The 144179-nt window shown below is 39.2% G+C and overlaps 2 protein-coding genes across 8 annotated transcripts in view; one reads left to right on the forward strand and one right to left on the reverse strand.

Moving 5' to 3' along the window:
- The window catches only part of CEP128 (centrosomal protein 128), a 345597-nt gene extending 338737 nt beyond the window's left edge, over positions 1 to 6860 (reverse strand). For 2 of the 7 annotated variants that reach the window (XM_088797438.1, XM_019731122.3), the window contains exons 1-3: positions 6657 to 6858; positions 6044 to 6153; positions 4638 to 4793 (exon numbers count right to left, since the gene is read on the reverse strand). The gene's annotated coding sequence lies outside the window, so the exon portion shown is untranslated. Of the gene's footprint in view, positions 1 to 4637; positions 4794 to 6043; positions 6154 to 6656 lie in introns of all 7 variants that reach the window. The other 5 variants (XM_074327098.2, XM_074327095.2, XM_074327091.2 and 2 more) reach the window with 5 other exon arrangements.
- A 9717-nt stretch (positions 6861 to 16577) lies between these two features.
- Positions 16578 to 119543, forward strand: TSHR (thyroid stimulating hormone receptor). Its single transcript, XM_019731093.3, has 10 exons — positions 16578 to 17411; positions 66249 to 66320; positions 71242 to 71316; positions 77182 to 77256; positions 79931 to 80005; positions 81440 to 81517; positions 84672 to 84740; positions 94654 to 94731; positions 113788 to 113976; positions 116008 to 119543. Exons 1-10 carry the CDS (start codon positions 17242 to 17244, stop codon positions 117419 to 117421), a joined length of 2295 nt encoding a protein of 764 aa, XP_019586652.2. The 5' UTR covers positions 16578 to 17241; the 3' UTR covers positions 117422 to 119543.
- The last annotated feature ends 24636 nt before the right edge of the window (positions 119544 to 144179 follow it).

The following is a 144179-nucleotide window of genomic DNA, read 5'->3' on the forward strand; positions in this document are numbered from 1 at the left end:
ACACGTCACAATGGTTTTATTTCACAGAAATTGCTGTACCAGAAGTGATGTGTGACACGGAGCCTTTCCATTGTGATCACAAAATATGGTGACTGCTGCTGCCGAGTGCCATCCAAGGGAAAGGCAGGAATTTTCAATACAGGAAGTGGCACGTCAAACCGTAGTAACAGTGTGTAACAAGTTTCAACTTGTTCGATACAGTCAGTCGGGTGTGAGCTACGGTTGAGAGAAGGTGTGTTTTAAAGTGTGCTGTAAATCATCCTCCATCATGACAACTCTCCGTGTCAGACATCATTTCTGGTATATGGCAATTTCTATCAAATGAAAACATTACAGTGTGTCCTCATCCACCTTATTCACCGGATCTGGTACCGTGAGCCTCTGGCTTTTCCCCAAAGTCAAAATGATTCAGGACATCGAGGCAGCTATGACAGCACAACTAAAGATACTCACGAAAGACGACTTCCAGAACTGCTTCAGAAAGTGGCAAGAACAATGGAGTAAGTGTGTTTGAAGCGAGGGGGAGTATTTTGAGGGGAATTAATGGCAATGTGTCTTTTACTGTAATACACTTTTTTTTATTTAAACATTCACAGTATTGTTTGATCACACCTCCTATATATTTTCTATTTCTCTTTTTCCTCCACTGTTTCCCTAATTCCCATATTTCTTTCTTCTCCTACTCTTCTTTTACTTTATATCTTCAGATCTTTCCTTTAACTCTCCTTTAATAAACAACTGGAATACATTTTCATTGTACTTATTGATACGCTTATTCAAGAGTTTTGCGTTTCTTATTCTTAATTTTAAAAGTAAACAAATAGAATAACTGACATAGTCTTTCTAAAATATAATAAACACTTCTAACTTTTTTTTTAAAGGCAATTGGAGTTCTTAACTTTGCGCCAAAAACTGTTTCCTGGAATGTTTCTAAATGTTTACATAAATGTTTTAAAAGATATAGAATTCGAAAGGCATCCAATTATAAGGTTATACAATTAAATATCATTTAAAACTAATCATATTTTAAAAACTAAATTATTAGGAATACATGGATGTGGATTCCAGTCAAGAACCTCAATTTCAAAAACCTTCCAAAAACAAAAGTTGAAATAATAAAGCTTTAACAACACAGACTGTTGTATAACAATAACCCTACAAGGTAAGTACTACTACCATCATGATTTATACCTCAGAGGCTTAAAGAAGCTAAGAAAGGTAACCAAGGTTACAAAGCTACCAAGTGGCAGAGCTGAGTCTTGAACGTTCCTCCAACGTCCAGGTTTCTAACCATTTAACCCTTCTCCTCGCCACTGGCACCATTCATGAGTCAGGACTTTCCACAACATATTCCAACCAAAATGGTTTCTCTAACTCTGAGTCTCTGCCTATCCATTCCAACATTCATTGACACCCCACTGCCCACATCACTGAGCAAGGTGCTTGAATCAGGAATTCAAGACCCTCAGCCAGCCACCTCTCTCTTAGCAGAAGAACCATAGAAAACATAAGGCCTGCATTCCGCTGTTACACCAGCTATTCTTCTACCACTTCCATTCCCCATTAATGTCATTTGTCCTTGCTAAAATGCCTTGTGCTGTCTAATATTGCCACCTGTTTAAATTCCACTCATCTTGTCTGACATAGCTCCAATAATACAATCTCAGTGAAGACTTCCATCTCCAGCCAGAAGCGGTCTTTCCTCCCTCTGCATTCCTATCACTCTATTATTATAGCAAGACGTTTATTAAACATGCCCACAAAATATCATTTGTACCACAGAATTTTTTTTCTATTCCTTGTGCTCATCTCACCACCAAACCTATGCTGGATTCACCACCTAGAACATTCTTTTCACTTATTTTCCCTTGGCTAACTCCTACTTTTCTTGCAAGACTCAGTTCAGAGCAAACGTCCCCTAGAAAGCCTTCCTTCACTGCCCCCCGCCTCCCCTGCCCTGGACCAAGGGTCTACAGTGGATGCTACCTCATCACAGCCCAGAGATCACTTGTTTCCAAACTGGATTCTCATCTCACCAGAGACTCTATTTATTTTATTCCTGGTTGCATTTCCACACCTAGCATAGTGCCTGGCATGTAGTTGGAACGTTTTTAAATGAATTTACAATGAAATTTTCCTTATTATCCTGTCTGATTAATCCTGAGACAAGTTTCAAAGTACAGAACTTTGCATTTAGTTAAGTACTAATTAAATAACTGTTGGATGAAATGATTCTTGTGGGAAATGGCCTAGATTAATTATCTTACATTTTCAAATAATATGGATTGAAGTGTAAAGTAGAATATGAATACTTGATAATGTGCATATTATAGAGTAAACAAGGATAAACACTTTAAATCCATTTGAATGTGTTAAAACTTACAACTGAATCAAATGATTTGTATTGCAAATCATTTTAATTTATCATTGTCATTTACAGCTACCTGCATTCCTCAATTATTATTTATCTATACTAGAAAGCTCTAAACTCCAAATTACCTAGGCTCTTTATCATCTAGGTCCATTCTTAGCACTGTTTCAATGTACCAATTGCTGCTCATGAGCAAAATCATTTTTGCCATTTGAAAGGCTTCACTCTCCCACCATCAAGCTTTTTCCTTCTTTCTACAATCTATAAAATTGCCTAACTCGTCTTCCTTTAAAATAATCACTATAGTGCATTTCTTCCTTGATGTCTTTCTTCATTCAGTAAAGCCTAGTTCAGGCTTAGCTTCAATTCACGTATCCATTCATCCATGAGCTCATTCATTCCTGAGCACCTCTTTCATGGCAAATTTTGTGCATAGATGAGATTCTAAATGTTCATCAGCTAAATAGATTCATGTAACCACAAATACGCCCATCTCCCAAACACACCAGCACCAGCACTGTGCAGATCTATGTTAAGGGTTATATAAGTTTCAGGGAGTGTATCTGATAAGGACCTGAAAAGCCTCTAAGGATCATTCACAACTATTGATAAGAAGACACTAGAAATGAGGTTAGGGAAAAAAAAAGGAAAAACTCAGAAAAATATTTGCATTATATCAAAGGATTCATCACCTCTCTAAAAAAAAAATTATTTAAAAAAAAAACAGTCCAGTAATAAAAGGTGCAAAGGATATACAAACAGGCAATCCACGGAATACAAATGGCCCTAACAAACATATAACGTACTTTATTTCACTAGTTAAAGAATTACAAATTAAAATAATAAAACTATATTCTTGTTTATGTTTTATACAAATGAAAAATAAGAGCTCTCACAACCAAAGTTGACGAGGGCACATCTTGCTGTAAGAATATTAATTAGAATAGCTTTTCTGGAAAATAATCTGGCAAGACAAGTAAAGATAAGTAATATGTATATGTTTTGACCCAGATATTCTACTTCTATAAATATTATCCTAGGAAAACAAAAGGAGATGTATGTATAAGATGTATGTATACATCTTATATGTAGATGTATAGAGTTTCATTGCAGAATTATCTTAGTAAAAACAATAAGAAAAACCTACAAATCTGCCGATAAGAGATACATTAAATGTATCTAGTCATGTGGCATACTGTGTAGCAGTTAAAAGAGACATGGTAGAGTTTTATGTGCTGATATTTAATAATACATTATTATAACAAACAAAAATATACTACGGAATAACATGAATATATTGAAACATTTCATGTGAGAATCAGTCCAGTGACATTATTACATGGATAACAGTGAATCTACTCTAGATTATTTTTATATTATTCCCAAATGTGTCAAAACTGCAGTTGAGAATTTGTGCATTAAATAATCCTATCAAGCTACTTCAGCAGTAAAATTGTTTCATTCTCAGAACTTCATACACAGTGTTATTACAAGGCTATATGTTTAAGCGCCCTTTATCAAAATGCAACATGAAAATGTTTAAAAGTGTCCAGAATTTTAAATCTACATTGCAAAATTAAAGCTTTTAACAGTATACCCTTGATTATCAATGACAATTCACATTGAATATGTTCATTTTACAGAAATCACAAATTATAACTATCTCTTACCTCAGTAATAATGTAAGGACCATTATATCTTGAAAATACTAAGAAAGATAATAAATCCTTTGAACATTTAAAGAGATAAATAACAGGAAACTTCGCTTATTTGGTACTGTTAATCTAAAAAATGCTGTCAATCAAATCCCATTAGAGGGCCATCACAGACAGCAACGGGGCCTCTTTTAGTGGGCAGGACTGACATGTGTGGTCAGAACACCTGGGGATGAACACCTGCTCTTTGGGCTCCAGAATCACAAGCAAATCAAATGACTTATCTGAGCCTCAACTGCCTCATTTGTAAAATGAAGATAACAAAACTAATATATATATATATATTACATAAAAGGTGCCTATTACAGTGCCTGGAACAAAATTCGTTCTCAATTACTTGTCTAATAGAGTTACATCACTATTACTTCTGTTAAGTATCTTGTTTGTTCCCCTTAATTTTTGTAACACTGCATGCATAACCATTTAATTTTTATGCTACATGTTAGATTGGGGTTTCTTGCCCCTCAAAGGCTATTGGTTGACACATTCTTTTCCACTATAAATATGCAAAAATTTGCTATCTCAGAAACTCAGGCAGAAAGCATACTTACAAAGCACACCCCCAAAACTCCGTGTTGCGCTCCACTGAGCTCAGTGCTCTTCTTAGGCACATATGTCTGCCTCCTATCATTTCTTCATGAGGTTCAGGGCAAAAGGCCTAGGCAAGGAGATGATCTTTGGTTGCCCCTACACTTTCCCCAAACCACCTACAGATAAATGAAACAAGGAGTAAAACACACCTACAACCTTAATCTTTTTAAAATAATAAAAGGTGAAAATAAACTCCCCCTCACTATGTACAGTTTACGGCATATCAGAGAACAGAGAAAATGCTCCTTGGGTCATGCAAAAGCCCCACTGAACTCAAAGGAATTCACCTCCCAGTGCCCAGCCAGCATATCCCTCAATGATGACTATGGCCCACACCTGGTCATCCCTTGGGCTGTCTAGACCACACAGTGTGAATTGTAGCCCAAGTCTAGCCAAAAGTACTCTCCCTCCACATGTCTATCAGTGGATAAAGTAACTAAAGTAGGTAATGAAATTAACATGTTACTTCTGAATTTAATGACCCAATCGAATTTTTAAGGCAGTTAATTAACTATATGCTAGCACTCCTAAAGGAAATAGTTTATAAGCTGCCCAGTTCTTCCTACATTCAATACTGCAATTAAATGAATAAATGTAAAATGCCTTTGCTTGTAATAAAGAGCTGTGGACAGAAATATTTTCAATTCTTTGTGACTGTTTTCAAAGCAGTCTGTAAGAATCCACAGAAAGTTATCCAGAGAAGTGACAGTTGTCCACATACAAAGTAGAGCTGGGAATACATCTAGAAACCACTCCAAGAAAAAAAAGTATTCTGGAAAAGTTCATCAAAATAAACTGTGGAGAGAGAGTTCAAAGTGACACAGGTCATGCAATGGCAGAGAAGACATGCTGAGAAGACACAGGTATGATGCATCCTTGACGTATGAACAAAGCAGCAAACTTTACCCCCACCCGATGAGTCCCAGACAAACCAGTCTGTACCTATGTGAAACTGCCAGTTTTAATCTTCTGTCTATGCTGTTCAATACAATAATCAGTAGCCATATATGGCTATTGAGCTCTCAAAATCTGCCCAGTTCAAATTCACTTGTGCTGTAACTGTGAAACACACAAGATTTTGAAGAACTCGTACCACTAAAAAAATATTTTTTTTAAGGATGTGAACTATCTCAGTAAGTTTCATATTGACTACATGTTGAAATGGAAACATTTGGGATATATTGTGCTAAATAAATTATTAACATTACTTTCACCAGTTTCTTCTTACTGGTCTGTGGGTACTGGAAAATTTAAACTTGTGTGACTGGCTCACATTATATTTCTACTAGCACAGTTCCGCATAATTAATAAAAATAAATAACAGATACTGAGCACTTCCGATGTGCCAGGCCCTGTGCTACTTTACCTAATAAAGTTGGAACGACTCTATAAAGCAGTTCTCCAAGACGTCTGAGAAAGTGACTGAGCTACATCAAACAAATAAAGGATACAGCTGGAATTCAATGTCAGGTATTCCTGCAAAATAAATAAGGGACTGTTAAAAACTAACGTTGGGACTATTCCCATGTTGGCATATGTTAGGCTTGATACAAGGTTCCCAAAGGTAGCAAACTTTTGTGACTACAGAACGGATACAAAACGGCAAGTTATAGTTCAAGCTAGGCAAGCAACCTCCCAAATGAGGCCACTCTTCTTGACAGCTCAAGTTTCATGTGTAGCAGCTAGCGGCAAGACAAACTGCAGGCAAAGGAAGGGCAACGAACTTCAAATTCCCTGGATAACTTGGCCAAGGACCTGACTGTGGAAATCCACGCTGAGGGAGGGGGCGTCTGGATGCCAGACATGCTGTCCTCCCCCCAGGCTGGCACACAGTCCCCCCATCCACGGGCCCACCCCAGATCGGACACAGAGGCGCAGCCTTGGTGTCCCCACCCCTGGGACAAGAGGAAGTGGGACTTAAAACGCCTATAAGATAGGGAAGTTGTAAAGAAAGGGTCAAGGAGGTTGGAGGCAGATACCTGAGACAGAAAATGACCCCAGGTCCTTAATGCCGGATCATCGCCGAGGCCCCACCCGGCTCCCGCGGCCACCGATGACCCAGAAGGTGCAACTGACCCGACGCTGCGGCGCAACCGACTCTGCTCTCCCCAGACTCGCAGCTATGGCAACTTAAACTAGCCGCCCAGCCGCAACGAGTGAACAAGACCCCGCTTCTGTCGCTTGGCCCTCTGGGAGTTGTAGTCCACTTCATCCTCAAAAGTAAGGAGTTACTAAGGGAGAGCGGCCCTCTGGAAAACTGCAAGTTCCAGCATGTCATACGACTAGTCTTCGGGTGACTTTCCCGGAAGAAGCCTGATCAGCTAGCACCTGAGTCCCTAGGCCGCGCCCTCTTACCCTGTTTTTTTTGTTGGTTTTTTTTTTTGGTTTTTTTTTTAAAGAACCAATGGCTTATATAGGAGGCAAACACTAGATACTGAATTAGCGAGCTGCCTTGGCCCAGACTGTACTTTAATCAGAAAAATCTAAAATATTTATTTTACTTAAAAAAAAAAATCAAAGTAGTTGCAGTGATAAAATAGACTACGTGTCTGTTACACCTTGGGAAACAGGCAGGCGTAATTTCCAGCAGTGAAATGTTAAAAAAATCTCCTTCATACCAGAGCCCAATGTCTTGTTCTAAAGACACAAACTCTCAGAGCTAGAAGGGAACAGAGAGGATTCTTTAGTCCAATTCTCTAGGCCTGGAATAAGTAAGTGACTCCCCCAAGATCACATAGCTCATTAATGATAAACCAAAAGTAGAATATGAGGATGTCACTTCATGATTGCTGCTACTCTCAGTCTACGGTCATCTCCTCACTCATTCTGGAATATGAAAGAGACATACTCAAATCAGAGAAGTATGTTTCAGTCACAAAAAGACCATTTAAAAACCTCAACAAAGAACTGAACTTTGGAAAAATAACAAATTAAAGTCCAAATTACTCACGTAGATGGTCATTTCCTTCTGCGCTGCCAAAACAGCCATCGATGCTTTCCTCCTCAAGGCTAAAATCAAATTTTACTTTATCTATGATGCTTTCCTGGCTTCCTCAAGAAGAGCTAGATCACATTAAACAACACTGGGTTCTCTATTCTAATAGTTCTGTATTGTCATTATCCATTTCCTAGATGGCACATTAAATTAGGTGCTAAGCCTTTTAAATGCAGGGACCTAACCTTTTAAAATCTTTATCTAATTTCTTAGGCTTTCTTCACTTCCCACCCTCCTTTCATCTCTCTCTCTCTCTCTCTCTCTCTCTCTCTCTCTCTCTCTGTCTCTCTGTCTCTCTCTCTCTCTCTCTGTCTCTCTCTGACACACACACACAGACACACACGTGCGCGTGTGCACATACATACACACACACAATCATAATTAGCATACAAATTTGACATATTAGAATCATTCAAATATTTTCACTAGCCAACACAAAATAGATATTATTTAATATCCAGTTTGAACATAAAATAATTATTCTAAGGACCTACCTATGTATTTGCATCTATCTTCAAGCTGTTTGCTCACAGATGTATTCAAGAATATACTCCACCTGACACAGATATTAAGATAATTAAGAACAGCCATTAAATTACACCATATGCATGCAAAAGCATAATAGTAACTTCATATATTTGTTAACATTTTAATTTTTCAAAACTATTGTATATTCATTCATTTAATTCAGTAAATGTATGCTGAATCTTTCTAGGATCCAGACATTATATTAGACACTGAGATGCAGTGAAAATGAGGAGATAACATAGTTTCTGCCCTCATGTTGCTCAGAGTCAAGAAAATATGAAGAAGAGCAGTCCCCAAAAGAAAAGGGATTCATGGCTGGGAATGTGATAAGAAACACAGAAGAGGGGAGTTGAGGAGTTGGTAGGGGAGATGGGGCCAGACCTGAAGATATTGGAAGAAAGCCCATGTCCATAGAGTGCCCAGCCTCTACTCAAGTAAGTACAATTCATAGCCTGAACCTAGGTGTCCTCTCATTGGCATTAAGGAAGGATGTCCCTTCAAAAGCAGTCTGCGTTGTAACCAGTGATTGTCTAGCATAAGTAATGACCATCTGTACCATTAGACATTGCTTGGTTCCACCACAGATGGCCAACCTCCCTTATAGTATCACAGGGCAATGATTAATATAATTGATAAGAAGGAAGATAAAGTGCCAAAATGGATGCTATGGGTAAGGTTAAAGAGAAATCTCCAACATCCTAATTTGTTAGGACTGAATGGAACTATTCAAAATACTCACTGAACCAAGACAATGGTGAAAGTTACTCTCTTTATACCAACACAAAACTATCATAAATGGTTGTTGACAATTCCTGCATCAAGTTTTCAAGCTAACTGCAAATCTAAGAAGATTCAAAATAAAAGACAAGATGTTGCAAAAATGGTATTGCCCGCTACTCAAAGAATCATTTTCAGCCATTCATTGTGTAGAAGCACTGTTGGTCCCATAATAGTCTTTTCAGCCACATGTCAAGAGCATCACAAATATAAAACACAGCAATTTATATGCATTTAGGTCAAAATGCACAACTATTAATGTAGAAATCCAAAATTATAAAACATTTTTTATTGTAGCTAAGTAATATACCCTATGTTCCAATTTAATAGGTACCTTTTGAAAAAAAAAAAGATGAAACACAGAGGAATTCATTGCTAAACACCGCTTTCTGATAGTTGGACCGCACTGATGGATCTTCTACAAGAAGGAAAATGCAATGCTCTGTAGTCATTCTCATTCATCTGATATATTTTAAAGGCTTTGTGTGTATGTGTTTAATGGATCCGAGTGAAAACACTTTTCTCTTTACTTAAACTGATTCATCTTCTCATCTCACGTATTTATTTTCCCCAGTTTAAAATTATGCTAAGGAAAGAAAATTGCCTTATTGATTATCACAGCAATTTGTTGAGCAGGCTCTTAGAACATGATTATCCTGAAGGCTTGTACCACTTTTCTGAATTGAAACTGGTAGGCATAGATTTTTACCTACATTATGGTCACCACTAAGCCAATTTCATGCTGCCTAAATCTTGATTAAAATGCTGCACATTTTAGCATACCACTTATATTCCCAGTAAAGATGGAGAAGCAGAGACCATATTTACCATCTACCAGAGTAAAAAAAAAAATTAAAGAAAGAAAGAAAGAGAGAGAGAGAGAGAGAGAGAGAGAGAGAGAGAGAGAAAGAAAGAAAGAAAGAAAGAAAGAAAGAAAGAAAGAAAGAAAGAAAGAAAGAAAGAAAGACCGACCCACAGGCAAAATACATGAAACAGTACTTTTCAAGATAGTAAACATGAGAAGAAAAAAAAGGATAGTGATCCCTGAAAAACAGTAAACAAATAAGGTAAGCCCTATGATCGCCACAACTTCCTGCCTTGAGAGAATTTGCAGGCCATAGTTCAAGTAGAAGGAACCCAGGCAGAGCTCAGTGGATGCTTTGAATTGAGGAGAGACAGATACGGGAGTCAAGGGAGCTCAATGTAGCTAGAGTTTGCAGGACAAACTATGGAGAGGAGAGAGCTACAAAGTAAGAAAACTCCAGAGAACTCTAAAGGGTCTCTTTGGAGTATTCAGCAGCATACAAATCATCACATGCATGTAAAGAAACTGAGGCTGGAGAAAGGAGCATTGAACAAGATTGGAGGGAAAAGTACCTGTCAGTCACAGAGGAACAGGAACAGTGATTATTCCCACCAGTCAGAATGAAACACCTCATAATTCGTGGAATATTATGTAGAGTACTCAGAAGAGTCTTACCTCAGGAATGGGAAATAATTAGTGCAAGATTAAATGCCACTCTGGTCCCACCTCACAAGCCTTGAAAGCAAGATCCAAAAATATCAAACTGTTTCCGAGTGATTTAACCACACCTCATAACAAATCTCAAGAATATTTATATAAAAACAAATAATCCAGCACCAAAAGAGATAAAATTTACAGTGTCTGACATCCAAATGAAGATGATCAGGCATGCAAAAAACAAGGAAAATACAATTCATTTTAAAGAGAAAAATCAACCATTCTAAATTTACCCAGAACTGACAAAGATGTTACAATTATCAAACAAGGACATTGTTGTGGGTTGAACTGTGCCCCTCAAGAAAAATATATTGGAGTTCTAATACCTGGTACGTGTGAATGTGACCTTGTTGGGAAACAAGGTCTTTGCAGATGAATTCAAGTTAAATTGAAGTCATATTGGATTAGGGTGGGCCCTAATCCAATGACTGATATTTTTATAGGAAGAGGGAATTTAGGACAGAGAGACACGCAGAGAGAATATCTTGTGATACAGGAGAGAGATTGGAGTGATGCTAGCCAAGGGACATCAAGGACTGCTGGTAACCATCAGAAACTAGGAAGAGGCAAAGAAGGATCTCCCCTAGAGTCTTCAGAGAGAGCATACTCCTGCCAAGACCTTGATTTTTGACTTCTAGTCTCCAGAGTTGTGAGTGAATTAATTTCTGTTGTTTCAAGCCATCAAATATGTGGTAGTTTGTTACAGCAGATCTAAGAAACTAATGTAGACATCAAAACAGTTATTGTGTTTTAGATGTTCAAAAAGTTGCATACAGACAGTGAAAATATGAAAAAGGCCCAAATTGAACTTGTGGATATCAAAATTTCACCTGACCTGAAAAACATACAGATGGGATTAGTGGCAAATTAACTATTTCAAAAAAAACAGTAACAGAATACTGAATTTGAAGATACAGGGGAAAAAAAGAAAAGAAACTATCCAAAATGAAAAACAGAGAGAAAAAGAAATTTTCTAATGAAAAAAAGCTTCAATGAGCTCTTTGTGGGACACTTTTAATCAGCCTAATATAAGTGCAATAATTGGAATCCCCAAAACAATAGAAAGCAATAAGAGAGAGGACAGAAAAAAATATATGGATAGGGCCGACCCAGTGGCTCAGGTGGTTGGAGCTCTGTGCTCCTAATGCCAAAAGCCATCGGTTCAATTCCCATATGGGCCAATGCCAGATGGCTCAGTTAATTGGAGCTTGGGCTGTCGACCACAATGTTGCCGGTTTGACTCTGCTGAGTTCCCGGATGGCTCAGTTGGTTGGAATGTGTCCTCTCAATCACAAGGTTGCCAGTTCGACTCCCACAAGGGATGGTGGGCTATGCCCCCTGCAACTAACAATGGCAACTGGACCTGGAGCTGAGCTGCGTCCTCCACAACTAATATTGAAAGGACAACAACTTGACTTGGAAAAGTCCTGGAAATACACACTGTTCCCCAATAAAGTCCTGTTCACCTTCCCCAATAAAATCTTAAAAAAAAAAAAAAAAAAAAGACTAAAAAGGGAACCAAGGAATCCCGGGGAGGAAGGGGGGGAATACATATATATGGATTAAATAATGGCTGAAAATTTTCCAAATTTGATGAAAACCATAAACGCACAAATCCAGAACCTCAAAATTCTACACAAGAAATATGAAGAAAAAGAACATCAAAGCACATAATAATCAAATTACTCTCAACCAGTAATAATGAAAGCCTTAAAAACAGCCTGAGGGATAAAAAAAAAAGCATGTTTTAAAAGAAAATTATAACAGAAGACTTTTGTCCTTGGAAACAATGCAAGTAATAAGACAATAGAGCAATATTTCTTTAGTACTGAAAGGAAAAAAAATATTTTCAATCTATAATTCTGTATTTAGTAGTGGTATTCTTTAAAAATGAAAGTAAAATTAATACTTTTTCAAAAAAAGATGTAATAATTCATAACTAGCGGGTCTGTACTACAAGAAATGTTAATGAAAGTCTTTCAAGCAAAACTAAAGTGACATCAATGGAAAATATGAATCTACACTAAGGCACGAAGAAAGCCAGAAAGGATAACTAAATGAAAAAAATATATATGACTGTTTTCTTCTGACTTAAATTTCTTTAAAAGACAATTGGCCATTTTAACAAAGATAATAACAATGTATTGTAGAGTTTATAAATTATGTTTAGGTAAAATGTGTGGCAACAGAAGCATGAAAGCTAGGGAAGAAGAAATGGAAGTAATACTGCTGTAGGATTGTTAAACTATACGTAAAGTAGTGTAATATCAACTGAAGGTAGACTCTGATAACTTAAAGATGTACACTATAAACCCTGAAGCAACCACTATAATAACCAAAGAGTTAATAAATAACCTGAGTCAATAAAGAAGATAAAATGGAATCATAAAAATTTCTGAATTAACCCAAGGAAGCTTTAAAAAAGGAAAAAGGGATATCAAAAAACAGGTGGGACAAGTGGAAAACTTGTAGCAAGATTATAAACTTAAACTAACATCAATAATGATATCAAATGTACATGACTTATACAATCCAAATAAAAGGCAAAGATTGTCAGATTGAAAGTAGAACTTTCAGCTAGAGCTGCCGTCTTCCAGTAATTCGCCAAAATGACCAATACAAAGCAAGGGGGACAGGCACCAGCTATATCCAGGCCTTTTAAAAAACATGGAGTTGTTTCTTTAGGCACATTCATGCGAATCTACAAAGTAATATTGTAGACATCAAGGGAACGGGCACTGTTCAAAAAGAAATGCCCCACAAATGTTCCCCGTGGCAAAACTGGAAGAGCCTACAGTGTTACCCAGCATGTGGATGGCATTGTTGTAAACAAACAAGTTAAAGGCAAGATTCTTGCCAAGAGAATGAATGTACGTATTGAGCATATTAAGCACACTGAGAGCCATAATAGCTTCCTGAAACGTAGGAAGGAAAATGATCAAAAAAAGAAGGAAACCAAAGAGAAAGTTAGCTGTGTTCAACTGAAGTGCCCACCAGCTCCACTCAGAGAAGCGCACTCTGTGAGAACCAATGGCAAGGAGCCTGAGCTGCCGGAACCCATTCCCTGTGAAGTCATGGCATGGGTGTGAAAAAATAAAAGACTTCTGTGCTGTTAAAAGTAGTTCTATTAATTGAAAAGCAGTCTGGTGTCCCCTCCCCCAAAGAAATATTTAAAGAAAACTTTGTGTCCTAAAACAAGAAAGAAAGAAAGAAAGAAAGAAAGAAAGAAAGAAAGAAAGAAAGAAAGAAAGAATAACCCAACATTATGTTATGTGTAAGAAATGTACTTTAAATATAAAGACACAAAGAGGTTACAATAAACACCCCTGCATCTATTTTTGGAAATTGCATTTGTAATTAAAATCCTTCAACAAATAAACCTCAAGGTCAACATAGATTCACTGGTGAATTGTACCAAATAAGAAAGAAATAATATTGATTCTTACATAAATTCCTATAGAAATTTACAGAGGAGGGAATATTTCCTAACTCATTCTATGGTGGAAGAATTATCCTGATACAAAAACTAAACAAAAACATTACAGAAAACAACAGACCATCATCCCTTATGGACACCTATGTAAAATTTCTAAACAACATTTTAGCAAATCTAATTCAAGAATGCACAAAAAACTTAATATATCATCAAGATCAAGTGGAGTTTATCTCTGGAATGCAAAATGGGTTTAACATTCAAAAATCAATCACTGTAATTAACCACATTAACAAAGTAAAAAGAAAAATTCTGACTCATTTCAGTAGAGGTAGAAACATCATGTACAAAACCTAACACCCAATCCTGATTAAAATCTCTAAGCAAATGAGAAATAGACAGAAACCTCCTCAACCTGATAAAAAAGCATCTGTGGCAACTGTATAGGTAACATCATATTTAATAATAAAAAACAATTTCCCCTTTTGAGTAGGAGCAACATGAAGATGTCTGCCTTTACTCTTTCTACTCAAAATTGTCTGAAGGTTATAACCTGTGCAATAAGATAAGAAAAAGAAGTGAAAAGCTATCCGATAACTGCAGCTCTAGCTGTCATTTTGTTTACAACCTCACAATAAACTTTGAGCCAAAAGCATCCAGTTAAGCCACTCCCAAATTGCCCCACAGAAACTCCAAGATAATAAATGTTGTTTAAAGCCTCTAAATTTAGGGGTAATTGATTATGCTGCAACAAATAATTAATATTAGGCATTGCAAACTTGTTCTGTTGTAACCATAGAACCAGCTCAGACTAATCGTATCCTGTTTGATGAGTACTGAGTTGTTTTTCAGAGACAACAGACCAAAACCACAAGTCTTGCAGCCAAACCATGCACAGAGGAGAGAATTTTAGCCCCCAGCTGCACCCAGAACCAAAGTCTCAACCTCCACTCCCAACCCCCACCACACATGCATGGAACCAAAGGACCAGGACATAACCAGAACTTAAACACTGGAATCCTTTTAGAAGCCAAGAGTCCATTATCCCGTAAGAAACCTTGTTGATGCCCCTTTACCGTGAATGGCCAAGTTCCAACGTCCTCCAATTAAAACTTGCCCCACCAGCAGTTCTGCATACTTGTCCAACCCCCGCTCCCATGCTCCTTAAAAACTCTTGGCCTGGTTCAGAGTGCAAGATAGATTCGAGGTACCAAGGTCTCCCATCTTTTCCATTGGTGCCTTCTCGATCGTTAAACCTTTCCTTACCCCAAACACTGACATTTTGAATTCTGACCTTTCAAAGAGTCGAGCACACAGACTTTGGTTTGGTAACACATTCATTTAACATTTATGCTTTACTAACTCTGAGCTAGGCATTGTTCTTGGTGTTAGGGATACAATGGCAAAAAAAAAAAAAAAAAAAAAAAAAAATCAGTAGGGTTCTTTCTTTCATGGGACTTATGTCTTAAAAGGGATTGGGAGAGCACCAAGAGACAGGCAATAAAGGAGTAAACTAATCAATAATAATAACTAATGATAAGTGCTTTGGAGACAGTGAAACAAGGTAGTATGATGGGGGATCATTACTTTACACGGAATTTTCAGGAAAAATCTTTCTGAGGAAGTGATATTTAAACTAAGACTTGAATGATGTGAAGATCTAGGGACAGATTGTTCTGGGCATAGAGTTCAGCAACAGCGAGTAGCCCAGAGGTGGTAATAAACTTGGCTTGTTCTGGGTCCAGCAGAGTGGCTGAATGTAGAGAACAGGGAAGCATATTGTGAAATGAGATTGCATAGATGAGTAATGGTGGGATCTCGATGGACAGGGATTAGCAAACTTTGCCTTTCAGAATTTATATGTGTTTTTTAATGTTTTTATTTTTTATTGGGTAATAGTATTCCACTGTGTATAGATGTATCATTGTGTATCCATTGCCTAGCAGAGGGACATTTGGATTGTTTCTGGTTTTTGGTGATTATGAATAAAGTCACTATGAACATTAAAATATACATATTTTAAGTGTAGAGTTCAATGAATTTTGACAAAAGTGTGCATTCACTTGTCTCCAGTCTAATTAAGACATAGAACATTTCCATAACCCCTGTGAGCTCTCTCCTGTCTTTTTCTAGTCAATTCTCACTAAACATTATTCTGATTTCCATCACCGTAGCTTTCCCCTCCTGTCCCAGAAATTCATATAAATGGAATCATACAGTATGAGAAGAGTTAATATTTCTTTTATCCCAGGACGAATTAGTAAGCATTTGAAGGTTTTTAAGAGGGAAATTGGCATAACCTGATTTATATTTAAAATTTTTGTTTTGGCTACTGTGTGAAGAATGATGAATAGAGGAGAGTGTGCCACTTAAATATTCTTTTTCTCTACATCTTCTGCGGGGAAAGGGAAGTATATGGCTCAATAGAACTCCTGGGCAGACGAGAATTTACCTGCTGGCTTCAAACGCTGATAGCAAAGCTGCATTCGGAGTTGCCTCAAAGGCGCCAGAACTGTTTCTGCCGTTCTCTGTCCTCCCCAGCAGATGGCCGCAGAGCCAAGTTCCCGACCCGCCTCTCCGAGTCAACCTGCTGTAATGTGAGCCGGCCGCCGCCAGGCGACCCCTCGCGGCTATTTCTGCGTGAGTGTGGGGCCGCTCGCTCGCGCAGAGTGGACCAGGTTTGTGCTGAAGTTGGGGAGCAGCGAGGATCCCGCAGAGTGTCGCGCCCCGGCTTCGGCCACACGTCGGAGTGGCGTCAGCAGAGGCGTCTTAGGCCAGGAGGAGCTGAAGTTCTGCAGGACCCGCGTCCGCCCTGAACAGTTCGTTCTGCAGGGACTTTCTCTGGATAAGAGTGCGTGCGGCGGGATCCCGGCAGGAAGCGTTTGTAGGAGGCTAACCACGGGACAAGGTGGCCCATTGGGTTTAGAGACAAGGGAAGGACAGAGCGTCTGTATTAGGCTTGGAGAGAACTAATGGGAAGAACGCGTGGGGCTGGTTGGAAAGCAGAGGAGACAACCCGGACCGGTGTTAAGTATCAGGGAACAGAAGGAGCAATCTGCGGGACTCTCGGCAAGGAAAGTAAAGCCAATAGGCTTGTTTGGGTGGAGAGTTGCCTAGGGAAACGGAACACTTAAGAGTCTCTTCTTTACCCTCTCCAGCCTCTTTTTGGTGCTGGAGTCACAACCCCAACGAGTCCTCTCTTCTTCCACGCCTCCCGCTCTCCTTCACCCTGGAGAAGCCGAGGGGCAGAGGGCTTGAGAATTACACGATAGTGGAGATTGAAGAAATAGCCTTGGGGACCCGTGGAAAATGACACCGATGCTCCTGCTGCAGCTGGCGCTGCTTCTTGCCTTGCCCTGGAGCCTGGGGGGTAAAGGGTGCCCCTCTCCACCCTGCGAGTGCCACCAGGAGGACAACTTCAGAGTCACCTGCAAGGATATCCACAGCATCCCCAGCCTACCGCCCAGTACGCAGACTCTGTAAGTACCTCGGAAAGGAGAGGGTAGGGCCCAGAGGCCAAGTGCAGCTGGAAAGGTGGACGGAAGTGTGCAAAAAGAGCTTGAGGGTAGGCCAGAAGGTGTGGGTGTGTGTGTGTGTGTGTGTGTGTGTGTGTGTACACGCGCGCCTGCAATGAAGAAAAAGTCAGTCGCCCAAACTTGGGATTGCTGACACCATAGTAATTATTAATAACACAGGAAAAGGTAACAAAACTTTGGTGCAAGATGAAAGTGAGAGTTGTTCTTTCTAGAGAGCTGCTATTCTGCACTTTGTCTTCCCCTCACCCTGCCTGAACCTTAGCTTCATCTCAGCAACTCAAGAACTGAATTGTGTATCTTATTTTATTTTGGGTAATAAATAATTGAAGAAAAAAAACTGAACTTCTTCTAGTTTTTCTAGATGGGAAATTATCTTAGCTGGTCTGCTAATTCATCAAGTAGTTGACAAAAATTTAATCAGGGGCTCTTTTTTAAATATACCCTTCATACTTTCTATGAAGGTAACTTTGTATGAAATAACTGAATTACTTTCTCAACTATGAACTGCCCACTTACATAGGACATCCAGAAACCTGCTTTGGGACAGGCATGGTAGAAATATAAAGAGATGAAATTTTATAAAATACATTTTTATCTGCATGTTAACTACTACCAAATTCAGAACTTGACATTAAATAAGCTTTATGTATGTACAATAACCTAGGTTGATTCAACCCAGTTAAGGTAGGAAAGTACAGGTTACTATAGAGAATGTGGATAGATGAAAAGCAATGGTGAAGTTGTACTTGGAGATTTTTCTCAAGAATTTAGCTCATAGGGACATTCAACAGTAGGTGATGAATGTTTCAGCACAGGTATGAGTATATATTTCTGTGCTCTGAGATACCTCGGCTTCTTATCTCACCTGGATTAATTTGTGCAATAACCTCCAAATACTGCTTTATTCTCCATGCTGCGACTACAGAATAAAATATGTTCTTTACTCTTAATTAAACCCCTACATTGACTCCTCGTGGCCTCCAGGATAAAAATGTTTTCTACAACCTACAAGATCCTCTCAGACCAAGCCTAGTATTTCTCTCAAACCTCATGCCTCCTAATCTGTCTGACTTTCCATTCCTACTGAACAGAACTTCTGGCATTTTCCCCAAAGTTCTTTCCTCTCACAAACTGCCTTTGCCTTCCCTCCCATATGTCACCCCCTCGGCCTAAAGCAACTTTTCCCCTTTCTTCACCTGGCTCATGCCTTTTTCAAGATCCAGACTAGGAGTCAAATCCTTCAGGAAGGCTCTCCTGATTCACAACCCCTAAGCTGGATAAGCTACCTCTTCTCCCCTCCTCCTCCCAACATTCTGTGCATGAACCCTACTCTAGCCCTTACACACAGCGTGCTTTTCTGTAACATTTCTTTGTGTGCCTATCCAAATAAGCCACGACCTCTCCTAACACAGACACGCTGGAACCACTTTGGTGTCAAAAAAAAAAGCTTAAGTGAATGAATGAACAAGTGAATCTGCTAGTCTCAGATTGTCAGTTGTGTGGCAGGGAGAGAGAAGGCCAAAGGCATCACTTCTACAGAGACTTCTTTAAAGGTGGCAGAATTTTAAGTTATTAAAGAGAAATGGCTCTGACAGTGGAAGGGAACTTGGAGTCATCCTGTTAATAATTCCACCAAATGATGAGGAGAAAGGGTAAACATGTCGGAGAAAGAGCAATGGAGTAGGAGTCAGGAAACCTGCATTGTCTTCATCCCCCTCGCACTAACTGTGAAAATGGGTGAGATAATCTATTCAGAAGGACCTAAGTTCCCTTCTGGGTAAAACAGGGGATTCAGTTAGGTGCTTTCTGATGTCTGTGATGCTAATAAGAATAGTCTGACAGAATCCACTGAGTCACAAAGACTAAGAACTGGATAAATATAACAGCAAGAAGACTCTGACCTTGAAAACAATTGGGGGGGGGTGCTATTCTGAAGAACGAAGTTATTCTGAGATAGGGAAGAGGCTATTGAAAAGTGTGGGTAGAATGCTATGCTAATCTAAACAATGACCACACCATCTACAATGGTAGCGAAGTGATTTTCAAAACTTTGGGGGGCAGTAGAACTCTTTAGTTAAAGGGAACTTTATAAGAAGTCAAAATGTTAAGCTGACGATTATGTTGTGCTGCTCTCAGCACTTTATATGAACTCAACCCATTGAATCTTCACAAAATCCAATTGAGTAGATGGTTTTGTTATTTTCATTTTATTAATGAGGAAACTGAGGCACTACAAAAATGAGCAATTTGCCTAATGTCACATAGCTTGTAAGTGGTGGTGTCAGGATTTGAAATACCACAGAGCTGCCCCCTCAAACCGTTGCTCTCAGATGAAAGTGGGTCTCACCTGTCAGCTTTTCCCCAGTCTTGTCATGAGGCTCTGGAGAAAGAAGTTTGAAAATGAATGATGTTCAATAAGCCACAGATAACCTTGGGAGCTGTTGGCCTGAGAAACTTGCAAGAACTCAGGAAACAGGAGGTTAGGGGGAAGGGAAAGAACAAAAAGAAGGAGGAAGACAGAGGATGGGAGGGAAGGAGGAAAAGAAAGCCTACATCAAAGTTATAGATGACATTCCCTAAACAAACCAGATCTTTCTCATTAAAAACTTGGTCTGGGTGGTAACTGCTTTTCTTAATCTAGATGCTGTGTAACCACTGCCTAGCTGTTTCATAAATTATTATGGTTCTGAGAGCAGTTTTCCTAAGCCGTATCTTCTATCCATATATTACGGTGCTGAAAGGTAAGCAGATGGCCTCTTTGTGCACTACCTATACTCCTGCCATGTGGTCCGGTGGATGGGTGGGACAGAGTACACTGTTGTGGCTCTTACTGAAACAGTGGTTCTGAATCTTTTTCTCCACATCCCCCTTCAGAGAGCGATGATACACTCTCATTAAAACTAGGTTCTAACTAGGTGGTAGGTGAAGGAGAGCTGGTATCTGTAACCCCCATCCCCCTGCCGCCCCATGGAACATTCTACAATCTTTGATATGCAGGTAGTTTGAAAAAAAAATGCTCTTCTCAATTGAGATTTACTGATTTAAGGAAACTTAAATGAAGCAAGCAGAATAAAATTAAAAATTTAAATTTTGGTATGTAATTATAGATCGTATCACCTCAAAACCAAGAATAACAAGATTGACCCATCACTCTGATTCAGAGCATTGCCATTTGCTACCTCTGTGCACGATTGGACTATCCCTTCTCTGAATGGGGAGGTGAATAGGGTTTGACGACCATTCTAGATGTGTGTGGATTCTTCCTCAAGAAAGTGCTGCCTTACCTCACCTGGTCCTTTCGACCTCCTAGCTTTTAGTTTTATGATGGCAACAATCTATAATCACCACCTCCACCCCTTCTACCCCCTCCCCCACCATCTGGGGTCTAGAGCTTCAGTGGAGTAATGTTTTGTCCATCACACACTTGTGTGCCTTCAGAAATGTTTCCGAAGGAGTTGTTGTGACTATTGTTTGTGGTTCTGATTTTTGCTTCAGTGTTTAGTCTTTTGCATTCTGCATCTGTGGCTCTAAGTGATGGACTATTCCAGCATTTTCTAAGATGAAGACAATCATTCAGTATTTTTGCCCTACCTGTGTTCCACCTGTGCTATTATTTGCTCAGTATCTTTAAGTTCTCTCATGTCTTTAACTGAAAGAAATTTATTTAGAAAGTGGTATCACAACTATAGCTGGAAAATTAGCACGACTTGCTATAAATAGGAGGTTACCAGAAAACTAAATACAGTGAAAACAGGAATGTGGCTATATTCTAGCTCAAGACTATGGTCTGTGAATGCTCTGTGCCTGTGGCTGTCTTCTCTTTAGAAGAAAGGAAGAGTAATAAGTGTTCAAGAAATAGTAAAGAGATACCAACCCAACATGGTGTCCTTGGTGGTATCGGAAGGATTGGAAAACAATGGAAAAGGGAGTCACTTTCTCATTATGTCATTCAATTTTATTTAATACAATGTGGGCATTCCACCTAAAATAATCTCATGTATCTCCAAGTCACATCTGCTTCACATTTCACACTTGTTTTAGTCACAACCAGTGGTCATAACCTGAATAACATTTGGTTTTCAACCTAAAGAGAAGCCCTCTGCTTTAATACCCACCTGCTGCCCAAATACAGTCCAATACTTTGTGACTTAAAAGGCTTCACTTTACGCTTCCAGGCTCCATGATTTATTCTTTTAGTCTCTCTCTCTCTCTCCCTCCCTCCCTCTTTCTCTCTCCCTCTCTCTCAAGGTTTTTGATGGTCAGTAACAGAAAACCCATTCCGTCTAGCTTAAGGAGGAAAGAAATATTTTGAAAGAATAACATGTAATTTACAGAATCATTGTAGAACCAGGCTTTGAAAGTAAGCCAGGGTCCAGGGCAGGCAGGAAGTTGGAGCCACAGCCAACCATCTGGTTTGGAACAACATCAAGGACAACACCTCAGCCACAGCCACCGGACATCTGTGGTGCTGGGCTCCCCATCCCATAGTTGCTGAACTGTCTATGTGCTGCCATCAATGATTTCTCAACTGTCCCTGCCTCTTTGAATCACCAGCCAGAGAGTAATATCCTATAAGGGAGCATCCGGTTATCTGGCATTCGTTACATGCTGTGTCCTAGATGCTGGGTCTAGAGAGAGGGAGGAGATCCCCCTCTGCCACATTTGGTGCCTGTAGTGGAAGATGCAGAACTGAGTCCCTCTAACATTACACACAATGGAGAATTTCCCTCAAAGAAGGGCCATATGCTCTCAACATTGCTTAGTTTCTTCACATTCTGCAAATGTTAATTAAGCACTGGCTGTATTCCAGATACTGTGGTAAGCACTGGATTTAGTGGAGAAAAACACCAACATGCCCCTGTCCTCAGGCGTCTTATAGTCTATTGCGGAGTCTGAATATTAATCAAATAATCTCATAAACATATAATTGTGTGTGTTGAGGTTTTACTTGGTAGGGATGGGGGAATTGACTTAAACTGGGGTTCAGGGGAGGCTTGAGCTACATCCTGAACCTGTAGCAGTTGGGTATACGGGTTGCAGGGGTAGGGGATTGGGGTTGGGGTTAGGGTTGGGATTGGGGTTGGGGAGGGCGTGGGAAAGTGGTATTCTGGGAAGTGGAACTGCTCATTTGAAAAGCTTTGACGAGTTCCAACCTGAATAGTGAAGGAGTTTGATTTATTCACTTGGGACAAAGATACTGATGAGCAACACAATACGTTACTACTTTCTACATGCAGGTAAAGGTGAATTCTGATGTCTGTGGAGGCAGCTTTTGTGCACAAAAAAGACTTATTGGGGTAACTGGTTTTTAAAATATTTGATCCATTAAAGTCATAAACATACAATCTAGTTCTTTTTTTTTTTGAGTTTTCCATATATTTATTACTTCACTTGTAAGTCTAGTTAATTGCAACAATTACTTTAAGGAAGATTTTATAATTCAATAATGTTTTAATAAATAATTTATTAAAATAATAAACAGTTTGAATACAAATTAAATATATTTTCTTTTAAAGCAGTTGACTGTTTGACAAAACTTTCCAAATGCTTAGAAAATTCTAAAGAATCTGTTAAATTAAACTTTATAAGTACCAGGAATCCTACATTTTTCAACATCCCAATGCTATTTACATGCGCAGGAAGGTAAAGTGGTGCAGAGTGTGATATCAGCAGAGTTGAATGCCTGGCTCTTCTATTTCCTATGTGTGCTTTTGGGAATGTAGGGAAGGAAAAAATAGTTTTCCCTCTACCCTAATCAGTTCTCTCCAAGTAAACTTAGTAAAAATAATTTCCTTGTCAACTTAAATCACAGGTTAAAATAAATTACTCAATTATATATTTTAAATTGGAATCATAAGGCCAATCTACTAGATATTCCAATAGGACAAGTTTAAATAATATAATTACTGAAAATACCAAATATATAGTGATTATTCTTACACTTAACACAAACATATTGATACTATGGGTCTGATTTAGATTCTCATTTCTATTCTTAATTCTAAATTTTCCCAACCTAAAAGACATTTTTAATCATTAAGCAAACTAGTCTCGCCCCATCGAACTTAGGTTCTTTATTGCACCAACCATCCAGCGGCTTCCTAGGTTCCTTGTAGCTAGCGTTGCCCTATCTAAGTGGATCCTCCCCTTATACCTGTTGTCAAGGTGTAATTAATTGCACTCCTTTCACTCTCAAAGTTGTCCCAATTTGAAGGATACAGTACTAATAGATCTTACTAATAGACATAAAGTCCGGAGGGACATATTGAGACATTCTAAGCCTTGTTTAATGTCACTAGGAGTCCGTAACTTAAAAAGAGGTTGGTCTCAGTTCTACCTCAGAATCTGCAACCCCTGCATACCTTAGGTGATAGGGAACTGCCTGCACTGCTTCAGTTGAATTTTGCATTTCTTTGGCTTTCTTAAGATACTTAAAAAAAAAAAAATTAGTTTCAGGTGTACAAAACAATTTAATAGTTAAGCATTTATACCCCTCACAAAGTGATAACCTTCCTCCCCCAATCCACTACCCCTCTGACATCACACACAGCCATTACATTTCCACTGTCTCTATTCCTTATGCTGTACTCCACTTCTTGTGACTATATGTATTAAATTATAGATGACATTCATTATTATTCAGCGACAGGTCCAGGTATAGGTCAGGCACCTACATCATTCATGAAGTGGTCTCCCTAATAAGACAAGTGTCCATTGGATACCCTACAAAATCTTTACAATGTTATTGATTATATTCCCCAAGCTGACTTTCATATCCCCGTGGCAATCTTGTGGTTACCAATTGTGCTTTCTAATCCCCTTACCTTCTCCCCCCATATTACCCCCCCCATCTAGCAACCCTCAGTTTTTCCTCTATATCTCTGAGACTGTTTATGATTAGTTTGTTCATTTATTCTATTCTTTAGATTTCACATATAAGTGAGATCATATGGTATTTGTCTTTCTCTGTCTGACTTATTTCACTTAGCATAATGTTCTCTAGGTCCATCCATATCGTTGCAAATGCTAAGATTTCATTCTTCTTTATGGCTGCGTAATACTCCGTTGTATAAATGTACGACAGTTTCTTGATCCAGTCATCTACCAATGGGCATTTTGGTGATTTCCATGTCTTGACTATTGTGAATAGTTCTGCAATAAACATAGGGGTGTATAAAATTTTTTTAATTGGTGTTTTGGATTTCTCTGGATAGATACCTAGGAGTGGAATTGCTGGGTCATAAGGTAATTCCACTTCCAGTTTTTTGAAATACCTCCATTCTGATTTCCATAGTGGCTGCACCAATCTGCAATCCCACCAATAGTGCACGAGGGATTCCTTTTCTCCACATCCTTGCCAGCACTCGTTGTTTGTTGATTTATTGACAACCATTTTGACTGGGGTGAGGTGGTATCTCATTGTGGTTTTTGTTTGCCTTTCTCTTATGATTAGTGAGGTTGAGCATTTTTTCATATGTCTGTTTGCCATCTGTATGTCCTCTTTAGGAAAATGTCTCTTCATGATACTTAGTGTCTTCTCTGCAGCCTCCTAAATGTCTCCTGCCTCTGCCCTTGCCCTTCGCAGTCTATTCTTCACACACGAGCCAAAGAGTTTGTTTTTAAACATAGGTCAGGCCATGACCCTCCTCTACTCAGAAACTTCCAACAGGCTTCCTGGTCATCTCAAAATAAAAACCAAAGTGCTTACAGTGGCCCAAAAGGCCCTACATGATTCAGACCTTTACTTTTCCAATTCTATCTCTTTTTACTTTAGCTCATAATTCAGCTCTCATTCCATTGGCCTCCTTGCCTGTTCCTCACACTTGTCAGTGTTTATGCATTAGGTTCTTCCCTATGGCTTGCACATTATGTTCCCAGATGTCCCTATAGTTAATCATCTCACTTCCTTCAAGTTTTTGTTCAAATGTTACTTTCTCAACCTGGCTTTCCTAAATCTTAAAATTTAACTTTCCTTTTTTTGTTTTTTTCTTTTTTACATAATCCATAGCATGTGTCACCTTCTACTATACTTCGTAATTTGCTTGTTTTTATGTTATTTTGTCTTTCTCCACAAGAATATAATCTCCACGAGGGAAAGGTTTTTGGGTATTATTGTTTTTGTTGTGTGTTTTGTTCAGTTATGCATCCCACGTGCCCAGAAAGAGCCTGGCATATAATTGGTAGTTGATAAATATGAGTATTTGTTTAATAAATGAATGTATGAATGAATGTCTCCAGAGGCACTTTAATGTCATTCTGTTTTGTTCTTCATACCCTTTTATAATTCTTTTTCAAAGTCCTTAAGTTGTTTCTTGTTTTTTTAACTTTTCTCTTTCTTCCACCTCGTCCCCCCTCCAGTTTAAGCCATTGTTTCTCAGTCTAGTTGTGTAGGACACAGCTCCCTGGCCCATGCTGGTATTACGAGCCATGCGCTCCCTACCCCAGCTGAGGCAATTGGTCACTGCCGGCCACTCCTGGCAGCCCACAGCTGCTCAGCTCCAGGGAGAGCTGTTGTTCACAATCTTAGCTGTAGAGGGTGCAGCTCACTGGCCCATGTGGGAATGGAACTGGCGACCTTGGTGTTAGGAGCATGGTGCTCCAACCACCTGAGCCACCAGGCCAGCCCCAAAGTCCTTAAATTTTATTGCTCTTTTAAGGTAGATGAAATTCTACCTTCGTTTCATGTTTTTCTTAGCTATTGGGACACTAGTTTTTTAGATACTGAAATCATATATGATGGAGTTCCACATCTCTCATCGCCTGTTTCACCCTATGTTCATATTATTAAACCATGCTCCTTTGAATAGCCACTTCCAAGAAATTAACTCCATCAGAGCTTCCTAAAATTTCCAAATGTAGTGCTTCTAAGCAAGAGGTAAGTAGAAGAGAGCCCCAAGGATATCTGGGGTACCCAGCAGCCAACAAGAATAATCAGGACATTCCTTTGAAGTCTCTGGTTTTATTTCTTTTTTATGTAACTTCCAAAAAATTACTGTGAATTTGAATTCTTTTCCATCATTTAACTGTGGTTCCAGTGGCTTCATATATATACTTCCCAGAGTATTTCCTTGTACGTACCTTCAGGATAATGCAACTCTGTATTTGAATATCCTAGTAAGTTGACCCAAGTAAGGGACTTGATGTATACCAATGGCAGGTATTGAAGGAGGCCAGTGAAAATGTGCAGGTAGGAGGCAGTGTGTGTGCCTAAAGCCCAGCCTCAATAGTCAGACCAGCTCAGAGGCCATGCCCATTCAACCCTTTCCTCAGACCCCTTGGTCCTCAATGTCTAGTGATTTCACCTGTGTGAACAAACCCTGGCTATCCTGGAGTCTATTTTCTTATATCAGCTCTGATAAAGTAATAGACATAGAAAATTAATTCAGAATACCTAAAACATATTGTTAAATGAATGAATTGTATCTGGACTTATCAATTAATTGAAATAGTTCTTTCCCCCTCCAGAGCTGAGAAATCGTTAACTTGAATTGATATAACTATTCAATTATTTTAATATCTCCTTGTTGTGCAAGTATGTTTATTACCCTTCTGTGATGAAGTAAAAATTTGTATACAAGTATATCAGTGTCCTGCTGAGAGAATCTATAACTTTCCTCAGATTTTCAAAACAGTTAAGAAATTCTGTTTCTTAACAAAAAGTTAAGAAATTCTGTTTTGGAATAATTTGGCTTTTTTTGTGTGACAAATGTATACTTGGTATTAACTATGACTCAATATTTTTATTTTATTACAAAGAACACTAAAATATATTGAAAAAAATAAAAACGTCCTGATCTTTCAAAGTGATATTTTTTGTTAAGAATGCATTATTACGATTATTTTTTTATGCCTCACACTTAACCCTTGAGTAGGCTCTTTATGCAAAAGTTCACTAAATCCGGCTATTCTCCAAATCAATGGTTTAAAAATAGATTTTACAAGTATCTAATGCCTCATATCTGACATTAAATCCTTCATACTGACCCTGTCTCCATTTGCACTGAAGCTGGATGGTATGCTTACTGTCTATTTTGCCTTTCATTACTACAGGTAAAAAATAGTTGAAGGAAATTTCGAGTATGGACAACATGGTCCTATTTATTCAAAGCTACAAGTTCGATTTTAAAGGGTTCCATTTAGAAATCTAACTCTACTTGCTTTGTTTCATTTCTGTATGAATTCTTAAGAACATTTAAGGAGTCCCAGAAATTTCTGAAGCAAATTCTTTTCTTAAAATGACAAAACAAAAGGCATTTGTGATTTTTAAACCATCTAATAAGTGTTGTTCTCTTACAACACTTGTATGTCACTGTAGTGACATATAAATATGCCCTGAATTTTTCTGTTACAGCCCAATTAAAATATTTTACCATTAGAATATTCCAGAAACTCAAATATTTCATTATCATCTTAACTAAACTTCCCACACCCCTCTTGCACCTGTAAAGAGCTCCCTGTGTCCCAATTTTTCTTTCAAAAACATGATCTCTGTATTTATATGATACGTGAAGCCTTTGGCTTACATCTTGTAGACATTAGCTTAATTTTACCCACACCCGAATGTTATCGTAATTACTCAGCTCCAGAGAGGGGATTGAAATTGTCTCTTCTAATCGCCAGCTACTGTCACTTCATATTTTATTATTTCAATCTTTCCTGAGCTGAGAAACTAGAAGGTTAACTTTGGGGAAAGGATCTGTACATGACAATAAATAGAATCTAAAGGGGGGGCATACGCGAGGGGCTCTCTGATGACAAAGTGTGTAGTGGGCTTTGTGACTACTCTGTTTCCTTCTCAACACTTTTTTCAGTTATTTGTGGGCACATGGCCATGGTCCAAAGATTTGAAATGACCAGAAATCTTACCTCTAGATAGGTGATATTTTATGGTAGTTCGTTTTTCTTCCTTCCTACCTTTCTTTTTTCAATAAATATTCATTGATCACCTCTTATATGTAAGTACTATTCTAGGCATTGGAGGTATATATTAATAATAAACGACCTCATTGATCTTACAATTTAGGAGCAGGAAATAGCCAAAAAAAATAAATGAGTAAAACACATAGGATGACATATGGTGATAAGTATAATGGAGAAAAATGAAGGAAAGGAGAGGGAAAAGGAAAGCTGGAAGTTGCATTTTAAGTGGTTAGAGAAGGCCTCACCGAGAAGGCCACATCTGAGTATCAGTCTGGGGGGAGAAAAATCTGAACAAACGCAAAGACCCAGAGTTGGGAGTACATGGGAGGAATATGTATAGTATGTTTAAGACGGAACACGGAGAGAAATGTGGCTGAAGCAGAGAGGGTTGTAGGAATGAGATCAGAGAAGTTATAGGACAGGTCGTGTTTTTTTGCAGATTGCCGTAAAGCATTGTATACCGCATAAACTACAAATGAAATAGAAGGTGAGCTCTTACACTGATTAACCAGTCAATCCCCGTTCCCCCTGTCCCCATAGTCCCTGGCAACCACTGCTCTGCTTTCTGTCTCTATGGATGTACCTATTCTGGACACTTATATCAATGGAGCATGTGACCTTTGTGCCTGGCTTCTTTCACTCGGCGCAATGCTTTCATGTTTCACCACACGGTAGGGATAGAAAGAGTGTGGGCCATCAGACAAGCGGCCCAGTGGGAAAGCAGATGTAAACAGGCCAAAAAGTACTTTCAGGACCTTTCAGGCAGGTTCATTTCTAACATAAATGCCTTATACCTTAGATATAATAATCTGAACACCAAAAATGCCCACACTTATCCTCAGAGGCTTAGAGCCATGAAATGACTCTCCCACGTCATAAGGTTTTAAGAGTACCCATCTTGTGAAGAAGAGTGTTTCTAGCCAGTTGGCTGAGGAAAACGATGTGCTCATCCCTCCTGGATCCCGTGACAATCTTAGTCAATACTTCGGGAAAGAGATGACTTAACAGCAATGCATGAGCCATTTTCTGTAACTCTTTTACCCTTTTAAGAGCCACTACTTATCCAAAGGGCTTTTTCTCTGTTGTAGGGAAGCTGCAGAACTCAAACAATATCCCATTTATAATGGTGTTTCTTATAATATTGGCTTCTATATCTTATTTTGCCATTAAAAAATTTAACCAATACGCCAATAAAGAAAATTTGCTGAGAATAAAACAAAAAGATTAAATGAGAGAAGTAGATTCTTCTTCCTAGAACTTACTTCTCAGCTATTTCTTTCCAATCCACACTGGGCTTAGAGGCAGAAGATGTAGTGGTCTAATTCTAGCTCTCCCCCAACTCGCCGTGTGGGAGACTATCTGCTCAACACACAGGATGAACAAGCTAGTAGGATCTGCTATCTCCACGGAGTGGTCATGAGGGACTGCTAGTACATGACATACCTGATAAACCAGAATAAAGCCTTGATCACAGGTTAACTATTATCACTAATGCAACAGTGGGTCTGAGACCTGTGAAATCTGGCCTGATCTAACCCTCGGTGGGAGCATTACATTAGAGAGGACAAGCTTCCATGCAGGGACCATTCGGCAACTGTTTGGCTTGAGGGCTGTGCAGCTTTATTAAGAAGAGCAAACACTTGTCCACTGTGCGAAAGGGACATTTTAAAGATTTACAAGATTTCTTATCTTCTTCCAGAGATATTCCTCCCTGAGGAGTTACTGTTAGTAGGCTAAAGTGACAGAAATTCTGACTGGGGGGCGTGGGGTGGGCGGGGAGGGGTGGGGTGGTGGTCTCTGTCCCAATAGGGCCCGTAAATCTGTAAGAAGGATTTATCTGTTCTGTGTCAGATTTTGGCTGAAAAGCCTGTTAGTATTTCCAAACTCTCCAGATGCCCCTATTTAATGCTTGGCTGGCCTTCTTATGTAGTATAACCAGTTGCCATTTCACAACCATCCACAATCCCTGGAATCTAAAACAACAAAGCCAGAAGCTCTGAAATGTGCTCTATGAAGCATGAAAGAATCTATTAAGGTTCAGTCGGATTCAGTTCTATGTGACAATAAAAGTTCCAATGTACTTATAAGGAATTTGTTCACTCATAAGCAACGTGTCACGTTATAGAAAGTATGTCTCTCGTGACCACTAAAGTAGGGTGCCTTGGAGGTGCTATGCTGTCTTTTTATAATGTATTCAGTATCTTCGTTTTCAATAGCAGCAAAGTAGGGTGGAGAAGTACCTTGGATAAAGCTCTGTCAGCTAAAAGTCATGGTGAAGAGGATGCCCGTTTTCCACACAATGAGGAAATGGCTGTATGACTATGTGAAAGCACTATTTATATAGTGAAAGTGGTGGATAGAAATGGAGATTTTAAATCAGGAGAACTTGAGCAAGCTATGAACATTTTAGCAAGGCACTTAACCTTTCTGTGTCTCATCTTTTGTATCTGTTCAATGAAAGCCATAGGATGGCTCTGCCATACTTTAGAGAAGTATTGGGAAGACCAGGGAAGTAATTGTTGAAGTGTACACAGTGGTCTTGATTATTCAGTGATAACCTTTCTCATTTAACAGAGTAAGAATATGGGAGGTTATGTGTTTACCAAATATTGTGGGGAACACAGATTTATAACATACGGGTTTTGAGAGAATTATAAAAACAAACAAAGCAACAAAAACTAAATTCTTAATTTAAAAGCATCTCCACCCATCCTTTGCTGCTGTACTCTTATAACAATGCAAGACGGGTCCTCCTTCCTGCATCCAATGCTCCCTTCTCCTAAACCTACCTTGACTTTTTTTCCTCTCTCTCTTTCTCTCCCAGATCCTTTCACTGTTACCTAAACACACTCAAGTCCCTTTTTGCTAAAAAAATAAAAACTTCCCCCATAGTTCTCACATCTTAATAAATCTGTTCACTCCTCCTTCCCTACGTGTATCCTTCCTTCACAGCTAAACAGTCTTAGAATTTTCTCAAGGTGCTCTCCTGATGTTCTTACTTCCCATTCACTCTTTAGCTTAGTGCAGTCTGGCTTCTGCCCCCATTACTCAATGGAAGTTCTTGCCAGAGGCATTGGCAACCTTTGTTGCAAAATCCAGGGGACATTTTTAGATCTTTTCCTGGATTGAAGAGAGAGGTTAGAGGATGAACTCCAGCCCCTGTTGCTACAGCTGGTCTCAGGACCACAATTAGTACTTATCATGCTAACCCCTATTGTCCATTCTAAATTCCCCTCACACTCAGCTTTCACCTTTGTTGGCCTTTATGACTTATCTGATACCATCCCAGCTCTCACTCCTGAGGGGTCTGAGCCTATGGGAACCATACTCTTCTCAGGCTGGGGTTGCCAGACTTGTCCATTTTAGTCATAACTGAGCAAGTACAAGGACATTCGCAAATAGATGATCTGAATTCCACACGTATTTCTCCTGACTGTCATTGTACACCTGCTGGCCAACCTCTCGCTGCTGATCAGGATCAGTTACTCCTACCAAAATATTAGCTCTCCCTTCAGTCTGCTTGTCCCTAGACATAAGGAGTCCAGAGCGTCCAGGTGGCAATCTTAGCTTGTACTTCCCTGCAGAGCCTAGAATTGTAGGAATGGGAAGCACAAAATCCCTCAGTGGGTCATTGGCTATAATGGCACCTGGGGCTACTCCTGCTTCTACCCCTTGGTTCCAAGACCCATATATTCTTCCTAATGGGACACAACACTGAAATATGAAATAGAAGTCTGTGATTCAATGTGTAACCTGCATAATGTTATCCTATTGTGGCAGAGTATTGCCTGAAAGTTGGCCCTTTAGTTGTGCCTTTGGCAGGTTATCCCATTGCTCGGTAAAACTTACTGCTCTGGATTGTGTGGGATGTGATATGACCAATGGATCCCATGACCATGGATTCACCTCCCTATCTCCTTCTCCGTGAAGTAAGTCTCATGGTCAGATGCTATGTTGTATGAGATTATATGCCTGGATCAGACACTTCAAAATTTCCCAAATAGTGGTGCTGGCTGCGGCTCTATGGGCAGGAAAGGTGGACAGTTACCAAGGATAAGTGTCTCCGACGATGACACTCATCCTTCTAGGAAGAAAGGGCTCAAAGTGGTCAACTTGGCACCAACTGGTCATGTGGTCCCCTCAAGTAATAGAACCACGTTTTCTTCTGTTAACCAGTTGGACTTTCAAATGGTAGCAGTAGCCAGATCAGAGTTGATAAGTGGGAATCCATGCTATTGACATGCAGTGTCCACTGTGTTAATGTGCCAATTATGCTAATTCTCGGGTGGCCAATGACAAAGGCTGGCTACTGCCTGTCAACTGATCACGTCATTTTGTATTGATTCAATTCTTCTTTTATGGTGGCTGCTTTCTGGTGGTCATTAATACAGGATACACAGATCTTCACATTTCACACCCTATATTTATCCTCATTCATTTAACCCATATTTCTTTGCAAAATTCTAGTCTTTTCCTTCCCAGGCCTTTGGCCAGCTGGCTAATCCAGTCGCTCATGATTCCATGTATATTCTTACCTCAGGCTACTTTTCCATGCAATCCACCCATTGGAAAAATTTTCCCTTGCAGCTGTCTTTCAAAGCCACTTCCACAGGCAGCTGATATCCATTTTAGGTGGATATACTAGACCAAAATCTGTATACCAAACGAACTGATCCATTAACCAAGTTCTGCTTTTTCTTTTCCCTTAAGCTGCTTATATGAGACACCTTATACAGCCATAGGTGTGAGCCAAGGAAGGCACAGTGCTGCCATCTTGGAGACTTAGGGGTCTGGATTACCTGCTTGTACAGTTTCCTCATGCTTTGTCGTCCTGCTCAGGTTTGATTCTTACGTACCTCTCTCCATCTGATTAATTGCTGCTGAGTCTGCCTGATGTTATCACTTAGTCCTACAGAACTCAGCTCATGAAGAGCAGTTTAGGATGCAAGGGCCCTTGGTTTCCATGGTAAAATGTTCAGTCTCATTTGACCCAGTAGCATACCAAGAGCTGTTTTTCTGCGCTGTAGATGGTGTGGCCTTGATCCAGAATTCCAGGGGACTGCATTGTGATTCTGCTGTGAGAGACCTTGAACTCCACACCATACTACCTCTTTTTCCACTGTTGACACCTCCAAGACCTCTAGCAGGGCCTACCAGATCATATGGCCCAAGTCCTGCTCAGTTCCTGCTCCAGGCTGGCAGACGTTCATGTCAACTGATACATGGGCAGAATTTTATAGTATTCCATTGAATGAATAAACCCCAGTTTATTTATCTCTACCGAGGGATAAATAAAAGCATAAGTCTTAACTGTAAGTCCTGAGTTTGGTCTTCAGCTTTTTTCTGATTTCCCACGGCACTAAAGACCTTCACATTTAATTTTCAATTGTTTGCAAATTGTTCTCTACTTTTCATTATCTGTCTATAGTCGCTTTCATACAATTTCATCCAAGCCAGCTAAGTCCTTGGATGGCATTGCTTTCTTTCACTCCCACCCCAACACAACCCAGACACATGCGCTTTCCTAGGACATGAATCATTGCACAAGCCAGGGCAGTTCCCTGTACAGAACATCCTTCCAAGCTCTCACTGGTGAATGTTTTAGTAATTAGGTTATCACCTTGTGCCAGCTATGTTTCCCACGTACTACCCAGTATGGGATCGTCATTACCAACTGACAGAAAGTGATGCCTTTCCAAAACTCCATTTTACCTCCTGCTTTCTCAGACCTCTTTTGGTACCAACTATATCAGATCAGTTATGCTGAGGCAGAGTTGGGAATGCATGTGGTTTGCTGGAGGTAATATCTATGAAGGATAAAGGAAGAGAAAGCAGTATTTGATAGGGAGAGCCTCAAACTATGCAGCACATCTGACAAAGTCTCAGCCAAGCCAATGGGGACCTCTTAACTGAACGCTGCCTGTTAGAGAATTCCCACATTGGGCATAATGGCCAGACTCTAGTGCCCTTTGTGCTCTGTCATTGGCTATGGGCTTCCCAGGATGATTAGGGCCTCGGTTCAAACATGTGACAAACCCAAACGTGCTGCAGATGGAAGCAGGCTGCTAACTGCCTCTTGACAGCTAAACAGAAAGCTGTTTCTTGGAGGGTAACCAGAGTGGCACGTCTCCATGGCTGCCACATCCCTTTTTCTTTTTCATCTTTTCTGTTTGCACTTCCTTGGCTTTCTTTACAAGCTTTTCCTTCTTTACCTACCACTTAATTGATGTTGTTTCTTAGGTTCTCTTCTCATGCCACACTTCCGCCACTATCTCGTCTGCTCCCATTCATGCATCTAAGGAGATTCTAATAATGAATTTCGGTTTCAGATCTTTAGGCTAGGTCTCTTCTGAGCACTGGATCTATATCATCCCGCTGCCTATTTACATACCCTACAGACTCCTAACATTTAGCATTTCCAAAAGTGACCTCATTATCTTAGCCAGACTCTTTCTGTGCATTCATCTTAGCGAATGTATCACCATTTACTCAGATCATTAAAACAGACACCATAGAATTCTCCCTGATGCTGTCTTCTCACTCAATCCTAATATCAAATCCATAATCATTACCAATCTACATATCTCTGGAATCTGTCTCCTTCCATTCCTCTTACTGCCAATATCAAAGTTCACACCACCATCACTGTTTTCCACCTGAACCACCAGAAATGGAGTTTTTTCTGTCATTAAACATAGAAGTCAGAGTGATAAGTCTCAAATGTACTGTGGATGGGGTCTCAGTTCCCTGTTTAAAATACATCATTGGCTTCCATTGTTCTCAGGAGAACCTCACTGTCCTGAATCCCCTTTTCAGAGCTATACTGCCTGTGCAATTGTTTTATCTTCTCTTCTAGACTATTGGCACCTAAGGTCAGGGATTGAATCTTACTCACCTTTGCTTCCCTTGTAATACCTAATCTAGTGCCTTGCATATAGCAGGTTCATAAAATCATCTTAGATTGAGATGAAACTTTAAGGTGTTGGCTAATAGATATTTTTAACCAATAGCCATCTTATCCTGGGTTCCCTGAAAAACAGTCTGAGGCAGAGATTACTTACTGATGTGAGCATGAGGAAAAAGAAAACTGGCAGGGAGGGCTGCCTCCCACCTGCTTCCCACAGGGGAGTGATCAAAGTCACTCCCCTGAACTTCAGTGGTGTCATCTGGCCCCTTCGATGGCTTCTTGGAAAGCCAGGTTCTGTGCCCTACGGGGAGGCGTCTCGTCTCGTTTGAGCCCAGAGTGGACAAGGACGCACGTAAGATGTGGCAAACAAAACATCCCCGAATCTAAGCCTGTTGATTGTTACTCTGTTACTTTTTGAAATACATTTATGCTAGAAACATAAAACTGGTGGCCATTTTCTTTAAGAGAGTGGCTTGAAGCAGGAATAATTTTTTTAATGTTTTATAGAAGACATTCATAAATAGATTAAAATACAGATTGAACAAGTCCTGATTTTTCTCTCTGCATCACCAATAATTTGAAAATCTGTATATGCCTTGTAAAAAAATCAGTATTTTCTCATATGATGTTATGATTCAAAATTAAGAGACCTATAAACTCCTTTTCCCATTAAATTACTCAATACAAAGCTAAAGACGCCATCCTTTTAATCTGATATTCTCTGTCCTCAAATGTAAGTCATACCTATAATGAAAGTTGCTCACCAGTGCACAGATAAAAAATACTTAAGTTGGGGGAAGAATTCTTTTTTTACCAACAAGTGGTTTTTACCTACTTACAAAAAAGACTTGAGAACTTGGACATACTTCAAGAGCCTCTGAATGTTTTTCTTCAGCAGAAATTCCAGCCCAGACGTTCAATAACCCAGGTTTGTTTTCAAAGAGGAAATAAAGAAACAAATTTCATAAAGACAGGCCAAAATTTGAAAGCAATTAATCATGACAGGTCCAAGGATTTTGCTTCATTTCATTATTAACCCTACCACTCTTTCCAGATTTTAGTGTCAGACATTGGAAAAGAGGAGGGGGAAAAAGTCTGGGAATTGAAGATGAAATTCAACATAAAGGGGACATTTTAAAGCCATGTTCAGAGTAGAGGAAGAGTAATTAAAGAATCAGCTGACTACTGGGGGACACTTGTGAAGTCAGGGAACAACAGATAACAAATGGGGGCCTAAGGAAGATCTATTCATAGACTTCAAACTTTGAAAGGAGCATCGCAGACCAAGATCAGTTGACATATTGGTGGAATAACTACTTTAAATTAATTCACACCAACAGACTGAGATGATGCTAAAGACCACTCATAAATCTGTGAGGCTACTATACAGAATTTCTGGGGAATCGTAGAAAATGAATGTTGGACCAGAAAAATAGGATGACTTAGTTCTGGTTTTCTAAAAAAAGGTACTGCTTATTTGCTGGATCACTTAACTGTTCTGATCCTCTAGTTTTTCTGTAAATAGAGGACATTTATTAGCCCTGTTATCCATTAGAATTATTTTGAGAAGTAAATAAGACATGCAAGCTAATCATAAATTGCAAACCAATATAAAAATGTTCGCAATTATTTAAATATCTTCCATCTTTGCATGCTCGTTGCTCTCTACCTCTGTTATAGATTTTAACATATTGTGTGATGGAAAAGTTTATGTCTAGTTTCCTGACTAAAATTTAAGATACTCAAGAAGAGAGACTATGACTTGTTTTTTCATATTACCCCACAGACCAAAACACTGATTAGCACTTAATGGGTACTTAATAAATATCTGTTGAATGAAGCAAGATTAAAAAAATAATCTCAGAAGACTGTGCTATATATCAAAATGTGCAGGATGATATTTAACTGAGATATAAACCCTACAACATTTATCTCTAAATAGTAAGTTGCACAGTTACAAGGGTAACTGTAAAAAGTAAATTGGTAAAGTCCTACCGCAGAGTTCATGGTAAAAACCTCTGGGAGCTGTAGTGAACTATTGAAAGGGCGAAGAGACAGATGAAATTTCTAAAAATATTTTTAGGTTGGTGCAAAGGTAATTGCGGTTTAAAAGGTTAAAAATAATTGAAAAACCGCAATTACTTTGGCACCAACCTAGTAATATTAATTTTATAAGTAGTACATGGCATCTAGTCAGAAGAAATGATAGTCTCACACATTCAGCACAAATTGAATCACATTTTAAAAGGGAAATTAACAAACTAGGGTAAATTCAAGTGACTGCCAGCCAAGAAGATAGGCAGTATGCCATGATATATTAAAGAATTGAAGAGCCCAAGTAGGGCCCTGGGGAAGAGAAAAATAAAAGACAGACTTGAGCTGTTTTCAGATATTTAAAAGCTACCCAATGTTGCCCCGCTAGGCAAAACTTAGACCAACAAAATTTTACTTCCAAATTGGATTGTCACACGTCAGATTGAGATTCAGTATAAGAAGGATTGTTCTAAAGATAACAGCTGTTTAGCAATGGAATGGACTCCTAGAAGATGGAGAAACTGTGATGGGAGGGATTTGCGAGCAGGGTGAATACCCGTGGCTTAGACATTTCTTGCAGTCCTATCTGTGCCTACCACAGCGCTGAACACACAATCCATAGTCCCTAAATATTTTTCATAGGTTGATGCCAAGGAAAATAATCATATTTCTCTATGAGATATGCCTGCTTTGTCTGCCCAGTGGAGTTTAGAATTGGGCCAGTCTCTTAAAGTGGTGAACTCCAGTTTTAATTTATTGTTTATTCCTATCAGTTAAGTTCTTAAACATATACTCCTAATATGTGCATTTATTTATAAATCCCATACTATACTAATGTACTAATCAGCACATCTTAAACATGTTGATAAAACACATAAAGGTGAAAGGTGAGAGAAACTGAAAAAGAAATGTTAATGTTTTCTTTCAGCACACAATGGGTCACGGCCACCCCTTTACAGAGCACTGACAGACGATTGGAAGTTAACATACTTCTGTCTCAAATACCTAGATATTTCAGACGCTTCCTGGTCTGAGTTACCTACATATCAATCTTAAATTTTTCTATTTCCCTTTTCCTATGTATACAATACTAGTTAGGATTGTTTGCTGTTGTTTTTTTGAAGAGTAAGTGATTTTATGGAATTTCTGTAAATATTTTTTCTAAGCCTTTTATTTAACAAAACGTTTTAATTCAGTTTTTTATTGATCCTGAATGATTTGAATCCAATTTTTCTATCTTGTGTCTCAAAAACAGGTGTGTTCCCTTATAAATATAATAAATTTTACAAAATTGTAACTGTGTGGTGTTCTGAGGAGATGAGAAATTTAAATGAACGCATCAGCAGGAACTGAATTGATAATTCTTACTCCTTTTTGTCAAGCTTTCAGTTAAATCCCTAAGTCCCAACATAAACCCAGTAGCCTCATTTGAATATTTAGATACTCTTTGCTACAAGATATCTTCTCCCATTCTTGGGAGATTTAAACTATTTTTAAATGAATTATTATGCAATACAGTGCCTCATATTCCCATGATTCTTCTCTATTCTTGGAAACCCTCTTCTATGACCTAGTAAGTAACTACAATTTGTTTACTGCAAAATTTTCTGAATCACGTGCTCAGTGCTTGGTCGTAGTAAGCTTTCAGCCAACCAGCAGAGGGAGCACCAGGAGACAAGCAGCTTTCAACTCAGATTACTTCCACTTCCCTAAGGGGGCCGGAAAGCTCCCACAGAGTCCTCACTGGGGAGAAGTGTTGTTCTATTAATCGGAAAACCTGGGCGTTAGGCAATAGCAGCCCTAGGGATCCAATCTCTTGCCCAAGATTTCTTGGGATTCCTATAGCAATTAAGGAGCGAAGTCTCTTTTGTACTAGTGCCTCCTGGGCCTCCAGTGGTTCTTGATTTCTCAGATCCTAAAGAAACAGACCCTGTGAACTGAGGTGGGTAGAGATGGTGGGATGGAGAGAAAAAGAAAAAAGTTTCTTCTCATCCAGCTTCCAATCACCAAGTCTGTTTCTTTCAGAGCAAATACAAGACTTAACACTGGTTTACTGAGTTCCTTACGGTTCTGCTCTCTGGGACCAAAAGAGTAAGCTGCTAAATCTCAGTTTCTTCAACTGTAGAGAAGATACTATTATTGTTGTTGTTGTTGTTGTTTTAAATTATTCTGATCCTAGTATTATCATCCAATTAGTACTTTCTATTTTCTGCACTTAATCTCATTTAATCCACATGTCAGCTCAATGAGGCAGGTTTTATTGTTCCCATTTTAAAGATGAGGAAACTGAGGCTTAGTAAGGTCCAGGAACTCAGTCAAGGTCATAACAGCTAGAAAGGGGTGGTGCTAGGACTTGATCAAAGCCTCTCTGATTCCAGAGCCCCTTCCTCTTCACCTGCCTTGGGAAGTATTGTTCTCTTAGAGTGATACCATCTCATGATTATATTATACCTTACAAAGCACTTTAACTTTTATTCTCCCCACCTCAGAATAATTCCATGAGGTAAACAGGACAAATATTAACAACTGCCCCTGCCTATCCCTCTTTACCTCTTTAGCCCCCATTTAAAAATAATAATAATAATAATAATAATAAGGAAACTAAAGCTCAGAAAATGCAAAAGATTTTTGTAAAGTCATGAAGATCATGAAAGAAGTTGGGATTATGCGACTTCAGTCCTGTGATTACTGCACAAGCTGCTTTGACACCTAAAGATAGAGAGAGACCCAGCATTGCCTGTAACTAGCACTTTAACCCTAAATGGTCATTTAAACCCTGAAGTTTTTGCATATGGAAAGTAGATGGGAATAGCAATAATAATAACACCTATGGTTAACTCACACTATTATTACACATATTAAATGAAAAAACCGACATAGGTGTTTATGCAGTAAGTAGACAACATACAAACCAAGATAATTTTATTATTAGGACTATCCTGATTTAGAAACTAGATTGTCTGGCTCCTGGTAAAATTGCAAGACAGGACAGGTTAGTGTTTAATACACCCATCTCCCCATCTCCCAATTCCCAGGTCGCACACGCTGCCTTTGTCCTGCCTCTTAGAAAGAAATGGTGGCTGCAAAGCCATTTGAAGGTATTTAAGAGAAAGAAGAACTTCCATAGTTACTTACATTTTGTACTTCTCCTGACTGCTGCATGAGGTGGTGTTTACCTTCTTGGGGGACCACCCACGGCTCCTTTACCCCTGTATGGGACCAGAAGCAGTTTTGTTGTACTTCAGAGGGAAACCTTGAAAGCCAGGTGAGTTGTCCTTATACCACTCAGAACTGTCCCAGTGCCCATTTGATATAGTTGATAACAAAGATGAATGAAGTTGTTGAAAAGGAAGAAACAGAATCTTTACACTGATCCAGGACATGGAGTCAAGAATGTACGGCTTTCTTTCTGCAATTTGTGAAACAAAAAGTAGACTGTTTCTATTCTTTTAAGAAAAGTGTGTGTGTGTGTGTGTGTGTGTGTGTGTGTGTGTGTGTGTATAAGTGTGCTCACGTGCATGTGCAGGTGCCGTAATGTGGAAGATATAAAGAGCATTGGAGGGAGCAGTTGATCATTTCCTTGCTAGATGTATTCATCCAATTTAATATTTTCTGAGTGCTAACACTGTGCTAGGTAATGGAAATAGAATGCTGAACAAGACAGATAATTTGTCCATAGTCTCATAGAATTTGCATTCCAGATGAACAGCCAACATTGATCAAGTAATTACATGTTTGGTGGGTGTTATAAAGGAGACGAATAGGCTTCCATTGTGACTTTATTTCTGAGTACACTGCAATGTCTTGAAGTTATTACCAATAAAGAGCAAGCCGAGGCTCTGTTGCGTATTGGAAAACTCCAAATGATTCCCAACAATGAAAAATTTAAATTTCATAAATATGAGTAGTAACTATTCTAAAAACAAACTAATCTTGACTCACAGTCTCTCTAAAGCCAATATGAAAGAAATGAGAGACACACGATATTATCTCGACCTCACTGACCACGAGATCGTTGGAGAAATAGTGCATGCAATAAGGTAGAAGGAAGGATCGAAGGATATGTTTTATAAGGATAACGATTCTGCTGACTTTTCCCCTTCTGTGCTATAATAATTTCAGCCTCTTTTGTAATCATACCCTGTTGGAAAGCCACACAGCTTAGACTGATTTTTGCCTACTACAGATTTTGGTTTCCAAAAGTACTTCTCCATGACTAAGGAAATGGGCAGTCCCAGGTTGGCTAGCTCCATTAGAACACTTAAAACTTGATTGCTCAACTGTATGACCAACTAGGGGCTTAGCATCAATTTGAATTTTCTCATTGGCATCCAATTTTGAGGATATCATATTCTTGGGAAAGAAAGAGGGAGTAATTGTTATGATTTTCATGAACTAAAAGACTTTTCGTATTGGAAGAGGGACTTGTAAACCATCTACTTTAACCTTCAATCCAACGTAAAAATCTCCTGTACTTGATTCATGATATTCATCCTTTGAATATATATGATAAAGGGAATTTACTATCTCATTTTTGAAAAATTCTGTTATCCTTTCCTACACTGCAGAAAATCTACCACCATCGGTCTTAGATGTGTCCACTAGCGCCCTAGAGACCAAATCATAATGAATTCCACTTCTCTTTAATGGCTTTCCTCCTTCCCAGTATAATAAGTCTTTTGTAGGTTAAACACTCCAGTTTGTAACCTCCATTCTATGTACAACATGATCCTCTGAACTGCTTCTATTTGGGGTCGGGGACATTGAGATGGGAGAGGAACAAAATGTGTGTGTCTTTTACTTAACATATTTGCTATTTCTCTCAGTTTTGTAACATCAGGAGGTTGGGCGCCTGAACCCTCATTCATATTAATAATTAAGCTGCAGAGAGCTACTTTAATTGTAAAGATAAAGGCAGAATTTCTCCATCAGTACTGCCATGTGGAGTGGCTCCAGCTCATTCTCTTTGGTTCCAAAAAAATGCCCAATAAAATAATAGTCACTCAAAAATTAAGCTCTGGGTTTGAAGATGCTGCCATGCTGTTGAGTCACAAGAATATATTATTTTTTGATTTCTGTTATGCTAATTTTAGTAACTTTGGCAATGGGAATATAAAAATATGCAGTCCCCAACTTATAGGGTTGTGTGCCAGAAGTCAGTTGTTTGCAATGTATTTTGCATGCCTATTAAACTTTCTGGCGAGCCTTGCAGACTTGTTAACCCCTAAGATGCCTGGCATTGTAATACCATACCGCAAATCAGCTGCAAACCAGAATGCAGTCTCAGTACTTTTGCTTAACATGCACCTTAAGCACCACTAGAAATATTCTAGCATCCAATATCTTTAACAATGTTTTTTCTGGATTAGTATGGCCAAGCAACTACTGGGAAAACCATGAAGGTTTTCATGCTTTCCCTCTTCTATCCAATGGACTTAAGGACTCCCTGCCCTAGGCAAGTAAACAAAGAAACCGGGAGCTCCTTGTGAGCTGAGCCTGGTGGTGGTTGAGAAGGTGAGATGCAGTGATAGATGTTACAGCCCTTCTGGGGGAAAGCGTATGACTCAGCCATGCTTCTCAGTCTTCATTGGTTCCACTCAGGCTCCCATGCTTTTCTTCCACATCAGCCTGATACATGGACTCTTCATGTTCATTCTCAATCTCTGTCTCTGTCTCTCTGTCCACCCCCATCCCCCCACCCCCGCAATAAAGTCTTTCAGTTTTGCTTCACTTGTCCTTTAAGCACTCTCCAAGGTTATAACAGTTTAAGATTTTCCCCAGTGGGTACCAAAATGAATAAATGAATGAATGAATATTACCAGTCACAAAAGGGCAACGAGAACTAGAGAATCTCTCCAGTAGCATTCTCTATTCCTTGATCTCACTCCCCATTCTCTGTCGCACTTACACCTGGAAGGTAGAGGCAGAATCACCTGCAGAATCACCTTGACCCTATTGGTGGGTCAAGTAAAATACAGGAAAAGCCAGGACAGGTCTTTCTAGACTTTAAAGGAAAGGGAGTGGTGTCCATCTGACATCTGACCTTTGATAAGAAAGTGGAACAAAGCTTCTTGTGGGAGTTGGGAGTCAGGAGCTGGGGCCTAACCTTGCTGGTCTTCCTTTAGCCCCTTTTCTCTTTTCACAAAGGAACAGGTGCTCCTAACTCTTTCTAAGACCACACACCACCTCCCCCTCCACCCCAACCCCACATACAAACCTACCACACCATCTCCCCTTCCCTTCGGAGACATGCTTGGCTATTGCGGGAGCACAGTTCCTTATCTGCAAGTCCAAAATTCAAACAGCTCTGAATACTGACAATTTTTGGTAACTCATGGCAGCAGAATTTAGCCCAAATTGATGTGAAGTTATTTTTAGTTTTTATTTACTCATACATTTACTATAAAAATATCAATTACCAACGTGATTGTGTTTAAGGTACAGGCCCAGATCCTGCTTGGGTAAAATAAAGTATATTGCCTTTCTAAAATCTGAAAATTTCTGAGTTCCAAAATACATCTGGCCCCAAAAGTTTCTGGGTAAGGTCCTTTATGCCCTATTTTCCTGCGTTCTCCTCTTTCCAGCAAAGTGTAGAAGCCAAGAGCATGCACTCCATGCCCGTGGCTGGATTCAAATCCTATCTCTCATATCATTTGTTTGTGACATTGCTAAATTTGCTTAACCATTGTGCCTCGGTTTCCTCATTTGAAAACTGGAGATAATAGTGCCTTCTGCAGTGTCATTGTGAAGATTAAAGCACGTGAATTTACGTAAAATGCTTAGAGTAATTCCTGGCACATAGTCAGCACCTTAAATTTACTATTACCATCATCCTTCGTCTGTCACCATCACGGCAAATATTACCTAATCTCCCCATTATAAAAACCCTGCCCTTGACTCTGTCTCCCCTCTTACTTTCCTTCCTATCTGTCTCAAAGAGAAGGCTGTACTTTCCCAGTTTCCATTTACTCTCCAACCTGCTCAGATCTGCTTGGTTATCCCATTACTCAGCTCTGTGATAACTGCTCTCCTGATGGTCCCCCGGGGACTCTTAACTGCCGATTTAAAAGGTCAGCTTAGTTTTTATTCTGCTTCGTATTTTTCTGTAACATTCGATGTCTTCAACAACCAGACTCTCGTCTTGCCTCGTATCCGTTCTACCTCTCCCTAGACGTGCTTGTTAAAGGTGGGCCTTTCCCAGGATGCAACCTTTGTCCTTTTTGCACCCAGCCTCCTTAGAAAACCTCGTCCAGTGTTTGTCTTTCTGTGACTGGCTCTTTTCACTTAGTATAATGTTCTCAAGGTTCTATATGACTCCACTTATATGACGTATCTAAAATCATCAAATTCATAGACTCAAAGAGTGGCAGGGTGGTTGCCCATGGCTAGGGAGAGGGGAAGGTGAGCAGTTGCTACCCAGTGGGCACAAAGTTTCAGTAAAGTAAGATGAACAAGCTCTAGATCTGCTGTACAACATGGCACCTGCCGTGTTTCCCCGAAAATAAGACCTAGCCAGACCATCAGCTCTAATGCATCTTTTGGAGCGAAAATTAATGTCAGACCAGGCCTTATTTTACTATAAGACCGGGTCTTATATAATTTAATATAATATAATATAATGTAATGTAATATAATGTAATGTAATATAATATAATATAATACCAGTCTTATATTAATTTTTGCTCCAAAAGACGCATTAGAGTTGATTGCCCAGCTAGGTCTTATTTTTGGGGAAACAGGGTATAGTCAGCAGTACTGCATTGTACACGTCATGTATTATACACTTAAAAATTTATGACAGTTTGTCTCTAGTGTTCTTTATACTACAATATAAATTTAAAATAACTAAAATAACACTAATACTTAAGAAAAAGAAAAAAACTGGTATTTGTGTAGTGGACAACTAGATATGATAAGTTTTTACTAAATTTTTCTGTAAGGAAAAGCAGTTTTTGAAAAAGAATGCCTAATATTCATATTTTACAATGAAAAAAGTAGCATATTATGCTTTAGATAATATGCTATTATTTAGATAATAGCATATTATGCTTTAGATAATAAATAAAGGTATTTATTTTCTTTCAAACAATATTAAAACAAACCAATTGTTGTGCAGCTCAGTAACATAATGGACACATAATAGAGTTAACCTTTTAAAACTCGCTTCTGGCACAGTCACAGTAAAGTAATATAGCAATTAGTTATTTATTTATCTTGCCACCTTATAAAATTGCCTGCTCATTTCACATTGCTTTTTTTAATGTTCTTTAGTGAATTATTGCATTTTATAAAAATTTCAGTCTCATCATAAAACTTACCTGTCTTGATGGATTTACTTTAGTTCTATTTACTGTTAATCGTATCACTGATGACTCACATTTAAAAGACATTTTAAAATGTTACCCTTTATTCTTGTGCTAAACTAATCATTCCTTGAAAGTCTTAAGAAAGTATTTCAAGTACCCAAATGTAGATGGAGTAGAAATTTGTGATGTATACCTCCTTCTAGGAATAAAATTTGGATAAACCAAAAAAAAAAAAAAGAAAAAAGAGCATCTTGACCAGGTTAACATGTCAGCCATCACCATGATAATAATGACTGCAGACTTTATCATGAACCCAGAATGCTTCTTGTGCTTCGGATTTCTTTTCCCATTGGCTTCTAGACATCTCCACTTGGGTGACCTGCAGGAATCTCAAACTCATCTTATCTCAACCAAACTCACTATCTTCGTCCCCACATCCTGCCCTAATTTCTACTCCCAAAAAGAATCCTACAGCATTTTACTTCCTCATTCTTCATCTCAGGTTTGAGGACACTGTACTTCACCTGCTGGCTTGAGCCAGACATTCTGAGTCATCACCTTTCTAAACCTTCCACATTCAGTTAGTCACTAAATTCCATGAGTTCTTTTTCACTATTACCACCCGACTCTACTTACTGCTTTAATTGGGGCTTCCATCAACTACCACACACACCAGTGGACTGACACTTTTGACCATGACCCACAGTAAAAAATACATTTTACATTGTGCCCCAGGATACATATATATTTATGAATGTGTGTTCTATTTTATTTCATTTTTCAAAAGGGACAGTCATAATACAAAAAAATGTATTTCACAATCTACCAGTGGGTTACAATCTGCAGTTTGAAAAACACTAACCTAGAATAATGGTACTTGACTCCCTCCTCCATCTCCATATTTGTAAGACTGGCTCAATACATAACACTTCAGGGGTATATATCAGAACCCCAAAGGTGGGGCTTGCGATTTGAAAAAGAAAATGTTCCCCACAGATGATTCTGCTATCTCCTATATGTTCTACTCAGCTATCAAGACAACAAAGGACATTTATTAAGCTGTGTATATAAAGCATACAGCAGTGGCCCAAATAAGCATGATGCATTTATTTGGCTTTTATATTTACACTTGCTCAGAGTCCCCACATGTCTCAAACTAAAAGCATTTTCACACCTCCATGCCTTTGCACATATTGTTCTCCTTGCTTGGACCGTCTATCTTTAGCAATCTATATAAAAATCTATTCCTTTACGAAAGACAATTCAGTGATAGGGCTACCGAGCCCAGTTTACGTGCTCCTCTAGTTACTCTGTCTCCCGGTGAGAGCGGTCCTGCCAACAGCTCCTGCCAGTCCTGCCAGCTCACCCCACAAAGCTCTGGTGCAGTAGCCTGCACCTCATTTTTCTCTGATCTGTTCTGACTCAGAGGTACTGGAAGTCAGATTTAAGATTTGCTGATACACAAGGAGGAAGACAAATCTGAACGGTGCAGGTTTACCAACCACTTGGCCTTCTTATGAAGAGAGTTTCCATCCTGGTGAATTCAGGGTTTCCTACTTATCCTTCTCCTACCTGGAAATATAGCATGCGGTGCGTCCTGTTATGGCCCCCATTTTAAGGATGAGGGCACAGAGACATTAAGTAATTTAGCAAGGCATGTAACCAGCAAGTGGCAGAGTCTATAGTTTGAAAACGTACTTAGAGATGAAAATGTGCTACTTGTCTCTACTATTGTGCTAAGCAAAAAAAAACACGAAGAATCTAGTTTATACTTGTCCACCCACTGGTCCAATTTTTTTCTGCCTTCTGCTTCTAAACCCCTCCCCCTCCCTTTTTTTTTTTGCATACTCCCAATCAGCACTCTAAAATATATGTGTATATATGCATATTTCATAGACACATCTGCATTAATTTAACATGTAAATTATAGAAAGAGCACACAAAAACAAATTTGAGAAGTATGAATTTTAAAAATTATAAGTAAAAGTTCTAATTTTTTCTGTACCCCAAAGTATTGCTTTGGAGGGCAAGTGTAAAGTATCATATTTAATAGAAAAACATGTTTTCCTTCATATACAGAAATAATATTGGTCCACAATCAATATTTATTCACAGAGTTGCTTTTCAAGGTGTGTTGGTCTGCCTATCACGACCCCCAGGATAACAAAAAAGACAAGTATTTGCAGTTTTGAGATGGCTAACCCTGACTAGGAAAGCAGATTATAATGTGCCACAGATTATAATCTGGCTATCGTGCCCTTGGAACTGGGGAACACAGAAGTTTCGGAGTTTGGGGTCAGTTAGGAGTGATAGGAAGAGGACTGAATTAACAACAGACAAGAGCTCTAAATAATTTGACCTCTGCTCGAAAGAGCTATGGGATTTGGGCAAAACAGTTACTAGCAAGTCCTTTGATTAAATTGCTTTTGCATGTATTAATTCCACTGATGTTATAATAACCCTGTGAAATAAGTAGGGCAGACACAACCACCTTCATTTTACAAATGAGGAAAGGATTAAAAAGGGTAAATAACCTGCTCGTACAATACGAGGTATAACCAGGCTTCACAGCGGTACCCTCGATTCATGTACTGCCTTGCTTTACCTCTTTGGACTTCACTTCCTAAAAGCATATAATGTATTATGTATTATGTAATATGTGTATTAGATTTATATTCATAGTCTTTTAAGTTATTTTTATAAATCTGTACAGCAGCATTTGTAGCTTCTTTTTCATTCCTAATACTACAATTATGTATTGTTTTTTTCCTGATGAATTTTGCTTTGTTTGTCTATTTTATTAGTTGTTTTTTTTTTTGTGGTTTTTTTTTTTTTTTTTTTTCAAAAAACCAGTTTGTATATTAGTTTATCAAGTTTAAAAATTATGGTACAATAATTACAGTTTAAAAAACAGTAATTAGAATTTTTAGTCATATGTAGTAACTTCTAGAAAAAAGTTTATTTCTTTGTTTCAATGACATTGAAAAGTCCCCTGAAAAAATGAGAACTTTTTTTTTTCTTACATAGTTCTCGTGAGGAGAATCTTAACAGGTATATGTGATTGTAGAGACATTTGGGAGTCTTTTTTTACCCTGATGAACGTATGGTTATGTAAGATTTATTAGATAAGAACCATTGTGATAAGTATTGTTGCTACGAAGATAAATATACACGCCCTATCTTCTAGGAGTTTTCAAGCCAATGAAAATTTATAGCCACTCTTTATAGTTCCCTGCACTCTGTTATGAGTCAAGGGCTTTGTGAACAAGTTCTCCTGACACTGTGCACTGGCGTTCTGGGAGACTAGGTGACTGGCCTGGACTTCACAGCCAGGGAGCTTGTATTCTGTCCTCCAAAGCTTCCTCTTCATATTGGACCACACATATGGCTCAAGGAGTGATCTTTACTCTGCCCTTTTAGAGTCTGAGAAAACAATGTTTAGTGGTCTGGCATCATCTATATTTACTTGGCTTGATTTGGGATAGAGTATAATCCTAATCCTTGACGAAAGGATTTTCATGTGTTAACCTTATGGGTCATGACGTCCATGGGGTGATTTCTACTCATAGAGTGATTTGTGGAAAAACACGTGTACTAATACTGCATTTAGGATTAAAATGGATATACCTGTGAGAGATGGGCCTATAAAATTCATCTTAATTTGAGAAATGCAATAAATAAACATTTCTAAAATATCTTATTGGTTCAATTCTTTCAGACCAAAAGCCAATCAGAGATCTGCTCTGTATCAGGGTCCCCCGGCCCTCCTGTGAGAAGGACCTGTTTTTTCTTTGCTTGCAGCCTTGAAGAGGAGTGAAAACAGTATCAGGGATGGTCCTTCTCAGAGGCCTCCTAGAGGATCTGCCTTTATGGAAGTGTTTGCCTCCCCAGGAGGAAACCAGATGATCTGAGCTTAAGGGTCAGACCAGAGAGAGTAGTTGGATATCAGCAGCCAATCCATGACTTTAGAGGTCTCCTGGCTGATTCCCATGGTGCCAAATAACAAACATCTTTCTGTTGTGTGTCAGAGTCCAGAATGGGGGTGGGGAGTTAGTTTGTGTCTAGAAGATTGAACAGAGAATAAATAAGATACTATACATGAAAAGCAAGCCAGTGCCTGAAAACACAGCCTTCAACAGATTCCTTCTCCACTCCCCCCCTTCTCCTCATCACATCGTTAGTATCCGCCTGGACTTGTCAGTACAAGCCCTAAAGTTTTGATTGAACAATGGCACTGCACAGTTAATATTACCAGACTCTTTAACATGCTCTAATTGCCACAATTTTACTGCAAGAGAGCAAGGTTGGCAACCAAACTGAGGCTAACGGACTGGTCGTAGAATTCCCACACCAAGAAGGAGGCATAAAATGACTTGGAGACACAGTCATAGTTTCTACAGCTATTAGTCATGGTGTGTTAGTGGAACACAATCTCAAAAAGTTGTTTCCTAAAAGCTTCCCAAAGACCTGCTTCCTCACACAGACAGTTTGGGCAATTGTAATGACAGGGAGAAACCAGAGGATCAGGAAGAACAGAATTTATGCTTTACGTTTCATTTTGTGTGGGATCAAATGTTCCTTAAAAGTAAACTTTCACCTGATCCTAATTTTCATTTCAGTTCCATAGACTGGTGACGTGAGTGTTGGGGATAGAGTTCTTAGAATCGTTTTATGTGGTGTGAATACAGAAATGGTCTGATTCTGAGTATTAGGATCATGATCAGTGTTTTGATATAAACTCAAAACCTTTCTAAGTTACATGGTATTTTTTTGAAAGTTAGAAATTGGACTTTGCAAAAAAACATAAATACCTTTGTCTGAGAAACGTTCAATAAGCATGGGGTTTGACTGCCATAAAGTTCTAACTACATCTAGAAAGTGTCTTTAAAAAGCAGTTCTGAAAACGTGAGGCTGGCAAAGATGTTGGGTAGTTGAAGGAGAAAATGGTAGAGAATTCTGTTTTGTGGTACAGAGGCACAAAAGGAGGGGGAGAAGTAATTATTGTCAATTTAAAATTTTATATTAAATTTCTAGTGTACAGTTTTCAAGACTGGCAAAATGTTCCATTTGTTACAGTGTTAGATGTGTATTAGAAATCTAGCATGTGAATGTCACCTTATGAAATTTCAATAGCACAAAAGATGGGAGCACGGGGATAAGGAAATAAACAGAGCATAGGCTTTGACCATCAATGGAATGCTGTCCTTCTACCCAGAATGTCTTTCTCCCAAGGGCAGATGTCTACTTGTCATTTACATCTTAGTGCAAATGTCACTCCTTCTGGGAAGCCTGATCACCCCAAATTCCATATTATACAATTGTCTATAATAGAGCTTCACGCCCTCTATTGAACTACTTATTTGTCTTTCCCATTAGCCCGTGTATTTTTCAGGGTCATTTATTTATCGCCTCTATTTAACACAGAGCTTAGTTCATGCTGATGCTTCTGGTCCAGGGACCACACTTGAAGAACGGCAGGTCCATACAAAACCTACTACCTTTAATGTTTCCACAATAGTAAATACGGGATACAATTAACTTCCAACACTCATTGAGAGCTTACTAAGTTCCAAACACTGTTCTAGGTACCTTCTGTATGTTAATCCCCATGAGACAGGTCTGAGGCAATAAATTGCCCAAAATAATACAGCTAATATGTGGCAAAGCTGGGCTACAACATCAGGCAGTCTGGCTCCAAAGGCCAGTATCTAATTTATACACTGTGGTCTACCTGTACTCCTGCAGTAGTAGCTGTGGGATTCAAGTCTACCCTTGGCACATACCTTGATGTACTGTCAGAGGACTCAGAGCTTACTGGGAGCTGCTGGTGTACAGAGCTAACAAATGGGAAAGAATTCCTCTAGTAATATCCATAATCTCTCCATAATCTCTGACTGATGGGCCTGAGATACTGGTCTTGTCCTGTCTTCAGACTCAAACCAAAGTACCAGCTGCTTGGGTCTCGAGACAGCCTGCTTTTGGACTAGAACTTGTAGCATTGCCTTTGTTGGTTCTCAGACCTTCGGACTCAGACTAGAACTACACCATTGGCTCTCCTGAGTCTCCCGCTTGCCAACAGCACATGTTAGTACTTCTCAGCTTCTGCAATCACATGCGCCAATTCCTTATACTAAACCTCTCTGTATGTACGTATACATCCTATTGGTTCCATTTTTCTGGAGAACTCAGACTAATACAAGAAGTAAATCAGTGGAAATATATAGTTGTGTTTTTATTGTGAGAAGAGGTAGAAAGTTGGGTTAGGAAAAATCTGAGGGTTTTTTTTTATTAATAAATCCTTAATATTGGTTTGTTTATTAATACTTATATATCTTTTACACACAATAAAATATAATGAAAAGGACATTGAACTGGGAGTCCAGGCACTTGAGTTCTAGTATTGGATTCTTATTACAAATTATATGTGATACCTTGACCAAATCACTGAACCTATCTAAGCTCAAGTTCCCTGTTGAGTCTCAGGATAGTAAGGGCATCTAGAGCCTATACTGGTCTCTGGAAACCAATCAAAATCAACAAGGATAATTAGCAGCAGGCATTCTTGTTTGTGATTATTAGAAAATCCTCAATAACTTGAACTATAATATACATGAAGAACAGCTATCAATACAGTGAAAATTGGACTAGAGGAAGGGAATAACGTGAAAGAAGGGGGGCACTGGGGATCATAGACTAAAAGGGCAAAGTTCTCTGAAGAAGGCAGCACATACCAAGAGACAAGACATGCATAGAACAAGATGGGTGCACTCAAGAAGCCCCTGAAACTCCACAAGATACCCTGCAGTGGCGGGGGATGTGACGATGAGTGAGAACATTTGCAGACAAGCTAAGTCTTCAAGAAGTTATTGTTCTGTTTGGCAAACCAGATGAGAAACTGAATGATAAGCAGCCTGAGGCTATCAATTTTTATCCTCTACAGAATGTAAACTCCGTGGATTTTTTTTTCTGTTTTATTAATCACTATATTTCCCAAACCTAGAACTGTACCTAACACAGAGTAGGTACATTAGAAATATTTGTTGGATGGATGGATGGATGGATGGATGGATGGATGGATGGATGGATGGGTGAAAAGGTTATGGCTAAACCATCCCCATTAACATATGCACGCACACACACACACACACACACACACAGACACACACACACACACAACCGCATATTATTTGAGACCTTGATGTGAACTGAAAAATCTTTCTACTATCCCAGACTACCACTTTGGCCCTTCACATATTCTTATATATTATTCTGCCACATCCAGAGAAAACACTGTTTTTATCAAAAAAGAATTAGCATAGGACTTATGCAAACAAACAAACAAACAAACAAACAAACAAAACCTATTCCAATAAATGAGAAAAGGAACAGAACAAAAAAACAAAAAAGTCATGGAAAGAACACCCACCAAAATATTTTTATTGCTGTAGAGCAACTAAAACTTGTTACCAAAGAGTTGTCTGTGAGTTCACAAAACTTAATAAATAAAATAGCATTTATAAATCAAGACTTCAAATCTGAGATACACAATCTCAAGGAACAAAGAATAAGGCAGCATAGATTTTTATGAGAATTAGTTGGCTAAATCTTAGGATAGATGTGAAAGAGAAAAATAAAGTTATCATAGAAATAGAGCCTTCAATGGGAACAACAATGCTGCCAATGCTGAAATATGGTCAAGACATACTGGGAAAACAGCAAATTGAAACAGAAAAGAATAAAAACTGGAGTAGTGAAAAAAATGTAGATAAAAAATAGAGAAGGAAATCCAACAGGTGCAACACATGTTTTAAAATACAAATCAAATGAAGCAAAAAATATCCAAATCCTAACAAATACCACCCAGTAAATTTAATTTTAAAAACTCCAGAATAAAAAATTTAAAAAAGGCTTGAGGGACAGCTGGATGGCTCAGTTGGTTAGAGCGCAAACTCTCAACAACAAGGTTGCTGGTTCAATTCCCGCATGGGATGGTGGGCTACGCCCCCTGCAACTAAAGATTGAAAATGGTGACTGGACTCTGAGCTGAGCCCTCCACAACTAGATTGAAGGAAAACGACTTGGAGCTGATGGGTCCTGGAGAAACACACTGTTTCCAATATTCTTCAATACAGAAAAAACAACAACAACAAAACTGCGTGTTTGTACTATAAAAGCAACTTAGGGGGGAAAAAAGGCTTGAATCTATAGAATTAAAGGATACATAGTATCCCAGCATACATAAATATTTACTAATACCTAGTAAAGTTAATGAACTTCAGAGAAAAAGAAAGAACCTAAGAGTATCCAGAGATGGAAAAAGATCTCATACTAAAAACAAAAAAATTAAGATAGCCTCAAATTTTTCCACACTTAGTGCTAGGAAGAATAAAGTCATGCCTGAAAAGTTCTCAGGGAAATAAAGTGTGACCCCTAAATTGTATACCCAGACACATTAGGCCCCTTTACTAACTGTTCAGATATGCAATAACTTTTTTAAATATGCAAGAATTTAAGGAAATACAGACTATGTGAGTTTTTAAAAAATAATTAGCAAACTTAAGTCAACCAAGACATAAATGTATTAACTATAGTAAAAGGACAGCTGTGAGCATTGAGTGCTTTTACATGGAGAACTAAGGTTAAAATAACTTTGGGGAGTTATGGTTATAGAACAGAATATAAATGTAATACATTGTTACTCTGCAAAAATAATATAACTAACAAAAATCAGGATCTAGAGGGAAAAGAAGATGGGAGACAGTTCAAGTATACTCATTTCTTCATTTTCAAAGTTTATTGTTTAAGGATGATCTAAGATCAAGTACATAACTAAACAAAATAAGTACAGCAAAAAAAAAAGCAAGAAGGTGAAAGAAACAAAGTATTCTAAAAATATTATTAGTCAGATTGGGGAATTAATAGATACTGGTTAAAGAAAGAGACAAGTTACAATATTATATAATGTTATATTTTAGAAGGTGACGAGAAAATTACTAGATCTAAAATTGAACCGTAAATCTTCCAGATTATGGGAAAGAAATATGCACACATGCAAAATAAACCTAAGAAATCACGAACCAATGGTAAATATTAGCAAAGCAGGATTTAAAAAAAATGTTTTAATCTCACAGCCACCACTATAGTAAAGAATTGTTAAATAAACAAGAAGAAAAGAAAACCCAGAGAGGTGAATCCTAGGAGTGGCTGATGATTCTGGAAGAAGTAGTTAAACGTGAAGTTGAGCAAAGGTTTTGGCAGCTGCATAAAGCTAAATGGCTTTAAAAAAAAAAAAAAAAAAAAAAACTAATATAAATTCTGTTAAGGAGTGATCTCTGGTAAAACTCTACACATTGAGTTGGGATCCCAAAGGACTCCACCTATGAGTAACTGGAAAAAAAACTTGGGTCTAAAGTAGTTACAAATTGTCTCAGTCCCTTTGGATTGAGGTAATCTAAAATTGCTGGTGCCCCTAACCACCAAAGACAAATGTAAATCCTACCTGGAGGAAGATAATTGTAAGCCTCAAATTATTTCAACAACATATTTTTCATATACAATGTCCTGCACACAATAATATATAACCAGATAAATGAGAAGAGAAGATGATATGGTAAAAATCAAGAGAAATAACAGCAATAAAAATGGATGTACAGGGGATTGAGGTAATGAATTATCAGGCAACAACTTTAAAATTTTTAAGAGGTTTTTTAATATAAACCTAAAGTGGATTTTTTGAAAAGACTAGCAAAATTGATAAGCCTCTGGTGAAGCTCATTAAGAAAAAAGAATTAGAAGTGAAAAGGGATATATCACTACAGAGTCCACAGATATTTTTAAAATAATCATAATATCATTTAAAGATATTATTAACAACTTTATGTTCCTAAATTTGAAAATTTAGATTAAATGGACATGTTTCTAGAAAAAAATACAATGTACCAAAACTAACACAAAAAGAAATAAAAAATCTGAATCATCTGATAAACTTAATGGAATTAAAAATCAGAACAAAGGCACATTGTTATTTTCTCAGAGTTATTCCATTTACTTTTTCTACTTAAAAAAAAAAACTACTTCATTTTCATATTTTTGAGAAAGAATTCCTTATTTTGGCTATAGGACTATTTGGGGAATTAAAAAAAATATAGGTGTATGTATTTCCTCTCCATCTCATTTTACTCAATGTGATCAAACTCTTCTATGATTTACTTTTGATGATGGTGTGTATTAGCTTCTCAATTATATTTTAAGCCATAGCTTGGCAGACCATGTGGCATAAGAAGGAAAAAAGGGAGGAAGTAGGGAGACCTGTTGTGATTTGGATTATCAGTTCTTCATCTAGATTATCTGCAGTCTCTTAATAGCTTTCTGACATATAATAGTCATGAATAGTCACAGATATTATTAAATATAAAATATGTTTAAAGAAGCAGTATGACAAAATGATTGATTAGAGTTGTGTGAATGTGTGTGTGTGTGTGTGTGTGTGTAGTCTTATAGTCCCTGAGCAAGATTCTTGAACAAAATACTTAACCTCTCTAATTTTCAATTTCTAATCTATAAGATAAAGATCATTGTGGTATACTTCACATATCAGTGTAAAGATTAAATGAGAAAATACATGTAACAATATTACCACAGAGCCTAGGACACAGAAGAATTCTATGTATGCTAGCTATTATTATGATTACGATGGAGAGAAAATAAATTATATATGACTTGATTTTAGTTTTTAAAATGCGTTGATGAGGAAAAAACCAAATCAATGAAAGTCTCCTTATGCTTGATTCATGGAAATAAAAATTTTCTGTACTACGTGGTAGGAATGAGTGTGGCCATTCTGGATAACTGTTCTAAGTTTGGCTACCCAGGGCCTATGAATTGATCAAAACATTTGACATTTTTCTAAAGAAAAGAAGGTAAAATAATAACTTGGCTTTTCTTAAAAAAAATATACCAGGGACTCTGCATCCTTGCCAGTTGTCTGTTACATAGTTTGTTGAGACTGTCCAACATTGTCTGGAATTTCCAAGTCTCAGGACTATAAAAATAATTCACCAGCACTGCCTCCAAATAATTTTATATTGTGTAATTACTTCACACTGCACTTTGGACTACAGCATGGGTTGGATGTGCTGCGAATCATGTTGGATTCAGTAGCGTCCTGCATAAAGCCTGTTTTGTCATAAAAAGCATCCCCTTGATGTTTAAGGAATGATGTTGATAGGTTCTGGAAACACTCCCTACAATTACTGGAGCATACATATTGAAGCAAAGAGGACAGTTGAGAATAGCTGATACAAACTCTGAAAAAAACAAGTTCAATAACATTCCAATGTGAACCTTCAAGAGCCCTTGAGGGGAAAAAAATTAGTTTTACAGGGAACTTTCAATTGACTACTTTCTGATGTCTAAACAGAATAGACTGAGTTCTTTTTTTTTTTTTTTGGCCTGGTCTTTTGGCTAAAAAGACCAAAGAAAACTGATCCTATACTGAATTTCAAGAAAAAAAAAATTATATTGCTTTTAGTAAAATTCATTTTTCACCTCAAGGTTAGAGCTCTCCAGATTATCACATCAAAATACATTTTCTCTAAAAATCTGAAATTTTTACTCTGAATTTCATTGAAAGTAAACTCTAGTTATGATATGGGATGAAATGTTTTGTTATTAATCCTTTTACCTCTCAATGAATTAAGACACATAGAAGCACTATGTACAGCTCATGCTGCAAAGTGAATGTTAAAGTCTTTTTACCAATGATTTTTTTGTTTTGTGAAACCAGCTTTTCTATGTCCAATGGCTTCACTCAACAAAGAACTTTACTGAATAGTATTTCTAATTCTATTCTAATAAAGAATTCCCTTCTGACTGGAACTATCTGAATATGACCTCCCAGATACAGATGCATTGGATTTTTCTATCCACTTAAACTACTTCATTCAAAATAGAAAGTCATGTGGTTTCATTTTTGTTATTTTTTTAATTGAGAGGATTCCCTGGAGGAAATGTGTACATTGCTTTAATATCTTTTTTGTTTTATCAAGAGGCTTGTCAATAAGAAATGATTTTCAACCATACTTGGTTGAAAGAACCAGTACTTTCTCTTTCCACTGTCCCCAATACCCAACCGCCATGCTTTTGACCTTTTAATGAAAAAATGATTTTTCTAGAACTATAAAGCATGCTCAGTTATGAATAATATTGATCCAACCCTGTTCTACCTATCCTCACTTTTTAAATGGTTAATAACCTTCCTTTGATTTCAAATGAAATACATGTTTTTGTAGACAAATTAGAAAGCACAGAACACAAAAAGAAAAATTTTAAATATCTAATCCCACTCCGTGAAAACTTCCATTAATATTTCGTTGTACATCTATTTAGAAGTTTTCTTGTGCAATTTATGTAAAACAGTTTTACAATGTATATATGTTTTGTAACTGGTTTTTTAATCAATTATGTTTTAAATTCTTCTCATGCTCTTTTCATGCATCTTCTAGATAAACTTTAATAGCAGAATAATATTTCATTTAGTGACTGTACCATAATTATTGAATAAATCCCTTATGTTTGGATATTGCAATCTATCATCTGTCTATCTATCCATCTGTCTATCTATATCTATTTATCATCTATTTATCTATATTTCTTGCTAACAGAATTAGCCTATTCTTCAGGTTTTTTTGTTCATGTTTGAAGTTGAGGGAACAGGGAACAATTTTACAGGTAATCCAAAGAATAAGGAGATGGTTGCAAATTGCAGTAAACTAAATAGTAGTTTTTTAATTGCACAAACTGTTCTTATTGGAAAAGGAAACTGTCTGCTCTCTTCACTAGCACTCACCAGATTTCCCTCCCCCACTGCTACTGCAAACACAAAAAAGACAGTGTTTAAGACTGGATCCTAGTCTGAAAAATCTGTACGTCAGTCAGTGGCGTTTCACATGCGTCATTTCTATTTCTGCATTAAATCTTCTAAATGCAGACATTTGAGAAATATAAATCTTTCCTCAGCAAGGCTCAAAAAAAAAAAAAACATTTCACACTAAGTCACATACTCACTGATCATTCTTGGTTAAATAAGTCATAGAAAAAATAAATTCAATTACATCATTAGCTTCAATATGTATTCTCTCTTGTAATTTCTATATCCTAAAGCCAACGTGTTTAACTATTAAATGTACATACTCCACTTAGGATATGAAACTATAGCTGTGAACTTTGTTTCCTGATGCCTTACATGTGGTGCCTTAGTCATTAATAGTAAACATTGGTACTATTTGTATAAGGTAAGTTTTCTGAGTTTTTTCATTGTATTTTAGAGAGAATAATTATTGCCTTCTTATTTTGAACCATCAAAGGCAAATGAAAAACAGTGTCTCTTCAGTACCTATTTTTCATATGAAACAAATACTATTTTGATACTGTTTTGGACAATAGGATAACACCTTGAAGTTTTTCTGTTTTTGTCAAAAGAATATATACTTAGATAGCAGGTATTTTTCCTTTTCACAAATACTCAAAATATATTCTAAAAATAAAATAAAATATTTGGGCCACATAATCAAAATCATTTGCTTTTTTTTTTTTGCTCTGCCATCTGCTTTTAAGGCAGTAATCAAAGTGTTACAAGATTCTTTGAATACAAGTTCTGCTTCTGAAAATGGAGACAATGGAAAGATCATCCAGCTGCTTACCCCTAAATGGAACGATGGAGTGACAAAAAGAGAAACAGGTTGACATAAACACTCCTGTCAATTAGCTCTAGCTACAAAATTATTGCCTAACAAAGAAAAAGACCACAAAACTTTCATATGGGTTAAGGCTCCTGCATCTAGGGTCAGTTAGGAGTAGGGAAGGCACCCATATATTATAATAACTTATTCTCCACGACTCTCGTCTTATAGTAAAACTATCAGGGAAAATGGAACAAAGGCTCTGTAAATCAATATCGTATCTTCATTATTTAATTAGCTAAATGCCATGTCCCAGACAATGATTTTTATCTTTATTTGAAGAGAAATAAATGCCTTGGAAGAAAACTCTTCCTATGTGTTTTCATAATGTTAATCAGACTAATAACATTTTAAAAGTTAGGGAAGAAGGCGAACGAAAGCTTAAGCTAATATATGATGAATTTTAGAGAAGCAACCTATACCAAAATTTTTTTTAAATTTAACTCATTAATGCATTTTTTTCTTTCCAGATTATTGCTATGAATGTATCCAGACAAAATGCACAAGCTGCTAAAATGAATTTGACAGTTTTTATGCTCAATTGCCATTCCAATAATTCATTCATTTAGCATAATTGAAGTCAGGCTTCTGTCTCAGGCGGCATTATAATCATCATATTAACTGAGTTCCCTCAGTAAATAGATAATTCCTTTTCATCTTAGGCTAGGATGGCTGGCATTCCCCCTTTCACTTTTGTTTAGAATTCATTGTGCATATTGTATCATTGTAAGACAGCTGTTCTGAGATATATCATCCTTAGTGGTCTATGTGTATTGGTGAGCTTTCTTTGGTGAGAAATCTGGGTAAGCAGAATATCTTGTTTGTGGAATTGGACAAAATATTAACATTTTGAATATTTTTGTCTTCTGCTAGGTAGAAGAGGAAAAATTGTTTTCTGTTTACCCTTCTAGATTCTTGACTGGGGCTCTGTAACCAGACAGATTACCAGAGAAAAAGCACACAAATTTATTTAGAGTGGAAACTGGTGGGAAAATGTGATAGGACAAAGGGGTTGAGCTAGGGTAGTACGCTGGGGAAAACTTAGCAAGGCCTGTTGTTCATATTCCTCTCAGCATCCCTTTGTCTTTGGTGATAAGGATGATTTTTTTCCTCTAAGTACAGGGAGGGCATCTCCCACATGAGGGTCTTATGTCTTGCTTCAAGGAAGAAGAGGGTCAGAGACTCCTTCCTGCGTCTGGCATTTCTCAAATTCCTCCAGCTTAAAATATTAAGTATGCCAAGGCGCCATATTTTGGGGTAGCCGCATGTCCTGAAACCCATCATTCCCCCATCTGAAACTTTCCGCAAGAAGTTTGACAGCCCAGAAACTTAGTTGGTAAATTTTCTCATATCCCACGGACCCAGTCTCTCAGTCCTGGAAAGAAGCCAGTCCTAAACAGTTGTGTCTCATTTCAGGAAATGGTAGTGTGGGTGGAAATGGGGCACCCACTTAAGTTAAGCTTCTATATGGTGTTAGTAATCAGGCATTTAATGAGGGACATTTTCTATGGAAGGAAAAGGAAACCAGGTTAATGTTTAAAACAAATTATAAACTCAGATTTGAGTCCAGAGGGCAGTCAGTCAAAAAGATTTCTAGAGGTTGGGTTCAAAGCATCTTTAGGTGGTAGAGTAAGGACAGGCAGTAACACTCCAATGAATTTTCTGGTTTGCAGTTTGACTATCTCTGGTGATAGCACTGGGTGTTCCAGAGAACTTTCTGAGTGACCCACAGAGCAGTAGGCATGAAGAGTACCCATGCGTGATCTGTTATGGTGATTTCCTAAAAGTTTATATCATTGTTCAGCTTCAGCTTGCAGAGCTTTGGGAAATGGGCAGTTTTCGTTTGTAGTGATGCCAAGTCAGGAAGATGGGAGGAAAACCGGAAACATTAATTATTACTAAAATGCACAAAATGACAGGATTCACTTTATAAAGAGACGAAAATAGCTCAAAGATAATGAATAGTCACAAAAGTGGGTTACAGTTTTTCACTGCAACAAAATTTTTCTTTACAGTCACCTCCATTTCTACAAAAGATGATCAAAGACTGCTTTTATTTGCAAAAATAAGTCTAGTCTTATTAAACTTTGCCTAATTAGTTACATAAGTGCAGCAAGAAAAGTGATTGATCATATAAATTCTTTTTAAGTCTGCTTTTCAGGGATGCTCAGGGAAATTTCAAAGTTAGTTCAAAGTCAATAAGATTTTATTTAGAATTTGATTTGGGGAAGTTTTTCAAAAACGTCAAAAGGTGTGAACACTTGATTGAACAAGATCTTGGTCATCTATTTAACCAAAGTGACAATGAAAGATTTTAAAGGCAAATACAGAAGGTTACAAAGCTGTGAACAAAACCCTTTTACCGTGTTTCCCCGAAAATAAGACTTAGCCGGACCATCAGCTCAAATGCATCTTTTGGAGCAAAAATTAATATTAAGACCCAGTATTATGTTACATTATATTATATTATACTGGGTATTATATTATATTATATTAAAGACCCGGTTTTATTTTAATAATTTAATAATTATATTAAAATAAGACCGGGTCTTATATTAATTTTTGCTCCAAAAGACGCATTTGAGCTGATGGTCTGGCTAGGTCTTATTTTCAAGGAAACACAGTAATACTAAGAAGATTAGGTTTTCTTAAATAATCAAAAGATCTGATCAAGACAGCATGAAGCACAGGAAGTTATTTTGATAAAACATAGCATCTTTGTTGCTTAGGTGGATTACTTGAAAGGTAACTGACAACCCACACACCATGGCAGGTGGAAAACCAAGGAAAACTCTCAGGACACACACAAAAAAACAGAAAGAAAAGCAATAGCTGTCCCTGGGAGAGAAAGGATCCATAATAACAATGGGTACTCGAAAGCAAATTCACAAGAGTCACAATCCAAACAACTAATTCTTACAAATTTTTGGTTCTGCTAATCTGAATTTGGAAAGGAAGAGGCAAAAAGAAATTTTTATCTTCCTCTCTAGACGAAGCACTAAGAAAGCTCCACAAAGCAAATATAGTAAGAACTCTTACCAGCCAGATTTTTGTCAGTTGTCTCCGTTCTCAACTGCAGTCTCCAAGGAGAGTGGAGTACCGCAACCTTTTACTATTCCATCCTTGTCACCAGAAACTATACGGGAGGAAAAGAAAATGTTTTTCCTTCCACCTTTCTAGTTTATTAGCTTTGTAGCAAAAGATAGATTTACAAGAAAAAAGCATATAACTTTATGTAATATAAGTTTTAGGTGACATGGAAGCGTTCACAGGGAAATGAAGACCTGAGGCAGTGAGCTGTTTTTTAAGCTAATTTAATGAAATGTGGAAAGACATGGAAAAATGGGATAGGACAAACGGGTATGAGCTGAGGGTAGTAAACTGTGAAAAATTTAGCCAGGCCTCTTAGTTTAGATTCCTGAGTGTCTTCAGAGATAAGGATACTCCTTTCCTCCAGGTGTAGGGAGGGCACCTCCCGCTTAAGTCTCTTATGTCTTGCTTCAGGGGAGAAGGAGGGTCAGAGAGTCCTTCCTGCATCTGCTATTTCTCAAATTCCTCCAGCTTAAAATATTTAATATTCCCAGGTAACATAGATTTTGGAATAGTGTGTTGAAACCCATCAATTGCAACTAACTCAGTAGTAGGAGAAAGATTTTTGTTCTAACTTAAAGTGTGTATGTGTTTACATGTATGAGAGAGAAAGAGAATTCAAGAAACATGTGTTTCAGAAATTCATATAATGGGAAAGAACGTAGACATTATTTGAAACTTTACCTCAAAGTGTATGAAATTGCATTTAGATGCTATTTCTGTTCCAAGTCAAACTTCTTAGAAACCTTGTAGCCTTACTCTAATTTTCTTTTTAATTAAATATATGATATTTACTTTTGAACACAGAATAACCCCCCAAATTTTTAGCCAACCAAAGTTATAAATTAGGCCCACGCTATCTACAAGCAGTGTCTGCAATCTTACGATAAGTATGCCCTCAAGATCCACGCCTGAGGGTATGATCTTTAAGTAAGACAATCTCTGAGCTGAAGAAACTCTATCTCTTTGAATGATACCCAACAGGTGTGTGTGTGCCTTATTCTTTGCTTTCCTTTGGAATGGCCTGATTTTACTCAGAGATTTTAGTCAAAGGACTTGTTATTCTCATATCTTTGTAACTTCAGAATGTGGGACTTGGATCAACAGACTTTTAAATCAATCCAATTAAGGAATGTAAAGGAAGGACCTGTGAGGGGGGGCAAGTAAATTATGGGACCTGAATTTCTGAAATCATATTAAGGCAATGTTGGATTTCATGCTGAAACACCAAGGGTTGCACAGGGCTGACAATCTATCCTTGTGCTATTGGCATCACCTCCCTCCAAGTTAATAGTCCTTTTATAAATTAATTTGGCTATACTGATTGTCATGCAGGGAGGCCTGCGGGGTCTCTGCTCCTGCTCCCCATACAAGAACGCAGGATATGGTGAGGCCAAAAAGGAACACCCACGGAGCCATAGGTAGGGGAGTCATACCACTATATTCTCTCTGGCGGCACTATACTCTCACTGGAGGCTGGATTCACACTGTCCGCAAACCGCCATCCACACTTGCCAGCCCAGCCACCATCTCTTGCTAGCCCCCATTATTTCTCTCTTCCTGCTAGCGTAGCCACAGCAGTTATATTGTGGCCAATGGCTCACTGGTTACAGCTGACGGCCAACTAGCCACAGCTGATGGCCATGCAATCACAGTTGGCCATTTACTACCTGAGCCAGCACCTGTCTATGTGAGGCCGAGAGCCTGGAAACTACTTTCTGGGGCTCTGCCCCCACACACACTGTCCGCAAACCGCCATCCACACTTGCCAGCCCAGCCGCCATCTTCTTGCTGGCCCCCATTCTTTCTCTTTTTTTCCTCTCTAGCGTAGCCACAGCAGTTATATTGTGGCCAATGGCTCACTGGTTACAGCTGACGGCCAACTAGCCACAGCTGATGGCCATGCAATCACAGTTGGCCATTTACTACCTGAGCCAACACCTTTCTATGTGAGGCCGAGAGCCTGGAAACTTCTTTCTGGGGCTCTGCCCCCACACTGATGCTTTAAGTTGGCAAGTTACAGATATAATTCTTGATAGACAGACAGGATATACCAGGTAAAAGGAACTGCTGTAAATAGACCTTTAGTGATGTGGTGGTGAGGTGTGGGGGAAGGGAAGCATTATGTAGTCCTGTGATTATCTCTTAGTCTTTTAGTGAACCTGTGCCTCTGGACTGTAAACTTCACAAGTGTTTCTCAGGTTGTTTCTCCCCTTGGGTAGGACAGGGTGGCTAGAGCCGGCTGGAGTTGGCTATTTCCCTTCCCCAGGTCAGTTAGGCTTTGGTTAACTAGTTTCCCCTGAGGACAGGCCTTGTTAAGAACAGAGCCCTCTGGTGTATTTCCAAATAGCTCCTTTTCCCCTCTCTTTGCTAGAAGCACAAGGATTTTTCTCTGATATTTACTATGAGAACCTGGTCAAGTGCTTGGAGGTAAATCTCACAAAATTGTGGAGGTCCCCCTATGACTGGATTTCCCTGGAGTTTTCAACTCTCAGAGTTGTCTACACTGCGCTCCAGGGATTCGTCAATCACAGTTCAGGTTTTCCTACCCTGGCACCTGGTCCCGGGGCCGTTCGACTCACGAGTCTCTGCTTTGGAAAGCTGGACTCCCTGTATTCACCTGTGTCTCCAATTCTGGGGACAGTGGTTTGCCCTATGTCTTCCCCTCTCTTATGGTCCAAGAAGAGTTGTTGTTTTTTTCAGTCTGTTCAGCTTTTTACTTATTGTTAGGACAAAGGGGTGATTTCCGGGCTCCTCACAAGCGGAACCAGAAAACAGAAGTTCCAAATATAATTCAATCCCTGCAAATATTAGAAGTTCAAAGAATGCCTAGATCAAAGAAATAGATTGTTGAGAAATAACCCTGCAGCCTGGAAAGAAAAATACACAATTTTAGTCTACTCTCTTTAAATAAGGTAGTAAAAGGACGTCCTGTGTGATTACCAATATTTAAACAGCAAAAACAGACCCATGGAGATGATAAGCATAGTGAGGCATTATCTTTTTGTGAAGTGAATTAGGACAGTAGGTACACGGCTTTCCCTACAGGATTCTACTCAAGCAGTTGCTATAGAAAAGGAAGGAAGTTAAAAAAAAAAAAAAAAAGAATGAGCATTTAGGTGGAGAGACATACTGGAATGCATGAAGATGTCTCATTATCTATAAGGAAAACAGTCTCAGACCTCTGAAAAGTATCTAAAAAAGCAAACTGGGAGAAAAGCCACAGTTTAAGTTGTATATGCAAAATGTCACAATCCTGAGAAGAATTAGCTCTTGTCAGTCAGTTATTTCTAAACTGCAGCAGATAGATGATTTGATGATGTAGGTAACAGTTGCTCAGACAAAAAGATTGTAACCATACACTATTTTTAATCTTGAAGCTATATCAAATACCTTTAATTCCTCTTAATATGTATTCTGATGACACTCTAAGACATTTCCATTGACAAGTGCATGATATGAATTCTGTAGTCTTAATGAACTTATGAATGTATTATGTTTCCCTTTAGCTAACAAATTGAATATGATGGCATATTAGTTTCCTGCTAATTCAAAGACAAAGTACGAAGATTTATTTTCTGCATTTGAATCTCACTCTCAGTTCTTGTTTTATTGGGGAAAAAATTATGTTTCTTCATTGAGTATTATTTTTGTTCATTGCAAATCATGAAATATATGTTGTTAGGACCATCATACTTCTAATAGTGTGTTCTGTATAATTAAGGTAAGTCATTGGAAAGGTTTAATGATTAACACTCTAATTGTGTAACTGTTATTTTCATAGGAAGTTTGTAGAGACTCATCTGAAAACCATTCCCAGTCGTGCATTTTCAAATCTTCCCAATATTTCCAGGATGTAAGTCTTTTTTTTTTTAATATAAAGAAAAGTTTGCAATTGTGATGTTATTTTCTAAATGTGTTCTATCAAGAAAAATACTTGTTATATATTATACTTGCATAAATCTATATGTATATTTCTAATGTATGTGAAAATTTTATGTACAAGATGTTTATTTGATTTTGCTATATCTCCACTAATTCCTAAATTATTTTTTTAAACCTAAAACTAATTTAAATTCATTTGGTCTTGAAAATTTAATAATTCTTGATGTATTTTAATATATCTAGGAATGTGACAAAATCTTAGCTGGGAATCTCTCCCCTAAACAGATTTCTATATCTGTCTATACTCTGTCTACCCTGATTACCAATTCTTGATTCACTTTTCACAAATGTTTACATTGTGCCATAAATGTAGCCAATGATTTCAGAGTTCTCTCACTTAAGAAAAAAAAAGAATTAAAAATAATCTAAACCCTAGGAAACGGAATTGCTACACACTCAAGAGTGAGGAGAAAAAGAACTCCTACACTGAGTTGACAAAGAGTGTGTCTATATATGAAATGAACCAGGTCTTTATTTAATTAGTTCTGACCAGAAACACAGATAATTCAGGAATAACCAATGACAATACAACCGGGAGCACCCTGTATACATTCTGGTTAAATTTATTCATTTCGTGACCAGTTATTGAGTGTCTATTGTGTCATTTCAGGGGCATGTGACATTTTGGGTTGTCACACCTAGAGATGAGGGTGCTACAGGCATCTAATGGGTAGAGACAGAGGATTTGCTAAACTTTGTATAACAGGATATCCCCACCTCCAACAAAGAATTACCTATCCGAAACGTCAGCAGTGCAAAGGCTGAGACTCCATTGTCACTGGACATCTCTGCAGTTTTTTATTTTCCTGACCAGCCTGTCCTTTTTCATAGTTTGGCTTCCTTTTGTTTCCTTGATATTGCTTCCTCGTTCCTTTTCTATTGTCTTGCCCTGGCTACTCTTCCTTACCCTCCTTTCCTGGCTTCCATTTCATTTCATTTCATTTCAATTTCATTTCATTTCATTTCATTCAGTCGCTTTAATACTGGTTCTTTATTTATTTTGCCATAATCTTCTATACCTTCTTCTTTCTGGAATGAACACCCCCAGTCCTTTGGCTTCATCAATATCTAATAAAACTAATTCCTCAGTGAATATCTCTAGCCCTGACCTGTTCTTACAGTTTAGGCCTGCATTACAAACCTCCTTCCAAATATTATCACCTTGGTGCCCCACAAGCACCATACACAGCATATCCAAAATAAACTCATCTTCCCCCTAAACTGCTCCTTCTCCTTTTAGCAGTACCACCATTTAGTGGCCTGTAGGCTAAAAACCTCAAATTCCCTTTTAGCTCTTTCTTTTCCCTCACTTCCTTTATACAATTGCCTATTCAACAAATATTTACTGAGCCCTACTTTGTGCTTGGCATTTTGCTAGATGTGTCACATACAACAGTTGACCATACTCATGGAGCCCCCAGTTTCCATCCTAAGAAACTAATAAGTGCTGTGATGGGTCAGTTAAAAGGTGCTGTGGGAACTCATATGAGAGATGTATTACCGGATTTGGGGGGAGGGGGGTGGTCAGGGAAGGCTTCCTGGAGGAAATGGCACCTAATTTGCTATCTGCATTATCTGGCTAAATAAATAAATATAGGTAGAAAGAAATTTCCAAGCAGAAGAGAAAAGCCTGGGCTGTCTGTGAAATTAAAATAAGTTTGCTGAGAATGGAAGGGTGGGGGAAGTAGTGAAAAATGAAACCGGGAGGTAAGCAAGTGCAGGGCCTGTGAATCATTTGAAGGAGTTTGAACCAAAATCATAATAAAGCATCATATACTACTTTACAAGGGAATAAGGGATACGGTTAAAAAAAAAAAGCAGAGTAAGAAAGACTAGATGTGCTGAGTATATAGGGATCCTCAGGGGAGATATTTGGGTGGAGACTGAGACTCCAGCGTCATGAACAGGTAGATGTAACTGGGACCAGGGGAAAAAAGGAGTCAGTAGATAGGAGCCTAAAAAAAGTGAAGAAAGAACAATTTTAAGAGCCTGAGCTTCCTAAATAGGCAGGAGAGGATGGAATCCAAGCAGAGGGACTGACCTACAGGTCACCTTTTACATTGCAGCAAGATAGTCACAGTAAGAGAGGGGGCAGGTGCACGTAAATTAATAGGCTTCTTGGAAGGGACTTCAAAACATTCTCAACTCAGGGTTTTAATCTTTTCTATAAATTATGAAAAGATTATCTATTCATGTTGAGGGTGACTGTCAGGGTTAGAAATTTGAGAAGGTTTGAAGTGAACATGATGGGCAATTGAAGAAGAAGGATTGACAGATATACGGGCCTACGGGAAGATCTTGTTGAGGGTTCCTCTGGGGAGATTCTGCTAGATTCTGAACCCCTTCAGAACACTTATCATCTTACATGTTAATCCCATTTATTACTTCTGGTCTGTATCGCCCACTGCTATGGGTCCCTTGAAGCTAGGGAACGTGTCTGTTTGGTCAATTCCCATTTACTGACATACAGTAAATGTTCCATAGATATCTGTTGAATGAAAGGACACACACATACACATACATGAATAATAGTTAAAGAGGTGACATATCTAGAGGGCAAGAGAGAGATCAGCAGGATGATCCTACCGTGTTTCCCCGAAAATAAGACCCAGCCGGACAGTCAGCTCTAATACATCTTTTGGAGCAAAAATTAATGTAAGACCCGGTCTTATTTTACTATAAGACTGGGAATATAATAATATAATATAATATAATATAATATAATATAATATAATATAATATAATATAATAAATATAATATAATAAAAGGTCTTATATAAGACCAGGTCTTATATTAATTTTTGCTTCAAAAGATGCATTAGAGATGATTGTCCGGCTAGGTCTTATTTTTGGGGAAACATGGTAGGTAGGTTTGCCTGGGACAGTACAAATTACCACCTAATATTCTGGCATTATTATTAATAGCACCCTGAGTTAACTCATAAAAACATCCTATTAGAGATTTTAAATGATAGGGTCACCTTAGTGATTACATAAGATTTAAATGGTAAAGAGAAATTTGAGGAAGAAGTAGGAGCTGATTTTTCCTGGTTATAAAAATGGGATAAGCAAACAAGGAATCACTCTTTTTGTCCCAATGAATAAATGGTTCTTACATGTTGGCTCCACACCTGAGCTATAAGAGCCTTCTAAAGAGGTATCACTCAGTTGGAGACACTGGAACTTCAGTTATTATGACATGGGCTGAATGACTATCCCACTGAAACCTTGAGAAAGCTTCACACTTCTAAACTAAGAAATTCAGGAGAAAATTTGGAGCCATGGATATGATACAAAGTTACATAAACAAGTTTGCAGACTTTAAAATTAATCTTGTCTTTCAAATGGCTCAGCTTCATCCATTATACATCCCCACAATCTCTACACAATAAATTAATTTTGTCCAATGCCTTCAATTGTGTCCTCTACATTAGAGATACGATATTTGGATCAAAATGATTTATGTAATGTTATCCACAAGTGGCAATAGCTTGGGAGACCTGATAAATCAAAGGATAATTCTTTAGAAAATAGATAATTCAAAACACAAAGCACAGGACCTTTAGAATACTAACAATGACCATGGTAAACACTCAAATAGAACAGTAAGAGTTTCTCTTTAAAAAATTGTGTTAATGAAATTATTCAATTTCATCAGTATAGGCAGATTGAATTCAAAGTATAGGCCAGTGGTTCTCAACCCTGCCTGCACATTAGAATCATTTGGGAAGCTTTTTAAAAATAAAGTGTTTTCCCCATCCCTCGTAAACACTGACTTAATTATCCTGGACTGAGTCTTGGACATCTCACGTTTTAAAAGCCTTCCAGGTAGTTCACCTGTGTGGCCAAGGTTGAGAATCTCCGCTATGGCTACAGGTGGACACCATCTGTTAATCATTAATTTTCCCAAATATCATAGAAGTGCCTCTCAACAAAAAGCAGTCATTGAATTTGGCTACATTAATCATTCTTAGTATAAGATGGAATTTGAGGAGACTATTTGAAGCACCATTCCTCATGTATTCTTGTAGTCAGTTGTAGTTAGAAGCTTCTCCTTTCCCCTTTTCAGTATTTTAATTTTTTGAGTTATCTTTTGCTTACAAAGTTCAAAACCTTGAATTTTCAGCCTCATTAAAATCAAGAAGAGAAGTCTTTAGATAACATGTCGTCCCACCTCTAAGGAATGTTCCACTAGGGCATCCACGGATTTCTCTTCATCTTTGAAACTACCTCTGTAATCCCATGCTATTAGCTACTCCATTAAAAATCCCTCTTATTCATTCTTGAGTTCTTTTCTAATGTCTTTCATTTTCTGCTTTTTGAGTAACTCACTTATTTGTTCATGTATTCATTCATTCACCTAACATATTTATTGGGAGTCCACTACGTGCCAACCACTATGAAAGGGACTCAAGATTTTGATGGCCAGCAGAAACAGACATGGTTGTCCATTTCAGAGAATTTGCAGGCTAATGAGACAACATAAATCAAATATCATCCAATTTGCACGATGATAATTAGTGAAAGGAGGTATGAGCATATACTATGAGAAATTTGACCTAATCGGGAAATTTGGGGAAAGTTTCTGAAGGAAGTATCAGTTAGAAGAGTAAGAATGAGTAAGATTTAATGTATTGGGAAACTTTCAGGTATCATGGGATCTGAAAAAAAATTAGCTTATTTTAACATAATTAGGGAGTAGTCATGAGGGTTGTGTATATTTTATTATCTGGGAACCCCATGACAAAGAAGTTACATCAAAATTAATAGTAAGTTTGGAGTTTACAACCCTACTAACTTTCTACTTTGTCTTATATTTTTGTGACGTTCAGCTACTTATCAATAGATGCAACTCTGCAGCGGCTGGAATCACATTCCTTCTACAATTTGAGTAAAATGACTCACATGTAAGTACAATGAAAAGTGCAGCATAGACCCAAGCCACCACCACTCTTGATTGATAATTTTGGGGTTCTGGAAGGCAATAACAGTGCAACTATGGAAGACCATATGGGTAGGCCCTTAGACAGATTTCATAGAGATGGAGAAGGCCCCATCTGAGCCTAGCCTTCTGACAGTCCCCAAGCATAGAAGCACAACCATCTTGGACCTTCCAGATTGATCCATATACCAGCTAAATACCAACCAGTGACCCCAGTGGATACCACGTGGAGCAGAAGAATCACCCAGCTTAGCCCTGCCTGAAATCCTAATCCACAAAATTGTGAGCTGTAATAAAATGGCTGTTATTTTAGCCATTAGTAATATTTTGTGGTTATTTGATAGCCAGAAGAGGTGGCAATTATATGTCAGTTAACAATAGGTAAAAGACTTTGAGGATTTTGTAAGAGAAAACTACAAGAATGGCAGGTTTTCTCTGCAAATTATCGAGGGTCCTAAGTGGATACAAATCAGTTCTCCTGGGTATTAAACTTCAGCTGGGTTACCGTTTGGACCCAAAAGTGTACATCTGATAAAGATTTGTAAAATGATGAAAATACTGGCTCTTTCCATCTTCTATTTCATTTCCTCTGTAAAGAAGCCACTAGCATAGAGATGGTTTGTGTTGTTACTCCTATTAATAATAGCTACCAATTATCGAGTGCTTTTTATGGGCAAGCACTCTGCTAAAAGTGCTTCACATGTACTGTCCCACTTAATCTCACTAAGCCTCAGTTTCCACTCTATAAATGAAGACGATAATATACACAGGACAGGGCTCTAGCCCACGTTTACTCAGCTAATAAATTTTAGTTAAAATTTGAAACCAAGCGTGTCTGCCTGCAAAACCATAGTATCTCTTTAGTTAAAAACAAAAATCATTAAAGAAACTGCTGACCTCACAAGGATGTTTTTATTTTTATGTAGATTTTTTTTAAAAATCACAAGTAAATAAGAATTCTAAAACTTGGTGAGAAAATGTGTGGTTTTTGGCAGCTAATGTGATAAGACTTAATTTCGCAGATTCACTAAACTGAATCAAGTGGATTTATTGGAGGCTTCAAGAGCATCTGTCTTAGTCCTGATTATTACATAATCACAAAAATAGCAATATATGTCTTCCAGGCAATTTAGAAAATCACTTTTATCTTTTTTTGAAAATCCTTTTTATTTATTTATTTTTTGAAAATCCTTTATATAATGTTTTATTTCCAGTGGGAATATCTGCTGATAAACTTACATTTTCCTCAATCTGCTTCAAAATCTGACCATTTATAAACTCCACTATCTGAATTAACTTCTATTATTTTTAATTCTTCAGTAAATTAAAAGATGAATGAAAATCATGAATATCACCTCTCTGTAACAGAAACTAAGATGAAGAAGAAGAAGAAGTCTGAAGGGACCATGTGAGAGAAAGTGAAAATGTTTAGAGCTGTGTGAAGAAAAAAAATAAAATTGTTAAGAGTATGATAGGTAAAAAGAAAGGAAAAAAGAAAAAGAAGCTAAGGACTTAATATATACCAAAAACTTTGACAGACATTATACTTTTTGACCCAGTATTCCCACTTCTATAAATTTTCCTTACTAAAATAAACAGAGAAGTGAGAAAAAGTTTACATAAAAAAGCCATTTGTCTCAGAGTTAGTTTATAATAGCAAAAATCTGGAAACTACTCAAACACTTAGTTAGGAGAATGGTTTAACAGGAAATACTGAGCAACCATTAGAAATCTCTTGTCATAGACTATTTAATCCCAGAGGAGGTACTTTTGACATAATGCTATAAAAAAAAAAAAAAAAAGGTATACTTACAGAGAGGAAAAAGCCTTGATTTTCTTTGGATCATGGAATGATGGAAGATTTCACATTTTTTATATGAATGTGTTTAAAAATTTTTACACTGTATATGTATTATCTTTATAGTCAGTTGAAACAAAGTTTTTTAAAAGTTAAAGTTTCCTTCAATAGGTATTAATCTTGAAACTAATACTTGATGTTAAAATACATGGGTGATTTATTATGTGATAAAAGCCTATCACAAAATGTTACTTTAAAATTAATTTACCTAATTCTAAGTCCCAGTTTTCACTTTAGTCCGTTGCAGCATATTACAGTACTTAAAGTAACGCAGTTATGGTTTTGCCAATGTACCAGGGGTGCCAAAAAAATGTATACAAATTGATACTTTGGTCAACGTTGCTCAAGCAGCAGTTCACCATAATCAGAAGTGTCTGGACGCTGTTGGTAACCACTTTGAGCACCTCTTGTAACTGCAGAAGTCAAACGTGACTTGTATTCATCTTTTGTTATGGGTATATATTGAGTATTACCATTTTAATAGTTTTTTCTTTCTTAAAATGTGTATACTTTTTTTGGCACCCTCTGTATACACATCGTGTTGATTTCCTACATTTATTAGTTTCTACTTCCCTATGTCTCCAGAGCACAGGGTAAAGTTGCACATAATGGGTGTGCAACAGCTATTCATTTAATTTTAATGAATCTCTCCCCCTCGACTCACCAGAGCGAGCAGACCTAGTGAAAGTCAGAGTGGCTTGCCTCCCATTTTTTGGAACTATTGGCACTTAAAAGCGGACTAGAAAAAAAACTGAAAATCAAAATGAAGTAATTGTTAAAAAGAAGCTGGGGCCTGGCTGAGAGCTAGGTTTTTGGCTAATGTTCTCATTAGATTTTCATTCAGTTTCTCATTCTAAACAATATAATCTTACACATTATTGCATTTGTTTCTTAAAAGTCCATCTATGGGGCAGCTTCTCTTCTCTTCAGATACCTCACTCTAACTTGGTCTCCTTGCCCTGTGCACGCGTGTCTGAGGTTTTCTCATCTCCCTTGGCCCCATCTAACTTTGCAGGTGAAACGCCAACTTGGCTTCCTTATTGCCTTCAGTTTGTTTCCCAGCCTGTCACTTTTCACTCATGGACTGGGCATGTTCAGGGCACGCACAAATAGCTCTAAGACTGATAGGATCACAGTCAAATGCCATGTCTGTTGAATAATTGAGGTGGGGAGGGGGGCAATGAAAGGAAATCAGTAGCTGGAAAGTTCCTTAATTAGAAGGGGTTTAAGCCTTAGCTTCCCCTCTTTTTGCCCCTCTCTCCCCAACCTGAGAACTAACTCCCTTTTTTCATCTTGCTGATTTCCCATTTTGTTTGGGTTTAGCCTGAGCTAAAGTGTCTGCCGTTGGGTGGATGGTCAGGTCATCAGGGCAGCCCTCCCCCATGCAGTCACTCAGGGATCCAGGCTGCTGGTCAAGAGGTATTGCCATCTTCAGCTTTTGTTCGTACTTTGGAGGCATCTCCATCCCAACTTGCTGTACTACAATTACATACATGTTTTCTTTCTCTCAGTGTCCCCAGCTCCCTGGCAATATAGTTAGCCCTTCTGCATGCTTGGACCATAATTGCTGAACTCAGAATTGTGTGATTCAAAATTCACCCTCTCAGGCATGCTTGGAACGCATCCAAATTTGGACTCTTCTTTCACCCTTCCCCTCTTATCAGAGGTTCTGTGGTACTTATCTCTACTCCTCCTTGCTTTCTAGCTTTGAAAAGTCTCTACCAGCTGCATTCACTTCTGACATTGTCTCCATTTAGCTAAACTACTGGCAGTGCATACTCCTCTCCCCTTCCTTCCTTCAGCATAGGTTTTATTTTTCTAGCTATATTGAGCTATAATTGATAGATAACATTGTGGAAGGTTAAGGTGTACAGTGTATAGATTTCCTACATTTATGTATTGCAAAATGATTACCACCATAGCATTAGATAACACCTCCATCCCACTCTACCATTTCTTTTTCTCTGAGAACGTTTAAGATCTCTCTTAGCAACTTCCAAATATGTAATACAGTATCATTAGCTATAGTAACCATGCTGTACAGAATTTGTTACTAGAATGTGTTAATCTTCTAGTAACACAATTTGTACTCTTGGGTCAGTATCTCTTCATCCCCCATCTCTCAGCCCCTGGTAACCACCACTCTACTCTCTTTTTCTCTGAGTTCAACTTTTTGTAGATTCCATATATAAGTGATAGCACACAGAGCTTATCTTTCTTTCAGCATAAAGTTTTTTTTTCTTAATGTCACTAGTGAGCAAAGTCACTTGTTGAGCTGTCTTCTTACCTCAGAAAGCAGCTTCTTGTCGCTGGAGTTTTCTTGTGGTATCTTCTTACTCGTCTTTCCTTTCACTCTTACATTTCCCCACAGAAACCCATCTCTTGCATCCCGCATCTCTCCTTGCAGCCTCTCCCACCTCTTTCTTCTCTTACAGTAACCACCAGCAGTGCCTCATTTCCCTTTTATTCACGACCTCTACAGCTGATTCAGATGGGCTGCACTGCATTTCATTGCAACGTTAATTTTCTTGGGCCACTCACTGAATCTACTTGTTCAACGATAGTCTCTTAGGGAACAATTTTCCAGACTGCAAACCACACTCATTTTCCAGACTCTTCTAACAGTTTACATTTGATTGTCTCTGACAGTAGTTTGAACCCTCCTCCCCTAATGGAAAGCTCTGGCAAGGAGTTTACTCCTCACCACGCAGAGAGAAAGCACCACCTTGACAGAGTCGTAGTCTCTTGGAAGGACAGGGTGGGTAGCTATGAAATTGTGCAGTAAAGTGTCCAACCATCTCAGTTTACCTGGGACAGAGGGAGTTCCAGGGATACAGAGCTTTTCATTTCAAACCAGGACAGAATTTTAAATCTAGTTTAAAGTGGGTCTTTCCATGCAGGGTCCTGGTTGGATAAAGATCATGATAAGATAGTTTAGAATTAGTGGAAACATCAAGGCAAAGATTTTGAGGTGTGGGGTTCTAAAAGTCTTGGCATATAAATTGTTGATGCTTTCTGTTGAAGCATTGTGGCTTTTTCAAGAAGTTCCCATAATGAACAATAAAGTTACCTGCCTGGGCAAAAGTTATGTTAATGAAGTCAATAGGCCAGTAAGGTTATATCAATATAGACAGTAAGCTGAGGTGGGGGAGAGGGTAGATAGCTTCTGTTCTCAGAGTTAATTCCATCCTCTCTTTTCCAAAATTAGTTTCATACTCAACATCCTTACTCAAATACCAAACCTAGTGTTTTGTTGTTGTTTTGTTTTTACATTTTGTACGAACATTGCAGTACTTCCAACCCAAGTCTCTGATGTCTGCTCTAGCTTTCATTCCACTCAGGAGAACAACAATAATAAAACTATCGTTTATAGAGTCTTCACGGTGTGCTAGGTTACAGGTCAAACTCCTTATAGATATTATTTAATCCTCACCTATGAAATAGGTGGCTCAAAGAGGTCAAGGAACTTGCCCAAGGTCACACAGCCAGAACTGGCAGAGCCTAGATTTGATCTCAGGTCCGTCTGACTGCTAGGCAATGAAAAAGGAGCAAACTACTGATCCGTGCTGCGTGTGATGGACCAAATGTTCATACTCAACCTTCCATTCTAGGGCCAGGATACTTGCTATTGTGAAAAGTAAAGATTTCTGTCCTCCACAAACCATTGGAGAGGCTTTTCTTCCTTATTTATATCTAACGGAAAAAGAAGGCTCTGAGACGGCAATTAAAAGAAAGGTTGCCCACGAGTTGGAATGGACTGAAACAAAGTAAATGACGTGAGAGGGCTGAACCACTGATGTGTCCCTGTGAGGAGCCAGGAGACTTTCGTACTAACGTGACAGTCCTTGGGGTGCCACGGAAATATATATTCTTTTCAGGGACACTTGTTAAACCCGATCGATGTCGTTTTATCTTTGATAAAAACCAGAAATCACTGTGTTATGGTGAGTGTGCTCCTTGTAACTTTTACAGAGAGATTCGGAATGCCAGAAGCTTAGCTTACATAGACCCTGGTGCCCTGAAAGAGCTGCCTCTTCTGAAGTTCCTGTAAGTATTAACTGCTCTCCAATCCCATTTTTTTTTTTTTTTTTAATTTTCTAGAGAAATAATGCTATTGCCTGCCAGGAATCTCCCTTGGATGATGTGGGCCAGGGTTATTTTAGTGGTGTAAGGCCTGGAGCAAATCATACCCTGTGATTTACTCCCCGCCCTTTCCCATACTGTGTGAAATGACCCACATTTTAAAAACCTACTCAAAAGTCAGCATCAAGGGCTGGGACCAGAGACCTGCTCCAAGAGACACGAGGGAGAAAATGCTATCATATATGTGTAGTCTTTAAATGGAGGATAACAGAATAAAACAAGTAACTGTGAGAGCCCACTGCTCAATTTTATTAGAAAATGGGTATCACAACAATATTAGAATGACTGCTACACAGAAAAAAAAAAAAAGAAAAGAAAAGAAAAAAGCTACAAAGGGGAAAAACCCAATCTTTTGGAGGTTGTGGGGACAAAAAGGGAAGGGACAGCACTTACTGCTTTGCTTTAGTGACACCTTAACCATAATCTCCATGAGACCAGGGACCACAACATTTTTGTTCTCTGTTGCGTCTTTACTGGCTAGCACAGAGTAGGTGCTCAACAAAATGTGTTTGGTGGATGTATATGTATAGCCTCAGGTCCTTTAGGCACCAGCTGGAAGAACCCTTCTTTTCTTCCCTTCTTTCCTACTCACATGCACTGTAAGAGATCAGAACACAAAACGCTATGAGGAAAAGAAAAAGCAAAAATTCAACCTTAATCCCAATACCCAGGAATAATCACTTTTAACATAGTTCATTTCCACCTGGGGATTTTAAATAAAAGTACATGTCCATATGTATTTTATTAAATAAGTCTTTACGTGGAATAGAAGTTATCCAGGGAAAGAAGTGGTTTGGGGTAGAAGAGAAACACAAGTGGATGGAAAAGCATGGATAAAGACATAAGGGTGTGGAGCCATATGGCTTATTTGGGGAACTAAGAATAGTTCAATATTGAAGAGGTGGGAGTGGGAGATGCTGGGAGAATAGAAAAGGACATTGATGGGTTCCGTGGCTGAAGGGGTACCTGGGTAGTAATAAAAACTTATAGGACAAGGCAATCACTCCTGTATAGACTTTGCGTTTCAGTCAATCAATGGCTCTTTGAAAGAATGATGCCCTACTCTGTGCAAGTCTCTGTGGGGAACACGTAGGATAATAAAACACTGTCATTGCCTTCAAGCAGCTTACAATTTAGTTGGGGGGAAGATACTATATATGAAATTGAAAAGTTCCTCTTGTACCAGAGAATAATGGTAAGTGACAAATGACAGGTACATACATTACTTGGGGGTACAGATAAATAGAAGAGATGTCAAAAAGGAGATGAACTTGTTTGGGGTTTTGAAGAATAGAGAGGTCCTGGCTCAAGTCCCTAATCTGGCATTTCCAGCCCCTTCCCTTATGGTTCCCACTTAAGTCTAGGGCCTTTCCCCTCCCACATGAACAGGTATTGCAATTGAACTAGACTTTTTTTTTTTTAACTGTTCTTCAAATAGACCTTATGGGATCTCATCTCTCTCCTTTGTTATCTGCAATGTCCCATTTGCTTTCTGAGATTTCTGGCTCCTGCTTCCTCTTCAAGTCCTTTGCCTTCCCCGCTGCAGGGAGTGAGGTCAGAATTTGCCTTAGAAGGTACATGAATGGAACTAGAGTTTTCTCTACTGGAAAACTTTGTGTAAGGCTTTAGTGATAGTGCCTAGGTCTCACACCATGCCGTGCCAAACCTCTCAAAAACAAACAAACAAACAAACAAACAAAACTCTCCTTCCACTATCTACATTCTAGTACAAGGGTGTACAAATTGCGGCCCGCGGGCCAACTGTGGCCCATGAGCCATTGTTAATTGGCCCACAGCAAATTCCAAAAATATATTTAGTTTACTTAAATAAAACAGGTGAGGCAATACGTACGTACTTCACCTCGAGTGAGTGGCCCGGCTGTTTGTGTATTTTACCGCATAAGGCCGTTGGTGAAAAACATTGAAAAAAGTTTGGACACCCCTGTTCTAGTAGCTGCAACAAATGTTAAAAAACCTAAATCTGAGAGGCGTCAGGAGCCTGAGAATTTTTTTTATTCAGGCTGGTCTGAGCATATCTTTTAATCTTGACATTTTGCCACAAACTTTGGAAAGCGAAGACATTTTGACTGATGTCCTTCCTTGTCTGGACATACTTTTTAAATGGTACTACTGCCATGGTACTCCATGGGAAAACGATTCTTGGCAAAATAATGAACACAGTATCGCGTAGCATTTGAAAGAGGAAGATTGGCTTGGAGTTGGGTAATTACACTGTTTCTCTGCCCCATCCTCTCTTTATTTTAGAGAGAGAGAGAAAGCAACTTGTATTTCTAGGAATCCTACTTGGTTCAAACAATCCCCAGATTCTTCCAAACAGAAAAGATGTTTTGACACTGGTGGACTGGATTCAATGCTTGCACCTGAAGGGAACATCACGTTATCCAAGGGTTAGAACTCATGGTCACTCAGTGCCCATGGTCACTCAGATACTTAGCGGAGGAGTTAGGATTTGACTCCAGTCTGAACACATGCTTTCAGCCATTACATTATTCCACTTCCTGTGTGTTACTATTTTTACAGAATTCCTGTTCTATTTTCTTCTTTTTCATTACTTTAGTGGCATTTTCAACACTGGACTTAGAGTATTCCCTGACCTGACCAAAGTTTATTCCATTGATGTATTCTTTATACTGTAAGTATGCATGCATGCAATTTTTGGCAATATTTTATTTGACACCAACAAGAAATAGGGTGAGGCCATGGGGGTTGGTTGAAGCCAAGTGAAGCAATTATTTCAAGAAGAAAGCAGTGACCAGCTGTTATAAATGCACTGATGGATGAAGTAAGGCAAGGACTGAGGAACAGCCATTGGATTTACCAACATGGGGCATTGGTCATGCTGACAGGGACAGCTCCAGTGGAGTGCTGTTGGTGGAGAAGTCTGGTTACAGTGCACTAAAGAGAGAATCAGAGGGAGAATTCAAAACAGTGGCCATAACAAACTCTTGAGAAGTTTTACTGTTTAAAGGAAGAAAATCTCTCTGTAATTGGAGAATATTCGGTCAGAAGAAAAGGTTTGTTGTGTGTGAGTGAGTGAGTGTGTGTGTGTGTGTTTAAATGGGAGAAATTATGGCATGTTTGTTTCCTGATAGGAAGGACTGAATAGAAGGGAAATTTGATGATAATGATGATGCTTTATTGTTCCTGTAGTTTTTCATTGCTTTTCAAACACTTTCCCATGTATTATCAAGTTTGCAACTCTCAATCACCTTGTAAGGCATGAAAGGAAGTTATAATTTTTCCATTCTACAAACGAAAAAACTAAGGAATAGAAAACCTAAGTGATGCTTGTCTGAGCAGAGTCCCAAGGAGCAGTCACTAATGGTGCTCAAACTACTTCCTGTGACTTCTGATTGGTGGCCATGTGCTCTTTCCCAAAATCCATGACATAGTCCAGGGTGTTACCTAGTTGTACAGAAGTGAAAAGACATATGCAGAGAGAGTTACAGGTGGATTCTGCACTACAGAGTCAGCAAAATGTTGAATGATAGGATCCACTCTTGGGATTTTGCTAAAAAAAAAATTGACCATGCCTCTTTGCTGCAGAAGAGCTCAGTTCAAAATATAGGTAGTCTTCCAGCAACTAGACTGGCATAGAAATGTTCTCCAGGAGCATCTTCCTGGCAGTGTTTTGCAAGTGGGGTACACTTTAGAAATACTCATAAAATGAAATCCATTGATCACATTCTACCAACCATTTTTAGAGGTTCCATACACTTTTTTAAAAAACCCTTGTTTCTATGGAAAAGTATTTATCGCCGATTCGCAGGAAGTCTCTGAGACCTACCTGCTCTCTTTGCAGATTAAGATTAAATCAGCGACCTCAACCCACATCCAAAGCTCACTCACTTACTGTACATTTGGGGTTATGAGAGCATGTCCACCTAGGATAGTTCTCACCACCTCACTGTACCTCTGAGCCACCAGCAAAGAAAGGCCAATGAAACTTAAAAAGAAATAAGATTCAATTGAATTGTGTCAGGTTACTTATTTAAGTGCATATGTGCAGTAAGAGCCCAGCTCCAGAATGCTTTTATTCACTATGTGTTTTGTTCCTCTCTTGCAGTGAAATTACAGACAACCCTTACATGACTTCAATCCCTGCAAATGCTTTTCAGGGACTGTGCAATGAAACTTTGACACTGTAAGTATTGTTATAATTTTTCCTTTTGACAAATGCCAACAACTGAATTTTGATTTGGGCCACTGTCATATTTTCACAGGCCGTCCAGGAACATACTACCTTATAGTTTGTGCTCTATGGACTAGCAAGTGTTTCACATAATTAAATAAGTGTATTGCCTTATGGTATGGTACTCTATAGATGACAAAATGGTTCAGGTAACAAGACAAGTGTATTCCCTTATAGAAATGGTCAGCACACTTTTTCTGTAAAGAGACATTTAGGTTTTACAGAACACATAGCCTTTGTGGCAACTGCTCAACTCTGCCACTGTAGGGCAAACATGGCCATACACAATACATGAACTAATGAGCATGGCCATATTCCAATAAAGTTTTATTTACAAAAAAAGGCAGTGGGGCCGATTTGGCCTGCAGGCCTTCCAGTATCTCCGTTGTACAGAGGAAGAATCCAGAGTTAAAGCTAATTTAAGTGACTTTCCCAAGATCACTGAGTTAGAAAATGGTGTCACTAAGGGCCTTGCATACTCCCTGTATTCACACTTTAACTGTGTCATCACGAACTATTATTAAGCTCTTATAAAAGGATAGTGAATAGAAAATACAGTGCTGCTCAACATCATTTTTTCAGAGTTTAATGGTTTCTGCTCTTTAGGTGTTCAAAAGGAGATGTTTATCAGGGAAGTTCACAAAATGTTCTAATGAAGATTAATAGAGGCATTAAAGATAAGTTTACTCTCTAAGCTGGTAGAGAATTCCCCTCTCTCATCGTATTAGCCACAAAGTAAAGTTGGGATCACATCCCAAGGGTCTCTTCTCTCTAGTTTCCGTACCACTGCCCAAGTTCAGGCGTGGTGGGGTTTTTGCCCGTATTGTCACCCAGCTCCTTTTCTCTGGTCACACTGCAGTCCAAGACTTCTTTACCATATACAAACCTGACTGAATTATTCCCCAACAAAATTGATTCAAGCTTGCATACAACTCTTCTAAGGGGCCATTTCCAAGCCATTCTAAGTCTATCAGTCTAGGCCCTATGACAGTATCTCAACCTCTGGGACTTGACCCATAGTCTCGAATTTCAGTTCATCTTTCTCCTCAAAACATGGGAGGGCTCTCTGGAAAAGACAAGAGACTCCTTCTCAGTCACCATCTCATTTTTCAGCGCAGCAAACACCTGGGGTCTTAGCTGGCTCCGCCCAAAACCTCCTCTGTAAAAGTTTCCCTTGTGCCATTTACCGCTCATCACATGGAAATTCCATTCAATTTCTTTACAGAAATGTTAACTTCACCTTTTGGCATTTTTTTTCTAAGGACCCATATCCCAAGCAGCCCTCTCCAGTGAAAACTGCTTATTGTCCTACACTTAGTATGGGGCCCAGTAGGCATTTGATAAACATCTAAATGAGGAAACCTCATGTTTCCTGAAATCTAGATGTGGGGATGGCATGGGTTGTCCATTATATTTTTAGATGATTATTTCTACATTCTTGCAAAAGTCCCTGCTTCTTTGAAGTTCATGCTTTAAAAATTATAAGCATGAAAGGATATGTGTCCAACAGCATTTTTTACCCATGTTTCTAGTAGAATAGTTTTAATCAAAGTTTGTAATTTTTTCTTTCTTTACTCTTTTCTCTTTTTACATGCAACTTGTCTCATCAGAGTTTTATTTAATCTCTGAAATGTAACTCCAACAAAGAACTGTTTTATTGTCTAGGACTCCAACAAAGTTTGGGAAAATAGAAATACCCAATAGACAATTCTCACATCTTCATGAAAAAAACTCTAGTTCACACACACAAAAATAAATAAATGATAACTACCAGTGCTTTCTCAGCCCATATCTAGCGTGTCTGTGCACTGCAGTCCTCACCAGGACACCTCAGTAGTGAGAATTCAACACATTGTGTAATTATTTAAAAAACAAAAACAAACAGAGATGACCTCTCACTTTTCCACGACTACATTGGATAAATCCAAGTTTTCAGGGCACTTCTTTAACATGCCATCACATAAGTGTTCCTCGCTGTGTTAAACAGATCGCTATTTCATCCTCCCAGCAGCCTTTTGATTAGGTATTATTATCATATTTTTACAAATAAGGAAAGTGAGGATAATAGAGGGTGAGAAAATTTCAGGAGCACCTCCTAGGAAGTGACAGAGCCAGGTTTAATTCCAAATTTGGAGTCTCTTTTTATGCTTCTTCATGTGCTACCAGAGCTTACAGGTCATGGACTACAGTATTGTTCAGAGTCCCCTACAGTTGTCATCACTTGTGCCTGACTGTGGTCATGCTGCCTTCTCTTATCTCGTGAATAAAGCTCCAAATAACTCCCATGTAGCACTGTGGAGACCAGAGTTCCCACAGCTGGGGCTCCTGCGCAAATGATGCGTGCTGTTGGTGCGTGAGAAGGATCATTTTTGAGGTCAGACATCCTGATTTCTGACAGCTCCGCATCAGTGCGGTTTTGGCAAATCACCTCCATGTCTCAGTAATGTAACTAGGTAACAGAGGTGATAACTTCAGGCCAGCCCCTGGAATCACTGTATGAACTAATCGGTTGCAGAAACATAGCAACAAATTAAAACATTACAATTTCCACAAAAGGGCATGGTCTATCTACTTTCTTAAATTTACCTTTGAAGTTCAATTTAATTAAGCCCACAACATTAAGCATTCATTCTCTGATAAGCTCTGAATATAAAATATGGATAAAATACAAATGTGAAGTAGCATTTTAAATAGAAAAATATAAAACCTATGCATTTAGATGAATAATGTCTTTAAAAGTGTTCATCTTAAGAAACTGAAGTTATTCCTCCGTTATTGACATTGGGTTAACTATTTTTTGAGTAGATGTGGAACATTTTTTAAAAAGTGCTTAAAGGTAGCAAATCTTTGTTCCTCTTAGTGAACCTGCTCCTGAGAAACAGCTTAAAATTACTAGAAGCTAAGTCTGGAGGCTGGAGATTCAAACTGGGAAATATTATTCTATGTCCCAAACAAGACATACTGTAGTTTTCTAGTGGGGCTCATCTGTGGGGCCTGAGAACCTTCATGCACATTTCTGATACTGAAGAAATGAAGCTCAACCTCAGAAAAGGACCAGCACCACCTCTCATAGGTCATTGATTTCTCCCCTCTCTGTTGATTGTAGGAAACTATACAACAACGGCTTTACTTCAATCCGAGGACATGCTTTCAATGGGACAAAGCTGGATGCTGTGTAAGTCAAGGATAGCCATGGAAACTGCTATCTTCCCCCAACTCCCACCCCCAAGAAGGACTGTGCAATGGGTCAGAATTCTTCTAGAGATAGCTTGTGCCAGATCATTCCCCAACCACAGAGTTAGTATGACCAAGACTTGGGGATTACGTTAAGGAACTTGGCAAGAGCCAGCATTAGTGGACACTTATATTGACTCCAATTCTAAATCCCAAAGCTTTTATCCTTGATAAAATGGAGGACTATGATGTCACATTCAGTTATCTTTTAGGAGTGAGTGTGAGTGTGTGTGAGTGTGTGTGTGTGTGAACGTTCATATACTATGCTCATGAAGTAAAAGAGTATTTAATTAAGTCCAACACTATTCAGAAAGTAAAATTTTTCTCTTAGTTCTTTTTTGACATGTTTTCAGGAAAGATGTCAGTTTACACTTGATTCACTCAGAAATAGCTGAAAAGCCACATCCAACTTTTGCCTTCCCCTGAAATAAATAATGCCTTGAACAGAATATCTTTTGGTATTCCAAAAGATAACCATTGACATGGGTTTCTGTCTTTGTTGTACTTTTCTATCAGGTCTTTGTGGTCCCCAGGATCTATGCCAGGGCATACTATGTGTCTAAGAACTTGTAGACTGGTTCAGTAACACTGTGTGTGTATCAACCTAATATCTAACAAATAAATAAAAAAAACTTTAGTAGAGCCTTCTTCCCACAGTATGGTACACTATTTAATTTGTAAGACCCTCCTACTACAAAACAACTAGATCATACCTTTAAAAAAAAACAACAACAAACATTTAATTTCATAACTACAAGAGAGGGGAAATAAAATAAACTAACAAACCACAAGCTGAAGCCAAAGTGGTGAGGGCTCACACCGGGTGCAGCTCCCTTCGGGGTAGCGGCCAACGTCAGTACTGCCAGGAGACTAGGCTTTATCCAGTGAGAAGGCAGGGGACATGATATAAACCTGAGACTCCTGGATTAATCCAAGGATCCTGGACAAGTGCCATACAAAGAGTACCTACAGACTCCTGGCAGAAATAAATGCAAATCTCTACAGCAGAAAGAATCCCAGTGCAGGTTCCCATGCTTTTTTAAAAGATTACGATCAATCAAATATGAGCTCACAACCAAAAATCACACATAGGAGAAGAAAAAAACCATCCTGGGTAAGAATCAGCTGAAGCGACAACCGATCTTTGTGTTTGATTTGTTTCATAACACTTCATTGAATATTTTTTAACAACTATATATTTTCAATTCCAGAAGTGTTTTTAAAAAATTACCACTAATCTTTGACAATCTTGTTGCTTACTCATTTTTGTGATTCTTCTTCCCCTCCCCCCTGCCCCGACTGGTGATAAAAAGATGAGCAAGAACAGTGTCCTCCCCACCCACACTGAACACACATTCTGCTGGGGTCAACTCGAGGGCAGCAGTATCAAGAGTCAAAGTACATTAAGGAGAAATGTACCCAAACCCAACTATGCATTTCAAATTAAAAATAACTGAACACTAAATATCTAATAGCATTGGCCTCCTTGCTTGGAGATATAAGTATGATTTTCCCTAGATTTTTTTAAATCATTAGCATTTGATTTTGATATTACATGAATCTAACCAAACATCTTCCTCTTTGATTCAACTATTCCTAGAAATCCCTGACCCTCAGGAAAACGATCCTCCTGGTTCAAATGTTCTATGAATGAAGTGAAGCATGGGGACTCCTTAAAATAATTATGACAGTTTATAGATACTTAGGGTATAAAGATTTCAGAAGACTTTCATGCTGTTCTCGACACTGGGGACACCAAGAGAGTATCGTTACGGCAACAGAGAACCACATTAGCAAGGGCAGGGGTAGGAATAGTGAAGAAACATTCAACCAAAACTGATAATAAGGTTTCTGAGTTCAGTGTGTCCCGCTGACTCTTGCTTAAATCAAAACTGCCTTTCCAGAATGCTAGATGAGAAAAAGAACCAGAAACCAATCTACCTTGGATATTGGGGAATTCATTTCTAAAACTTGTATTTTTCCACAAGCAAAGGGGATCAAATATATGGTGATGGAAGGAGAACTGACTCTGGGTGGTGAACACACAATGTGATTTATAGACGATGTAATACAGAATTGTACACCTGAAATCTATGTAACTTTGCTAACAATTGTCACCCCAATAAACTTTAATTTAAAAAAAAATAATTTTAAAGCCCAAGATTAGGATCTACGCTTTAAATTGTTTCTTCATCCTGCCATATTTAGTCATTGGAAGGTATCACCCTCAATCACTCTCAGTTAATCATTTTTCTAAGGACAGAGATTTGGGGTATAAAGTTCAGACTTTAAAGTCTACGAAGCAATGGTTCTAAATACTGGCTGGAAATCTGAATCACCTGAAGAGATTTGGAAGCACTGATGACTATGTTTTACCACCAGCCATTCTGGTTTAATCGCTCTAGGTGTCGCCAAGACTTTGGGGATTTACAAATCTCACCCCAGTATGGCTTATGTAAAGCAAACTCCAGGAACTGCTATTATGGAATCCTTACATCAGTCTTCTGGCCCAGTAGTCACATTTTACATATGAAGCCCAAAGTGAATACGTGCCTTTTTTTTTTAAATGTGTTTTTTTTTTAATGTGGCTTTTTAAAAATTTGATAGAGCTGTCTAGTGGCCAAGCCAAAACCAAAACCTGGCTCCCCTAGTTTAAGACTCTTCCCTGTGTCCTACTGGGATTCATCATTGCGGACCTAGCAGCCACCACCAAGGCTTGGACACCCAATATCTGGCCACTTGTTTCTTAGCCCATGAGGATGTTTAGACTTCATAGTTCAGTCCATTAAAGGCATGAAATACAGAAGGTAAAATACCTTGCAGCTGGGAAGAGTGGACTCATGCGAGAGAAAAGAAGACAGTCAAGACTCAAGGCGCAGTCAGTAGAAACTTCAGAAAATAGTCACACTGAGCAACAGTGTAATTAGTCAGTGAGAACCTGACATTAGCAATGCAGCAAAGTCACCAGCTCAGCGAGCCTCCAAATCAGGTCTTTCTACTTCGATGCAAAGGTCAGCATAGCAAAATGTTACTGAATTCAAAGAATTGGGGATGAAGTGAGGCCATTTTGCTTCAAAACATCTCCTACCTATTCATAACTGGCCTCTTGGTCATGTTTAAAGAACTCCACAAAGACTTCAAGAGGCTTTCAAAGTGAATCTTCTGTAATTAGGAGACTTTGCTGTCCTAAGTGCATCTTATTGTAAGTCTAGTAGCCTATTACTTTATGGCTTTGGCCATAAACTCAGCTGCAGAATAGAGACATTTTCTATTGCAAAGAGAAAAACTAACAAGGAAACAATCATTTCTGTCCCAGCTTCTCTTCTTTTGTGATAAGAGAAGAGATGGGTGGGGAGGGAATGTTCCGTAAACTTTCTTTCCATGGTAAATTAATGGGTGTTACTTTTAAAAAGCTATTCATGACCTTAAAAGTTAAAATATCAAAGTGCACTTCTCTGGTCTTTTAATAGAACAATCTGAATTACTGGTATCCAAGAGCGGGGTATAGCATGCAGAATTTCCCAGGGAGCTTTTGGTGCCAGGAACATCTCTCCGGATTGGTATTTCACAGAATACTAATGTTACTCAAGAGGATTCTTTTAATATACTACCTGGTGAGGCAGGTAAATTAGACAAGGTTTGTTCTAGAGGTAGCTTGTGTAGAATCTAAGACCTCATAAGTGTTTCAGATCATCTGGTAGTCTTCTGAAATTAAATCTATGAAGAGATTATATAGGGAGACTCTCTCAACATTCCTACCAGCTTTCTCCTCAGACCATATCACGGTCTCTGTGAGAGGCTTGGCTGATGGCAGAGTTATTCTGTTGGAGACAATGGATTTTAATTCACTGGTTTTTTTCATTACAGTCTGTTCTAGTCATTGTAACCATACCTTGAAACACAAGAAAGAAATCAGTGCTCCATTTTCACCTTACTTTCTTGGCATTGTTATGTAAGATATTAAAGTTCTTGGGAAGAGTTTCATAAATGTGGGGAATACTTTTTCTGGAAAGGGCCAGATAGCAAATATTTTGGGCTTTGTGAGCCATATGATCTCAGTTGCAGCTATTCAACTCTTCCATTGTAGTGTGAGAGTAGCCACAGACAATACAGCCACTTCATAAGAAGTGAGTGTGGCTGTGTTCCAATAAAACTTTATTTACAAAAACAGTCAGCAAGCAGGATTTGACTGGATGGCCATAATTTGTGAACCACTGGTCTAGATGAAGATATTCAGTGAGGATGACCATTGTGTGATTAAATATGTAGTCTACTTTCCCCAATTCCTGGTAAAGGTTAATGGACAAGTATAGGATGGACATAAGAAGTATCTGGATAAAAAGTATTTTGGGGTTTGAAAGTTCAGATCCGAGCATAATAGAAAACAAAAATCTTTTTTTTCCAATCAGTATTTTGAATCCAAACTTGAAACTCTGCTCGGTGATAAAGTAATATTCTATCTATTCTTCATTCTACCCTAAGTTTCTGACTCCTGGTTAAGATAAACTTATTTTTTCTTAGCTTTAAGAACTTCAGTAAAAGGTGTCATGCAAATCCAAGGTAAAATCAAGATGATTGTGATAAGTAGGTCTGGGACTAAAGGAAAATAAGGGTTGAACCAGAGATGGAGAAAACAGAGGCCAAGTTTCCATAGTAGTAATGAAATAGTATTATTCACTTTGTGATTTTGACATAGGACTGATGCCTCTAGTCTCAATGCTAATTGTAATTTTAAACCAATGTAAACACATCAATATCCTAAAATTATCCTATAAGTGTTAAAAGATTGCACCAAGCATCTTAGCAATTTGGTAAATTTTCCAAGTGTGTTCAAATATCTTTAGGTTCAAATTTAAATAATATGTCATCCAACAGAACAGTTATTCCCCATCATCTGCCTCATGACAATTTACTGAAATTAGCAGATTTGATCTTATTTAGACCCAATTTTTTTAGTATAACTGAAGAATATGATTGCAGCCAAGTTGGACAAATTCCACATTGAGAACAAGCACTGATGCCTCCGCAGCAGTTGGGTAATTAGTTAAAAGTTCACGAAAATTATGGCAGATGTGTAAAAGCACATGGTCCTGTGATTTCATATGGAACCAAGCACACTGTCATCACTCAGAGGTGAAATTAATAAAAAACACAAGCATCCTTTGTTCAACAGAAGTTGAACTGCTCTCCGTCGCAAGTTAAGTCACACATTCATTCTTTGGAAACTCTTTTCCATCCTCTCTTTCCACACAGGCTCGTGTGGGGATATGTTGCTCATCTCAGAAATGTCTAATTCTCTGTATTGTATTTTCTATTCTCAAACTCTAGTAACTAGCTACTATCTAACAGTAAACATTTGGGTAAGGGAAAGAAATACCATCTTGATTGCTAAGAATGTACCAAAACACTAATCATTATGAACAGAGAAGTCAACACAACTCATGTGCTAATTAGCATCACATATTAGCTGAGTAGAAGCAAAACACTGCAGCTTGGAGCACTGGGAAAAGATGACGATAGGGAAGATTATAGGCTTAAGCAAGCTATTATTTCTCACAGGGTAAGTATTTAAACAGCTTGTAGGATATGCTCCAAGGCTGGCTTTTACCTCTGCTTATTGAAACCTTGAGCATTTTCTCACCTGTGACTGTTTACGGACAGGTGTCCTGATTTCTGTTACCAAAAGCATTTCCATAGAGCAGTGAGGGCTGGGCAGGGGTTCCCTTTACTGTTCCAAATAATGAACGCTATGCGAGAGAAACACGGTTCCCCACAGAAGTGTTCTCATGAGAGTCTCACAACATGGACAAGTGACAGTGCACATGTCCCTAAAGGGATTATGGAGATACAGACTGAAATGCCATCTTAGAGCTAAAATGTATCCTAAAACTCCCCAGAGAGCAATGCTCAGCTGCCACCACAACTTTCTTTGCCACAGTCATACTCCTTCCTCTGACATAGGTCACTTCCTCATGCAAACATAACATAGAGGGTGCTTCTAGCTAGGAGTTACCCAGCAACTGGACTTTCATTTATTCATTCAGCATGTTTTTATTGAATGGCTTCTATGTGCCAAGAGTGAGTCCAGTGGAGATGTGAACCAAAATATTGTAACTATAATACTGAGTTCTTCAATTGAATATTCTTCCCCAAGGCATTCCAGATCGTCTTCATTTCCCTGACCACAATGTTTTTCCTTAACTGTGAGATACACAGCACTTAAAGGAGGGCAGCATTTCTTAACAGCCCTCAGTCTCCCACAAATGAAAAATCTGGCACATCTTTTCTAGGAAGATCTTCATTTCTTCCAAGAAATTCTTGAAGAGGTGTAAGTCATCCAAACAATGAAACAGTGTTGAAAACACACCTGTAGCAGGGTCCATATTACTTTTAAAGGTACTACCCCATTACTCTCCTTTCCCAGTATTTGTATTTAGAAATCATAAATTTCAAGAAGTCTTTCCTGTCCTCTCTGACTCCAAGACGTTCTACTCTATTGTAAGTTCATTTATGTTCACCTTGTCCTTGCAATAGATACTTTAAATGATCACACACCCTTATAAAATAATTGTTGTCTGGAGTAGTTACCCATATAACCTACCAAGATTTGTGATTGATTTATCCAAGCTGGTTTACAGAAAGTGGATTCTAGAAGAATCAGGATAAGTCATGGTCAAAGAATCAGTTAACTAGACTAGCATTCCGAATAAACATTAGTGATAAATGGGGCTGATGGAAGCACTTTCTTCCTGGCTATTAAAGCTTCTGCAGATGTGTTTCTGCATTCCACCCCATTAGATTCAGTTGGAAGGTAGTAGCAGCAATCTGAACCCAGGTTAAAAGCGAAATAGTGCAGCCCTCCACACTACTGAAGCAGTGACAGTTTCATTTTTAAGCACCTAATTATCTCTAAGAGGTAAAGTGCCCAAACAACCCTGTTGGTTTCAGAGAATGCAGGCTCCCTCAAGACTCAGTTCATCTCCGTTCAAGTTGGCTGCACCCTCCATCCTCCTTCTCCCCTCCTGGACTCTGGCTGGCTTTTCCAGTTTGCAATCTTCTGCAGTGTTTCTGGTAAACTGCAATACTTATCAACCAGCCTCCGTATCCTTGGGGGCGTACTGAATATCAGATGAAAACACTGCAGAATTGGACAAGCAATTATTTAGTTCTACAATAATTTCTAATGATTAGACCAAGCCTATTTTCACTCGCAGCAGTTGGAGATGAGGACAAACTGAGATGAACTCATCAGGCATTACTTGATTCTCAGCAGTCTGGGAACAGAATGTGATCTGTGAGCGGCATGGTCCAAAGAATACAAAAAGAGACACAAGCCAGCATGGCTATCGTGCTGAGCTTAGTTGTCTTTTATGAAATCATGCTGTTCCCGGTCTTCTCTCCCGTTGTTGTTTTCTCCAAGGTGCCTCTTGCCTGCTCCAGCTATCACTGACCAAAGGAACTCTGTGGACACAGTGGGTTGAAGGAAAAATCAAACAATGAGCAAATGAAGCCTGTGATTGAGAGCCGTAGTTGATAGCCCTTCATCCAGAAGACACAGATTGGCCACTGTAGCACCTCAGTGGGGCCTAACATATATGACATTAACTGGCCCCCTCCATTTCAGACGTAACAATGCCCTGGAAGCTTGGTGTCCAGTCACTGCCAAAGAGGCCATGTCTGGGCCATACCCTTGTGGCATTTGTAAACCAGCTGTCCTGTCACGGCCATCAAGAAAGTCAGTTGACCATTACACCATATGCTAGTCTTCTAGTCTTTCATTTTCCACTATTTTTCACATGTGTCACCCTACGAATTTAGCATCACCCACCTCACTATTTTGGAAGACAGGTGCGTTGATTTTTTTTTTCATTCACTCATTTATACATTCATTCAACAAATAGTTTTAGAGGCATTGAATTCGGCACTTATGGCACAGCAATGAATGAGAGAGAGAGCTTATATTCTGGCTGGAGAGACAGATGATGAACAAGTAATCAGATAAAAAAACAAGATAATTTTATATTGTGATAATGCCATAAAAGAAATAAAAGCCATGCTTAGGAAAACTGATGGCATTAGGATGTTCTCAACCTCAGTTTGAGAAAAAATGGAAAGAATCACAAACTCTATACCAATTTATGAGACTTCACTGTGTGGAGTTGAAGTACTTACTTGTCACTTGGTTAATCCCTCGTCCTGCCCAGAAGAGGGAGAATTCATTGGTGGATGTTAAAACTCTTGTTCCTCCAAATGCGCCAGTAAAGATCCATCTTTGGCTCTGACGCTGCCATCTCTTCTTCTAAGTAAGTTCCATCCTCCACAGAAGAGCTGCTGGACCAGGAGAGGCTGAGGGCAGGAATCTCACAGCAGCACGGCTCCTGCCTTTGCCCTCAACAGCAACAGAGGCTGCTTCCCCTCAAGTCAACCACCATCGAAGCCACCTTCCTGCTCCTCAACTCTGATTCAGAGAAAGGGAGGAGGGCTCTGAAAAAGGAATCATTCTGACTGAAAGTCTTCATGTCACACTGCTATTATGAACCATCATCCTTGAGACTTTTCCATCATGAAGAGCAAACACCATAAATAGAAGGATGGAAGCATTACCCATATCTAAGCAGACCTCCTAAGGGTCTTCGCTATATCCATTTTGCGTCAGCAGGTGACCATTCACTAATTTTTCAATTGAGTAGGCTATGTGGTGAGTTAATCTAAACATGTAAACTGAGATCACATATAACAAGGATATACATGTGCTATGCTTCTTTTTAGACAAGTTTGTTCTCTAAAAACGCTGGAGGTGTTGGGGGGGTAGGGGGGACGAAGCCAGTTTCAAAATCCTTGGAAGCTTTTATCCATTGGGAGGTAATTTTATGTTTCAGAATCACTTTGTGACTTAATTGCTTCAAAAATATTTTACCCTTAAATGCCCAATATATTTTCAAAAGGGAAAGATCAACGTGACCATCAAACTCCTTCCATGAAAGGTACACTCTGTAATCTTATCTACATAACCTGCCTTCCACCAAATAAGATTGTGAGAGAAAATGCAGGCCACCCAATTAAATCTGAATTTCACAAAGGAAAGAAGGAAACAAATAGAAAGCACATTTCTTCAGTTGTGTGTGGTAGAGTACACACCACTTACTCTCCAGCTGTTTGCACTCCTCATGTGGCCAACAACCAAAATAAAATAAGCCATTATTTAAAATAAATAAATAAATAGATAGATAAATAAATAAATTTGAATTTCAGATATATAATGAATAACTTTTAGTATAAGTTTTTCAAAAAATTGCATGGGGAATACTTATACTAAAAAATATTCACTGTTTATCTAGGTTGTATTTTTATTTGCTAAATATGGCAACTCTGTCCCAAAGAAAAGGTCTGAATTTCTGACAGTCCATCACCCCTCACCACCTTCACCACCTTCATTCTGTTCCTGATTGAAGCCCAGTCTTCAAGAGTAAATGGGAATACTGATCAATATAGAGAAAACAAAATTAAATCAGTTGGTCTTGAAGAGGACTGACAAATACAATTACCACTGGCCAGGTACATAGGGAATTAGGCAACTTTTGTAAAATTAGATATGCAAACTACATCATAAACGTGCTCACTTTCAAAGACTTCTACCATAATTAACATGCATAAATTTGCATAATTGAAACCTAGAATGTTTTCAGTGCTCAAACCGGAAGAAGCTAATTCTTAAATTTCCAAATTCTTAAAAACCAACTAATAGCTATGGGAAACTATGCTCACATTTTATTTTGGTATTTGTGTTCATTTGCTTAACCTCACCTAATCCATTCTCTCTCTCTCTCTCTCTCTCTCTCTCTCTCTCTCTCTAGTTATCTGAACAAGAATAAATACCTGACAGTTATTGACAAAGATGCATTTGGAGGAGTATACAATGGACCAACCTTGCTGTGAGTAAGACATACCAAAGAATATTTCAGTCTTTTTCTCTTTTCTTTTTCTGGAAGGGAGGAGGGCATTAAGAGGAACAGCTGATGTTCGTGGGTAGGGAATATTGTTGTCTTAGATAAAGACTTCTGCTAGTACTTTTCTGCCCAGCTGTATAGGCTACTGCTTGCAAGAAAGTGCTTGTTCTTTGAGACTCATGCCCGAAGGCTCCATGTCCCATCATGCCACCCTGATGTCTGATCAGACAGCCATTCATGGTGGACATTCATGGAGGCCCTCTCATGGAACAAATCAGACATTTTGAATGGCTGCTGTTTGCATAATTCTGAGACATGAGGTCTACAAATAGGATGAAGGCACTCTAGATTACACAGAAAATGTGTATGTGCACTGCACAATGCCTGGCACAAAGAAGGAATGGTATAAATGATAGTTTGATTCATATCTGAAAGAACTCGTCATCAGGGGAAATGGCATGTAAACATTTTTAAAAACAGCATGGAAAAAAGTACCTATTTGTGCATTTCCTCTGATTTACATTTCCATGTCCAATTGGTGAGCAAGTTCTATCAAGTCTGTCTCCCTCAAGCTTTTTGATCAGTGCTGTCTTCTCCGTCCCTTTGGTTTTGTCTTAGTTTAGAATCTCATCACTGAGCATCTAGTCAAGCCCTTGCCAAAATGGAACATTGCACCTCAGGAGAAGAACAAGACAATCCAGCACAGGCAAAAAAATATTAGAAGCTCTATGCATATGTATGTTTTTAAAAAATAATCAACAAATTAAGTTTTACTGATATTTTATATACTGCTGACCACTATTCCTCATGTGTCAGGTAGGGAATGGATTCATCCCAAGGAAAGAGTGGGTGATCCACAGTCTCAAGAACTTATCCTTGCTCTTTCACTTTTAATGATTTTACTTCATTTTTAATTGAATGCACCCACCTAAGTGGCTTTGTGGCCTTAGTCTCTTAATACATAGGTGCCATATACGAGTAAGTGCATCAAGTGACCCTGAAAATCTACTGTACCATACGGGGGTTCGTTGTTAACTCGGGGCAAAGTACTTAAAAGTTATTATGCATTTTTCTTTTTACAAAGAAGACAAGTAAAAAGATGTGTTGAACTTTTCTGAGAATTTTTTTAACCTGAAATATACTTTTAAAAGACATTTTTAACTGTTCTTTCAAGATAAAGCTGATACTTCACCAATGCATGAGGAAAGTTGTTGCTTTTCTAAAGAAATTTATTATTTGGAAAGAGCCTTTAGAAACAAATATTTGGGAACATTTCCATGTTATATGATTTTCTTGATGAAAATGGTGAATGTCACTTATAAAAATTGTTCCGTTAAAGTCAGAAATTAAATTTTAACTTGTTTTTAAATTGTTCAAATCAAGAGTTGAAATGGGTTTAAAATCCATGTGTATAAAACATGAAAATGAAACACCTTCAGATTAGTTTGCAAAAACAACTGATTGAAATCTAAGAATATGAATTTCAATAAAAACATGTATTTAATTACTGAAGTGGATTGAAAGATGAGAATCTTAATTTAGTAAGTATAGCCAAGCCTGCCCTATTCCATTTGGAATCATCTATCTTTATGAGATAATTTTTTCAATTAAGACAGCTAGCTATTTCAACCAAAACTGAAATCAATTGCAAGAAGCAATCAACACAGGAAAGAAACAGATGGAATTCCCAGGATGACCAAAAAGGGAGGTCCTAGAAATCTTGAGACTAAGACATCAGAGTTAAAGGATGGAGGGCTCCAAGGGAAAGTTCTAGAAATAAAAAAGGATTGATAGATTATCTGACAGGGTTGACTGTATGAAAAACTGGTTTAAAAAAGTGTTCTACGGAACTTGAGAGCACATGGTTAAGACTTAGCAAGAGGTCCACCAAGTTCTTTTAATAAGAGAGCCAGACATCTCATGAAGAAACAAAAAAAGTCACACAAGAGAGGAAATGAGTCACAATATGCTGAACTGTAATAACCAAATACTGAATATGGGTTTAACCAAATATGTTCTAAAACTATTTCAGGAAAGTAGAGGGAAGTGTCAGGAGGGGGGATGTGTGTTGGGGACGGGGGGTGATGGAAGAGAGCTAAATCCTCATCTTCCATAGTAGGGAGTCAGTGGGTGAATCAAAAACAAATAAATCAAGAAATGTTTAATTATGGGAAAAATGGCAAAAGTTGAAAATGGTTGCTTATGGGGATTCTGGAAGTACTGCAGGGAGGGGCTTCACAGGGGCCTGATGTGTGCATTATCAAGCTTGCAATTTGCTTTTTAAAAAATAGGTCCATGTATTATTTTCATAAAAATGAAATTTAAAAAGAAAGCCACAAAGCATAAGAAAGAGAGGACAATGGGATGGCAGCATTTGGGATGCCAGTAGGAAGAAAGTAAGAAATGAACAAAAAAGCATCCAGTATCGTTCAAATTCCCAGCACAGTTTTTGTCTTAAAATGAATTTGTTAAGTAATTATGCATGGCCTTGTGATGTCACTTTAATTCCTGTCTTGAACTTTTGTTAAAATCTTCATTGCTTTATTTCCCACATATCTTCTTCCCATAACTAGTTTTCAAGATCCTAGAGAAAATGGACTATGTCTTATAATTTTTGTAATTCCCTTATTTCAAAAGAGAAGACAGCAAGTACTCAATAAATAGTTGATAAATTGTAACTGAATTTCAAATAACCATGATTTGGTTCTGATTTGATGTAAAAGTCAAACTTGGAAAATCTTAAACTCCATCTAAAGAAAAGAATTGGCTGGCGTATGTATTTCTGCCTTATTAAGGTGTTTATGAAAGAATACATTCATCTCTAACAGTTGATAAAAACCGTGAAACTTGCTTACTTAATTTATCACCTTTTTTCAAGGTAATTTCTCAAAAAAGAATCTAATTTAAAACAGGTACAACTTCTAAAGTGAGATCTAGTCTCCAATTTTTGCTATTTTTTAAAAAAGCCTTTTCAACTTAATAACATTTTTTACTTACTGATTTTTTTAATCAAGATATACGACCTCATTTTCTATTTTTATACTTTCCATTTTTTATTATCTAGTTTTCTTTTAATCTTATTTTGAAAGACAAGCTCTTGGTGTTTATAATCTCAATGGAAAGAACACACTGAAATGCAATGCCTTCCATAATAACCAGAGTTCTCTAAACGTAACCCACACTAACAAGCATTTAACTTACTGTTGAAAATGACTATATTACAATAGTCTCCTTTACTGTTATAAGTATCTCCTAAGAAGAAGAAATCTTTGCGATAATATCCTTGAGTTCACACTACACATATCAATAAAAATAAACTTCAAAATTCACTTTTGTTGCTATTAGTTGATCAAATTAATCATTTGAAGATCTAAGGGTCATGGCAACACCATCTTAGTTTACAGAAAAATAAGCCTCTTATATTTTTCTTTTTAACTCATAATAATCTTCACAAGTTCATATTATTAGATGGCTGAAAAATTGTGGCAGGGTTCTTTTGGGAATGACAAAAGTCCACGGGGATGTTGAATACTCGTATTTTTAGGTTGATCCTAAGCAAAATTATTTTTTTGTTGAGGCATACGTAATTTACAAGTACATACAATAACATGTACAGTTCTCAAGTGTACAGTTGATGAGTTTTAGCAAAACTGTATTACCCTACCCCAGCCAAGGCTTAGAATATTTTCATCACCCAGAAAGTTTTCTCACTCACCACCCTTCCATAGACAACAACATATCTTATTATTTTTCTAGTGTAAAAATCTAGGAGTGAAACTGTCAGATCACAGGATAAATGTACAATTAACTTTATAGGAAATACGGACTAACTGTTTTCTAAAATAGTTGTCCCATTTTCTATTTGTACTAGTGAGATATGATAGTTTCGTACCAGTCAACCCATTGTATTGTCAACCTTTTTTTATTCTAGCCATTCTAATGAATGTAGAATAACTTTACTTTGTGTTACCCTCATTATGAATCATGGTGAGTATCTTTCCGTGTACTTATTAGCCACTTAAATATTTTCTTTTGTCAAGTGTCTATTCAAATATTTTACCCACTTTTTAAATTGGGTTGTCTTTTTATTACTGAGTGGTGATCCTGGATAAAATTTTTGGCCTAAATAAAATCAGTTTTTGTCCTAACTACCAACCCTCCCCCATCCCAGTTTATCCTCTCTTTCCCCTTTTTTTCTTCCCTTTCTAAGGAGAAATGGCTAATCTGAAACAAATTCATGCAAGATGTTCATTTATTCACTTATTCACAGGTATTTTACTGAACGCCATGAAAGTTAGAAGGATAAAACACAGCCTCTGCATTTAAAGAGGTTATAATCAAATTCAGGAGAAACGTGAATAAATAGCTATACTATAAGTTTAATGTAAAAAGAGCCATACGAGATATTTAGAGAATCAAAATACCATTTCTGGTAACCAGCAAAGGCCTCATTTAAGGAGGTGGGACTTAAGATGGGCTTCAGATGAGGGATAGAAGTGGCAACAGACGGAGATAGAGTTATGAGAAAAAGAACAAAAGGCAAGACTACAGGAAAGCACAGGATGTGTTCAAAGAACAAAATAAAAAGAAAGAAAGAAAAACATAATTTGGGCCAAAGGAGAGTGTCTAAAATGTGTATTGTGCTGAAATCATATTATGGGGAATGTGACCTGACTCAGCAGGTAAAGTGACCCACTGAAGGGCCACCATGGAAATATTGGTAATTGCTGCATAACCCCTTATAGTGTGTGGCCCTCTTCAGCTCAGCCCCATGCCTTCTTCACTTTGCCTTTGCCCACCCTCAGCCCTGATATTAGTCTTAGATACTCTGCCCCAGCCAGTGCACGGGGACTGCTCATCTGTACCTACTGGCTGTTTGGCAGGCACTGGACCTCCCTCAGCGGGGAGGGAAATTGAGCCCAAAGACCTACTCCGTGTGGAGTGCCTTGTCTTCCTTTCTGTGCTTGCTGAGCAGAGCCTTTGGAGCAGCTCTTGGAGAGGAAGGGGAACTCCTAGGGCTAGAAAACCGAGGACGTTTGTCTGCTAAGCTGCTCTCTGCTCACAGACTGAAATGAATGCAAAGACAAACAGACCTTTTGCAGTGCCCAACTTGGGCACCAAGCCAGACTCATGCCAAGGGAGCCGAATTGCTGAGGAAGCAACCAAAGCAGGTCGTCTTTCCTGAGTCACACAGCCAGGTCCTCAGAGGCGCAGCAAAAGAGAGGGCCTGTGACAATTTTCTGGAGTCTATGAGAGCTTCAAGGAAGGTCACAGAAGAATTGGAAGAGAAAGAACAATTACCTTCCTAGAATTGTGTGCATGCTGGCTTCTTGCTGAGAACAAGAGGATGGTCGACTTCAGCCCTGGGAATCTTCAGACCAGAGAAGTTATGTCAACAACTCAAGATAAATGATTCCCCCCAAAATCCAAATTTACTGATCAGTAGCACCAATATGAGAAAAACGATCAATACTTTAAGTCACAGCAATCTATGATGATAGGGTTACTTTTTGTAACTTTTGTAAACTGAGAAATTTTCAGAGCATTCCCCAACTAGGGGTCTGACTGGGTGGGAGAGAGGTGATGGAGTTATCGCAAAGATCCTCAAAGTCATATAAACCTTTGCAATTCTTCAATTGACTAAAAGTACTATCATCCGGCCTCAAACGATCATGCCTTTGACATCAGGGAATTCAGTCTGAGTAAATGTTTTCGTATCTATGCCAAGCCGAAAAGTAAACTAGGATGACTAATTATCTCTAAAAAGAATAATTCACAAATCCATTAACTGTTTCTTATAACATTGTTTTGCTAAAGTTAATTGTTTTAGGTAAGGGCTTCGTACCATGATCAACACTGATAGAACATAAAAGAATATTTTCTGAGTCTGAATCCTAGGAAAACAATGTGTACAAAATGTTCTAAACCATATAAATTCTGAACAGTTTTATTAACTAAGCACCACTCTTCAGCAGGACCCTTCACAGTTATGAATCTTCAGAAGAAAAAACAAGTGGGAGCATAATTTTTTCTTTGCAAACTTTAAGTATAAATAAGTCTATTTTTCAGTGAGTACCTACTAGACTCAGTGCTAAACATTTTTATTTAAATTATTTTATTTCATCCTATGAACCCCAAAGAATTCTGACGTCTCCAACACTACTCCTCTTATAATTTCTGGTGATTTCACCCATATCAAGTCTCAATTATTTGTGTGATGAGAAAGAGAAATGAGATTACATGGGGCCAAATAGATGAGGCAAAAATCATGTGTACTCTGTTCTCTAGTAAGTTTTTTTCATGACTCTACAATGAACTAAAAGACGCTGCCAATGGGCTACCTGATAGGAAAGCTAAATCAACCTGGGATTACATTTTTCAATAAATCTCCCACAAATATAAACAAAAGAAGCTATTTTCAATTCTTTCCAAGTAAATATGGATGAGTACTAAATTCTCTGACTCTCCTGGGAGTTTTACTCTTACAACAGGTGGAAGGAAATAAGGTAGCTAAGGGTTTCCATTCTGACACACTATCTCTGCCACGTCTCTGCAATCCATTTTGTTAATTACTTTCTGCTCTGAGTCTAAAAGAAGTAAACACTCTTTATAAAAAAGTGGACCCTTTCTCACCGGTAGCATTGAGGCTGATCCTTTTGTCACTATGATGATGGTCATTTTGCGTGTGTGTAGGGGATGGGGAGGAAGGGAGAGGATTTCACATTGAGGAGGATAGATGTCTGTTTCAGCACCTGACTTGCAATAAATTGCCATCATTTCCTCTCTCTACTGTGTGGAGGAGCTCTGACCTTACTGAATTACAATCTACAGGTCGTTTTTCATTGCAAGATCCATTATGCTGAGACAGGAAACTCCATGAGATTTCATAGGTTATAGAAGCTATGGGTGTAAAAAAAAAAAGTGTAATTATGTAAATTCAAGAGGGTGAAAAAAACGGGATAACAGTGATAGCTGAGTTACAAAGCAATTTTGTTTGTACACAAAGACTTCAAGAAAAGGTTGGTAATTTATGATCATGTGAATCTTTAGACAACCTTATTACTAACAGCAGCCATTTTTGAGCATTAGTTATGTGCTAGGTTCTTTACATATAATCTATCACCTTAAGCCTTTTTAACCATTCAGTAGTTGGTCTTTATTATCCCTACTTAACAAATGAGAAAATTGAGATGCAGAGATAGCACCTAAGTCCCCCAGGTCACCTGGCCATAAGTGGTGGTGTTAAAATGTGGAACCAGCACTGACTCAGAAACACCGTCTCCTCTTACACACCACATCAACCCCTTTCACGTATGACTATTCTTGCACCTGTTGTAATTCTCCAACTTTGCTAGATCACTTTATTAAATTTCTACTTGAAATCATCCAGTTCTTTATCATCTTGGTCAAAAGAAAGTTAGTCCTCACAGCCTTCAAAGACCTATGCCATTTGTCCCCCACCCACAACCCAGTACCTCTGATCCCATCTCCTACTTCTTTCCTCCTCTACTCCAACCACACTGAACAGGTCCCCCCAGGCATGTTCTCACCTTACAGGTTGTGCACTAGCTGTTCTCTCGACCTAGAAGACTCTTCCCCCAGATATCCAGGGGCGTTGCTCCTTCACCTCCTTCAAGTTTTGCTTAAATGTAAGCTTCTCATTGAAGTCTTCCCCGAATTCCCAATTTAAATTTGCAAACTGGCCACCACTCTTCATCCTGCTTTATTTTTCTCCGTGATGCTTATTATCACCCGACATGCTAGACATTCTAGACATTTACTTACTTGCCCACTCTCTGTCTCCCTCTGCTGGTAGGTAATACAGTAGGAGAAGGGATTTTTGTCTATTTTTCCCACTGTTGTAACCCTTACACAATGTCTCTCACATCACAAAAACTCATTCAATATTTGATGAATGATGAATTTCAACCCAAAATAATAGACGAGGATAGAATAGTTTCACTTTTCTAGTCATCAAGTTTGTCTTGGCATTAAAGTTACAATAATAACACCTCTTTCCTTCTAAGTCATACATATGAGCAACTTGCAAATTCATGTTTCAATTCAATCCTCATGTGAGCAAAGTAAAGACATTTACTTGTGGGCACTGACAGCTTTGAAATATCTTAAAATAGAAGATATAATTTTGAAACATGTTAATTACCGACTCACATCATAGAAGCATAAACAGTTTACATGAAATGGCATTGAGTTGGACGACCTCCTTCCTCCTCTTTGTTGCTTTTGGACCATTATCCCTCCCTCCTCCTTAAAAACCCTCCTCAACTTTGACGCTCATGCCATCAGACATTACCACCCAGATATCTTTTTAGGTTATCCATGAACTCCAAAGTAATTTTGTCTCATTTCTTGAAGATTTCAGCTACTGATCTGCTGTTACTGACTTCTCTAGCACTACCCCTCTCATAATTTTTGGTGATTTCAATATCCATATAGATCATCTTTCCTGTACTGTGACCTACCTTCACTCCTCCAATAAACTTTCCCTCCACTCTACCTCCAAACTTCACTTCCTTGACCACACTTTAGGCCCGTCATTACTACTGACTACAAACCCTCCATAATCTCAGTCGCAAACATCCTGCTGTCTTTCTATCTCTTTCCCTCTAATACGTTAATTCCTTCCATTCTTTTGTCCCACTAGGATCTACAATCCATTAGTAATATTGTACTATTTCTCACCTCTCTCATATCCTCCGTTGCTTTCTGAAGCAGTTTAAATTCATGGTCTATCATTATAAACACTGACATATACCCATAGCCAACTAACCACCTTGCCCCTCTTTCTTATAATCTTATAAGGTTTTTTTCTTTCCGAGAAAAACCCTACTTTGGTTAAATCCAACAAGCCACCTGCTATGGACCTGGACTTTTGCATATGGCAAGTGATTTCACTTTAAATCATTCGCCACAAGTGGGCCCTAAGTGCTACACAGCAGTAACATCCCATTTTCCTATTCACTCTCCCACTCTGCGGCATGAATACGTCATAACGGCTCCCTTCTCCTCAATTCTTTTTGTCCTTTTCCCTCATTCTCACACCCAGTTGATCACCTTGACTTCCATTTCATCAAGCATGAAATTGATCAGAAGAGTATTCCCGTCACCACATCTCTTCATCTTCCTGCGTCTATGTCCACATCCTCTGTCTCCTCCCCTATGTTTTAAGTCACTTTTGAAGGCTGTCCCCTTCACCAGATCCTGCAACCCATGCCCACTCAGCAATTCAAGGGCATTTCTTTAGCAATGCTCACCTTTCTGTCCTATACCTATATTTTCCTCTTTACAGAGGATCCTCCATCAGCATTTAAACATGCTGTAGTTTCTGCCATCTTGAAACAGTATTTCTTGAACCTGTAGATGAAAAGATACGTAAAATACACATCAATCAGCTGCAAAACCTAGGTCTATCTGGATCCTGATTCCAATGAGACAACGACCTTGCCTCTCTAGCGATACTGAATGAATATTTGATGACTTTAAAGAGTTACTATTTTCAGGTGATCTTTTATCTTAAAGAGATTCTTCATCTTTTAGAGCCATATATAGAATTATAATTTTAAAAATTCCTTCCACTCCATATTTACTTCTGACTTATTTATTTGTGTCCTTTTGCAACAAGACATCATAAAAGAGTTGGCTACAATTCTAATTCCTCTTCCCCAATCTCTGTTATGCTCAGCCCAATCAGGTTTTCACCTCCCCTCATGCCAGTGAACTGTGGAACCAGTGACTTCCACAGTTGCTAAATCAAATGGCCAATTCTTAGTTTTTTTATCTCAGAAGCTGTTTGACTCAGTGGATGACTCCTATCTCTTTGGAGAATCTTCTTTTTTTTGGCTTCCAAGATACCACGCTTTCTTGGTTTTCCTCCTTACCTCTGATTGCTCCTTCCCAGTCTCCTTTTCCAGTTCTCCTTCTTCTTCCTGACCTCTTAATGTTAGAGTGCCCCCAGGCTCCATCTTTGGTCTTCTTTTTATCTCTCTCTTCATTCACTTCCTTGGTGATCTCATCCACTCCTATGGCTTTGCATAATACCCATGATATCCAAATAGAAATCTCCTATCCAGACAACTCATCCGAATTCCAGACTTATGACATATTGCCTACGTGACAATGTCACCTGGATGTCTAATAGGCATCTCAAACTTGATCTGTCCGAAACTGAAACCCTGCTCATTCCCGCCAAACCTGCCTTGCTTGCAGCCTTTCCATCTCAGGAAATGGCAACTCCCTTCTTCTAGTTACAGACCACAAATCATGGAGTCATTCTTGGCTTCTCTCTTTCTTTCATATCCTATCTCCAATCCATCAGAAAATCCCATTGGCTCTACCTTTTAAATCTACACAAATTCCAAACATTCTCAGCATCTCCAATGCCACCACTTTGGTCCAAGGCACCATCCTCTCTATCCTTGTTTCCGCCCTTTGTTCTCTTTGGTTTCCTTTCAAAACAATAGCCAGATTGATTCTTTTTAAACAAGTCAGATTGGCTTTTGATCCCACTCTGATGAAAAGACAAAGTACTCTTGATTGCCTACAGACACGATCTGGTTCCCCATTACCTCCCTGTCTTCTTCTCTCACAATTCCTACAACCCCACCCCCACCCCCACCCCACTGTCTCAGTTCCAGCCACACTGGCCTTCTTGCTTGTTCAAAACTACCAGGTACACCCTCATATCAGGGCCTTTGCACTGGATGGGATCTGCCTGCAATGCTCTTCCCCAGACACTGACATGGCTCTCTTGCTCACCTCCTTCAGACCTTCGCTCAACGATCTCCTCAGTAAGGCCTTCTTTGACACCCTCCCTCATCTATAATTGTGACTTCATGTCTGGGCTCTTCCTTTCCTCTTCTCTGTCTTCCTTTTCCCCATGGTACTCATAGTCATCATCTAACATACCATGAGTTTCACTTTTTTTAAATTCTCCTTCTCTCCCCACTAGAATGTAAGCATGAGCAGAACAGGAATTTCTGCATGTTAATAGTTTACTGCCATAGCTCTAGCATCTAGAATTGTAACTAAGACATAGGAAGCAATGAATACATACTTACTGATTAAATACGTATCATGGTTTAAAATTCTTGTAAACAAATAAACGAGCTCTTTGTCTTGAACTTACAGCTTTTAAGCCCTTAAGTTATTTTTAATTCAGTATTAATAAAGTAACTAAACTGGCTTTTAAGCAGTAAATACATTTTCTTTCTGCTCTTACCTGCATTTCACCTACCAATTTACATCTACACATTTTTAATGGATTGGCCTCTACACAGTGACCTCTAGAAAAACCCACACTCATTGCAAGCAAATATAAAAAACACTTGCAATTGCTACTGAACGACTGGCAAGGCAATCAGTGCTTATTTAATTTGCAACTGAATTCATCAAAGATTAACCTTAAATAAGAATCAGTGACAAAATATCTCACACAGAATGGAAATTGTTCCAATGTGTGGAGATGCTACTGTACATAATTGCTTCTGAGGCAAAATTTTCCTTCCTATAACATCAAATATCAGTTGGCTCTTTTTCATTTCCTGGCTTCACAAAATTTGGTGATATTCTTGCCTTGCATATAACCCCGAAGGACTCACTCTTTCCTGTTAGTTTCAGGTCCTGTTAGTTTCATTAGACACTTAACCTGAGATGGTTCCCATGATCTAAACAATTAGACTTCCAACTGTCTGGGAGGTTTCACTCAGTTGCATTCTGTTTTGTGAGTAAATACTTGCTAGAGACAAATTCTTGTCACATTTAGTGCCTATCACTTAATTAACTCTTTGTGGAAAGTGCCAGAGTCAGTAAGAGAGAGGGAGGCCCTTCCAGCTTGTAGGTTTCCATCCATATGGCTACATTCACAAATGAATTCAGATCCCTTAACTGCTGATAGCTACTCTCCAGGTCCTTTTCACTCTACAAACAAATTTTTTTAATTTAACTAAAAAATGAAGGTACACTATTGGAAAACTCTGGATTCAAAGTGATCAGATAAAAATTTAGATGAATGAGAAAAGATGCAGCTTCAAATAACTTAAAATGATCCCTGCCTTATTGAAGTTTGGGGTTTCTTCAGACTGAGGTTCTCTTTCTCCATCGATTCCAGAGTTGAGAGACTGTCTAGTGTTGCTCAGCATTTAACAAGTGTTTGTTCTAAGTTCCTGCACAGTTCTATGTGCTAAATGAAGTAGTGATTGGAAGTTAAAGATGATGCATTAAGCAGAAGCTTTTATCTCCTCTGTCTCCTGAGATCCCCCTAAAAATATGGAAAAGGAATTTTTACTATACATAAATCTACAAGGACAAAGGGGACAGGTTAGGGCACATCTATAGTACAGAAAGCTACAGAATCCTCAGAGGAAAAAGGCAGAGGAGAAGGAAGGTGAAACTTAGAGTATCCACAGGGAACGTACAGGCAGAGGCAGCTGCCTTGTCCTGTAGAACTTCTAAGGGGAATGTCATTGAGAGGTGCTGGGTGTGGCATGTGGCAAGAGTTAGACATGGGACTAGAAACAAAAGGATTTATTGAAGGTCTATTGCTGGAAATGTTAACCCTCTACCCCATTCAGGCAAAATACCAGCAGCCAAGTACACCCCCTCTAGGCTGGAGATTTGAGTCTAGACTGAAAAGTTCTACAATGAAAAAGACCTCCACACTGGCATTTTAGGGACCAATAGCATGATGGCCAGCTCCCTACACAGCTGTCCTAAAGCAAAGTTTGCCAGTGGACAAGCTCCCAATTACATTTTCAATGCCTCACTCTTAAGTAGGAACGTGCCACCGAGGATCACCAGCCAATGAATGCTTCTGACATGAAAGAGCTAAACCAAGGTAAACAGATATGGAGGGAGGAATGAGACTAGACGAACCAAAGACATTACAGAGAACAGAAAAGAACCTTCACCAAAGCAATTCGTGACCTGAGATAAATCTGAGAAGAAATTTCATCCTTATAACTGTAACAATACTGGTAATAGCTAATATTTATTGAGAACACACTATCAGTTACTGTTCAACAAACCCAAGACAAGGAAACTGGGGCACAAAAAGATTAAGTGACTTATAGTAAGTGCTGAAGCTGGGATTCAAGTTCAGATAGTCTGAATTTAATGGGACGGAGGTTGCAGGGCTGCTTGAAAAGGTGAAGGGATTAAGAAGTACAAATTGGCAGTTACAAAATAGTCAAAGGGATGTAAAGTACAGCATAGGGAATATAGTCAATAATATTGTAGTAACTATGTATGGGGCCAGGTGGGTACTGGCCTCACTTCATAAGTTATATAAGTGTCTAACCACTGTGCTGTACACCTGAGGCTAATATAATATCGAATGTCAACTGTAATTGAAAAATAAAAAAATTATTAAAATAAACATAAATAAAATAAAAGCCATGCTCCTAAACAATATGTACACTTCCTCAAATATGCTACCAAAAAGGAAAACAAGAAAGCTCTCTTTAAAATGTATTTCTGAATCTGAACCATAGGTATTCAGCACCTTCTGTCTTCTAAGCACCAGTCTTGGTGCGAAAAATATGGCAATGAACAGAACAGGCAGAGTCCTAGTTCTCATCAAGCTAAATTAAAATTCAAAGCTAGGCACAAAAAGACAAATACTGCGTGATGTCACTTACACATAGGAACTGAAAAGCTTGAACTCTTAGTAACAGAAAATAGAATGGTGGTTGCCAGGGACTGGGAGATGGGGAAAATAGGGAGATGTTGGTCAAGGGGTAATGTTTCAGTTACAGAGGATCAGTAAGTTTGGATGATCTAAGGTATGAGTATAGTACAGTGACTATAGTTAATAATACTATATTATGTACTGGAAATGTGCTAAAAGAGTAGGTCTTAAATGTTCTTACCTCACACAACAATGATATCTATGTGAGGTGATGAATATGTGAATTAGCTCAATTATAGTAATCATTTCACAACATACATATATCAAACATCGCATTGTACACCATATATGGACACATACAGTTTTTATTTGTCAGTTATACCTTAATAACATTGGGAAATTTTATAATTAATTATTTTTTTCAAAATTCAATAGAAGAGATAGAAGATACAGTCAAGGAATTCTACCAGAAGACTCAAGGAAAATAACATGAGAAATTTATATGAAAAGATGGAGATATGTCAGATGGATTCAGGTTCCTTTCACACTTACTAGGAAATGCAGAGAGGAAACAAAGAAAATGAAAGGCCTAAGTTATTCTGGAAATAATACCAAAAATTTTCCTAGAGTTGAACACAGGTCTCCAGAGTGAAGGCCCCTTCACCACTAGTGACCAGGATAATAAATGGAAAAAAGATGCATAACAAGGCACACCTTTATGGAATCTCATACCAGGGACAAAGAGAAGGCCATATAATCATTTCACAATATTCACATGTATCAAAATCACCACATTGTATACCTTAAACTTAATAGGTTATAAGGTAATTATATCTCAATAAAGCTGGACAAGAAAGAGAAGGCCTTGAAAGCTATCAGAGAGTAGAAACAAGTCAATGACAAAAAGACAACAACCTAAATCACTCATTCTTCCCAAAGCAACACTGGGTGTTAGAATTCAATCAAGCCTTGAGAATTCTGAAGAAATGTGACTTACAATGTAAAGTTAATAGCCAGGTAAAGTAAGGGTAGGAAAAAACAAGTCACTCTTAGACTTGCAAGGACTCAGAAAGCTTTTCTAAGTCCTCATATAGCTTTTCTAAGAAAATGTGTTCCAGTGAATTTAAGGAGAAAATCAAGAAAGAAGACAACACAGGATTCAGAAAGAGACTCCCACTGGGGAGAAGGGAGATACTCTTCTAAGAAGCTTGAACTTCAATCTGTAGATGTTGGAGGAACCATGGGATCCAATTTTTAGAAAGAACTTTCTGTCCTAAATCTGAAGGTGGGATTAGCGGAATTTCTGGGAGACCAGCCAGGAAGTTTTTATAAAACTCATGTGAAATATAATTCAGACCTAAACTAAGGTGGTAGTGATGAGAAACATGAGACTGTAGACGTATAAACAGCTCAGCTGACATCTAATGCAGGGGTCTTAGCCCAATTGCATTCTGCTGTAAATATTGCTGGTGATGGCAAGAGAGACCCTATGAGGATACAAGCCCTGGAAGAGGTGGACACAATTCAGGCAATAAAGAAATAACGAGTAGGTTTGGAGGGAAGAACCATTCCATTGGGATATTTTGAGCAGAGAGGCAGTGCTGCATCCATTGGGAAGAATCCAGGAGCTCCTACCTTCCTTTCTGATAACATCCAGACTATCTGATTAAAACTGCAGATCTCTGCAAGGGAGGTTAAATCAAAAAAAAAAAAAAAATGGAAAAAGAACAATTGTTCCACGTACTGGACTCCGTAAGTGCCGAAGTAGAATGAGTGGAACAGCCTGCGTCAGGAGAGAGCAGCACTTCACCAGCACTTTAGGGGCAGTAGGCTTAATGGGTACTTAGAGCTACATCAAGTGGATGATGCCAGTGGGGAGTAAGATGGCTCCAGATACATTGTAATTCGGGCAGTCGGTGACCTGAGGCCCCTGAGACGAGGCTGGAGAGGAAGGCAAGGGCCAGCTCTGTCGGCATTGAAGGGCACGGTAAGCAGACTAGATGTTACTCATGGTACATGAGGAGTCACTGCAAGGTTTTGAGCAGGACAGTGACCTTACTCAACCTATTTTATGACTGTTCTGGCTGCTGTATGGAGAATGGATTGGGAGAGATTAAGGGTGGACCAGAAATCTACTGTAGCAAGAGAAGACAGTTAGCTTGAAGGAGAGAGCTTACATTGGACATGCAAATACATAGATTCAGGAGTCTTTCAAAATTTAAATCCACAGGACTTCTGATAGATTAAGTGGACGAGGAGCAGATTGAAGTGGGGGTGAGAAGATAAAAAACTAAATTGGGGATGGACCTGTTAAGTTAGAGACATGTGGGGCATCCAGGTGAAGATGTCACTTAAGCAACTGGATAGACAAGTCAAGACCTGGGCTGGAGCTGCATTTGCTGGGTTCCTTGCTTCTTACGTGAGCTCAATAAACTCCAAATTAAGGCAAGGAGAGAATTAACATTCACTGAACCCATATTATATACCAAGGACCCATGATGTTACAGATGTTTCTGTCACAAGATTTAGACACATTTTTCAATACCTGCTTTCTCCGTGCTTGCATTAGGACCCAACTAGAGGCCAGCTGGGGTGCGCTCATTGCAGACACACAGACGAATCATAGAATTAATTCCTCCCTCCCAAATTCCAAAATGAGTCCCTGGAGGGTTAATGCACCTGGATCTGAGTTCACAGACTCCAGAGCTCTGTAGATAAGGGGTAGAGAAAAGCTTCCAGGACACTGATTCTAAGAACTCTAAACCCAGGTTATAGTTATGGCTCCCTCCTTGTTTCCCTGAGTCCTTAGACACAACATGCCTTGTTTCTTTGTCTTAACTTTAGTATCCACCTGCTTCATAAAAATGTTGAGAATTGAGATGAGATACTGAACTACGTAGAAGGCCTCTTAGATAATGCAGATTCCTGGGCCGCACCATCAGAGATTATAATTCAGTTGACCTGGGGTGTAGTTCAGGAGTTGCCAGTTTTCACCAGATATCTGCCTCAATGATATCCCCACCATTAGATCACCATGGCAGTTTTTAAATTAGACACCAAATTCCTTGATACTCCGCCTGCTGAGAGGTGGGTTCTGTGTCCCCTGCCCTTGAATCTACCAGCTCTCCTGAAACGCGCTCTCTCCAGATGCTTCTTCTCAGGATGCTCCCACTCAGAACCTGGCTGTCATGATGGGAGAAACGCAAGGCACATAGAGAGGCCACATCATCAGTCCCAGCTGAGCTCAGCTTTGCATCGTTTCAGTCCTGGCACCAGACTGAATGCAAGTGAAGGAGCCTGCAGATAATCCAGCCCCCAGCCTTCACGTGTCCCCAGCTGAGCCCCAGACATCACAGTGCAGAGACAAGCCATCCTCGCCAGGCCCTGCTCAACACCCTGACCCACAAAAGCTATACTGATCATGAAAGGTTGTCGTTTGATGCCACTTAGTTTTGGGATGTTTTATCACACAGTAACTGGAAAGGTTACTAACATGTTTTCCCAAGAAATATCTATTAAAATGCAAACACATTACTTGGAAGGACAAACTCAGATGAACACACACAATCAGTGTATCTAACACTGACATGAAAGTGTCACTGGATAAAGAGACACATAAGTTGCTTCCAGAAAACTGGAGGCAGAAAGATGGTCATACCCCGAAGACAGCAGGACTAAAAGAGGAAGAGATGCGTCAAAGGACAGATGAGGCAGGAGAGCAAAGTTCAGCTTCATTTACTTCACGAATGCACTGAAGATTGGCTCCAACATCCCTCAACTCTCTCACTAACTGCAAAGTTGTTTATTTATGCCAGTTTCCCACAATATATCCTTAATATTAAAAATAACCTAGGAATAGTATAGTAACAAGCGCCAAGGGTAATTCTTACCACCAGTTTAGTTTGGGAAATGCTGAATTATACAATTTTTAAATTGAATACAAAACAAAATAGCAAACGTGGCACCCTTCCCTGAGAATTATAGTCTGTGGTGAGAATGAGGTTAATAAACAAGCTTCATGTTTATAAAAATTGAGTAGCCAGTTCTAGAAGCCTTTAACCTAAGAATATAAATCCCAGTGGTGGCCGGATGGCTCAGTTGGTTGGAGCGCGAGCTCTCAACAACAAGGTTGCTGGTTCAATTCCCACATGGGATGGTGGGCTGCACCCCTGGCAGCTAAAGATAGAAAATGGCAACTGGAATTGGAGCTGAGCTGTGCCCTCCACAACTAGAGTGAAGGACACTGGAACTGATGGGCTCTGGAGAAACATACTGTTCCCCAATATTTCTGGACATTGGAACTGATGGGCTCTGGAGAAACATACTGTTCCCCAATATTTCCCAATAAAACTAAAAAAAAAAAGGTAAACCCCAGCTAAATCCAATTACAATGGTAATGAGGAAGAAGTTGCAAATATTGGAATTTGCTCGCTAATCAGACACTACTAATTTTATTAAATATTTTAATTTTAAAATTAAATTATATATTAAATTTTTGAATTGTAGAAAAATTATAAAATGCATAAAAATATAAGGAATATTTAGCATATATTTTAATCGATAAAATATAAAATGAGAGCTATCAGGTTAAATATGCATGGTCTTATTCAAACATTATTCAATGCAATTAGAAATGATGGAACAAGATATGTAACCTGGCCACTCTGGGACTGAGAAAAGAACTAGCAATGTCACACGGAAAGTCTTGAATTAACTAACTAGTAACTTTAGTAACTAACAGTAATGTCTACATCGTCCTCTGCCTCACCACTTTCCCCATTGTTTTCAGAAGTGACCTGAATCTCATTTGAGACTGTGAATGTAAATACCGGAGTTTCCTTCCAGGAACACATTTACAGCCTTCTAAAGAAACTGTGGGGAGGCTGTTCTGGGTCATGAATTCACCACAGAACTGGTATGACTCTCAATGCATCATTCGGAGAAGCTTTCAGGATACTGGTATTGACCCCTATCAGTGAGCAGTTTACTAATCCCCAAACCCTTGTCCTCACAGAGACTGACAGCAATTTGGGCCCCTTTGAGCCTATTTCTCTGGCTTCCTGAAACTCTTTACTGACTCCAAGAGTTTGTATGGATTGCAATGGATAAAATAAACGACGTGCTAAACTATTATCAGTATTGATGGATCCTGGAGTGCCAAGCAATAAAAGTGGGAATCCCTTGTAACCTATCAATTTAGGAACCTAGTAGAAATCAATTTAGCCACCCTTCCTTAGATGGATGGCTGTATATAAAAAACTCAGAGTGCATATTCAAGAGCAGAAAGGAGCATACATCTCTCTGTTAATGTCAGGCCTGTTTGACTTTCTGGCCAGGAACTAGAAGGCTCTGGCTGCTTACCACCTCCCTGCGTCACTCTGCTCTCTCCCTCCCAGGGACGTTTCTCATACCAGTGTTACCACCCTGCCGCCCAAGGGCCTGGAGCCCCTGAGGGAACTGATAGCAAGAAACACTTGGACACTCAAGAAACTTCCGCTTTCCTTGAGTTTCCTTCACCTCACACGGGCTGACCTCTCTTATCCGAGCCACTGCTGCGCTTTTAAGAATCAGAAGAAAACCAGAGGGTAAGTGGCAGGTGCCTGGAATAAGGAACAAAGGCCTTGGTGGGAGTTAAATTAATTTCTGGGCTTGGGGAAGAAGTTTTGTGGTTAACCAGGTAGAAAGAACTGGAAGCATCCCTAAGAAACATGAAATCCATGGGACACAAAGATTGCAGACTCCACGTGGTTGCAGATGAGAAATAAGGCCAAAGTCAATGGATCACAGTAGGGAAGGAAGGAGAACAGGAGATGACACAGGAGAGACGGAAATGACCAGATCGTGTAGAATCTTATAGAGAGATTACACTATATGGTTTCTGACCTCGAGATTCCACACACATTAGATGCCACAATATGTGAGGACTAACTTAAAAACAGAAGCAACTGGGTTACCTGGTCAATTCAGGCTTTTCCCGTGTCACTTACTGGCGACACGTTTGTGGGTTTTGGAGTCAGCTGGGTTTGTACGCCACCTGTGCCACTTCCTAGTTGTGTTATCCCAGCCTACTTCCTTAACTTTCCTGCGCCTCTGTCAATGGAAATCATAAGGCTGTCATTCATAGATGTTTTGACAAGATTCAATGAGAAACTGCATAGAAAAGACCTATCATAATGACCTGGAATATTATAAGCTCTCAATGTGTTGTTATTTTATGATTAAGCTGCGTGCAGGGCTGCAAAGGAGAGATGGCCTTCTTTCTTTCTCTATGCTTTCTCTGAATCTCGTCTTCACCTACCCTTAACTCTGCATTATTTCCCCCTTTGTGTCTCATGCAATCCCATTCTCCTACAGCCACCTTCACTTGTCACTTACTCTCTCAGTTTCTATATAATATCTACTGGTTGACTGTCTGCACTCATACTTGCAGTCAGAAATAATTGGGATCTAGTGGGGGGTGATGGGTCAGCAGAAGCAAACAGGAAGTTGAATAGCTGTGCCAGGAAGACAAATACTGGCATCACACCGACAGAAAACTAGGGGTGGGTTCTGGAGATGGTGATAGCAGGCTCTATACTGACGCCATGTGGCCTAGAGTGGGAAAGGACTAGGATGGGTGAAAGGCTAAAATGGGCTTCAAGGGCAGAGTCCAGATTTCTTGCTAATCTCCAAACAGGTTGGAAGAGGCAGTCCATTGGGCATTTAAACCAGAGCCCAGTAGATGAATCAACATCTGCTCAGCAGCTGCAGCAAGCTAAATAATCCCTTTTGATTATTTGTGCAGTGCTAACAAAAAATTAAATCTTCCATGAGCATGCCTGCATAATGTCCATTTATTCATTTGTTAAGAAACTATTTGTCGAGCACCTACTATGTGCCTGGCCCTGTTTTATCTACAGCAATGAATAGGATGGAGAAGAGCCTTCTTGCATTTTGTTTACATTCTACTAGGGGGAGTCAGAAAATAAACAAGCAAACAAATATGAGATATCAGATAGTGCTATGAAGGAAATACACACAGGACAGGACAATTTATTTAAGGCTATCCCCTCTGAGAAAGGGACATTTGAGTTCAAACTGAATAACGAGTAAAAGCAGTCATGAATTTTTCAGGCGAAAGGGAACATGGGGTTCTAAAGCTCTGAATAGAAATAATAACAATAAGCAACACATATATGGCATTAACAATGTAAGAGCTTTAAAAAAGATAAACTCGCCTCATCCTTTAATAACCCTATATGAAATAGATACTTTCATGATACCATCTTTAAAATGGGATAAACTGAGTTTTCTAGACCCGCCCAAGGTGAAAGAGCTAGTACATAGCAGAGCCAGGTCCTAACCTAGGCAGACCGGCTCCAGCACCCAGGCTTTTTTTCCTCACTATTGCTCTTGAACTGGTTGCAGATGAGAAAGAAATAAGGGCCCACGTCACTGGGCCGCAGCAGGGAAGGAGAGGGTAATAGGAACTGACTAGAGGGACGGGCCTGACCAGGTCACGGACAATCTTGTAGAATCACATAGACCATAGTAAGTATTCTGCATGTGTCGCTAAGTGTTGTGGGGACCATTAGCGGGTTTTCAGCAAGGGGTGAGTTATTTCTGTTGCCTTGCAGAATCCTCGAGTCCTTAATGTGTAATGAAAGCAGTATTCGGAGACTGCGTCAGAGAAAATCTGTGAATGCTGTGAACGGCCCCTTCTCTCAGGAATATGAAGAGGATCTGGGTGACGGCAGTGCTGGGTACAAGGAAAACTCCAAGTTCCAGGATACCCACAGCAACTCTCACTATCACGTCTTCTTTGAAGAACAAGAAGATGAGATCATTGGTTTCGGCCAGGAGCTCAAAAACCCCCAGGAAGAGACCCTACAGGCCTTCGATAACCATTATGACTACACTGTGTGTGGGGGCAACGAAGACATGGTGTGTACCCCGAAATCCGACGAGTTCAACCCCTGTGAAGATATCATGGGCTACAGGTTCCTGAGAATTGTGGTGTGGTTTGTTAGTCTGCTGGCTCTCTTGGGCAACGTCTTCGTCCTGCTCATCCTGCTCACCAGCCACTACAGACTGACCGTCCCACGCTTCCTCATGTGCAACTTGGCCTTTGCCGATTTCTGCATGGGGATGTACCTGCTGCTCATCGCCTCCGTCGACCTCTACACTCAGTCTGAGTACTACAACCACGCCATCGACTGGCAGACAGGCCCTGGCTGCAACACAGCAGGCTTCTTCACCGTTTTTGCCAGCGAGCTGTCGGTGTACACACTGACGGTCATCACCCTGGAGCGCTGGTACGCCATCACCTTCGCCATGCGCCTGGACCGGAAAATCCGCCTCAGGCATGCATACGCCATCATGGTCGGGGGCTGGGTTTGCTGCTTCCTGCTCGCCCTGCTCCCTTTGGTGGGAATAAGCAGCTATGCCAAGGTGAGCATCTGCCTGCCCATGGACACTGAGACCCCTCTGGCCCTGGCTTATATTATCCTTGTTCTGTTGCTCAACATAGTCGCCTTCGTCATCGTCTGCTCCTGTTACGTGAAGATCTACATCACAGTCCGCAACCCCCAGTACAACCCGGGGGACAAAGACACCAAAATTGCCAAAAGAATGGCTGTGTTGATCTTCACTGACTTCATGTGCATGGCCCCAATCTCATTTTATGCTCTGTCAGCACTTATGAACAAGCCTCTTATCACAGTTACCAACTCCAAAATCTTGCTGGTTCTCTTCTATCCACTTAACTCCTGTGCCAATCCATTCCTGTATGCGATTTTCACCAAGGCCTTCCAGAGGGATGTATTTATCCTGCTCAGTAAGTTTGGCATCTGTAAACGCCAGGCTCAGGCATACCGGGGCCAAAGGGTTTCTACAAAGAACAGCACTGGTATTCAGGTCCAAAGGGTTACCCAGGACATGAGGCAAAATCTCCCCAACCTGCAGGATGACTACGAACTGCTTGAAAACTCCCATCTTACCAGAAATAAGCAGGGCCAAGGCTCAAAAGAGTATAAGCAAACTGTTTTGTAAGCTGACCCTACACTACTCACAGTGGTAGGGCAACTTATAAGAAGCTAGTTTCTTAAACATACATTCCAACCCCATGACACACACAAGACAGCTGACCTAACTCTTGTGCAGGTGACATTTCATGGGGCAAGAGTTCATCTCTAGAAAGGGACTAGCATTAACCTAATCATCACCCCCAAGAAGGAAGAGAGGCAACCAACATGTCTGAATTCCAGGTAATATCAAAATAATCTATACTTTCTGGAAGACTTGCTCGATGCTAAGTGCAGAAATGACATTTTGTAAGATGCTCAATGAATATCCACTGAGCTATGTCAACAGTGAGCTTCTCATTTTTATATAGTATTTCATACTAAAGATTCAGCAAATGGCAAATGCTATTATTACCTTGGTTGGTGGCCACAAGATAAAATCGGCCACATGGCTCAGTCCAACTTGATGTTCCCCGATACAACCACAGAGAGTTTGAGATGCTGGAAACTGAAAAGTCAAACAGGATATCATGCAAGGGATGGCTATTATGAGGCATGAAGGAGGTTTTTTGAGACTCTACAACTATTAATCATCTCTTCCCAAGGATATAAATGATGTGACCCAATTGTTATGTATTGCTCAGAAAAACTGGCAAGATTTCAGCTTATGTAGCCAAACTAAGAATTGTTCTTCTTGGCTAGTCTCATAGCATAAAAGACATGAACCTGAGAAATATTTCTGAGTAGCAACAAGTGGAAATTACGAACAGAGTACACTAAATCACCCATTGATTACTAACGCAGGTTGGACACCAGGTAACTTTGGGCAAATCACTGGGCCTTAGGAGTGTGTCGAAATGAAGTCGCTTGATTGCCTCTTCAGTTTTAACACCCTATGTACATCCCTGCCCCTTAAAACATATGTTTCCACGATAAAGAGAAAGAAAAGTATTAAGGAAGAAAAATCTGTTTTTCCTGTCTTGTAGGGCTGCCATCTCCTTCTGTTTGGAATCTAGACATATGACCCAGGACATTTTTTCTTTGTTTCATTTTCAGTTGTGATGCACCAAAAATTCTATTGAGTGACCACATTGGGATGGATCTAAATCACTCATCTAATTACTAGATCTACACAGCTATAATTATCAGATGAAAAACAGATTTGTATTCATATCATAGAATAAAAGGTACCTTTGGAAATTTTGCTTATTTGGAGTTACCACTTCACTATGCAGATTCACTTGAATACATTTACCTATTCTTCAGTGATTGATTTCTTTACTTAGCTATTTCCATCCCACAATACAATACTAAAGCTATCAAGAGAGGTTCCTTCTCTCCGAAACTATCTGTTCTTTCCAACCTTGTTGATCACTGAATATAAAATTTCTATTCTCCAACAGAGCTCCCTTACTTGAAATGGTGAGGATCTTTCTCTATAGATGTACTCTCCTAGGTATCCGTCAAGACAGCCCCTTAATTTCATCCCAAGCAAATATGGTATTTTCTTCTCATGTTCGTGAACCACACCATGACTTAAATCACACCATGAATTAAAAGCTTTTGTTGTTTTAAATCTGCGGAGTGGGGTTGGTGGGCCCAGTGGGCTCCCAGAGAGGGTACCCCCGACTCGCCTGGAATCTCCCCATAGCTATACCCATCCCTGATTATCACTGAGACTTGGATGTCTTAATAGAAATATACATACCTAAAATCATGACTTATCCACCGGTTCACTTGTAACTAATGAAATTAAACAAACGTGTTACCTTTTGACAAGTGGTTTCTCACCTGAGACATTTTGAAATATCACATTCTGATACATAATGTGTTTTATCTTGAGTAGTTGAAATAATGCTTTGGAAACAGTCCTAGGAAAGTAATTTCAACAGAATTGTTACTAAAATTTGCATTTACAACATGAAATAAAGTTTCGTCCCAGGAAATGACTGTGCTGAGTCCTAGAGTATTGATTTTTGTAATTTGTGAGCTTCTTTTAGGGTTACCATTATATGTGTTAAAACTGAAAAAAGGAAAAACAATTGGCAGGTTTCTTAATAAATCCATATTAATAAATTATTAACTATCAATAACTTCAATATAACATTGTATCTTGATTACAGATGGTCTTTATGTGAAGAACACTTATATTGAATTATGATACATTGACAAGCAGTGATGGCTAAGGGAAAAAATATGATTAGTATTGACACTAGGAATTTAAATAGCACCCTAATGAAGATAATGAATCTACAAGACCTGGTCAGAGTCCTCTTTATTTGGTGGCTTTCAACCATCTGAAGATAGACCTAAGTCAGTGAGGACAAATGTCTTCCAGCCAGTTGCAATAAATAGTACAAAATTTATGTCCTAAAGTTTATATATGTTGCTCAAAGGAGTGTCTCACAAAACACTCTCAGACTTTATTGACCCTTGGCTTATGGATAATCTACTGCATATCAGAAGCTGCCAATTAGAAGAAGAGTGTATATTACAGGGCAACACCCTAAGTGGCAATAAGGTAAATGTGAGGACAAAAAGATGAAAACTGTAATCACGAGAATTCAAAACAACAGTGGTTTGGGAACAAATACTCTTACCTTCTTGATGTCTTTGGAGATAGATGTTTTGTAACACAGTAGAGTGATTCTTATTGGTTCTGACTACCTAAAGGGACAAGAAAAACTTGTTGGTTGCAATGCACTCTGTTTTAAAAGATACAAAATTCTATCTCAAAGTGGTAGACTGAGTCCCAGCATCTACCAACCCACTTCTTTCAAATTCCACTGAAATGACAATGAAGAAGTATAAAATGGGATGCAGCCAAAACTACACTGTGAACAGGAAGAAAGGCACCAACAAAATACCAAAGCCTTTGATAGCCTTCTGAAAGACGGAATTTCTACGGCCTTGAGTTGATGGATAAGTTAGGGTGGAGAAGGCTGCAGCCTAGAACACGTGCACAGAATAAGGCTGCAGCTGTGAAGGGATGTGTTCTTCTCTGCAGTCCCAGAGAGACCCCAAGCCTGAAGGTCACAGGGCTGAGGGGCTAATTAGGATAATTAACGGCAAGTCCATCTCACTTGGCCCCACCCATCCCCTCTCACTCCATTCAGTCAGAACAACTGACGCAGTCAGTGTTTGCTCCAGGCTACAATCGAGAAACTGATCCTAAAGAAAGTGAGTAACGCAGAGGGTGCCAAAAAATGTATACACATTTTAAGGAAGGAAAAAAGTGTATTAAAAGTGTAATACTCAATATATACCCATAACCAAAGATGAACACAAGTCACGTTTGCTGCTCAAGATGTGCTCAAAGTGGTTCCCATCAGCGTAATTTTAATACAGATTTTTCCTTTCTTAACATGTACACATTTTTTTGGCACCCTCTGTAGGTATAATTAGGGCTAAATTCCTGGTCTGCAGCAGAGGGCAGGGGGCAGGGAACTCAGCCCACTTTCCTACTTCCTGCCCTCACATCATAAAATGAAGCACGAACATTGACACAGAGCCATCACCATCAGTCAGAGAAAGGTGTCTGGGGGGGTGGGGGGGAAAGACATACACCGTCTACTGACAATAACCATCCTCGTCCTTCATTCAAAAATATAAATGAACCACAAGAATTACCAGATAGTTGAGGAAAATGAACTGACCATGAACAGCACACAAAAAGGACAAAACTGAACAAACAGAACATTTCCCCGGGGCAGGGGCGAAACAGATTGTTTGGAAACAAGTATTATTTTTTAAATTTTAATTAGTAACATCAGAGAAATTTGAGAAAATACTGGGCCCCAAAGCAATGGGAAGCTACTATTTTTAAAAAGTAACAATCAAAAATGAGATGGCATTTTGGCAAATTTAAAATAGAATACCAAAGCAAGAGCTTTAATAGAAGGACTGGGAGTTAAAAGTAGAATAAGAAATGGAAGTTTGTTTCCAAGGTTACAAAGTCAACCAACTTAAAAAGTTAAAATTAATACCAGTAAAAAAAAAAAAAAACTAAGCTGGGAGCTAGGAGATAAAGTGAAGTCAATGAGTTTCCTAATCATCACTACATGCAGCCAAAAGATATATTGTCTAAATATGGATAGTTCAAATAACAGGTACATAAGGATATAACAGAATTACAGTAATAATCCCGAAGGACTAAAAGCAGAGAATGACTAAAAGTGGTTTCCTCTGGAGATTGGGACTAGGGATTGAGTGGTGCTGTGGACTGAATTGTGTCTCCCTTAAATTCATATGTTGATGTCCTAACCTCTAATGTGACCGTATTTGGAGATAGGGCCTTTATGGAGATAATTAGGTTAAACGAGGTCATGAGGGTGGGGCCCTAATCCCACAGGACTGTGTCCTTCTAAGAAGAGAGAGAGACACCAGAGTCTCTCTCTCTCTCTCTCTCTCTCTCTCTCTCTCTCTCTCTCTCTCTCTCTCCATATATGCACAGAGAAACAGTCATGTGAAGATACAACAAGAAGGTAGCCGTCTGCAAGCCGGGAAGAGGGCTCTTACCAGAAACTGAATCTGTCAGCACCTCAGTCTTGGACTTCTGGCCTCTAGAAACCTGAGAAAATACATTTCTGTTGTTTAAACCACCCAGTCTGTGGTATTTTGTTATAGCAGCCCAGGCAGACTAACATAGATGGAGACTTTTCCAATGGTACTCTTTTGTACTGCTGATTTTGTTTATCATGTGCATACATTTTCAAGACATTTGAATGGAAATTATTATAATCATATTAGGCTTTAAGATAGTTAACAATTTAAAATGTGGCATTTAAAGAAAGGTGCAGGGGCCAGCCCGGTGGCTCAGGCGGTTAGAGCTCCATGCTCCTAACTCCAAAGGCTGCTGGTTCGATTCCCACAAAGGTCAGTGGGCTTTCAACCACAAGGTTGCCGGTTCAACTCCTGGAGTCCCGCAAGGGATGGTGGGCTCTGCCCCCTGCAACTAAAATTGAACACGGCACCTTGAGCTGAGCTGCCGCTGAGCTCTCGGATGGCTCAGTTGGTTGGAGCGTGTTCTCTCAACCACAAGGTTGCTGGTTCGACTCCCGCAAAGGGATGGTGGGCTGCGCCCCCTGAAGCTAGCAACGGCTACTAGACCTGGAGCTGAGCTGTACCCTCCGCAACTAAGACTGAATGGACAACAACTTGAAGCTGAACGGCACCCACCCTCCACAACTAAGATTGAAAGGACAACAGCTTGACTTGTAAAAAAGTCCTGGAAGTACACACTGTTCCCCAATAAAGTCCTGTTCCCCTTCCCCAATAAAATCTTAAAAAAAAAAAAAAAAAGAAAAGAAAAGAAAGGTGCAGAATGACTTATTTTACTAGATAGTTGACTTTCACGTCTGTAGAGTAGTAAGAGAGGGAGGCAGATATCACACTGCAGGTGACTTTTACAATAATTTAGCCATTATGAAATTTATATTTTTAGAATGTAATAAATCTAAGCCAATGAGTTTTAATGTGCTTACTTTGCAACAACATCTGGTAAGCTAAATACAAAGAAAATAAAACCCCTTTATAATGTATTCTATTGGACAACCTAATCATTTTAAATCAGAATTTTTGTTTCCTATATGTGCATTGCTCTAGGTTGCATAAGGGAAATTAAGCAACTAATTGTTATCTGTCATACAAATTTAGTAAATAAAAAGTAAAGCTTTGAACAAAGTAGGGAAATCAAGATTGTATAAACAACTTTAATTCCATCACCCATTTAGTATAATTTTGGAATCTGTTTTGGGAATTTGAGAATATGTGGGGATATTCTGTTTCCTTTCATGAAGTATTTTACATGGAAAGATAGTAGGAAAATGGTGGCCAATTGTTATTTGATAGCATACAATAAAAGGTTTAATTGTATCTCAGTCCTGTGCCTCCCAGTCTCAAAAAAAACACAACATGGGTCCTTGTAAGCCATGTTGGGGGATTAGAGTCACAACACACTATAGAAATAGTTCAGTTATATGGAAACCATGTAATATGTATTAATAATTCATCATAATGGGAACTAAGCAAGAGATTCTAATCATGAAGAAATTTATAATCAAAAACATCACTACAGGGGCCGGTCCGGTGGCTCAGGAGGTTGGAGCTCCATGCTCCTGACTCCGAAGGCTGCCGGTTCGAGTCCCGCATGGGCCGGTGTGCTCTCAACCACAAAGGTTGCCAGTTCAATTCCTGGAGTCCCGCAAGGGATGGTGGGCTCTGCCCCCTGCAACTAAGATTGAACACGGCACCTTGAGCTGAGCTGCCTCCCGGATGGCTCAGTTGGTTGGAGCGTGTCCTCTCAACCACAAGGTTGCCGGCTCGACTCCGCAAGGGATGGTGGGCTGCGCACCCTGCAGCTGGAAACTGCAACTGGACCTGGAGCTGAGCTGCGCCCTCTACAACTAAGACTGAAAGAACAACAACTTGACTTGGAGAAATGTCCTGGAAGTACACACTGTTCCCCCAGTAAGAGTCCTGTTCCCCTTCCCCAATAAAATCTAAAAAAAAAAAAAAAAAAAAAAATCACTACAAATCTGCCCATTAGATGGGAAATATTTTGACAAAAGCCTATTTATAACTTACTCCTGTGCCTCAGTTCTTTTTCTCCACAGGCATCATAAGGACAAATTCCAAGGGGAGTTGCAAAAAAGTATGAAAGAGCCTCAATTCTCTCAGAGGATTTTCAAGTTTCTCAACAAGGGCCATATTAAACATATGAGGTAAAAGTTTGAGAAAAGCAAGACAAGTATAGTGGCATCTCTGGTCCTTTTTACTAAATCCCATGCTCAAATCTTATTACATTCCACCTCAGTTCCCCAGACAGTATGTAGACAAAGCTTCTGAAATGATAGTGGACAAATTTAGATAGTGTCAGCATAGATAGTGGCAAATGATTTGTGGCTCTGTGGGAATATAGGACTCATCGGATTTATTATTAATAGCAAATAGAACCATTTCACTCTATTTGCTCTCAGATAGTTCTCTGGTTTCTCAAAATGTTCCTTAAGCACTCTGACAGAGGACTAGGGAAGTATTAATAGCTTCAACAAATGTTGGAGACATGAGATACCCTGACCAAGCAGTGCCACTGTCCAGATGAAAGAGGAGACGCCTGACATCATACCTGTTTTCACCATCTGTAGGCCAATCCCGGAGAAAGGGAAAAAGTGAGCACACACCTCTGGCACTCACAAGTCTTCCCAGACAGCCAAGTTGCTACTTGATTTCATTTTAATTAGTGCAGTTGAGCCACTAGTGGGAACAGTACTTGGAGGAAGTTAAAATATTTTCTTCTAGATCTTTGGACATCAGAAACATGGTGGCTATCTGTCACCATATACCAAAATTAACTCAAAAATGCATCCAAGACCTAAACATAAGACCTGAAACAATAAATTGCATAGAAGAAAGCACAGGTACCAAATTTATGGACTTTGGGTTCAGAGAGGATTTTATGAATTTGACCTCAAAGGCAAGGGAAGTAAAAGCCAAAATAAACGAATGGGACTATATATCAAACTAAAAAGCTTCTGCACAGCAAAAGAAACCATCAACAAAACAAAGAGGCAACCAACTGAATGGGAAAAGATATTTGCAAACAGCACCTCCGGTAAAGGGCTAATATCCAAAATATATAAACAACTCATACAACTCAACGACAAAAAAATTAACAATCCAATTGAAAATGGGCAGAGGACCTGAAACAGACACTTATCCGAAGAAGACATACAAATGGCCAAGAAATACATTTTTTAAATGTTCAACTTTACTATCTAGAATAAAATGACCACACGACCCAGCAATCCCTCTTCTGGGTATCAACCCAAAAAATCTAAAAACATTTATCTGTAAAGATATATGTAACCCTATGTTCACTGCAACATTATTCCCAGTGGCCAAGACATGGAAACAACAAAAGTGTCCTTCAATACATGATTGAATAAAGAAAATGCGGTACATATGTACAATGGAATATTACTCGGCCAAAAGAAAAGATGAAATAGTGCCATTTGTGATAATATGGATGGATCTTGAGATTATCGTGCTAAGCAAAATAGGACAGAAAAAATCAAGAACCATATGACTTCACTCATATGTGGCATATAAAACTGAAAGCAACAAACAAACAACACAAACAAAGAAACAAAACTGTATAGACAAAGGCAACAGTTTAGTGGTTGTCAGAGGGGAAGGGGGAAGAGGGATGGTAGAAGAGGATAAAGGCAGTCAAATAGATGGTGATAGAAGGAGAACTGACTCTGGGTGGTCAGCACACAATGTGATATATAGATGATGTATTATAGAAATTTACAACTGAAACCTATATAATTTCACTAATCCATGTCACCCCAATAAATTTAATAAAAATTTTTAAAAATATGTTTTTTCTTCTGCTTCTTTAACTGTTTGACTCTCTAGCCCAGATGGTACCCATGAGTTCTCTCCAAAGACACTCACCCTGCAGCCATACTCTACTGACCATCTGGAAGACCCTCAACCTACACCAACCCTTCCATCCTGTCCAAGGCCCGGTACCCTCTTCTCCAACCATTCATGCTATTCTATCCCTCTTTGAGTCCTAAAAATAGTATGTCTATGCCCCTCCTGCCACCATTAAAAAGGGTAAAGGAAACTGTGGTGGTTGATACTGCATCTAAGATACAGTCAGAAAGTTTTCAAGAACCATCTTTGTAGGCTGGCAAAGAAAACAGTGAGAAGGGGAAGACGACAGCAGTAATAATGGTTGAACGGATCAGGTGAAGAGATGGTAGTTATGTATAATGAGAAAGAAATCTGTGGCTGGTGCTTCTTATCATGTGTCCCAGTTAGCTGAAAAGGGAATGCAGAGGCTAATAATTTCATACTGACATGGCTGTCTGTTAGAGCAATTGCTGAGTACTGGCCACCATTTCCAGAGAAACATTCTTTAACTTTTGATACATCAATGCATGTCCTTTCAACCACAAGTTTGCCGGTTCGACTCCCACAATGGATTGTGGGCTGCGCCCCCTGCAACAAACGGTGACTGGACCTGGAGCTGAGCTGCGCCCTCCACAACTAAGACTGAAAGGACAACAACTTGACTTGGAAAACATCCTGGAAGTACACACTTGTCGTGCGAGGTGGCCTGCGGGGTCTCTGGTCCCACTCCCCACATAAGAACGCAGGATATGGCTGGGCCAAAAAGGAACACCCACGGAGCCATAGGTAAGGGAGTCACACCACTATAGTCTCCCTGGAGGCACTATAGTCTCCCTGGAGGCACAGTAGTCTCACTGGAGGCTGGAGTCACACGACCTGCAACCTGCTGTCCGCTTCTCTGCCTGCCAACCGACCGACTAACTCGACTCACTAACTTGACTCCTCCGCGCAGCCGCGGCAGTTATATCTGTGACTAATTGGCTCACTGGTTACAGCTGATGGTCAATTAGCCACAGCTGATGGCCCTCTACTACCTGAGCCAGCACCTTTCCACGTGAGGTCGAGAGCCTGGAAACTGCTCTCTGGGACTCTGTCCCCACAACACTGTTCCCCAATAAAGTCCTGTTCCCCTTCCCCAGTAAAATCTATAAAAAAAAAAAAAAAACAACATAACAACTATAACAAAGTCATTGGTTGGAAGTGTCCAGAAGCACCTAATCCACCTTCTTGCTTTAAGATTTTGTTGACTGAGCCTTCTCAAACATACCTAAAGCAATCCTCAGCTTTGTCTTACACAAAGTGCTCTTATATACGAAGAAGAGATGTCCTCATTTAAATGATAATTAATTGAAAGACAAAGTTCAATTTGTTCATTTATTCAAAGTCTGAATTTAGGGAGACACCAACAGGCTGGAATATCAGATTATCTAATGTTGGTCTGAATGCCACAGAGATGTTTGGAAACTTCTTTTCAAAAATGTCAGCTAGAACTTGATAACTGTTTCTATGACTGTGGCTTTCCAATTACGAAGCCTTCTGACAGCTGTCAAGTGTTAAGTGAAAACTTGGAAGTTGACACCCCTGATTTGTTTTCTGATAGCCTTTATTTCCTCGGATTGTGCTTGAATTAACTAAGAAGGAAGGGGTGGAAAAAGCAAATAAATTGGTGTTGGCATTAATATAGAGAAATATTTTTCAAGGGAATAATCATCATCGACTTTGTTGATAATAAAATTACTGGTAAATAAAGCTAATGATGATAGCTCTGTGGTCAGTGGAATGATATCAAATGCTTGTGATACAGGAAAATTTAATAAAGAGGAAACTTAGGCATCAGCTCAGCTTCTTTAACAGAACTGAGTCATACAATTTATTACAAAAGAAAAAGTCCTTCTAAATTCTAAGGTGGCAAACAAAATTGTCAATTAAACGTCACAATTATAGGTAGTTATTCTAACTAAATAAGAGTATTTTTTATGTTATCTTTCTATATTATAAACCTTGTATAATTATAGAAAAGGATGCCTCTTTTCTAGTAAATGGAGTATAGATTTTCCTCTTAGAATTATTACAAATTATAAAGTTCCATACTTTGGATTCTCCTTCTCGATTGATACACTGATCTGCATAGAAACATGACATTGTTTTACCACATTAAAAAAAAAATCGGGGCCGGCCCGGTGGCTCAGGTGGTTAGAGCTCCATGCTCCTAACTCCAAAGGCTTCTGGTTCGATTCCCACATGGGCCAGTGGGCTCTCAACCACAATGTTGCCAGTTCAATTCCTCGAGTCCCACAAGGGATGGTGGGCAGCACCCTCTGCAACTAAGATTGAACAGCGCACCTTGAGCTGAGCTGCCTCCCAGATGGCTCAGTTGGTTGGAGCGCGTCCTCTCAACCACAAGGTTGCTGGTTTGACTCCTGCAAGGGATGGTGGGCTGTGCCTCCTGCAACTAGCAACGGCAACTGGACCTGGAGCTAAGCTGCGCCCTCCACAACTAAGACTGAAAGGACAACAACTTGACTTGGAAAAAAGGCCTGGAAGTACACACTGTTCCCCAATAAAGTCCTGTTCCCCTTCCCCAATAAAATCTTTAAAAAAAAAAATTTTGCTTCTTGACTCCACTTCGACTCCATCATTTCTTGGATTCCTTTGTCACAAACTAGACTGCTGTAAACAGCTTCCCTCCCATTCTCTGTTAAATCCACTCTAACTAGGTTTTCCACCCTACAGTTCCATGAAAACCAATCTCGTTAAGGTCATGCAGAGTCCATATTGCTAAATCCAATGGTCAATTTTCAGTCCTCATCTTGCTTGACCAATCAGCAGCACTTGATACATTGTTCACTTCCTCTTCGTTGATAACCTTTCTTCCCTTTGCTTCAAGGGGAAGCACCACTCTGTCCTGGTTCCCACTTACCTCACTGACTGTTCCTCTCCGGTGGCCTTTGCTACTTTCTCTCCTTGTATCAACCTCATAGTGATGTGGTATCTTGGGGTTCATCCCTTGATTCTTTTGTTTTTCTTCTGTCAACACTTATTCCCTAGGTGATCTCATGCAGTCACGAGGCTTTGAATACTGTCTCTTTGTGATGATTCCCAGAAGTACAAAGGTCAGACAATTAAGTTTGCAAATTTTCCACCATGCACTTACACGGTGGAAAGTCCGCGAACTTAACTGTCTGACCTTTCATATACCCCCAGATCAGACCTTTCGCCAAACTCCAAACTTGTCTGTCCATCTGCCTCCTCACCGTCTCCACTTTGATGTCTAACAGGCATCTCAAAATGAACATGTCCAGAGCTACACTCCTGATTTTCTACCCCCAAACCCACTTCACCTACATACAGCCTTCCCCATCTCAGGTGATGGCAAGACATACTTCAAGGTACTGAGACAGAAATCTCGAGGCCTTCCTTGATTCTTCTCTTTCTTTCATACCCCATATCCAAATGGCCAGCAGGTCTTTTTGGCTTAACCTTCAAAATATACTTGGAATATGACTGCTTCTTACACCATTACTGCCATCATCTTGGTCTGCATTACCATCATCTCTCTTGGATTACTAAATGGTCCATTGTTCTTCTCTTGCCCCCTCACAGTCTATTTAACATGTTGACAAACTACTGCCCACTGGCCAAACTGAGCCTACTGCCAGGTGTTGTACGTCCTGAGAACTAAATGGTTAAAGAATTCAAAAGAAGAACATTTTGAAGCACATGAAAATTACATGAAATTCAAATGTTGATGTCCATAAATAAAGTTTCAGTGGAACACAGCCACGGGCATTCACTTACGTATTGTGTATGGTTACTTTTGTGCTACAACAGCAGAGTTGAATGGTTGTGAGAAAAATGGCATAGCCCAAGAGCTTAAAATACTTAGTCTCTAACCCTTCACAAAGCAATTTGCCAACCTCCGGTATCTTCTCAACTGGTCAGCTAGAGTGGTCCCTATAAAACTTAAGTCATATCTGGTCATTCCTCTGTACAAAGTGGCTCTCCAGTTCTCTCCGAGCAGAAGCCGAAGGCCACACAGTAGTTGACAAGGTCCATGTGATCCATGAGGTCCCGACTGCCTCACTGTTTTCATTTCCTACAACTCTCTTCCTTGTTGACTTTGTTCCTGCCATTCCTTGATTTTCACAGTAGACTCCCTAACCCCGTCCCTGGCATTGGCTCATCACTGTCTGGACTGCTTTTCCCCCAGATAAGCTCGACGGATGAAGCCCTCTCCTCTATCAAGCCTTTGTCCAAATGGCATCATTTTAGTGAGTCCTGTCCTGACCACCCTACTTGAAATTCTAACTTGCTCCATGTTGTAATTGTGATTCCCCCTTATCCTGCTCTATTTTCCTTTTCCTTTTGCACTTACCACCTCCAAACATGCAATATGATTTACTTATTTGTCATGTTATAATAGACATAATAGAAGATAAGCTCCAGAAGGACAGACATTTTCACTGGCTTTCATTCACTGGTATATCCCAAGAGCCTAGAAAAATCCATAGTACATTGCAGATGCTCAATAAATATGTGTTGGATTTGAATTGCATTTCTGATATATTATTGTTCATGTCTATGATGTATTTAATTGATGCAGAGCCCTTAAAAATGCATCCTCCCAAATAGAACATCACATCTGATATAGGATAAACTATTTGGCAATTGTCTACTTTACAATATAGTTAGGCAGCCTCTGTGGTTAAAAATGAGAGATGACCTTATATATATTCTTCTTTTTTTTTTTAAGATTTTACTGGGGAAGGGGAACAGGGTTTTATTGGGGAACAGTGTGTACTTCCAGGCCTTTTTTCCAAGTCAAGTTGTTGTCCTTTTGATCTTAGTTGTGGAGGGTGCCATTCAGCTTCAAGTTGTTGTTCTTTCAGTCTTAGTTGTGGAGGGCACAGCTCAGCTCCAGGTCCAGTTGCCGTTGCCAGTTGCAGGGGGCGCTGCCCACCGTCCCTTGCGGGAGTGGAGGAATCAAACTGGCAACCTTGTGGTTGAGAGCATGCGCTCCAACCAACTGAGCCATCTGGGACGCAGCTCAGCTCAAGGTGCTGTGTTTAATCTTAGTTGCAGGGGGCAGAGCCCACCATCCCTTGCAGGACTCGAGGAGTTGAACCAGCGATCTTGTGGTCAAAAGCCTACTGGCCCATGTGGGAATCGAACCGGCAGCCTTCAGCGTTAGGAGCATGGAGCTCTAACCGCCTGAGCCACCGGGCCGGCCCCGTTATATATATTCTTAATAACCATGAGTAAAGGTCCCACCACACACTTTTTCCTCTGCAAGAAGCCCATTTATTAAGACATCAGTCTATAGTTAGGATTCACTTGGGGTTACAAACCTAAAACCCCAGAAGTTCACTGAAATTCAATCTAAGCTTCCCTTTTAAAAACCTAAAGAACTGGCCATACACATCCAAGAAGAAGCATTTGAATGGAATATTTTTGGCTCAACTCATAATGTATTTATTGAATATTTATTACATGCAAGGCATGTAAATCAGAGATTTTTTAAAAAGTATATCTCAGTCTTTAACAAACTTATAATCTAAAGAGGAAAACAGATGTGTTCATGACAGTATACAAATTATTACAAGTTTCTGAACATTAGTATAGAACAGTGCTGCCCTAAAGAAATATAACGCAAGCTACTACATCATGTTAATTTTCTAGTAGTCACATTAAAGAAAGATAAAAAGAAACAGGTAAAATTAAATTTAATAATATACTTTAACCCAATATATAGAAAATATAATCATTTTGACATGTAATCAATACAAAAATTGTCGAGCTATTTTACATTCCTTTTTCTTCTGACTAAGTCTTCAAAAGTCAGTGTGTATTTATGGTACTTTGAAATTTGGAAACAAAATTTTCACCAGACATACTTGATCCATATTTAAAGTTCATAAAATGCACAGTTAAAAAAAGAGATTTGCATACCCAAGTTGTGCTAAACAGACTTAAAAGTTTTCCCTAACCAAACTGAGTATTGTGGTGTTTTTTTAACTTGAAATTCAATGAATTCATATTTAAACTTCTGCTTTTTAGTTGCACTAGCAACATTTCAAGTGTGCAACAGTCACACGTGGCTAATGGCTCCCATACTGGACAGTACAGGTTTAGAGCAGGGATTGTCAAACTGTTTCTGTAAAGGGCCAGAGAGTATTTTAGGGTTTGCAAGCCATATATACTCCTGGCCTACAGAATTCCGCTTGTGGGATCAGAGCAGTCTTTAAGAGAGTCACCTTTAAGCTGGGATTTAAAGAATGAGTAGGATTTCGAATGTATAAATACAGCAGGGCGGTGAGAAGGGCATTCCAGACTGAAGCACAAGCATGAGCAAAGTCACAGACGTGTGAACTACCATGGTTCCATTAGGAAAAGGAAGCAGCATGCCTAATGCATAGGATTAGAGAACTCGACAGAGGGAAGGAATGTGCTGGTCATTGCCCCAGAGGCATTCTCCAACCTTGTATGCCCTGCAGAGGCTGACACCTAGGGACTGCATCACCCACACACCATTGCCCTCTGATTCCACTTGGTTTGGCAACAGGGGCACTGGCTTGAGATAAGATTGCAGGAGGAAAGACAGTTGGGTATTTATCCCAGATCCCTCCCTGCCTCGTGGCTATTCTGGTCGTGGTAGCTCTGCGGTTACGCTCCTGTTTGGGATGTCTCTCTTCTTTGGCTCCAAGTTCTCTCCAGGGACTAGTATCACTTCTGCTTTCCCTGTGCATCAGCCCTATGGGTGGGAATTGCTTTACTGTGACTAACTCCTGCGTGTTTCATCATCTCTGATTGGTTCCTCAGTCTTACCCACCACTCTGTAAATAGTCCGTTCATCACATTCTCGGATAAATTGTTTGAGCAGGCTATCTGTTTCCTGCCAGCATCTTCAATGATTCAGGTAGACTGAAGCCAGATCATGGAAGGCCTTGGGTACCAGGCTGTAAACTTTGACCTCTATTCAGTAGACAGTGGAGAATATCAAGGTTCTTAGCATAGAGTTGTGTGGGTTTTGCACTGCACAATTACATGTGGCAGTCATACCTCTTAAGAAAGAGGGTGATATGATTAAGGAAAACAAAGCAGAGGCTGGCCTGGGAGATATTTCAAGGGGAGAAGGAACAAGATGATGTCCTCAGTAGCTCAGATTATCACAGACACACACTACTAACACCGGGAAGAGTACAAGTGGCTTGTCAGTTTTAACTGATTGTTTTCAATTACAGTTGATATTCAATAGTATATTAATTTCAGGTGTGTGCATACTGGTTAGACATTTATATAACATACAAAGTGACCCCCCAGTAAGTATAGTACCCATTTGGCACCAAAGAATATTATTGACTATGCCCCTAGGCTGTACTTTACATCCCTGTGACTGTTTTGTCAGTTTTCAATACGAGTGTCACAGCTACTTAACTCAGAATTAAACAGCTCATGTTCTCTAAAATGTCCCAGAGTTCATCCTTTGCAGCACCTGTACCCATTCATGGCAGGATCTCCCAGCACTTCTGACTCAAGGTTCCCACTTCCTCATTTTCTGATATTAGTCTGTGGTGGTTCTGGGAACCAGATAACCAAGTATAAGGACGCCTAGACATTTCCTTCAAGATACCAAATCCAGGCAGGTCCTCTGACAAGTGATACCTTACGGCAGTGCTCTGCCAACGTGTTCCTACCGTGGCACACTGAGAATATAATTGTACTGCATGCACACTAGGTAAATAAATGGCTGCTCTCAGTCAGAGGTGACCAATATGGAGGCTCTGGTTGCCCCAGACCTCAGCCCGCTTCCTTAAGGAGGGTTAAGTGGTTCAATACTGAGGCACATTTGCAACACACTCCAGATATACCAGTTGTACAGCTCTGCCTGAGAGCTCCACAGCCACCTACACAAGAGTCTCTTCCTCTTGGGGCTCTCATAAATTCTCATTGACCTCAGGCTGGGTGGGCCTCATCCTCCTTTAGCGCTGGATCCAATCACAGACATATGACTCCTTTCTTGATCCTCTGACACACAGCCATGGCCACAGCTAACTGTAGTGAAGATTTATACAAATTAGAAAAAAGTGCCCTTGTTCTGGGTGGACATTGCCCAGCACCGGGGTGTGACAGCAGCCAGCTGGGATCAATATTAAATAAGATTTTATTAAAAACTCATGGGAGTATAGAAATAAAGAAGTGCCATCACTAGGTAAATGGCCTTACCAAATGCTACTTACTCACGGTTAACTCACCTTGGGGCCCACAAAAAGCCTGCCTCCTTACCTTGCTGGGCATCCTTCTAGCTCTCCTGTGACCCTTTTAGCTCAGAAGTTGACTGTCCAATCCTACTGACTACCTCTTCCCTAGGTAGCTTGACTTTCTATGAAAGCCACACTTGCATATCAGATCTCGTGATACATTTTCAACCTCGTGTTGTCCTGAGCTTTAGGATCTATCTTGTTGATACCGAAGATCTCATGGCAGTTGGGCCAGTTATATGATGTTCTTTCTTGAAGTTTCTATTCCTACTTCTGCATCTGGGCCACCCAGTAACTAGTCTAATCCCATTAACCTAACAGCGTAATCCACTAACCATAATATTTATTATCAGTTCCCTTATCAAAATCAACCCCCATCATCTAAGGTCGGAAATAGAGAAGACTAGGAGAGGAAGAACAGAAGTTGAAGTTCAGGTACCCTCTCCTGTGAAAGGTCTCCCTCCCTGGCCAAGTTGAGTCGAGGCTTGATTTCATTAGGAAATGGACAGAGAATTTTAGTCTTTATTTTGTGGAAAGTAAACATAGGAAGGTCTCCCATGGTTCAAATACATATGCTTTCACACTGGGATCAAAGGGCCCTGGATGAGTCACATGCCATATCTGTGTACATCTAAGTTCCCACCAGTGGCCAGTCCAGCTGCTGGACAGACGAGTTCTTGGATGGTAGCCCACAGTGCCTCTGGCAGCCCCAGCCTCAGAGTAAAAATGTGGCAAGGGATGAACTTTTTTCCAAATGTGGGGAAGGTTAACATGATCTAGAACCAAAGTCCCTCTGTTCCTTGCCAGACATGAATGACCTTTTTTTGTGAGAAATAAAGAGAATTTTAATGAAACATCCCCGCGTCACAGGTGGGCTTACTTACTACAGACACTTACTTAGCTAGTCTGTCAGGTCCGTGGATGAGGTCGAGAGCTTGCCCAGCTGAAGGGTCATAATCAACCAGTGGAACGAAAAGAGAAGGAGGAGGAGGAGGAGGAAGAAAGTTAACTCGCGTTCAGCTGAGACATGAGGCACCGTCTCCTACCTAGAGCTGCCTGAAAATACATTTCTCCCCTTTTTTCTCGCCGAAGAAGCAGGGGCCCCTTAGTGTATTCACAGTTGACTGGCGTCAGACACCAGATCCTTACCTGGAGAGCAGTCTCTCCCTCTGAACACTGCACAGCTGAAACACAAGGACGGCACCTCTCCTCCAATGTCCCCAAGTGTGACTGACAGGTTTCCTGTGCCCCTCAGCCTGACATGCCATTCTCTCAACCAGCACATTATGAGAATAACGAATTTCCCTGCTGCTGGTTCATAGGCCAGGGAATACAAGCCCACGGCCAAACCACGCGTGGGCCTGCAACTTGGTTCTGATCTTAAACTTCTGAAGCCCACTTTCTATCACCTGAAACTCCTTAAGGGGCTTCAGAAATAAAGGACCATCGATTTTTCCCTATTTCCTAGCGACAACCAAACACAGCAGAGGCTGTGACATCAATCTTTATAGGATCACATTCCTGAAAGTGGTTTCCACGTTCGTCAGTGACTTTAAGGAGAAGGGAGCAGTATAAAGACTCATCCTTCCCATTGTGTGAATTATCCACCTCTTCCTGCTATCTCCCTTGAAGAACCAAAGACAGTCCATTTTTTTGTTTGTTTTAAGTAGCAGTGTTTCCCTTCCCACTGCAGGGAATAATACCTGCTCTCCAGTGGAGGCGAGGATGACACATGTGGATCAGCTTATACAAGGTAACCACCATCTGCGTTTGATATACAGAGAGTCTGTCGAGGGAAACCAGAATGAGATTAAAATTGCAGGTGAAACTGGACCAAGAGCTGGAGCTAAACAGAAATGCCTTAATAACATTAGCTGAACTCTGCCTCCAGTCTTGCTTAAAGCCTGGTATCCCAATGTTGTGAGTCACTAAATTTCTGTTTGTTTAAGCCAGTTTGAGTTGGGTTTTTTGCCATGAAACTGAGAGTCCTATATAAGTTGGTGCTTACACAGGTAACGCTCAAGCCCTCCATTCCTCTTTCCTAAATGAAACAATAAAGCACAGTAACACCAATGAACAGCCTTGGCATTTGGCCCCGCCATCCCCGAGTGTTATTTAAGGATGAGGTAGCTACCAGTCTGCTCCCCCTCTTCAGAGAAGCTGCACACTGCTTGAGAGGTCGCACCAGTTTTCCTTTCCTCTCACTACTCAGTGAGCAACAAAGAGAAAGGCGTATGGTCAGTGCAGAGTGACCTTTTCCCCCACCCCAGACCTGCCTTACACAGTATCCTTTAACCCAGGTCTGGCCGTCAACAGCATTGCCCATGGCTATGATCCTCTCTCCATTTTCCCTCAACCGCATGTCCCTTTGCCAATGGCCAGCGCGGAGATGAGAGGCCAACCAACACTGTATGCCTACACACAGAGCTGTGGTTGGCGTACTTGTTCTCCTCTATGAAGGGACAAAAGCAATGACATCAGTTGGGTTGATTGTGCCTGGGTGGTTGCACAACATTTTCTCTGCCAAGACCGGAGCCTGAGCAATTCACATTGAGTGCTTTAAAGCTCATCAGAAAACCCAAGGCAAAAGGCAGGACACATCTGGCAAGAGATGCCGGGCCCTGATCTTGCTCACTACGCTTAGGACTTCACTGGCCCTCTTGACTTTTCAATCGAATTCTCCCTTTTCTTGAAAATATTTACATCCTGGCAAGGATCTGTTCCTTTCCTTGAAACCTCCTAGCTTGAGAACAGCATCTGCTTCCACAGAGCTCTGACCTCTCCCGCCATCTGTTCCCTTAAGTAGACTACTACACTTGAGAGTCCATCAGAAACAAATGCCTCCTCACATTTCTACTCCTGAAGTTTCTTTTCCATTGCCAAGATCTAGAGGCAAGAAGATACTAAAATGAAGGAGTTTCTAAGATCTACCAAAATCTCTGACCCACACAATGAAAAGGAAAGACAAAGAACGAAAGTTGCCCTGGCATGTGACTAGGGAAGGGAGGCCTGTGCTGTTTCTTGGATATACCTGCACAGAGCCAATATATGTACAGTATTTAACACTAATGACTAGCTGTAGGTTGAATGGTGACACCCCCCCCCCAAAAAAAAATACGCCCATGTCTTAGATCCTGTAAATCTGACCTGATTTTCAAAAAGTGTCTTTGCTAATATAATTAAGGATCTTGAGATGAAATTACCCTGGGTTACCCAAGTGGGCTCTCAATTCAGTGACAAGTGTCTTTATAAGAGTGAGGCAGACAGAGATTACACACACAGAGGAAAAGATCAGGTGAAAATAAGGCAGAGATTGGAGTTAGACAGCTGTAAGTCAAGAAAAATGCCTGGGCCAGCAGAAGCTGGAAGAGGCCAGAAAGAATCCTCCTCCTAGAGCCTTAAGACGGAAAACAGCCCTGATGAAAACTTGACTTTAAACTTCTGACCTCCAGCACTGCGAGAAGAAGTTTCTGTTATTTTTACGCCACTGGGTTGGTGGTAAATTGCTATGGCAACCCTAAGAAACTAATGCACTCGCTCCTGTCAGGCCTACTCTGTGTCTATAGCTGTCCTAGCCTTTGCATTCATGTCATCCTTTAGTCACAGCAAAACATCCTTACAAGGGAGAGGGTTTACACCCTAAAACAGACTAAGGGTTTAAATGTTTTGGCCAAAGTATGCTGAAGATAGGCGGAGCCTGAATTCAAATTCAGATCTATCTCTGAAGATCTGAATTCATAACTCTGAAGCCCATATTCTTTCCACCATGCCACTATTTCTGTATTTAATGAAGTGTCTGTGTTCAAATCATTACAGAAAATGAAAGTGGGCCTTTTCAATGACCACAGGCATCCGCCTCTGGGTTTCTATATTCCTGCTGCTGCACTCTGCTGTGAAACCCTCAAAAGCCCTGGCCACTTGGAGTGCATTAGAAAGTTCTCTTGGGAATGAACTTCCTGGAGAAAAATTGTGTGAGTTAAATGTAGACAACCCTCCCTCCCTCAAGCAAACAAAAATATTGATTTTTATTTTTATTTTCCTGAAAACCCACTAATTTCCTTTAACTCATTTAACCTGGCACTATTAGTGGAGGGGAAAAGCCCTAACTGGCCACTTTGCTGATCCCTAAGTCAGCACAGAACCACTCTCCAGAGTAACTTCACCTCCCTGTCTTTTCACAGTGGTGAGTGCAGATAGTGAAGAGTCAAGGAGTGTTTCCAGAATGCCTCCTCTGAACAGAAACAGGAGACCGGGCTTCTGCGAGGGCTGCAGCCTCTGTCGACAGGGACAGCTAAGGTCGAAGCTTTTGCTCCTGAAACTGAGGAGATAGAGACCTATCTCATCCTGAGTCACGCTATCTACCAAGCCGCCCAAGCTTCACTATCATTTCGGTATATGATTTTAGGCAAATTCCTTGACCTCCATAAAGCTCAGTCAATCATGTGTAAAATGAAGAGAAAAATAAACACCCTCAAGGCTATTGTGAGAAAAGACCAGGCACAGCATTTGGCACTCAGGAAACATTCACGCTTAGTGCCTTTCCTTTCATCAAACCCTGTGTTTCCAAAGTTTTCTTTCTGCCCTACTAAGAGCTATAACTATGAAAAGTTGCCAGTTACCTTCTCCTTCCATTTTACTGCCCTCCCTGTTTGAGAAAAAAAACTCCCCACATAAAGTCTCTTGATTGTGGAATGTAGAATTCTATGGGGAGCCTTCAGACTATATAGAACATGTCAAAAAGAGGGTTTTGAGAGCATGAAAATAACTTAAGTACACATCATACACACAGTCTTCATAATGTAGGACATTTAAACTAAGTGTCATCTCAGGGTAGGGTTCAGGGTCCTGATATATGTTTACACCAAGAAAACAGAAGTTTTGGAGTTGAGGGGCCCAATGCAGGCAGACGTGTGCTAGAACAGGTTTAGGGAGATATCAACAGACTGTGGAACCTCCACGCTCCTTCATCTCCTACAAACGGGCCTCCAGTGGTCTTATCCAGGCAAGCCCCAGCTTGGTCTCCAGACTGCAGTTATTCTAGGGATGAAGCAGCTGTTCTTGCCTCTGCCAACCTTCCCAACCAGTCATTCCATAAAGACTGTATCGGGTTGGATTTGGGTTCTAGCTGTCGTGGTACTCTTAGCAGGTACTCTATACATGAACAACAATAAATCAAAGACTAAAATTACTGAAACTCTTACACTCAAGGATAGTCAGTCAAGCACAGTTGTAACTGATACTGATAAACAATAATATTAATAATAATTATGTACATACACTGCTATTCTGTGTATCCAGTGAAGATTGTAGGATATTGAATTCCTAATGGGAAGAAGGTGTTAATATGAAGGTAGAAGACTCCCTGCAAAGGAAAAAAGGTGATTCTGAAGACATACATACCTCTTTGTTTCCACAGTTTTGCTGACTCAAACCTGTCTATCCTAGCTTAGCAACAGATAAATGTGGAAGGATTTGAATACTGCATAGAATTGCAACTGAGCATGAACTTGCTGTTGAGCCATGCAACAGACATTGACTTGCATAACTAATAAAGAGTTTCATCTTTATTGCTCAATGCTCTAAGTGGCTCTGAGCATTACTATCAGAGTGCACTGAGCTATACCACCAGGATCCTTGCTTGCAAAAAACAAAAACAGACTCTGGTTAATTTAAGCAGAAATGGAACTGATGGGAAGAATCGAGTAATCTGTCAATCAGCAGGAAGCCTAGAAAACCAGGCTCAGGCAAGAGTCAAGCAAGGGGAGGCAAAACCACAGCCCTGCTCCAGCAAAAGTCTGCTTAGAAGGCTGGCACTGGCATACTTGCTCAGGCAGTCACTGTCACACCACTGGACATGATATACCACTGGAATGTATAATTATATATTATATATATCATATATATAATATATATATATTTATATAAACCTCTGAATGATACTGCAACTTTGTTTCGTGCGCTCAAGAGTCAACGTCCTCTGATTTTAAAACTTACTACAAAGCTACAGTAATTAAAACAGTGTGGCACTGGAATAAAGAGAAAATATGGACAAGAAATAAACCCTCACATATATGGTCAAATTATTTTTCACAAAGGTGCCAAAACTATTCAGTGGGGAAAGGACAGTCTTTTCAACAAATGGTGCTAAGAAAACTTGATATCAATAAGCAAAAGAATTCAACTGGACCCATACCTAACACCATACATAAAAATTAACTCATAATCAATCAAATATGTAAATGCAATACCTAAAACTCTTAGAAGATAACAGGGCAAAAGCGTCACAACATTAGATTTGGCAATGATTTCTTGGATATAACACCAAAGGCACAGGCCACAAAAGAAAAAATAGACAAATTGGACTTCGCTAAGAAATTTTAAATTTACACATCAAAAGACAATATCAACAGAGTAAAAAGGCAACCTACAGAATGGGAGAAAATATTTGTAAATAATATGTATGATAAGGGATTAATATCCAGAATATATAAAGAACTCCTACAACTCAACAACAAAAACCAAACAATCTGACTCTGAAATAAACAAAGGACTTGAACCGACATTTCTCCAAAGAAGATGTACAGATAACCAATAAGCACATGTAAAGATATTCAACGTCACTAATTATTAGGGAAATGCAAACCCAAACTACACTGAGAAACCACTTCACACCCATTAGGATGGCAACTATATAAAAAAAAAAAAAATCCCAGAAAATACCAAGTGTTGACAAGGTTGTGGAGAAATTGGAACTCTTGTGCGTTGTTGGTAGGAATGTAAAATGGTACAGTTGCTGTGGAAAACAGTATGGCAGTTGCTCAAAAAATTAAATATAGAATTATCATATGATATAGCAATTCTACTTCTGGGTATATTCCCAAAAGAATTGGAAGCAGGGTCTCAAAGAGATATTTGTACACTCATATTCATAGCAGCATTATTCACAATAGCTAAAACATGGAAGCAACCCAAGTGTCTACCAATGGATGAATGGATAAGCAAATTGTGGTACATACATACAGTGAAATATTATTTAGCCTTTAAAAGGATGAAAATTCTGACACGTGTTACAACTTGATAAACCTGAGGACATCATGCTAAGTGAAATAAACCAGTTTCAAAAAGACAAATAAATATTGCATGATTCCATTTAGTCAAAATCATAGAAACAGAAAATAGAATGATGATTGTCAGGGCTGGGTGAAAGAAGGAATTGGGAGTTATTGTTTAATGGGTATCGAGTTTCAATTTTACAAGATGAAAGGAGTTCCAAAGATGGATGGATGTATATAACACCATAAACCGTACACCTGAAAAAATGGCTAAGATGGTAAATTTTACCACAATTAAAAATTGGAGGGAACAAAGATTCAAAGTCCTGAGTGCAAGCATCAGACTGGGTACCTTGACATTTTGGCCCCTGCTTCTGGATGCAGATGAGGAATCACCTACCCCATTCCACTTCCAGAAAAAGAGGTATAGCCCTGCCCTGTACCTTGCTTGGCACAAAGCAAAGTAGGAAGGATGTATCGGGAAGCCTAAACAACAAAAGTCCCCATTCGTCCTGTTGAAATCAAACAGCCGTGAAAAGCCTTTATTTTTACCATCTCTTGAAACTAAGCTGGGTGGAATTCTTGGCTTTCGTGGTCCTACTTGTCCTGTCCTGCGTTGCCTCCCTGACCTACAGCATCCTTAGTAAGGAAGTTCTGTCAGCGGCAGAAAAGTCAGTGGACCCTTTTGAACAATGAAGGAGACAGATCTCTCCGACTTTCTTCAAATTCACCGGCGCATCCCTTTTATTCACTCACGCATTCATTCAGCAAACGTGTGCTTCCATATGCCTGGCACAAAGTTCAGTCCTGGAAATATAGCTGTGAATTTGAAAGACGGTCACAGCCCTAATGGAATTTATTAGTTCAATGACCCAATTTTCACCCCAGAACACTACAGAGTATTCTTTTCTTGAGGCTTTGAACAATTGCCTAAATTCTGATCAATTTGATGGCCTCCCAACAGCTATTTCTAAAAATCCCCAAATGACCCAGATGACCCTCAGATTTCCCTCATCCTATGGGATGTGTAAAGGTTTTGGATTTTGAACTTTCTCACATTTTAGCATTCTCATAAAAAGAAGATTATTAAGAAATGGAAATTACTCTTCAACTGAGCTCCCTGAGAGTTAAAACAGCAAAGCAGCCCGTTGTGCCCTGTTTCTCTCATTATAATTAGGAGTATTTCACACAAGGACGTACAGGAATAAGCAAACATAGACATTCTGGTGGTCCCTGGGTAAACCCTCCCACCTCCATAGCCTGCCTCCCTGCAAAATACAATTTACTTTTATTTGAAAAGGCAACAGGCTTTCAGCAGCTTCTCACTGATAAGCCCCTGAGAAAACAGAAAGGTCTAGGAGGGTAACTACTTGACTTCAAATTGAATGGAATATTTTAATAAATCATTTTGCATTTGTTCTTAAAACCAAAAGTGGGGTTGACAGGCTGTCACATGGGACCACAGACTCTGTGCCAGCAAACACATACAGTTAGCACAAATACGTAGGCTGAGTGTAGAAAAAGAAGACGTGCCATTCTTGTGCTGCAACTAAGCATTAAAAACCACCACTGTACACCGTTAAAACAAGTTCAACAAAACATGGCCACAGAACATCACTGTGTGTAGGCTGCCAGCCTCCAGAAATGGAACGGAAATTCGCCTCGGTGCCAGGAGACCTTCTGGCTATACCTTTCATTAGGTGCACAGTGTTGGATAATTTGCATCACATCTTTGGGTTACAAAATCCTCAACTATAGAATATGAAGATCAAACCAGAAGAACCCTAAGGCCTATTTTGCTAACCAGATAAAATATTTTCAGAATCTAATATGTGCCATACACTTTACACATCCTATACCTTACAAGAAGGGTGCAAGGTAACCATTATTATACCCATTTTACAGATGAGGGCTTTGAGGTTCAGAGAGTGTAGGTATGCCGGGCAGTCGACCCCAGATCAGTCTGGTTTCAAAGCCTGTGCTATTTCACACGATAGTATTTTCCACTATGTGTCTAGGAACTATGCTTATGGGCCCCTGAAGCTCTAGGAAAACGAAAGCTTAAAGACACAGTCGCACAACCTATGCCTAAACCAAGCCACCAAATCAGCAGGGGAAAATGCAGAAAAGTGTACACAACTAAAAGAAGGCAGAGAGGAGGGAAGAAATAAAAGGAATGGTAAACAGAAAATATAAAATCAGTACCTATGAGAACTGTAAATGGAATCAATTACCTATCAAAAGGCAGTGATGTCATTAAGGACACTGTTTCTTTCCATCTTCTGCTCTGCCTCCTGTGTCTTCTTTACCTCAAGCCTGGTTCTCCTCAAGGTCAGAGAATAGCTGCCAAGGCGATAGGATCTACACGCTTTCTCATTCGAATCTGACAAGAGAAAGAGGTATTTCGTCTGAGCATTTCAAGCAAGAGTCCCGAAAATTCACCAACTAAAACTTCTTAGGTCATACTCCCATCCTGAACCAATGACAACAGCCAGGAAAGTAAAATGGCTTAAGCCAACCAGGGCCCCAATCCTTATTAAAAATGCTGTCCTCTTTGACAGCCTCTCCCCTTTCTTCCTATTTCACTGGCCTTGCTTCCTCATTCTCCCTTGTTGACTCCCAAGGCCCGTTTCACGGGTGTGTGGCAGGTGCAGTAACAAGGGAACCACTCTTCACTTAATGCTCTGCTGTCACCATCTTGAAATTCCTAGTAAGTTTTGAACACTGGGCTCCACGTTTTCATTTTGCACTAGGTTCTGCAAACTATGTAGCCAGTCCTGCTAACTACTCCTCGTGTCTTGGAAGAGCCTGTAGGATTGGTTCTGGACTCTCTTCCTTTGTCTCTGACCTCTCTATATGTCCTCGCTTAGGTGAATCATTGCTATGGCTTTAAATGCTCTCCCTGGGATGACAAATCCTGGCAATGCTCTTCGGCTCAGACATCCCCACTGATCTCCAGCCACTCATATCCATCTCGCTACCTCAGTATCTCAACTTGGATGTTGACTGGGCACCACAAACTCAGTATATCAACTATGGACCTTTATATTTC

This window comes from Rhinolophus sinicus, chromosome 3, assembly GCF_057876585.1.
Source record: "Rhinolophus sinicus isolate RSI-liver-muscle chromosome 3, RSI-T2T, whole genome shotgun sequence".
Classification (NCBI taxonomy): domain Eukaryota; kingdom Metazoa; phylum Chordata; class Mammalia; order Chiroptera; family Rhinolophidae; genus Rhinolophus; species Rhinolophus sinicus.

Excerpts from the sequence above, each read along its gene's own strand:
- TSHR (XM_019731093.3), top strand. The coding sequence starts at position 17,242 with ATGACACCGATGCTCCTGCTGCAGCTGGCGCTGCTTCTTGCCTTGCCC. Across the intron at positions 81,518-84,671 it reads TGCAATGAAACTTTGACACT|GAAACTATACAACAACGGCT; the intron begins GTAAGTATTGTT and ends TGTTGATTGTAG. Across the intron at positions 94,732-113,787 it reads TACAATGGACCAACCTTGCT|GGACGTTTCTCATACCAGTG; the intron begins GTGAGTAAGACA and ends TCTCCCTCCCAG.